Source organism: Coenobita brevimanus, chromosome 8 (genome assembly GCF_032717465.1).
Source record: "Coenobita brevimanus isolate Jiangsu-jjx chromosome 8, ASM3271746v2, whole genome shotgun sequence".
Lineage (NCBI taxonomy): Eukaryota > Metazoa > Arthropoda > Malacostraca > Decapoda > Coenobitidae > Coenobita > Coenobita brevimanus.
The window spans coordinates 47,658,936-47,787,993 of record NC_136961.1 but is presented as its reverse complement, the minus strand read 5'-3'; the positions used below and the strand labels follow the sequence as shown (position 1 = coordinate 47,787,993).

The window sequence follows — 129,058 nt, the reverse complement described above, 5'->3', positions numbered from 1 at the left end:
TTCTTTCAGTATATGAAGACTGAAACAATATAACTGCAATATGCAAAGAACTGCAATACCACTGCTGATATTCACCATGAAAAAAAATACAACAACAGTAATAATAACAATCCATCCATCCATCCATCATCCAATCCTACAATGCTCCATGAGAAGCGTAGGAGCCCGGAGCTAGGCAAGTTGGTCCTGACATTTAAGATGAATGACCAGCCTCACTCATCCGAGTGGCATAACATGAGCAATAAACCCCAACCACCCCTTGGATATAAACATGCACAGGCTCACTCTGATTGGAGTGCCTTACTTGCCCCACTAATAATAATAATAATATTATAAATTTCTTTAATATCCCATCATGATCATTAGGGTCCCAAATATACGCTACTCAGTACTGTATACACTTTTGAGGAAACAGTGACTAGCCTCTCATCCCTGATAATCTATCTAAAGCCAGATGCCATAATCTCATAAGGGGTGGCTGTTTGAGTTAGTTGTTTTATGGGGAGGGACACTAACTCTCTGCCAACCAACTTGTTAACACACAGGAAACAAGCATGGATTGGTTATATGGTTACCACCTAGCTTTGTAAATGGTTTCCTGGCTTACAGGAAACCATTAGGCTAGTCACTCAATACAAAGCTACCTGAAACCCCTGATGATAACATCATCATCTAATCCTGTGTTGCCCCATGAGGAGCATAGCAGCCCGGGGCTAGGCAAGTTGGTCCTGACATTTAAGATGAGAGTGACCAGCCTCACTCATCCCTGAGTGGCATTATGTGAGCAATAAACCCCAACAATCCCTTGGAGAGAAACCTGCACCAGCTCAATCCAACTGGAGCACCTTAATTGCCCACAAAACCACCAGGCGCCATAATTTGGTTATATGGTTGCCACCCAGCGTAGTAAATGGTTTCCTGGTGTAGAGGAAACTATTTGGCTTGTCACTCACTGATGATATTAATAATAATATTAATAACAGTAATAATAATAATAATAATAATAATAATAATAATAATATAGTAATAGTAAAATCCATTAATGCCCCATCAGGAGCATTCAGGTCCCAAGTACAGCACAGGCTATTCAGTCTCGACCTTTGAGGCAAGGGTGAATAGCCACTCTTCCCCTGATAATAATAATAATAATAATAATAAAAATAAATATCTTCAGCCCATCAAAATGATTTTTCTATCCTGCTGGGGGCTTGTAATGTTATTCAGTGATGTCAAATGCTACCTACTCAGCACCATGGTGGGATACTGAGCCATACTCCAAGTGGCATGACAGGCCTTGTAGCACCTCTTCCATAGTATGGTTTAACATTATCTCTCTATATATATATATTATACATACATAATATATATATACATATATATATATATATATATATATATATATATATATATATATATATATATGTGTATGTGCCTCTGTGGTACAGTGGTAAAGTGTGCATTTTCGTACACTGAAGAATGAGGGTTTGTGCCCTGCCAGGGTAATAAACTTTGGGAGCATTCTTCTGGCCACATACTGCTTGGCGGACATTAAGGGGTGCTGTGGTTGAACCAGTGTCCCATACTATAAAGCATGCTTGCACCCAGTTGGCTTGCACTGGCCGATTACACTTGGTTCACAGAATACACACACATCCAAAGCCACTCCAACACTACAATTACATTAACAAGCACTTCTCACCCTACATACAAGCTCTACCAAATGGCTTAAGCCACTTGGTAGAGATACATTGGCTGTATCGTCCCCACATTGGTCGGGATAGGCCGATCCTGCAGTGGACACTCAAACGGCTGAAGAGATTATATATATATATAATGCCATTCTCCAAAATATTTTACACCAATGATATAAAGGAAATTACTAAGGTTTAACATCCAAAACAGTCTGCCAAGGAAGAGGTGACAATATCTCCACAGCCACTTAGACTATGACTCATTCAACAGATCACAGCTGGCAGAATAAAGAGGTAATCTTCACTATGACTGTGGCAACAAACTGGACAATTGAGTCATTTGGGGTCTTCAACCAGTTCACCATGTTTTGTGCTCTCTATGTGAATTCTTGTAAGATTGGCTGGACAATGAACCAACATAAGAGATAGTTATTTTCTCTTAAAAATCCAATTCTGTATCATCTCCTCAAAGATTTTTATCAAAGTTTTATTTGCCTGGTTCCTTGTATATTTAAAAGTGGACCAGTCTACATCCTGTACTGGTACTATGTGACTGAGGAAAGTCTAGCCACCTCTTTGGAACATAATTCTTCTACAGTGGTAAGGCCATCAACACAACTATGGCACTGTAGCCACTAGATAACACTAGAGTTTTTTTTATTCTTACCCTTTTAACCCCTAAACTGTAGCTGACAACTTACATACTCAATTCTCACTTGACAACTTCCTCACCACAAACACTTTCTGCTGTCCATGAGTTACATAAGACATGGAGAGTACAACACAGCAAGACTGCTGAACCTCCACCAAAATTCAATGTCCAATCTGCTGTACTGCTACAGCAAACCATATGCAGAATACTATAGTCCATTACAAATTAGAACAACACTTGGCCACAACTTGCGTCCCCCCTACAACTGTCCATACACCCTCACTCTGAACTCCATCACCTGTAACTGTAATTCAAACTCACAATAGACTATAGTTACGTGTGACAAGTTAAAGTACGGGACTATGGGCAGATGTGGAAGGATGCAAGTCTAGGATGAATGTAATTGTAATTCAGAATGGAATTTTATCCACCTCTTAATCACAGACACGGTTTATAATGTCTTAGCAATTAATTTTTCAGCAAATGAGAATTGCTGGATAAAAACTAGTGATTTTTTCAACAACAGAAACAACAATGATGCCTGCCAGGCCTATAAAACTCATTAAATTGGGAGGCTTGTGGATAAACTAACATCCATCCATCATCCAATCCTGTGTTGCCCCATGAGGAGCGTAGGAGCCCAGGGCTAGGCAGTTGGTTTCGACATTTAAGATGAGAGTGACCAGCCTCACTCATCCCTGAGTGGCATTACATGAACAATCAACCCCAACCACACCTTGGATATAATCCTTCACCGGCTCAATCCAACTGGAGCGCAATAATTACCCACTAAACCACCAGGCGCCAAAATTTGGCTATGTGGGTTACCACCCAGCGTAGTAAATGGTTTCCTGGTGTAGAGGAAACCATTTGGTTTGTCACTCAGTGTAGAGTCACCCACAGGCAGAAGGAAAAGGAAAGAATGAAGGAAAGAAAGATAAAGGAGGGAGTGTAAAATCACCCGTAGGCAGAAGGACAAGGAAAGAATGAAGGAAAGAAAGACAGAAGAGGATGGAAGGAAAGAAGGATGGAAGAGAGGAAAGGGCAGAGACCTGAAAGGAGCACTACATCAGGTGAGTGGATGGTGTGTGTCCCCACCTACCACAAAACAGTCCTGAATATTTAACCCCTTTTGGTGGAAGATGTTATCTTTTATTTCTATCTCATTCTTGCTAAAATTACATAAATTTACTAAGTTTCAGCAAGCCCTTAGTGATAATCAGGTTACTGAAGGCTATATCTGACTTCTCCAGCCTCAAGAATCTCTTCTAAGCTGTAAAGTAAATCATCTGGAGTTACTGTAGCAAGAATAAAATATACAATGTATCATATGAAAGTAAATATTATGGGTAGATGACTTAACCTCTGGTAGCACATAACACTTTCTATTTACCTATCCTGAATCCTATCCTTTATTGCCCTATCAGGAGCACAGGGTCCAGGGCTAGTATATGAAGTCTGGATCTTTACGGCATGAATAACTCGCCACTCACCTGGGTGGTATTATGTGGGCATATTACTCAACCATTCCTTGGATTTAAACCCTTATGGGCCAAATTTAGTTGAAGTGCCTTAACCTACTAGACCACCAGGCATTGTGTAATATTTTCATCCAGGAAAAATGTGTACCAACAAAACGCACATCACAGGTACCAAGACGAATATCTAACTAATCAGGAACTACACATACAGTACCGTACATTCACCAGCCGCTTCAGTACAACACCTAATTTTACCGTAATCTTGCTACCTTCAGATATTTTTATTTCATCTTTAGAAAGTTCTCTTTCATCTCTTACCTATCTAACAAATGTACAGCCATTTGCCTTAATTCCTGTGGTGGGCAGCACATACTGAATGCCTCCATGCCACCCCATCCCTTGTCCTTAAGCTGCCCTCACTCTCTTTCACATAAAAGTGATTAATGAAACCTATACAGTATCTTTCTCTTCCAACTTTAGTACTCTCTCAAACTGAATAAAACAATCCGGTGGTAGGTAGCAAGAATGGATAACAAAATATATCAGCCTGAAGGTTATTAAAAAAAAAAAAAAAAAAAAAAAAAAAAAAAAAAAGAGCTTCCCTGATTAATACCATGGGAAATGATATGAATTATGAACTTAAATCTATAATATAAAAAAATAACTTTATACCTAATGATGGATTTGACACCTTTTCTTCCAACTCACCTCTTGAGTTGAATGGCAAGTAACAAATAAATGTCTCACTGTGCATATATACAACTAAAATAAATATATACTTTCCTTGACTATGTAGCATCATCACTATGTGTGGGAACTTAACCATAATGGCACATAAATAATAAAATATACAGTAAGCCCTCATTACATGTCAAGGATGTTCCAAATTAACATTTTTCCAAACATTAGAGGAGTATTCTTAAAAGAAAACTTCCATATATCAAGGATGCTTTAAACTTTCACAGCTTTTTCCATACATCTGGTGCTGTAAATTGGGTGAACTGACAAATTATTATTTTTTTTTCTTCTTTTTTTAATACAAAAAGAAAAGAAATCAAGGGTTGGAAGCCTGTAGAAATGATATTCATTCTAACAAAATGCAAATAAAGGATAGTCAAATTATTGGTATTAACACAGCTTAATGTCAGAAGGCTGACACAAATATTTTAATATTTCATTGCTACTATCTCCAGATAATGTATTTCAATTATTTTCTTATACCCCACTCTGTTCACTTTAACTAAGCATAAAATTGCCACTTTCCAACTTTAATGCTAAGCTGTAATAAGAAATTAACATTATAAGATGGTACTAGTCACAAAGATGTCCTATGAAAGGAGACTGAACTGCATTAATATCTTATTGTGCCACAGAATTATGGGAAATTAGCTGCAACAGGACAAAAACCTCTGCCAAGTTAAAGTGAATCAACACCTTTGAGTTGATTCAGGCTATGCCTGACCCCACCAGCTCAAAATGCCAAACCAAAAATTAAATATTATCATCTGGAGATAGATACAATAAACATAAAAGAGTCACTGGGCTGATTAGAAGGCAACAGTTTTAATTTGCTTTGGATTATCATCACCCTTTTTCCCCTCACAGAAGAATAGGGTGTGGTACTGCAGACTAACTCCATAAAAAGTAAATATAATAATGCAACATATAAAGAGGTCTTACTGTACATTAAATGGGAAATATGACTGTCCTGATTCACAGCTGCTCAAATGACCCGGTGCTCCGTTACCATTTGTTCTGCATATCCTTACTTCTAACTTGACGCTCATATTTTGAAAAATTGCAAAGAATAATCCTGGAACAAAACAGCTTCCATACAAGTACTGAACATTCAACATTATTTGCCTGACTTTCAGCAACATAGGGATTGTATTCTCATCAATAAGAGACTTCACAGCACCTCTTCCTTATCCCACAACTTCTTTATGTGGTTATATTGGTGATGGAGAGGAACACCTTACAGTTGCACAAATATAACCAGGCAGCTCCATGGCCCTGTTATTTAAATGGACCTCAACCCCTACCTTATCCCCTGGGAGACGAAGAGCAGACTACAAGTGAGGTGCTATGTCAGCTTGCAGTTCACCAGGTTCACATTTAGATAAGCCTGGGATCAAAACAACAGCACCTGATATGTTATTTCCTGCATAAGTTTAATGCAGTTAGAGTTGATATAATGATATAAAAATAACTAACAAACATGAGAATACTAAAGATTAAAATTTAAAATAATAAAGGAAGAGGTTTTATGCAACCTCCTCAGTGACAAGACTGTCTGCCAAGGTTACAGCAGCTTACTGTAGTGTTTCTATGGAAGCAGATTTAAATACACCTTGGTATTTAAGCATTGCATCACATATAACCTGGGTAGGACAAGGATGTGTCATCATCTGAATGGAAGAATACATATTTTCAATGAAAAAATAAAATACAACATAACCAGTAAAAACACTGGTTTATATAATTGTTTTCTGCTGTACAGAACAGCATAAGTGACATAGCAAATTAACTCCTTCACTCTGAGGACATATCTCTGCTATTAGAGTTTTCTTGCTACCACTAGACTATTTTAATCAACTTTAAGATGACACCTTACAGAGTTAATGAAGGCTATATCTAAACCCTCCAGTTCATAAAGCCCATCTTAATGAAAATAAAATGGTCTAGAGACAGCAAGACGAGTGCATACAACACATCATTAGAATGAAAAGTTTCATGTATATGGCCAAACTATTGCCAGAAAACTTTCCATCACATCCCTGAGGTATTCACCTCTGGAGTCCAGAAGACATCCTTTTCAGTTTATTCTTTCTGCTACCTGATAATCTTTATTCAACTTAAAAAGGCCCACTGTACTGAATGGGTTTACTAAGGTAATCCCTAACTCCTCCAGGCTCAAAAGTCTATTCAGAACTGAATAAAATCTCAGAAAACAATAAAAATAAAATGAAAAAGACATCCCTGGGCTCACTAGGTTAGTTTGTCTTTGTTCTGAATTTCCCTACTTCTTCATAAATGGCCAATGTCTGTATTTCATTACCTTTTGAACATACATTCGAAACATAAAAAATAATAATAATAATAATAATAATAATAATAATAATGTCTGCGAGCAATAAACGGCAGCACTGAGGAACTTAAGCAGCAGTAAGTAGTGAGTAAAAAACCAGGACCCAGATACAAGAGCAAAACTTGTGATCAATTCCCTGTCATAACTAAGGATCACATTCTAAGTGGCACAGGAGGCTTCTGAGCACCTTCTTTTTGGTGATTTATTTACCATATTACATACTTTAATCATTTATGCATCAATACTTACAATATTGACACAGTCTGCATCAATACCGTGAAATATGATACTGAAATGCATTAAGCACATTTAATCACTAACAAAGAGTTGCAAAAATCTCCCAAGTCACTTGCAATACGACCATCAGACTTATTTTTACAAGAACAAGAGGCACAGGAAGATTCTGCACTCTCTTTTCTTAGTCCTTCCTATAAAATAAAAGTATATTCTGATGACTGTCCTCTCATAACTAACATTTGTTTGTGCAGGAAGAACAAGATACGTGGGAAGATTCTGCATCCTCTACATCCTACCTGCAAAAAGGAATCATGCTTCATCATCATCATCATTCAGCTCCTAATTGCTCAATAAGAAGCCTAGGGAACTGGGACTAAACTACTTAGTCCTAACATCTATGCGGAGAGTGACCAATTGCTCACCCCTGAGTAGCATCATGTGAGCAATAAACCCCAGCTATCCCGTGGATGTAAACCCTACAGAGCCATATCTAATTGGAGCACCTTCATCTCAAAACTGTATGAGAGCGACAAGGCTAAAGCACTACATCAGTATATAACACAAAAGCCCATCCTTGATCTCTCTGTATGTACCAGAGATGTTTCCCATCACAGAGAAATTACTTAAGTGTGACAGGGGAATTTACAACAGAGAACTGATTACAATTTTCTCACTGAAACCAGGACCAGAGCTAAGAGAGCATAAGACACTGGAATAAATGGAGAGCCCTAAGTGTGACACTGGAACACTGTCTCTGTGGAATGTTTGAACAGCCGCCTCTCTCCATCAACACAGCCACACATCCTCAACATCTGTCAACAAACAGGAAATTAGCAAAGAATACTTTTTTTTTTCTTCTTCTTTTTTACAGTATACAATATATAATGCCACAACCGGCATCAGCATCATCAGTCAACCCTGATTTAAAAGAGAAAATTGGGTGGGAGAATAAGTTCTCAAAATGCACAATAAACACTGTCTTCATGTGATGATACTTAAATAACTGGGCAGGACTGTCCAGTTATACAAACAGCCCTCAAGCCCTCCCTAAGAAAGGAGGATGGTGAACTGTGAAAGAAAGTCAACTCTGGATTGCAGTCCATCAGCTTCACAATCAAATGAGCCTAAGGTTGCAACTATTACTACAAATACAAAAGCTCATACAGTGCCGTCACATATTCATTCTATAATCCGACCACGTAAAAGCATAACAATAATTTAAAAGAAATTATTGAATGAATTTCTTTCTTATGAAAGTTGCTCTGTATTCATTAAGACATACTCTGAAAACCATTAACCAAAGTACTGTACTGGTTACCCAAGCTCAAGATATCATTTTCCCAGATACTAAATCTGAACCCGAATTACAGTACCTTCTTGCAAAATTGCCGATCTTGTAATTTTGCAGCATTTACTTCACATTCAGGAAATGTCCACCACATACTTCCCTGATACATAAAACCAAAGAGAATCATCAAAGGACGAAGAAACACGGCAAGCATCTTTCAGCCTAGAAATACTACACACTACATTTATAATCATATAGTTTCAGTTTTCAAGGCTCCAACATGCTTGCATGCGTCAGTCTTGGTCACCTAATGGCGGCTCTCCATGCTGCTTGACCTCTGGCAGCTTCCCTATTCAGTCCCTTATCCCTGGGGTCACATTCAATGACCTCGTCCCAGGTCTTTTTTGGCCTCTCTCTCGCAACCCTACCCGTAACATTAACACTTCTCACTTTCTGCACCGAATTATCATCCCCCATCTTCTCTACATGCCAAAACCATCTCAATCTACCTCTCCTCATCACAACAGCAATACACTCCAGTCCCATTCTACCCCTCAACTCTTCCATCATAAACCTAGCGCCCCCAGGCCTCGCACTCAGGAACACACTGCACATCCATCTAATCATTGTCATTTCCGTACATTTGAGCCGGCCAGCATCCTCTTCCTTTACTGCCCAGGTCTCACTACCATACAGCATTACACTCCTAACACATGCTGCATACAAAGGTCCCTTGGCATGGGGGGAAAGCCTTCTCAGTGTCAGGAAAGGCGACAGCTCCCTGAACTTCTTCCAATCACTCCTCACTCTAGCCACACAGCTAGCTTCAGCCCCACCTCCAGTACATAAAATGTCCTTCAAGTACCAAAACTCTTCCACACACTCAAGAGACTCACCAGCAAGTTCAATCCTTTCACGCCTGACAATCTCCACCTGTTCTTCCCGACACACTGCATACATGAAAACAGCATTAACTCGCTGTTCACCTCTAATACCATTACATCTCTTATGCACCCACTTATCACAAATACTGCACAAGAAAGTAAAAAGAGGTGAAATATTAGGTGTACTTTTGTCCCACGACTAAATGGGAAATGGGAAATTTAACTAGAAAAGTATATGTGAGTAAGGTGGAGGAGAAGAGGCCAGGGGGAAACTGAGGATGAGGTGGACAGATCGGGTGGAGCATGATGTGAGTTGAAGAGAGGGCATCCTGATGATGGAGGAGAGAACAATAATGGGCAACCCCCGCTGGGATTAAGGCATCAGGCTGCAGTGATAGGTAGGTATTTGTAAGTAGATAGGTAGGGGAAGACAGACAGACAGACAGATTAACAGACAACCTGACAGACCAACCTCATTGTGCATGGCACTGGTGATGAGTCCAGCTACTTGCTCCGCTCTTCAGCCAGTAAAGCCTCAATCTCACTGGTAACATCAGGCATGGGGGTGCGCCAGTACTGCAGACTAGAGTACTCAGCCAATGCCTCCAACTGACCCACCGCAGGGAACATGTGGTTCGTTATGTCACTCAGGTTGGAATATCTAATGGAGAGAGGGGAAAAGAAGGTTAAATACTCTGTCAATGTAAATCTGGCTTACAGCTGCCATTCCTCTATCCTGAATGCTTCCCATCCACACCTAAAATTGCCATCTCTGAGGAAGATATGGCTTGTTATGTCACCCAGGTCAGAAGATCTTCAGGGAGGGGAAAAGACATTTACTTTTATTCTATCCACTTAACTTTTCCCACAACCGCCATCTCTTTATCTAGAATGCTGATCTGTAACCAGAGGTTAACAATGGAATATGATTCTAGTCCTCTGTCATCAGACTGCTCTCCATCCAACTCACATCACCCTCTTGCACTTACCTCTCCACCCATCCCTCCACCTCATCCTCAGTCTCCCTCTTCCCACACTTTCCCTCCACCTCACTCACATACACTCTCCTGGTCAATCTCTCATTCTCTATTCTCTCTACATGGCTAAGCCATCAAGACACTACCTCTAACACTTCCAATTACGTTCTCATTTATCTGTGTGTGTCTCCATGTAACTCCACATGCTCCTGTCAAACAACTTATTTCCACTCCTCTCACACCTGAATTGTATCCTTCCAACAAAGTCAAAGCTTCACTTCCATGGGTGGGAGCAGGGATCCTAACACTGTCATGTAACATCTTGTTTACTGACAACTAGCTTCCCTCTCAAGTGACAAATACTGTACTGCATGTCCATAGTATGCCCATACAGCACTGTTTTCCCCTATTATCATCATCATCATCATCATCAACATAACCTGAATTCCCACTACAATATGGGGCTTAAATATGAATAGGGGAGCTGCCAGAGATCAAGCGGCACGAAGATCCGCCCTAAGGTGACAAAGACTGACGCATGCAAACATGTTGGAGCCTTCAAAAACAAAACAAGTCCAGGTATAAAAAAATCTAAAATAATGTCACCAGCAACATGACCTTCAAAAGAGAACACATTTCCACCACCAAAATAAATCATACGAAGTTAATACAGTGTAAGTTTCACTGTACACTACTTACTGGTTAAATAGTACAATGCACGTTAGCATATACAGTCATATAGTTAGTAAATGCACATACTGCAGTACAGTATTTAGTTTCATGCTTTTTTTTTGTTCTTCCTTTCCTTGACATTCTCTCATAGAGTCAGTATTATAATGTTAGTTCAGTTAGCAATTAGAAATCAAACTGTGTTCATGCTACATATCTCTTTTTTTATTATTCTGGGCTGTACTCTGGGTGGCATAGGAAGCAATACAGTACCTCTTCTTCAGCAATTCGCTTTGCATATTATACCTTTAACTCTTCCTTCGCACAACCATTTTTGTGACATGAATGAAACAGAATGACAGCTAGGCATGAATGGGAAGGGCTTTTCTTATTCTTGCCCATTTGTCTTTTTATTTCTTTGTATCTTAAATGTCAGGACCAACTGCCTAGCCCCGGGCTCCTACGCTCCTCATGGGGCAATGCAGGATTGGATGATGGTATGGTATGGATGTATGCAATTTCATGTCCAAAGAAAAGGATGGTGTTAGTATTCTTCTGCATGTTATTCACATCATTTTAATAATGACATACTCTGCATCAACAACATACACAAGGATGCTGAGGTAGAAAATAAATTACCAAGAAATAAGTGTTACAAAATTTCCAGAGCCACTCTGAATACAAAACTCAGTCTTATGCTGCAATAGCATATAAATAGCACCAATACAGTTCCTGTGAGCATCTACCAGACACACACAATGGTGTCAATATGGCCATCACAGAGAAACTGACGGAAATTACAGTTTCAATAGTCAGCCTTGGGTTAGATCAGAGTACCCAGGATGCTGCTGCATCCTCAACTACTTGCAGTATAGCCATCATCAGCATCATCACCACCCAAACCTTTCCAGGGTGACAAACCAAAAGATGCCATGCTTCCTCTAAGGAATGTCAGTACTGAGGCTGACCATGACAGAGCTAATGTTTTCCCTGGGCTGGAAGCTAAACCAAGTGACAAAACCAGCTAATTACTCACCAACTGTTTGGAAAAATGAAATTTAAGAGAAGTACTAAGATTTGTACTAATGTGTGTCTCACACCTTGAACTTTGACTCTATTTACTTGTGACTGAGTTTCTTGCTAAAAAACGATGGTTATGCAACTAGTTACCAAGCTTGTAGCAACACTTCATTTTCATGGAAGTACTTCCCAGTGTAGGATGTAGCCAACCATCTGTTACTCTGAGTAGTAGTAGGTCATAATGGCGATGAAGAAAAGCCACCGGGAGCAATAAACAAGCCATTGGCAAAGTTAGTCAAAGAACTCATATTATTCAAAGCAAAACTTTTCTGTGAAAATCCTATAACCAACTTCTCCATGTAGTACTTGACACCTGTCTGTCACTTCATGGTTATATTCTTGTTGTTGTTGTGACCCCAGGCTCATTTGAACATGAATCTGGTAGACTGCACATTGAAGTTACCCTTCTTCTGCAGTCCCCCATCCTCTTTTCAGGGTATAAGAAGGTAGCTGAGGAATGCTAGCACAAGCAAGCCATCCAGTTATACTGGTGCCACCACATGAAGGTAACCCTTTCTAGCACTATGGTTATTCTGCAAGCAAGCTATGTGCAAGCAAAAGTAAGGGGCTAGGATGGCTGGCTGTGTTAAATGGGTTGCAGTGGCAAACAAGGTGACAACACAGGATGTTGTTGCTTGCATACCAGACGCTTACCCTGTCATTGCTCAGACTGGGGCGTCACAGTGGAATTATTCATCTCATTTGGATCAATCGCCTCAGTAATCATGCTGCAGCCCATTTCTTGGGACCTTTTCTTCACTACCTTCTTTGAAACCATATCAATGGTTCATCAGGTTCCTCTATATCCACTTGATGATTCTTTTCCACATAATTTTTGTGAATTACTATTTAGCAGATTTCTTTTCTGCACAATGTACACATACACACACACACAAAAAAAAACAGTTATTGCGCATATTATCATACTGGTGAAACAGCTCTTGTGTGTAAGCCTTGAACCCACCTCACCACTGCTGGTAATTTCTACATACACATTCACTAGTGGTTCTTGTCGTATTAGAAATACACTGACTGAGTGCTTTTTGAGGGAGGATAATACGTAAACCAGTCATTATCAAGGTTACTGTCTGCTGACTCCCCACTCTCACTCGCACTACTGTCATCTTCCAGGCAACTATCACCATCACCATCACCATAATAATAATCCAGACTTTTTGGAACTGGGGGGAATGTTTCATCGACTACTGTGCTTTGCCGTATGTAACTGCAAAGATAAATGATACTTTTATTACACAGGGTTAACAGACTTCACCTCTTGAATCTGGATGACACCCTTTTTAGTCTACCTTTGTTGTCACCAGGCAATTTTATTCAATTCTGAAACAAAATTTCACACTGAAGGGGTTTGCTATGGCAATACCCTCCAATTCAAAGTCCATTCCAAAGCTGAATAAAATCAGATGGCAAAAATTATACGAAGATGTCTTCAGGTTCAAGGGGTTAACAGATGGCATATGCTAAAGCCATGGTTACCAAGAGCTTCCTGAAACAACTGTACCATATCTACATCATTATATTCATTAAACTATAATGCTACCATGTTAAAGAACACACTTAAGCAATCATTCCACATCTAGGCTTCAAACACCGTGCTCTCTTAAGCTGACAACAGAATGGCCCTTCCATATCTGCAGCGATGTATAACTGATATTCCTGTCAATGGCAAAATCCACAAACAGTTGGTGGACCCCCCCCCCCCCCCCCAAAAAAAAAAAAAAAAAAAAAAAACTGCAGTCATACTTAAACTGCATGATTGCCTACAAACCCTTTGCAGTGCCCTAAAACACCGTCATGTTAGAATCTACTTGTTTGAAGTGCATTTTGAAATTAACTACATGTCATTAAATTATCCCAAAGTACACCTTAAACTAGACTTTTTAAAGATGGTTTACTCCCCCCCCCCCAAAAAAAAAAATCCAAACAATGAAACTGTGAATCCAGTGAGATCAATGCAATAAATCTCATACTCACTATTACAAAACAAAGAAAAATACTACATATACAAAAGCACTGCACAGTTACAGGCTAAGTCAATGTTTTCTTTAACCCCTTTAAAATTACTGCATTTTCCATATTTTGTTTTTCCAAATTTAACAAGAGTAAAATTCCTTGTGCACAACAGTGATTCTTCATACTCAACTACTAACACTGTTCAAATTTTCAGTTCTATGACTGACATGTACAGTTGGGAACAAAAGTACAGTGAGCTCTTAAGTTTCGTGTCTGATACCATGAGGTTGGCGCGAAACCTGAATTTCGTGAACCGAAAAGTATTAATTCAACGGTAAAAAATCTAATTGGTTCTAGAACCCCTCCCAAAGTCACTCTTTTTCTCACTTTTGAGATATAATTCACATCAAACAGTATACCAGAATAAGTGACTACCATATCAATGACAAAATTTTAGAAAACATTAAATAAAGGGATCACCAGCCAGAAAAATCTTCCTTATCCTCTACTGAGTACTTTTTCCTCTTCACACCGACTCCATACTCACGACGTTCTTTTCTTGCCTCCATCCTCTGAACTCCCCAGTATTTCACCATCACCACTATTACCAAGTCCTCCAATGAATGAAGAGGAAGCCATAATACAGTACAGGTAGACCACAGAACAAAAGCTGAATGAAGGCAAAAAAAAAAGTGACCCAGGCTATGATCACTATCAGGGCACCATACACAGTCACACAGCTGGCAGGAACTGTGCAAACAACATGGCGGACAACAGCTGACGATTGCCTTGCCCACTGGCACCCCGTATATTGATGCGAAAGGTGAATTCTTGATCGTGAGACATAAGTTCTTGGAAATTTTGGGCTTTTGTGCTAAGGGTAAATTCGCAAACCCAAATAGTGCGAAATATAAGGGCTCACTGTTTGGCTAATATTTCATCTCTTCTACTTCTCACTTTCTTCTGCTAGTTAGTACCGTACTTCTAAGCTGAGAGAGGCTTTGTATTTTTCTCTGCCCATACATGATTCTCTCTGATACCATGCATTAGGAATATAAAAAACACGCCCTATGTGTGAAGCAGACACGGTGGAATACTGTAGCAGTAAAACTTTTGGACAAAGAGTAATACACTGAGATGATGTGTACACATACAAAGAATGTACAAAAACAGGGTGCCAAAGAATATTTGTTTAAGTAAGTCTGAGGGCAGTGCTGGTACAGGCATGCCTTATGTGATGTGGAAGAAGAGTGGAACAGTATATTGGTGAAAGAGAAGGTAAAGAAAGAGGAGTGTTTAACAGAGTGCGAGAGGCATGTATGGATAAGATGGCCTGGAGGCACATCTGTCATGCTCACCCCTGCCTGAGGTTTACCAGGTGGGAGCAAGACACTGGAAATGATGATGATGAAGACTTTTGCCCCCAACTGTACCAAAAACACACACGCTGACTGAAAAGTATTCAATTAATTACAGTTTCACAACATGTCTTATGTATGCAAGATACAGACTGATTATGCCATGCATCTAAATTTTACTCTTTAATCTACTTTCTTCATCAAGAATTTGTATCATCATTCAGTTTCCCTGCTGATGATATTTCTTCCAAATTCACTATGACACCTACATTATACAATATTATGACAGTTTCCTTACTGACAGCAAAGGAAGAACTACAAAGCCATGCGACAGACAATGACTACAAGCAAAGTAATACTTAATCCTAACACAAACCACACAGAACCTATCCACTGCATGGAACTAATATAAACTTATGAGACAAGGTTTCTGATCAGTACTCCTTCCACTACAGCGAGTCTGTTTTCGTCTGAGAAACCCGTCACTCCCACAACTTACACATTAAACTGTGGTTACATAAATTCTGATGAACCTTAGTTATAAGGAAGAAATGAATCTTCCTATATTACTACACAATAGTCAGTTTATTTTCACCAGACAGAATTGAGGTACTTCCTTACTTCAAGTACCAGTGCTGAGTCAAGGTTGCATGAAATTTGATGAACCTAAGTTTTGAGGTAGGTATAAGTGTCTTGGTTTACTGGTGAAACTGACACTCCAATCTTACTAAAGTGCAGATGCTCTATCCTGATGATGATTCTTAACCCCTTTCTGCTCACCTGATGGCCAAATATTGCCAGATTGGAGGGTGGATCTGACTTCTAACAAAGGAGACTCATTCCTACCTCATAAAAGGATCATCAAATTTTGTGCAACCATGACTAAATTTTCAAACTGTGGGAATGGCACAGTTCTAGCATGTAAAAACACACCAACTATACACCTGGCCATGAACTGAGGTAAAAGAGGTTTGGGATCTTCATGAAGTTAAAACAAATGTGCTGTATCTGGAAGGAAATTGTATCCAGGGTTTCACGCCAAATGATGACCTATTCTCCAGTGTTCAGGTGGTAGTCTGAAGCTTTGCTAGTCCAGCTACGCAAGTAATGGTGACATCAGGGAATGTTTATCATGCAGTCTACCAAAGATGTGAATGATCAGAACAATGGAAAACAGGTCTTCATTCAGTGTGAAGCTTTGGCTATGACTTCCCTGTATTTTTTTTTTTTTTTTTTTTTTTTTTTTTTTTTTAAATAATAAAGTGGCCAAGACTGGAAGTCTTCAAAAAAGTTGTGTGTGTGTGTGTGTGTGTGTGTGTGTGTGTGTGTGTGTGTGTGTGTGTGTGTGAGAGAGAGAGAGAGAGAGAGAATGATCGATTGATTCAGGATCCCCTCATTTCAAAACGGCTGGACATATTGCATTTACGAGACTGAATGTCAAAGGCAGAGGGATATTGAGACAGACAAGCAGGGGCTGAGAACAAACAATGGCACATATGCGTACTAACTAACTACTACATAGCTAACTACTTCATAATTCACCCATCAATCCATCTATCCATACATCCTTCAGTCCAAACATTTAAAGTGAGTGACCACTGCACATTACGTGAACAATAAACCTCAACCACCCCTTGGAAACAGACCCTTATGTGCCACATCTTGTTGAAGCACCTTAACTCACATTGCAATACATAACAAATTCAGTGAACTTTCTTTGCAAAAGTGTTCTGCCTTGAGCACTTGCTGTTGTTTACCCAGATACATCATAGTTTATGAAAATACACACACACACACACATGCACACATACTCATACCGTAATACACTAACAAATTCAGTGAACTTTCTTTGTAAAAGTGTTCTTACCTCAGCACTTATTGTTGTTTACCCACATACATCACAGTTTATGAAATTAAACACACACACACACACACACACACACACACACACACACATGAACAATGCTTTACGTATCACCTGCAAAGGTTATACATTACTCCAGTACAATCAAACTAACATAAAACAAACAGCAGTGTAACACCTACATGAAGGAAGAAATAACATTAAATGCATCAGTAAATAAATGGCTGCACCACACATTAAAGAAATTTTGAGATTGGTTTAATTCATGCCAGGCAGCCAACAGCAAATGAGTCGGTAAAAGTGTGAGTGAGTAGTGAAGCTTAGTGGTTGCTGTTAAGCCCTTCAGTGCCAGTATGTATTTTTATTGTAAATGTAATCCTGCAGACACAAAACAATTTTACATAACACAGGAAGAGACTCTTGTATTGAAGGGGTTAATGAAAGCTACCAATACTGTATATCTAACCCCTTCATTTAAGTAAGACTTGCCTAAGCTAAATAGAATCTTCACCTGGGAGATGTAAAAAAAATGGAAATACCTGTAATCAGACTTTATGGGTTAACCACCTCATTCTGATGACATGCTTTTCAGTACAGTATATTCTTCCTATCTGCAAATGACTTTACTCAGCTTAGGTGAGACTTTCAAACAAGAAGGTTAGGTGCAGCATTCATCATTATCTGTACTACACTAAAACTACCCTAAGTTGCATCAAACTTTGTGACAGCAATAACAAAATAAAATAATATTAGACTGCAGGGGTTATGGTAAGGCTGTCATAAGCAAGCATGAGCAGTACAGAGGTACAGATGACTGGTTAATATAAAATGTTGTTGTTGTGTCCCCCAGGTTCATCTGGATGTGAACCCACTGGACTGTGGGCTTATGATACTACCCTTCTTCAGTCCACCATCCACCTTTCAAAGAATATGGAAAGGACTATGGGATGTCTGCATGACCCGGCAATGCAGCCTTCTGAATATACTGGTATCACCATGGGAAGGGATCCCTCTCCAGCATCGAAACAATACAAAGATATGGCTGTACACAAAGAATGAAACAAGGATAACAATGGAATAATGGATATGCAGATGAGCATGACTGGAGAGAGAGAGAGAGAGAGAGAGAATATCTTATACTTAAACATACCAGTATACACAAAAGCACAGAGAAAGGTAGATACTGCATTTCTGAAATGTCCCTCTCACACAGTTGATATTTAATGGGGAAGGGGGGAGGGGGTGAATGATTAGTCCTTGCCAAGTTAACCCCTTCAATCCAGTGAAGTATTTCTATATTTTATTCTTGCTATCACCAGATGATTTTATCAAACCTACACAGACCTCAGTAGTGATGGGGTTAATGAAGTCTATTTCCAACTTTCCAGTCTGAGAAGTCTGTCCTTCACTGACTAAAATCCTCCAGAGAGAACAAAAGGATAGCAATAAATTCCATTACCAGACTGATGGAGTTATATTAAGTAGACATTTCAGTCCCAATATTACCAAATTCAGTCTGATGATGTATTTTATATTTCATTCTTGGTATCTTCAGGTGATATTAATGAAAGGGTTAATGAAGGCCACACACTACCCAATGCTTGCAATCTGAAAAATCTCCTCTCTGGTTTATTTATATATACCGGTTATATATATATACTCAAACCTCGAATTATGGGATTATATGGAGAATCACCTTGTCCCTTACTTGAAAATGTCCACTGTTTTACCATATAAAAAGACAATCTTACTATGAAATGGAATGACTGTTTCACTAATCTTACTTATTTATTTGATTATGAATATTATTTTATGGGTACTGTATAAAGAAACATATTGATGCGTATAACTTAGACATTACGTAACATTTTGGAATGGTCTTGTCCGTTTGTCAGGTAGAATATGGAGTCCCTTAAATCCGAAATCCCTTAAATGGAGGTTTGAGTGTATATATATATATATATATATATATATATATATATAGTAATGCCACTCAGGGATGAGTGAGGTTGGTCACTCATCTTAAATGTCAGGACCAACTGCCTAGCCCTGGGCTCCTATGCTCCTCATGGGGCAACATGGGAAATTGATGATGGATGTATGGATGGAGCTATATATATATATATATATATATATATATATATATATATAGGCAAACCCCGATTTATGATACCACTAAATGTGATACCCTGGAATAGCGATGAGGGTAGAAATTTCACCGTACCCAGCCTATCGTAGGCCTACCCCTGATTTTGCCTTTTTTTTTTTTTTTTTTAAAGACTTAAATTTTGTGTTTAGGCTGATCTGTATACTGTTTTTAGACTTAGATTAATGTTTTAGTTACAGGTGAACACTGTCATTTGGGGTTCGGATTCTTGCCCATCAGACGAGATACAGAACAGTGTGGACAACTAAGCAACTCAACAAAGAATATTTCGTGTCTGACCACTGAACACTAACCTATCATGGAATACATAATAATAATTTTAAATAAATATCATTAATTATGAAAGCCTTAAAGAATTTATATTTCATGCACTGGCAAAAACTGTGAGTGATAAATCATGTGTTCACATTCTGGCTGTTCAAGGAAAAATGCTCTGAAATACAAAGGAACTTCTAAATAAATGTTGGAAAATAACAGAGAAGAAAATAAACGAGCTCAGCAACCACAAGAGTAACTAAAATGACATAAAGAGGGACCGTTGACAAGGCTATCCTGATCGCATCATCGATCGATAAATTATGTGTTTACATTCAGGCTGCTCATGGGATATGCTTTGAAAATACAAAGGAATTTCTAAGTAAATGCTGGAAAATAAAAGATAAAAAAATAAATGGGCTAAGCAACCAGACCAGTAACTAAAATGACATAAAGAGGGGCCACTGAAAAGGCTATCCCGATCGAATCACTGATCCCATTCCCCAAGAGAATTCCCCCTCAAACATCAACATTTCTCCGTCACAACAATTCGCACCTTGGACGATTCTGTGTCATTCATACATTATTATTATACATAACAGATGTTTATCTAAGTGTCCCGGGACCATCTGATAGTGGGACTGTATATAAGTGTGCTATTTCTTCTCTACCGAGTTTGAATATGAGTCGGAGATTGCATTCTCCAGAGACCCTGAACAGGCACAAACGAGACCGGCACTGGTTTTGGGCTTGGGTTACCTTTTTTTACAGCTGCTGGGCCATTTAGATTGGCGTTAAACTTTCTTTCTTTTTTTTTCTTTTTTTTTTTTGGACATATTTGGGTGGGTTTAGGACTTTGTTGGGGGGGAAACCCACGACTCTCAAACGCATCCCTAAACGTTACATGTTAAATTTACCCCGAGATAAAAAAAAAACACCTGGTGATGGATTTTTACATAACCAATTGCATCGTTAAACTGGGGTTTGCCTATATATATATATATATATATATATATATATATACTTTCTCTATAATAATTCTTCCATATACCTTCCCTACCACACTCAGTAAGCTTATGCCACGATAATTCTTGCATTCACTTCGATCACCTTTATTTTTGTACAGGGGTACAATCACAGCCTTTTTCCAATCTGCAGGTACACAGTTTCACTCATACATGCCTTCTTACTTATCTCCAACAAGCACTTCATTCCATTCTCTCCATTATATTTAAGCATCTCTGCATACACCTCATCAACCCCAGCTGATTTCCCATTTTTCAGCCGCTTCACAGCACTCTTCACCTGTGTGAGTGTCACGTCTCCTGGCACTGCATTCCTTCTCTGCACACCCCCAAAACCAATCATGTTTACAGCTGCTCTGCTCTTTCTATCCCCATTCATCAGGCTTTCAAAATATTCTTTCTATCTGGTCCTTACTTCATCTCCATGGGTTAATAATCTACCACCTGCATCCTTCACACCATCCCATTTCTTTCCGCTTTCACTTCTACATTTCCGCACCTCTTTCCAGAATAACTCTCTATTTTCAGAGTAGTTCGTATTCATTTCTCTTCCTAGACCCTCATTTACCTCCTTCTTTTTCCTCTTCACTAGTCTCTTTACGTGCTTCTTGCTCTCAACATATTCAGTTCTTATTTCAAATGAACCCCTATCCTGTAACCACTTTAGCCACTTCTTCCTCTTTTCCTCCACCGCTCTCTTTACCTCCTCATCCCACCATGCCGTACCTTTCTTCTCTGTTGTTATTCTTGCCATACCACACACTGCTTTAGCATTCCTAACTAAGCAATCCCTATATGCATTCCACAGTCTGTCCAGATCCATTTCATTCCCTTTCAGTAATTCTAACTCGTCCTTTACTTTGGTCCTGTATTCATCTGCCATTTCTTTGATCTTCAGCTTCTCAACTTTCAGTCTTTCTCCCTGACTGCTCCTCTCTCTCCTGATCCACCTCACTCCTCTCAGCTTGATCTTGCATACCACAATCATATGATCTGACAGACCTCCACGTCCTCTCACAACCCTTGTATCAGCAACCAGTTCCCATCATCGACCTCTCTACGAGAATGTAATCAATCAAGCTTCTTTCAACACGATCCTCGTTCCCTCAATATATTATATATATATCTATCTATCTATCTATCTATCTATAGCCCGACGCCCTAATCCCACAAAGGATGAGGTAGAGTGAAGGCCTAGAGAGCTACCTAAACAAGGACAGTGTGAGTTGAAGGGAGGGAAGCCTGATGAAGGTGGATAGGGTGACAGAGAGGCATTTTGTTTGTGGCTACCCTCTCCATGATTAAGGCATCTGGATACAGATAGCCAATGAGACAGACTGACAGACAAAACTTACGATGACTGGAATGTCTGAGTGAGCTCGTGCTTCAGCTCCCCCCGGTGGTTGATGGTAAAGATGCGTGAGATGGGGATGCCCACTGCCCGGTATGCCCACACGTCCTGAGGAAATGACAAGTGACTATAGTAAATTCCAAATAACTACAATGACTTCATTCATATATCATCCTCAATGCCAAAAAGTCAGTTTACTCATTCTAGGAGTGATGAGGTCAAAAGATCTTAATGTAAAATACATCCCCAAAGATGAATATAAAACAAGAACAAAAATTATCTCTTCAGCAGGTTACTTAAATCAAAATACTTTCCTACACCCTCAGTCATCTGGTTCATGTAGATTTTGTTCATAAACATGATGCACGATGCTGTCCTTCAAACAATGGACTGTATTCTAGATGTCATAGGTGGATTCGTAGCACCTCATCCTTAGCACTTAATTTCCAGGTGGTTGCAACCATCATCCATCTGCTCAATGTAGTACTACCTACTTCTTCCTTCACCTTTATTGTTCTATTTCTGTGTCTGTACTCCTCTTTCAATTTCTCCCAACATTCCTGTCATTTTTTATTACTTTCTTTTCTTTTCAGGTGGCTTTACACTAAGTGACATGCCTAACAGTTTCCTTTAAGCCAGGAAACCATTTACAATGCTGGATGGTAACAATATAACTAACCCATACATGTTCCCTACGAGCCAAAAAGAGAGTTGATGAGGGGTTAGTGCCCCTCCCCATAAAACAGGTAACCCAAAGACAAACGGCCATGCCTTGGGAGATTATAGCATCTGACTGTAGATAGATAGATTAGACTGCATGAATGTCAAGCTTTGATTAATAACATATACTAAAGTACTGCATAATAATGTACAAAATATATCAGTAAGGAAGAGGTGCTATGAAATCTTCAAATACACTTAGAATATGACTTAATATATCTCAAGAGGATACTGTATTACTGTATTTACACTCACATTAATCTTGTTGCCATAACCAGAGTAAAATGGATTGCGGTCTGAAGGGTAGAGGGCCTGTATGTCCCTCAGGCAGGAGATCTTGAACTCCTCAGGCTTCTTCTCAATAACCTCCCTGTGGAAAGCCTGCACCAGTGAAGTTGGGTTGAGCAATAGTGGTCCATCCGGGAGAGAGAGATCGCCCTGTTTTATAGATCTCAGGTACTCACGCGTAATTCTTGCCTGACCTGAATGCAGACAACAATTCTTAATATAAATGAACCTTTAAATATGGTACTCATTGTTGTAAGTCAGGTTATCTACTGAAGAAATAAAGGGTGCTCCAGGGCAATGTCCTAACTTCAGAAGGTGATTCTTGAGCTAATGTTGATTAAAACATCTATATTAATATCGGTCCAATTCACAGTTGCTACAGAGCTATAATCACTGATGACCTTATGGACAAATATGGTCTCCCACATACTTCATCTATACAGTAACTGTAGCTCTATGGCACCTGGGAACTGGACTCATGTTGGTATGCTAATTTTCCATGAAATTGGCCCACACGTTACCTCCTTATGCTACTACATCAAGCCTTAGCACACCCTGTATATTACATCATACCAGACCTCTTCTTACCAGTATACAAAGACACTTCATGACTACACTTAAATACTGCTGTGCTGGAGTTAGGAAACTGGTCATATATATAACAAGGCAGAGAGACAAAGTACAGTATCAGGTTCAAAAAGTGAGTTAACTGACCAATGGCCCTGGCAGAGAGGTAGAGAAAATTGTATCCATTGTTCTTGATTTTGGTGAAGAGTTGAGCCACGCCACTCTGAGCCCAATCCTTGCCAATGATAGGCAAAATGTGACCCAGCACATCCGACTTGGTAATGGTGCCATCAATGTCCGAAACCACAATACTGGTGTCGTGGTTCCACAGGAATATATGGCACTTACAGCGGGTCGTGCCCTGGTAAGCGGTTGTCACTGAAAACAGTGCTTCATTCCTTCCTTCTCGCAGCTTGAGTTTTGCCTGTGGACACCACACATCATTATTATCTCATACACTTTTCCCCACACTAAGATAAGGTGATGTGGAGTCCAAACAGTAAGAAAAGAGAAAAAATATAATACAAGAACTAATTAATAGCATGCCCAATGAAATGGGACACACACATTCATTCATTCACTATTCAACCCCCCACAATTCTGGGAACAATTCTTTTGCCTCGCTTTCCCCCAGATGATTTTGCTTAGCTGAGAAAAACCCTAGCAGTTGATGGGATAAATATTTATCTTAATTAGATTAAGAGAGGTGTGAGCTGGGCAGTAGGCAGTCTGATGATGGAGGACAGGGTGACAAGAAGGCAATCTGTTTAGAGTCACCCCTTCTGGACTAAGGTGTCTGACAGCAGAGACAGAAATAGACAGACAGATAGATACAGTGACAGAGAGACAACCAACCAGCCAGAGATAGATACAGTAGAAAAGCAGACACAAAGAATGAAAAAAAGTTAAGTATGTATATCACCAGCTGATCCAAAGATAGTCTTAAACTGTTTTTGAAGTGTCCCTCAGAATGCCTTCTCTCTTTCATTAGCTGGTAGTTCCTTACTAAGTTGGAAAAAAAAAAAAAAAAAAAAATAGGAGCATCACTAGACTGAAGATATTAAACATGTATCTCACCAGCTGATCTGAGGACAGTCTGAGGCTCTTCTTGAACCGCTCTCCAGAAGGCCTCCGCTCTTTGCTCTCTTCCTGGTCCTCAGACTCTGATGAATCGGTGCCCCCAGGCCCTCCCGCCATCCCTGTCTTGCGGCTGCGGGGTCCTTGTTTTCTGGGGGTGCCTGGGAGACTGGTCTGGGTCTCAGCTGCTGTCACCTCTATCACACCTGGGTCACCTAAATCACTGGTTGTGTTCTGGAATAAAGTAACTGAAATGTAATTATGAACAGTGATGAGAATGCAAAATGATAAACTGAAGAAGAAACACTGCTGGATTCTAGGAAAAAGCTAATGAAAAGCAAATATAATAAAGCTTTGTTATTTTATCATTTTTTCCAGTAAGTCCACATTTATATTATGACTGTCTACTTAACCCCTATCTGCTGGGTGATGTCTATACACATCACAATCCGGGTGCTACATGGCCGCCAGGTAGTGGCTGTACATGCAAGTGTCTTCCCACCACCATTTGAACCACCAGCCATTTCATCTCATCACCCAAGGGTAGGGAGGGAATCCCTCCATAGTACACAGGCAAGAGTCAGTCTGTCCTGTGCTTCTGCCAGGTGTACAATGATGTCTTCAGGTTCCTATTTATCTAATTCCATCCATGCCGCCTGTAGCCAATTTGCATCATCCAACCCTGTCAAGCCTCTTTCCAAGGATACTAGAAAAGGGCTCAGTGATAGTGCCATAAGGCCTAACTTGGATGCAACAGTGTCTGGTTTATCTAGCAGTAGAGAAGTTATCACGTTGAGAGCAAAGCCATAGTTGGTGCTGAGGGCAGACACGTGAACACGTCCTGCTCTGGAGCCGAAAATTAGTTCTCTTCCTCATGTCACTGCTCATCAACACAATGACCTACAGACCTGGGGATACTTTCATTCACAGGAGGAAGAGTTGGTGAGTAATATGGTCTTTAATTTGTTTCCCTTCGTGCTACACTTTCTGAGATATTAAGGTCTGAAAACAAATGATTTTGATGAAAATGCCCGTAGTGAGGTGAAGACTGCAATGAAAATAGCCCGCCGTTTGGGGGTTAAAGGTCTGCTGCTACCAGTGAAGAAGATTTACCAGCTTCCTCCAATATACAGTACCAGTTGTATGAAATTTTTTATCTTTTGGAACACATCCCTGACATAATAACTTACTGTACACAGATGAAAAAGCAAAAGTATAAACTTAAGATGAAATGGAGGCATGTAATGAGTGATCTGTAGAAAAGAAACAGTGATCTAAACCTTACTGCTCGATTGTTCACCTCTCAAACATATAGCAGGTTGGCATAAAACAAACTAATACTTGGACCATGAATATTATTCAACACAATACACACGAAGACTTAAGGACAATACTAATAACAGCTGGCCTTCTGTTTCTCAAGACTGTAGTTCAAATTCTTTTGAAGAAATTACTAGCACTTGGAACATTGGTGGTATTGTTATTGTTGTGGCCCCTGGCTCATCTGAAATATGAACCCAGTTGAATGCAGGCTTAAGCTGCCCTTCTTCTATACTTAATCTTCCTACTTTCTGGAAACAAGGAGGGAGTTGCAGGGCATCTGTATTATCAACCAGCTGAATCACACAGTTATATCAGTGCAACCAAATGAAGGTGTCCCTCTCTAGCACAATTTGGGACATAATAAGAAAAATACATATCACAGCAATGACCTCACCTCAGCGTCAGACTTCTGAGTGGATGTCTTAAGGTTTCGGGCATTTTGGGTGTCATCGTCTTGGTTGTTGCGGCGCCAGGATGAAAACCAAGAGTAACCACGGGATGCTGATCGCTTACGCACTTCTTTCTTTGGCATGTGTTCCTTGCTCAGATCCTCTGCCACTTTCTGCAGGAAACATTTACCTATTCTGTATTACTGCAGTTCGCACTTACTATTACCATCTAATATCATCAACATTGTACACTCTGTCTTCCATCCAGCAGCGGTAGTACAGTAATCCCCATACTATCTGGCGCCCACTTTCCGGACACCCCACTTACCGGACATTGTGGACCTGGACCTTCAGAACCCAAAAATGGCCGAAAAAAAAAAAAAAATCCCCCCAAAATCCTAATTTTTTCCCACCCTTTGAAATTGCCGCACTGCGCCGAACAGCATACACCACGGCTCAGTCACTCCTTCCTTCTTCCCCCTCCCCTCTCCCTTGTCAGGGTTGCCATTTGGTATTTTTCATTACCAAATGTGGGCCAATTCGGTAATGAAAAATTTGTTTGGTAATGAATCAGAATAATGCATTACCAAATGGATTTTTCACATGTATGAGGATACACAGGATGGAGCTGGTGCACTGTCTGCTCTCTCTGATTAATCTACTAGCCTATAGAGCATGAAAATAATCAACATGGTGTTAATTATAAGAAGAGTAATTACATGTATTTCCACTTGTATATATAATTAGTGAAGAATAAATGCTAGCTTTACCAATTTGGTAATGAAAAATTCCATCCATCCATCCATCATCCAATCCTACGTTGCCCCATGAGGAGCGTAGGAGCCCGGGGCTAGGCAGCTGGTCCTGACATTTAAGATGAGAGTGACCAACCTCACTCATCCCTGAGTGGCATTACGTGAGCAATAAACCCCAACCACCCCTTGGATATAAACCTTCACCGGCTCAATCCGATTGGAGCACAATAATTACCCACTAAACCACCAGGTGCTAAAATTTGGTTATATGGTTACCACCCAGCACAGTAAATGGTTTCCTGGTGTACAAGAAACCATTTGGCTTGTCACTCAGTGTAGAGTCACCCAAAGGCAGAAGGAAGAGGAAAGAATGAAGGAATGAAAGACAGAAGAGCGAATGTAAAGTCACCCGCAGGCAGAAAGACGAGGAAAGAATGAAGGAAAGAAAGACAGAAGAAGATGGAAGGAAAGAAGGATGGAGGAGAGGACAGGGCAGACACCTGAGAGCAACACTATATTGAGTAAGTGGATGATGAGCACCCCCACCAACCACAATGAAAATTGAGGAGTTTGGTAATGTGGCCGTTGCGATCTGGCAACTCTGTTTCCTCGTCACCAACACTGTCCAACAGTTACTGCCTAACTTAGATCGTGAGTAGATGCTTATCGCAATGGAAGCCACACATGCTCGTTTTTTGTGAATAAACAGTGAATACCTGCAATACCGCGACACTAGACCACACGGGAATTTACAGTGTTGTGAAGTTAAGAAATTAGAATTTAGAGTGCAAAGGATTAACTGTGGAGTGCAAATTGGCGGCTGAAACTGAATTGGCGCAGTTAAGAACAATGTGCAGTTAAACAATTATAATTCACAGTGCAAAGAATTACCGGTAAGTGCAGCACAACAATGAATTACTGTATGTGCTTCAAGAGCAATTTCACCATGTCAAAGCCTTACAGAAGGTGGCCACAGACGTGCTGTAAGTACCTTTCCTGTGGTACAGTCACTTCTAATTCCTCATTCTTTGGTTCCGTATCATTTATTTCATGCTTTACGTCCATTATTGGTGTGAACAGGGTCTTAAATAGGTTTAAATAGATGCTATGCATGTCCGGTAGCGAGTTGTTTAGGTGGCTTTCAAAGCTAGGCTGGGTTAGGGTCCTTAAGTACCAGTCCAGGAGCCAGGGGCCCACTTTCCGGACGGGACCACTTTCTGGACATGCCTTTGGCTCTATTACGTCGGATAGTAGAGGGATTACTGTGGTTATAATAACCCCATGTTCATCTGAATGGACTGCTGGCCGAAGTAATACTTCTCCTATACTCTGCCAATCCCCTTGGAGGGGGGGATATTTAATTTATGCTAGGGGCAATATCTGTTCCTCAATGGGTTAATAAAATAGAAAAGTTGGGTCCTGAATCTGTCTTCCAATCTGATACCTAATATGCAGCTGCTGAAAAAGGTCAAATGAAAGATTTTTTTTTATTTTTTATTTAAAAAAAAAAAAGCTTACCTGAGGCAGGGGTCGCTGGAAAAGGACAAGGGAGAGAAGCTGAGGTGCAGCAGTGGGCCAGTTGAGGTAGCGTCCCCCTAGCCTCACCACCAGGTCAGGGTTCTGCAGGAGGCCAGGGTTCTCACAGAAGTCATCATATGTCACAAGGCTTTGCAGGAACAGGCTCTCAGGGAAGTCATTCTCATACTCATACAGACGGCCACACAGAGAGAATGCTACATCATGGTAACCTCTGGGGAAGGGGGAAAGAGGAAGACAATCACCATCATCATCATAATGTTTGGTCTTTCCATGCAGCATGAGTCAGACAGGTTTACCTGACAGCATTCCTCCACCTTACTTTATTCTGTGCCCAGTCTCTACTAATGTCTCTAGATCTGGGTACACAAAATTGTTAACAATAAAACAACAATACACAATTCCATGTTACCTCCTTCAGGGTGTTAGGGTCTGATGCAAGGCTGCCGTAGTCCAGTATCATATACATAAGACTGCATGATCAGCCAAATCCCCCTGGTGGCATTACATGATCAAAAACCTCCAGTCAGCTTTTGAGAAATCACCCCCCCCCCCCATGTAAGGCTGTAATTCTGACCAGGGTGTTCTAAACATTAGACAACCAAGTGCAAAAATGTTACAGCAAACACCCTACCCAAATCTCTTCTGGGGAAACATCAGCAAAATATCATTTCAACAGTACAATACACTAAAATAATCATACATTTCACATAATAAGCAAAGTACATACAAAAATAATAGTTCATGCAGTGGTATAAGTGTTTAAAATTTTCTATCATACTCACCACTACCCAAATTCCCATGTTCATAAGGGGTAGGGAGATCAAGACTGTGGCTGTTTGAACTCCCTGGGAATATGAATTTGACAACAGAGGCATCTCCACATATTATCATGATCAAAAGTTTGCCAACACTTCTCTGCTGGCTGTGGAGATGTAAAGTGTTATAAGAAATTATTTACCTCCATCAATGAAGTTGGAGGAGGTCGTGTATTCACACATGTTTGTCTGTCTGTCTGTCTGTCCAGATGATATCTCCAAAAGTTCTCAATGAATTTCGATGAAATTTTGTGGAAGATGGGCCACGGGCCAAGAAAGAATTGATTAAATTTGGGGGCAGATATGGATCCAGATCCGGATTCTGCAATGATATTGGCGGAGATATGCACTCGCTAAGTGTTTTCTGGTTTTATGTGTCCTCAGTAGTAATTTCACATGCACAACAAAGGCGTGAGATGGAAGGACACTCTCTGATGTTCAGAGAGCCATGAGAAGTGTGGAAGCAGGACACAATGCTAACAATAGATTAATGAAGAATTTTTTGTTCATGACAACACAATCTCCTCTCCTTCCTTCCTCTGTTGTAAGAGACAGATGGTAACTCACTTATAGTCAAAGATGGGATGTCTTGAGTCCTCGAAGTCAGAGTCACTAGAAACCTTAGGCCCACCAATGGCACCCTCCACACTGTGTGGTGACTGGGGTAAAGATGGCCCATTCCCAGACTCGGCATCCTCATCCTTCACATTTAGCCCTGAAACAAACATCCACAATCTCTTCAACCCAAAGATTTTTTTAAGTCTTGCTTAAGTCCCTGCATGCATCAGAGTGGGGTCCTATAAAAGAAAAAACAATGCAGTGTGACAATATCCTTAACCCTTCCTCTTCAACTGGTGCACTTGTGTATTATAACCAAGTTAACCCTACATATTCTGTCAGACTGAAATCATTCCACACAGTCAAAGGCTTAAAAACTATCCTGAGTGATCTGAATACTGCCGCTGCACCTAGGAATTTTTCTTAGGCTAACTACTGATACTGTTCAGTGTGAGGTGTAGTCAGGATTCCCTCTCATTGCTTGGTGAGCCAGTGAGTGCAAGTATCAATTCACTACTTCTTCCATCCCCCCCCCCCCACATTCCTCGCTTTCCAAACCAAATCTCACACCATCTATTAAAAAAAAAAAAAAAAAGCCTGAGAAATCCTAGCAGCAAAAGGGTTATGTCAATCATACTACAACCCTTATCTGTGCCAACTGTCATGCATAACAAACTATATGTCTGTCGGCAATCTCATTTTCATACATTCTGTTATGGTATGCAGTAACATAAAAATCTAACATAACCCAGAAACAAACTTTAAAATTACCAAGCACTTCAGACACAGTTTGCCTAATGACAAACACACACACACACACACACACACACACACACACACACACACACAGTGGTACCAATGGAGAGAAGGAGAAAAAAGGATATAAAAAACATAAAAAATAATGTGAAGGTGGGATATACTAATGTTGATGGTTTAATATCGGCAAGGGTAGAAATCAACAATTTTCTGAGGGTACATGAACCTGTTATGTGCTTTGTAGAGACCAAGTTAAGAGAAGGTATTGATGTTCATATGGGAGATGGTAAATACAAACTGTGAAGAAGAGACAGAAAAGAAAAACGGGAGGAAGAGTGATGATAGCAGTGAAGAACAACATAAATGTAGATATTGTGGAAATGGGAGAAGGCAGGGCTGAAGTGATAAATATGAAATTAGAAACTGGAGAGAATAGCAAGAGAGATATGGTGGTAGTGTATGTTCCCCCTAAGACAAGAGCATGGAGTGATGATGAATACCAGGAGATGTTGTCAGATATGGCTAGTTATTTACAGAAAAAGATTGAGAAAAGCAACAATATAATTTTAATGGGTGACTTCAATTGTAAAGAGGTGAACTGGGAGGAATGGGACTCAGGAGGCAGCGAAGATTCATAGGGTACTATATTATTAAATATAACAATGAACAATGTGATGACGCAATGGGTCAAAGAAGAGACACGGTTCCGAGGGGAGGACACACCAGCATGACTACTGTAGATTTACTGTTTACCAAAGAACCCGATGTAACAGAATCCTTGAAATATCTGTGCCCTATTGGAAAAAGTGATCACGTGGTCACTGAGTTCCAGATGATAACAGGGAACGTGAAGCCAAGAGACGAGCTTTATAGGCAGGGAAGATTCAACTTTGGGAAAGCAACCTTTATAGGATTGAGAAAATTTTCTGAAAATGCAAATTGGAGAAAAGTCAGAGAAACAGGAGGGATACAGAGGAAGCGGGATATTTTTGTAGGCCTCTATAATTCGGAGTAAAAAAATTTGTGCCAAGAGTAAGAGGGAAAGAAAACAGGAAAAAGGAGTGGTTTAATAGAAGGTGTATAACAGCAAAAAAAAGGGACAGACACGGCATGGAACAATTGGAGAAAGAGAGGTAACAACAAAACAAAGGAAGAACATAAAAGAACTAGAAATGAATAAACAAGAATACGTAGAGAGGACGAAAGGAATTTTGAAAAAGGTATAATAGACAAATGTAAGGATGAACCCAAACTGTTTTATAGATCTGTCAATGGCAAACTGAAACAAAAGAAAGGAATCACCATACTAAAAGTTGAAGGAGAGGATTATAAAGATGCGGCAATGCAAGTAGAAATAATGAACAAATGTTTCCAATCAGTTTTCACTAATGAAAAGGAGTTTGTGGAAGGAGAGGGTGACTAGAAATGTAGTGATAAAAGATATAAAAGTGGATGTACAGGAAGGATATAAATTACTGGAAATTCAAGATGTAAGGAAAGCCCCAGGACCAGATGGAATCTCTAATTGGGTACTGAAGGAATGCAGAGAACAAGTGGCAGATAAGATTCACAGTTTAATTGTGTGTTCTCTGGAAAAGGGAAAAGTGCCTCAAGATTGGAAGAGGGCAAATGTGGTACCAATTTATAAGGGAGGAAACAGGGAAGAACCCCTGAATTATAGACCAGTGTCCCTAACCAGCATGGTCGCAAAATTGTGTGAGAGATTTCTGAAAGATAGATGGGTAAAATATCTATAAGAGATGAATATTTTGGCTGATAGCCAGTTTGGATTCAGAAACAGAAGGTCATATGTTTCCAACTTGTTGAGTTTTTACTCAAGAGTGATTGACGTGCTTCAGGAGAGAGATTGCTGGGTGGATTGTATGTATTTAGATTTGGAGAATGCTTTCGACAAGGTACCCCATAAGAGACTAATGTGGCATATAGGAGGACGGAAGGGGAACCTCCTGGAATGGATGAGAGACTTTTTGAGAGACAGACAGATAAGGACAGTAACAAAGGATAGGATGTCTGGATGGAGGGAAGTAACAAGTGGAGTCCCACAAGGCTTGGTGTCGGCGCCAGTAATGTTCCTGATTTACGTAAATGATATGGTAGGTGAAGTGAACAGTTATGCAAGTCTGTTTGCTGATAATGAAAAGATTCAGGAAGGTACAGGTTGATGAGGATTGTAAAATGCTGCAGGAGGATCTGGAAAGGATACACAATTGGAGCTGGATATGGGAAATGAAATCCAATGAAAAGAAATGTAAAATACTGGAAATGGGTAAAGTACCTACAGGCCATCACTGAATTATTTGATGGGTAATGAACCAATCACAAAAGCGAGAGAAGACAAAGATTTGGGAGTGGTGGTGCAGGATAGTTTGTCACCTGAAAAACATATTAACAAGACAGTTAGAGAGATATATAAACTCCTGACTAATATAAGAGCATCATTCCATTATAGGGACGAGGAAATGAAAAAACTGATAGTGGCCATGATCCGCCTCATGTTAGAATATGCAGCAGTAATGTGGTTTCCACACAAAAAGAAAGATATAAACAAGACTGAGAGAATACAAAGAACAGCAACCAAGATGGTCCTCAGTCTGGCAGATCTGTCGTACAGAGAGAGGCTGGAAATGCTGGATTTGCCTTCCTTAGAGGAAGGAAGAAAGAGAGGCGACATACGGTAACTGCGGTGTTCAGGACCATGATGGGAGTAGATAAAATTGACAAAGAAGATCTGTTTGTAGGGGATAAGAGAGTAACAAGAGGACACAGAATGAAATTGAAGAAGCCAAGCTGCTTGAACGATATCAAGAAATATAGTTTTCCTTATAGATGTACAGACCTATGGAAGAGCCTGGACAACGAGATCATCCAGTCTAAAAACTTAAACGAGTTCAAAACTAAATTTGACTTACTGAGAAACAGAGATGGGACCCCACGAACTTAGCTCATTTCCTGTACATCACAATTAGGTAAACACACACACACACACACAGGTCCTACACTGACCCATGAGGAGCGTAGGAGCCCGGGCTAGGCATGCTGGTCCTGACATTTAAGATGAGAGTGACCAGCCTCACTCATCCCTGAGTGGCATTATGTGAGCAATAAACCCCAACCACCCTCTGGATATAAACCTTCACCAGCTCAATCCAATTGGAGCGCCGTAATTACTCACTAAACCACCAAGCGCCAAAATTTGGTTATATGGTTATCACCCAGTGTAGCAAATGGTTTCCAGGTGTACAGGAAACCATTTGGCTTGTCACTGAGTGTAGTCACCCAAAGGCAGAAGGAAGAGGGAAGAATGAAGGAAAGAAAGACAGAAAGGGGAGTGCAAAGTCACCCGTAGACAGATGGAAGAGGAAAGAATGAAGGAAAGAAAGACAGAAGAGGAAGGATGGAAGAGAGGAAAGGGCAGACACCCAAAGCAGCACTATATTGAGTGAGTGGATGGTGAGCACCCCCACCTACCACCATATATAGATAGATAGACAGATAGATAGATATACAGATAGACAGATAGATATATGTATATTTATTTATATATATATGTATATACCAGTACATATGTATGTATAATATACAGTATATATATATATATATATATATATATATATATATATATGAAAACTACCAAGACCATCTTCATCACCTTTTCCTCTCCTCTCAAGATATTTTTAAAACTCTATATATCATAAACACAGCAGGAAATTCTAACAAATATACTGTACTAGTACATCATTTGATCAATACTCAAACTTGGAAAATGGGAAGCTGTCTGCAATATCACATCTGGATTGTAGCCTTAAAGTTACATACCTACGAAGTCAACTGCTAACGTAAAAAAGAGGACATGAAGTACTATGCATACTTACCAGTAATTCCACCTTATTAATAAGCTTGTAAGGTACACAGTAGTTCACTGAAGTTACAGAATGCTCTACCATTAATATGAAACTACAACATATCATTCATTAGAAAAATTTTTAAACTTACAAGGTATGAAAAAAGGTAAAACATAAAAAAAAAAAAAAAATCATTAATATAATATGGCATAGATATATATTTATCAGTTATAATGAAGCAGCAAAGCACACCCATCCTTTACTAGGCTACTACTAACACCTGTCTTAATCACCAGACTACAACAATACACTTACGGTGATGACAATTCACACTACTACTAAGTTACTAACTACAGTTAGCTTCTTTCACAAGACAAAACTGGGCCACTTCTACAACATGAATACTAAACCATATGAAATTCAATAAGTCTTGGTTACAAGGTAAGAATCTGCTCCTTCATTACTTATCAAATCCATCCTCCAAGCTGACTAAACTTGGCCAACATCTGAGCTGTTAAGGATCTATGTAGGATTTAAACAAACTTGCTATAACTATACTTCCTTTGCTTTAACTTGGCTTTAATTTGCCATCCCTGCACCTTGAATGCTGAACTGTAACAAAAGATTAATGCTACAATATGATGCTAGTCCAAAAAACTGGTATCAGAAAGATGTGTAGCTCAAGCATTATCTCATTCTGGCACTGAGCTACCACTTGTTGTTGAACAACCCCAGTTTGTCTGCCTGAGCAGACTTATCAACTGCATGCAAGCAATTGCCTCTGCAAGGTCATCCCATGCAATGAACCAATCTTCCCTTATGACAAAGTGTCTCACCACAGTGAGGCGCAGGGAAGAGTATGCAGGTTGTTCCCAGATGGACGCTGCATTTGCGCCTCTCCACCTGGTTAACAGGGGCATCATAATAAACTCCAGAGCACCCTGTTATTTGGTTATATGTTTACCACCCAGCATTATAAATGGTTTCCTAGGTTCCAGGAGAACATCAGCTTTGTTACTTAGTGTAGAGCCACAGGAGGTGGTGGCTGAAGCAGTAGAGAGGAGGCCTGCAGTTCAAATGGACCCAGGTTCAAATCCCCGCTGGAGCAAGGAACAGATAAAGGATTTGAATTTCATAAAAGCAGGCTTCACTGTTTTATTAAACGACTCCCCCCCCACTAATACTAATACACCAATCGTGTATGAAGCAGCTCTTACATGTATTCATTATGGATGGTGGGTGTTCGTGCCACAGTGGTGACATGTGGAGGTGTATGGTATGCAGGACTACTGGGTCTTGGGAGCAGGCTGTGAAGCCAATGCCCAGAGTCAAACAAATTATTGGAAAAAAAAAAAAGAAGATTAATAAAAATGGACAGGAAGAGAGAAGGGCAGACACAGAATAAATGATGAAGATGAAGGAAGCAGTAGTCAGTACTGCATCAAGTGATTGGAGGATGGACTCTACTGTATCATCCACCAGTATCACGAAATATGCTGTGAAATGACAAAAGCTGGGCAAATATCTGGTGAAGGAACTTGTACTTTACCAGCATTCAAGGTGGAGAATTGACAATTTTAAGCAGAGTTAAAGTGAAACACTTGCAACTAGCCAATGCTATACTACTATTACTACATGCAGCCAGCACCCCTAGCCTCACCATTTGTAGTTTTCTCTGGTGTGCGGAAATTGCGTGGGAAGTAGAGTGCCGCCACCTCCGGATCCAGTTCATCAAAGTTGATATCCTGTAGGTAGATGCCCTCACTCTCTGGGTTGTGACGTGCCTTCTTTGTCACCCGCATGAACCTCAGCATACTCCCCAGCACTGACCGCTCATCCTCTGCAGCATTCCCACATTTGCAACTACTCCACACTAAACACAATTATCATACCACCACACTTAAAGCACGACAATATTATACTTCTACAAAATGCAGATGATTAGCACAAAGACAAGGCCAACAAAACAATAACCAAATGACAATCTCATATATCTGGTGTAGTATGACAACTATATACATACATACATACAGTACATATGCAGGGTAAAACGGGGTAATTTCACCGTGAATGGTGTGTTTTGCTAAATACAAACCACATATGGAATATTGGCATTTTTACTGCTTTATCTATACACTCAGCCCTTCTCCTAAAGATACCTATAATCATTATTTAAAAAGAAAAAAAAAAAAAAATTCCCTCCTAAGTGTCTCGTGCCGAAATTACCCTGACCGACAGGGTAATTTCGCCACAAACTACTTGTTGTTATTATTGTTATATTACCACACAACATATCATACACAACTGATTATAACTAGGCTTAGGTAGCCTAGGCAACCATACAGTAGGGCCTATACTATGTACTGAAAGAACTTTACGTCAATGGCTTCCATCACTGTTTCACTGATTGTTTCACAGCTGTTAAGTTGGTTGGGGGGGGACTGCCATGGCATGAGCGCTTTGAACTGGAATTATTGGCATCTTGGCGAAATTACCCCGTTTTACCCTATACTGTACAGGTATACCCCGAAATACGATACCACGGCTTAGCGATGAGGGTAAAAATACTGATACCACCATACCCCGTCTAACGATGGCCAAATCCCAGTTTAACGATGGGTTTAGAGTTTTTAAAACCAATTTAGATGAAATTTTAGACCAAAATTTTGTGTTTAGGTTGGTTTATAAACTGTTTTTAGACTTAGATTAATGTGTTTTAGTCATAAACAGGGTGAACACTGTCATTTTGGGGTACAGTTTACTAAGTCTGATTTTTTACAGACATATTTAGTGATTTTCAGATTTTATTTTTGGGTTTAGGTGACTTACAAACTGCTTTTAGGCTCAGTTTAGCTTGTTTTAAAGTAATTTTGGGGTTTAGGTTAGCTAGAAACTTGTTTTTGGACTCATTTGGGTGGGTTTAGGACTTGATTGGGGGGGAAACCCAAGGCTCAAAAATGCATCCCTATACATGTTAAATCTACCCAGAGATAGAATACCCCACCTAGCGATGGGTTTTTACTTAACCAGTTCCATCGTTAAACTGGGGTATACCTGTATATATATTTATATATGATCATAAAGTCCTGGTTTTACAATATAGGGACTATACAGTACAGTTTTTAAAACATAAATGATAACACAGGAAACTGTTAAGTCCAGGCTCTCAGATAACACCCTGAACTGAAGGTTTATGCACAGTACCCTACAGAGAAGCTTTAAGGTAATAAATGAAAAATGTAGCTCTGAGTTAGTACACAGGGAGACTGTATGACGCAGAATGAGGAACATAGTCATTTAAAAAAAAAAAAAAAAAAAAAAAAAAAAAAAAAATTAAAACAAACTTCAAAATTATATTTCATGAACTAAAAAAAAAAATTATCAATACCATAATTATGTAAAGCAAACTACTTTACTACCATAGCAATCTTTCTGCCCAATGAATATAGTAATAGAACAGTATTCTAAAACTGTACAACCTTCTTAAGCTAACAGAACATACACTTCCTAGGGCACCACACATAGCTTGATAATTTAACCCCTAACTGCCGGGTGTCAGTCAGAACTGTCAAGAAATTAGTGGCCGGGCAGCACCGTGTGTTGGATGGAACCGCACTTGTTTCCAGGCCACAGTTTGAAGTGACCGCCACTTTATCTCATCACCAAAAGCTAGGGAGGGACTCCTACCAGCTGAGCCAACCACACCTCAGTCGTCTCTATGACTCTGCCAGCTGTAAAACGATCTTTTCTTAACCCAACCATATCCCAATCGTCTCTGTGACTTTGCCAGGTGTAAGACAATCTTTCCTTAACCATTCTCATCCGATTCCATTCCCCACGTGGATTTTTGCCTCATCCACCCCTGCCAAGTCTCTTTCCAAGGATACCAGGAAAAGACTCAGTGATAGTGCCATAGGGAGTGCCTTGGACATCACTGTGTCTAGTTTATCTAAGAATGGAAAAGTTATCGTCTTGAGAGAAAAGCCATTGTCGGGACCGCAGGCAAATACATGAACACATCCTGTCTCACAGTAAAAATTAGTCCTCTTCTTCACGTCATTATTCATCGACGCAACGACTTACACACCTGGGGATACTTTCACTCGCAAAAGAAGAGCTGTAGAGTAATGTGGTCTTTAATTTGTTTCCTTAACTGCTATAGTTTCCAAGATACAGTATTAAGATTTGAAAACAGGCTATTTTCAGGAAAATTCCCATAATGAGTGAATAACAACACTATAAACGGCCCGGCGTGCAGGGGTTAAATACCTACAACCATACTACAGTACATCCCACAATTACTCAAAAAGCTTGAAGTATAGGGTGAGTGTCCATACTGTTCTGCTAGGTTTACAGAAAACTGTCGCATGAAAACAGCTGAACATACAGAGATGTATTGTTTTCCTAAGACGGAGTACCAGTAACTTTTTTTTTTTCTCTTTCAAGTAAAAAAAAAACTATACAATTCAATGTCAATCCATTTACACATATATTGCACACACCTCTGAGAGCTTTGTGGACACCCTGTGTATTCCTGATATAATGCACAGAATACTACTGACACACAATAAGGCTTTTTTTTTTTTTTTAAATGCCTTTTCTTCCTCTGAACTCCAAAACTCATGTCATTAAAAGCTTTTAAGTAGATTCTTACCTACATCCATTCTTGTGCAATTTCAGTGATACTCAGTCTCTGCTCTAGCTATGAATATATTTTGCTATGATCAGTTTGTTTTTCCTTGAAATTGGGCTGTTCCCGAAGTCATGGTTGCATGTAATCTGACGAGTCTTGAGTCATTAGGCAAGAATGAATCTTCTTCATTTTGACCATGTCTCCAATCTGACTATACTTGACCATCAACAGAGCTGAGAGGGGTTTGGGATCTTCATGTGGTTCGAATATATGCACAATATTAGAATGATCCTCCAATATGACTACGCCAGAACATCAACTGAGGTGAAAGGGGTTACGGATCTTTGTGAGGTTAGAGAATCATCATCATTATCTCAACCTCTATTTTCCAACTAAGGATATGATAAGGCAGGTTCAGGGAGAAAAAAAAAAAATACAATGCCATACCTTCCTCCTTCTTGTTTGATTTTTCACCAGTTGAGTGGTCTGCTGAAGACCCAGTGTCGGTGGGTGGGGTAGTGCGGGTGGGTGTCTTGGGTGGGGGGGTGGGCAGTTCACCCCACACCCATTGCCATTTGTCATCAGTCTGGCAGGATCCATCAGCGGAGTCTGTTCGCTGACGCTCCACTTCATACTCAGTGTCAGATTTGATGGGAGTTGGTGGCCGCGACGTAGAAGGACTGAAGCCATGAAAAAAATATGCTAACAAACATGACTATAATATGCTGTACAATAAGTCCCTGCTATATACAGCAGACTTTCATGACATCAAAATAACTGAGGGGAAGTTTGTTAAATCCAAGGGTCACCCTCCCAGGTGGGAATTCAAACACATGACTGAAAATAAATGACTACAATATCATATTCTAGTACTGTACATGAAAACCATACCCATTTTACACTGACTTGGCCCAAAATTTCATCCTTTTGCAGCTTACTTCGCATCCTTGTCATACCACTTCTTCATGGTAAGTACAGTACAGTACTGCTCTACTCTGTTATTACTATTCAGCAATCATCATGAGAAGAGGGCAATTTCAGGCAAGGCTGGAGCAAAATGGGTAGGAAACATGTACTGTACACTGTGCCGCACCATTTACTGATCCTAGTTTGGCATTGCTGACAAAAGTTCGGTGGCCTCTGATAAATCAAAAATCCATTAATATCAAGGTCTGACATAACAAGGGTCTGCTGCATTTTCTTATTTTGTCCTTTTTAGCTATTAACCCACAGTAATAAAAGACAAATTCTTACTGATAGATAATTTGCCATTTTCCCCATTTCATAGTAGCAAGTAAGTTGTGATAGCATGGAACACTGTGCATACATATAATGATATCTGAATGTACCAGTAACTGTACGCCAATGATACAAATATACTGTTGTAGTTAACAAGAGGAAAATAAAATGTACGTCCTCAGGCTGATAGGGATAAAATGAAATATGCACCACCATAAAAATGGCCAACCTCTTGTTTCTCAAATGCAGCAGCTCCTCAAAGAATTCAATAATGATCAAAACCTTGAATTCAATTCATAAGTAGTGTTATACAATACGGAGCCTTGCTGGATGCCTCGTCTGTGTTTTTATTGGGATACAAGTTTGGTCCTCCAATTTTCATGGTAAGTGAGCTCCTTCCTACTCCTCCACTCATGCAAATATTAATACTACTAATAATATCAACTATTCTTACCTTGCTGGTGGGCTGAGGTCGGTGTCACTAAAGGGATGCAAGTCTGGTCCGACTGCCCTGGTCAGTGAGCCTCCTTCCCATTCCTCTGTGCGTACGTCGTCCCGCCCAGCCTCGCGCAGCAATGGCAGCGACGAGGACTGAGTCATGTGGGGGGTGGCGGGGGAGGGGGGAGATGAGCGCACCCCATACTGCCAGGGAGGTATATCACACTCACACTTAAAAACCTTTCATCTCAACATTCAGTTCACCTAGATTGGGCTAAAATAAAAATAATGTACTGTACAAACTCTAAAATCCGAAATACTTGGGACCAGTGGCTTTACAGAAAATGGAAAAATTTGGAGTATATAAACATAATGATAAACAGGAGAACTGGAAAGTTTTTGGAATTGACAAGCATAATAATAACTATGAGAAACCAAAAGCCTACATTTTCACGAGTAGTAAATACAATAAAGTACTTTGTATTAGTAATTCATCATCTGTTGTTGTACATGCCTGCACAAAGACTGTGTCTTCAAATATGCACTATGTGAGGACAGGTGATATCAACACTTCTCTATTGCGTGAAAAAATATCTTGGAATGTGGATGTTTCTCAAAATCAGATTTTCGGATTTAACAGTCTGCACTGTATAAAACAAAAATTCACCTAGATTGAGCTAAAATAAAAATAATTCACAAACCAAATCAGAAACAAGTGTGCTGCTGCTGATGCATATACACAGCAAGACTGCAAGCATTGCACTGCATACTGTAATAACAACATAGTGAAGTTTTGTGCCTTCAATTACTTGAGCTGCTCTGTAAGCTTTTCACATAACAATCTCTGAGCTGCAACTGAAAATAAGGATACGGAAGTCAGAGTACAATACTGTCCCTGTAGCCTACAATAATGCTGTAGCCACCTCCGAGTCCATCAAAACAGCTGGCAATACAACTGAACTTGACTGTTTTCATATAATCAAGTCAGAATGAACTACACATTCAAAACTTATCAGTACTGTATAGCTTATGATTCAATAACACAGTATCTGATAATATACAAAACATTAATGGCATTGCAATAAACATGTCCGAACACAGGGCAGTGAGCCTGAACAAAATAATGTACTACTTAAAATTCATGGTGCAATAGGAAACAACCATGCATTACTCTGCACATGCATAGTGCACTACATATCAAAGCAGAATACAATACTATATACCGTTATTAAATTGAAATTAGATATACTGTACCAGATTTCAGTTATAACGGCCTCTGTAAACGTATTGAACATCCATCATCCAATCCTACATTGCCCTATCAGAAGCATACGAGCCTGGGGCTAGACAGTAGGTCCCAACATTTAAGATGAGAGTGACCAGCCTCACTCATCCCTGAGTGGCATTACATAACCAATCAACCCCAACCACTCCCTGGATATAAACCTTCACCGGCTCAATCCAATTGGAGCGTAATAATTACTCACTAAACCACCAGGCGCCAAAATTTGGTTATATGGTTACCACCCAGCGTAGTAAATGGTTTCCTGATGTACAGGACACCATTTGGCTTGTCACTCAGTGTAGAGTCACCCACAAGCAGAAGGAAGAGGAATGAATGAAGGAAAGAAAGACAGAAGAGGGAGTGTAAAGTTACCCGTAGGCAGAAGGAGAAGGAAAGAATGAAAAGTAAAGGAATACAGAAGAGGATGGATGGAAAGAAGGATGAAGGAGAGGAAAGGGCAGACACCCGACAGCAGCACTACATCGAGTGAGTGGATGGTGAGCACCCCCACCTATATATATATATATATATATATATATATATACACTTGTATATTTGAAGGAATTGTAAAATTATCGCACCAAATGCACAATAATGAAAAATACTATTGTGCATTGTACTGAAGGTGAATTTATTGTATACAGTGTATACTACAATATTCACTGTACATATGGCAACAGTGCAGGAGTGGCAGGAGGTGATACCAAGCCGGCAACTCACTCAGGCGCTGCCTGCTGGGCTAGGCCACCTAGATGTTCTCAGGCAGATTTGCGTTTGGGAAGTGCTTAGAATTTGTTGCACACGCAAATCCGCAAATGAAATCACACTTCCGCAGCTGCGGGAGTGATTGTGGAAGTGTCCAGTTCCAGTACTCACTAACAAACACCTGCAATATTAAATTATCGCCTATATTGTCAGCTGTTTCCCCCAAATAGTTCAGTATACTGAGGACTTATTATGCATAAAATACCACAGCACTTAAACACAACACAACAAGAAAGGGCACTCAGACAGTGCAACACCCACAGCCTACACCTGGTATAACAGCCAAGCATTTGATTTTGCCCTATGAACTTGACCTCTGACCATGAGTTCTCAAAACCTAATTACAGTACTGTACATCATTCTTGTCTGGCCCTCAGCCCTTTCACTAAATTTGGTCAAGTTGGATAAAAACTGTGTGGGCTGACCTTACCCTGTCAACAATTGTTCTCGAAATCAAATCTTGTCATCCTTGGATGATTCGCAATCATTCCACCAAGCCTGGTCCATGCTGAATACAGTACAACAGTTAAAGAGTCGAACATCTGACCTTGTCCTGTGACCATGACTGTTCTCAAACTGAGTCCCCTGATCCATGTCTTATCCTGAACCCTTCCACCAAGTCTGGTCCAATCAGAAAAAATCTGTTGTGGTTGACCTTGCAATGTGAAACTGACACTTGACTTCCTCCTATCAGAAGCAACAGAACAACCCCTTGCCTGACTCTCAACCCTCTATCCAAGTTGTCTAAATCTGAACAAAACTGTTTAAGCTATATTGGCAACACTAAGAAAGACAGACAAACAGCAACCAAAACACTGCACTCTCCACACAACATGTGCTTGAGTACAAAAAAAAAAAAAAAAAAAAAAAAAAAAAAAAAAAAAATGGGGGGGGCCTAGAGATAACTGATTTATTACCTAAAACAACTGATATAAATCCTCTTAATAATCATGCATGACAGGGGGGGAAAAAGCATGCATTACTGACAACCAAATAACAGCATGCAGTGTGGGGAAATCACATAAATGCATAAATACTATAATACATAATAACATGCTGCCCCATTCTGATAACACACACACACACACACACACACACACACACACACACACACACACACACAAAACATCCATCCATTACAGATGCTTGTAGACATACAGCAATGTAAGATGGAACATGTTAATGGGTATTCTAGTCTCACTCTTTACACAATTAATTTGGGCAGATAAACACGATATAAATAAGACTGATGCTTAAAAGCACGTACAGAACACGTAAGTATTATCTGTTCATATACAATGCAAGATTATTCTTATTCATCAGGCAATGAGGAATGAACAGTAGAAAAAAAATCTACTGGTATAAGCAAAAACTAAAGATGTAACACATAAAGACTTCATAAAAACTGAACTTCTAACTTACAACCACATTTTCATTCATATTAATCACTCTCATTAACCCAATTTATCACAGAAACACTATTTCTATCACAGCTAATTCAGTCACAATCACACCACACCATTAACTCACTCAAGACACTACAATATTAGACACTACTCACAACCATGTAACAACCACAAAACTAACCACACTAAGAGCCATATGTTACACTTTAAAAATGCAAAATGCTATGCAAGCTCCTAATTTTTTAGCATCAATTATGGGATGCGTGTCTTTATTATTAGGAAGCTACAGTTATCCTGCATCCCACATGGCAGTTTGCTCAGTAATAACATATGACGGCCAAACTCATTCCACTTTTGTTGCGTTTCAAAAATTATCGTAAAAAATTTGGAGAATGTATTCCACTTTGTGCTTTACGGCTTAAGCATATGACCCTAAGTATCAACTGGGCACAGCAACTCACCTTTTCCACCTCAATATCATCCATAACAAAGATGCCTTCCTGGGTACTTGGGTGTGAGTCAGGCAGAGTTGTGAGATCAGCTGGCTCACTGGGGGTTGTATCATCACTAGACTGACTCCCTGAGCTCTTGGGTCGCTGCTTCTTGTTGTAGCAACGCTTCTTTCGCTTACGCCGGCTGCCCTTGCCCACTGATGAACAGAAATATTATTTTGAAGTGATTCATGTATAAAACACTAGTGGTATGCATTGCTATTGTGTTTGATGTACATTACACAGTCACACACTGTTAACGCAGATGATACACTTCATCAAAAATGATATAAACACAAATATGTGAAGGCACAAGTTTGAAATAAAAAAATACAGATATAACTCACCCCTGGTTATCTCCTCCCCATCTGTCTTGCTGCCTTGCTGACCTTCAACAAGGCTGGAGTTGAGCTTCAGGGGTTCAGTGGTGAGGGTGCTGGTGGCAGATAAACTGACACCTCCTATCCCAGCAGGAACTGCATCATTCTTCTTGGGAGGAGCTGGGGTCAGGGTGAAGGACTCCTCAGTCTGAGTGCATATGTCCCGGTGCTGCTGCTTCCCGGTGCTTTTCTTCACACGGCGTATCACCCCAATTTCACTCTCCATCTTTTCCTGCTCCAACAACTGAGGGGCTGCAACTGCACATGTGTCTTGCACTGCCTGATCTGTTTCATCATTGTGATCCTTACTTTCCTCTGTTCTCAACTCAGCTTCATGTGGACTTGATGTCACTGCAGTGTCTTCTACTACTGGCAAACTAGTAGACAAAGAATTCTCAACACCCGAATCATTATGTCTGGTGTTCGAGTCTTGAGCAGAAGAGGCAATGAATTGTTTATCATGCAGAACGGATGTTGGCAGCGGGGATGTGCCCAGCTGCGGGCTCACTTCAACACCATCCTCTAACTCCTCCACAAAGAATGCTTCACCAGTTTCTCCAAGTTTCATATGGATGTCCACTGGCTCTCCATTGATCTCTATGTCAACCTGCCAACAAATAAGTTAATCAATAAATCATCACCACAATCATCATCATCATCGTCACCATCCTCTGATTCCTCCCAAATGAGTGCTTCACCAGACTCCTCAAGCTTCCTATGAATGTCCAATGGCTCTCCATTGATCTCAACGTCAAATTGCCATAAACTACCTATAATTAACATAAATCAACACTGTCACTGTACATTTTCACTGCCACTGTCATCATCATCACCATTCTCGCTGGGGAGGCATGAAACCCTCAAGAAATTTGAGGAACAGCTAGAACAAGTGAGTGTATATTGTATCATGACAAACCTTGCATTTCTATTAAATCTTTATGAAGAGTATTTGTTCCAACTCTGAGCCATGTTTTCTCTGTAATGGTGTAATGAGTAGGTTTCTTCTTTCTGTCTGTTGTCTGATCATCTCTTCCTGGCACATGCTTTCCTGTTCTGGCTGCCTTGAAAAAAGTTAAAGATTCTAAAAACATTTGGCATTTCTGTAAGTGATGAACCACATCCCTCATGTGCTGTGGTGAGAACTGCCTTCCATAACCAAGTTAGGACACATGCACTTCACTACTACTTGTCACTTCAGTTGAGGCATTTTCAAGTTGTTGTTATTATTATCATCATTATTACTGTAATTATTATTATTATTATTATTATTACTGCTGCTGCAGTCCCAGGCTCATCTAAATGTGACCCAAGTGGACTGATGGCTGAGGCTGCCCTTCTCCAGTTGTCCTCTTTTCCAGCAATGGGATGGGAGATGAGGGAGATTTGTACTGCAATGGTGCCACCACATGAAAGAGTCCCTCTCCAGCCCCAATTAACCACACAACAAAATACTGTACAGTAGTAACTAAATTGCTATCTATCTAAATCCAGACATATAAATCCCAGAAGAGGGTGGCCACAAAAGAAATCAACTCCAAGTCACTCTATTCCCTGTCAATTCACTGCCCTCCGCCGAACTTATACCCAACTCTCTTATGTAACTCTCTACTAACTAAATTTACAAATAAAAAAGACGGTGTTCATTTCATAACGAGAAGGAAATTAATGAAAGGTTGATGTTTTGTTTCTTTGCCAGTTCTAAAAATTTTTCAAGCACTCAGACACTGAAATAAGAACATGGGTACCTATTATAATTCATAAGTAATACTGCAACGAACATGTCAAAAGGCGATTATGAACATGTATGGAATTTCTGACTGATGTTAATAGCTGTCGAAAAAAATTTATAATCACAAACAGTATTGGTGCTTATAAAAATACAGTGATGTTTCTCGTCATGTGTGAGTATTTATGACCACTTCTCGGTGTTTATGTTGTAGAAGCGTTAAGACCATTTCTAAGTGTTTATGACATTGTGGGAGTTTATGATCACATCTCAGTGGTTATAGTAATGTAGAGAGTTTATCACAATTCTGTTGTGTTTATGGTCATGTGGGAGTGTTTATGACCCTCTTGTGGTGTTTATGACCATGTGAGAGTGTTTACTGCCAATTCTGTGGTGTTTATGACCATCTGATGGTGACAAAAAGACACTTTCCTGGCTGAGGGAAGGCATGACAGATGATGTCCTAACGAAAAAGCATAAACAGTTGTAGGCTAAGCAGGTCACACCCTTCGTAGAACAGACAGTGACTGGACAACTACAGTAAAAGTGCAGCAACCCTGAGGTGAAGTGACAGGGATGAGGTAGACAGTGAACAAGATTATAGGATAATATTTGGATAATTGCTGGGATAGGATGGAACAAGTTAACAAACAACAAGTCAGTGTAGAGGTCCTGCAATTGACCGAATCAGGCTGATAATAATTAGGTGGTGCTAATGGTCATGTGGTGGTGCTTATGGTCATGTGGTGGTGCTTATGGTCACGTGGTGCTGCTTATGGCCATGTGGTGCTGCTTATGACCGAGTGGTGATGCTTATGGCCGAGTGGTGGTGCTTATGGCTGAGCGGTGGTGTTTATGGACAAGTGGTGATGCTTATGGATGAATGGTAGTGCTTATAGCCAAGTGGTAGTGTTAATGGCCAAGTGGTGGTGTTTATGGCCATGTGGTGGTGTTTACGGCCAAGTGGTGGTGCTCACAGACAAGTGGTGGTGTTTATGGCCATGTGGTGATGCTTATGGCCAAGTGGTGATGCTTATGGCCATGTGGTGGTGTTTATGGCCATGTGGTGGTGTTTATGGCATTTTAGTGTATGCCAGTCGGAAAACATCTATGATGTATATCCATCCAGCTATCATCCAATCCTATGCCGTCCCATGAGGAGCGCAAGAGCCCGGGGCTTGGCAAGTTGGTCCTGATATTTATAAGTGACCAGCCTCCCTCGTCCCTGAGTGGCATTACATAAGCAATAAACTCTAACCACCCCTTCTATGTTTATAAATATAAATATAGCCTTACACTGAGTGACAAGCCTAAAAGTTTCTTATAAGCCAGGAAACCATTAACAACGCTGGGTGGTAAACACTGAACCAACCCACACTTGTTCCCTACGTGTCAAATGGGTTGGTGGAGGCGTTAGTGCCCCTCCCTGTAAAACAACTAGCTCAAAAAGGCCGCCCCTTACGGGATTATGGCATCTGATATATATATATATATATATATATATATATATATATATATATATAAAACATATGAACAATCTGGAAGAAATCTAAGAGATATGGTGACGAATTTGTAAAGGTACATAAGTTTCGTTTGGTATTAATTGGAGATAAGAAACATGGCATTAATTTCCAGTTGTTAAGAGATCCCTTACAATTTTTGCGAAAAATGTCTCCATATTAATAAATTATTATCGCGGATGATTTTTTTCTTATTCTTAAATTTCATGATTCACTCTAATATGACTAAATAATTTGGTCGCTGCAAGAATGAAGATAAATGAACATACAGGCAATCATATGTCCTCTATAAGCCAATTGTGGCGGGGTCAGTGGGATCGGGTTAGGATCGAGCGGATTACTGATCCAGAAGGGGTCACACCAAAACAGTCGAGCAGTTTCGGATCGGCTTGTCCTGTTGCCATGGCGACACCCCAGTGCCACACCTGACTGTAAACAAAACGATGGCGGTTGAAAGTTCAGACGGATGATCTGGTCAGCAGTAATTCTGCTCTCATTTTCGGCAATACGGTCCCATTACTGATGAAACCAGCCACAACTGAGCCCCTCATACCCACTGGCAGTAGCATTTTATCGGTATATTATATTTAAAAAAAAAAAAAAAAAAAAGTTAATACGGCACTTACAACGTAGAAGCTGACGCTGTATTTGTTTTGGTGTAACGTCACAATCCAGGATCGCCCACCTCAGTCCACTTCGGGGAGACTGACTGCATCAGATCGATCCGGGATCATCTTTATCTCCAATCCAGGACAAGGACCGTAACTTGCCAAAACAGGATCCGCTGTCGGGATCGACTTTATCTCGATCCGGGATTTAACTTTCACCAAAACGTGCCTTATCTCCCCGCCCTGCCACCCATATGCTTTACCTACCGACATGCTGACCTACTGGCTACTGGGTGTATGGAGGAGCCTCACCCAGGAAATACGTGGTGGTGGTAGTCGTGGGGTAGTGAGTGGCCAAGGTCAAGATCCACATTATTCAATGCTCTTTCCCTAATAATACGTTATTGCCTCTTCACCCCCCCCCCCAACCCTTACATGTTCTACCTTGGCTCCTACTCACTCACCTCGCCGCCCTCCTCTATATATATGCTTACTCATCTCATACCGTACCTCACCTCTCTCCTCTACTCATCTGCTTACTCATCTCATCCTAATTTATAATACGTTGCTGACCCTCTCACATACATTATTAGTTTATTACTCACTCGCCTAAACTTTTTATTCATCTCCTTACTCATCCATTACCAGCTGTAATACTACTGCCCTGTATCACACACACACACCCTCACTCATTCACCTCACCCACATCTCCAATATCCTCAAACAACTCACCTTCTTCCTTCCATTATTCACATCGTATACCTCCCCTCATCTCCTCAGTATTCATTTAACTGCACGCCTCTTAACTCACACACACACACACACACACACACACACACACACACACACACACACTAGCGACAAGGCGTAGGAAGCGAAAAGTGGATGATGCTACCGAGTGACAATGTACCAAATGCCCTCTATTTTTCCTCTGATCTCGAGGGTGTATGCTTGTGTGCGTGTAGGAAGAGGGGGAGGGGGAGGTCACTGCTTGCAAGTGTGTGCCAGTGCCAAGAGTGTTAGCAGGGTGCATTAAAGCCGCATACTTCTCTTCCTAAATTAAAAAAAATAATAATAATAATAATTTGGTTTTACGCCAGGTATCCCCGAAGGACTAAGGCGTTGCCCCTGGGTAGAGGACTTTGGATTGGAGCGTGTAGCATTTTATGACCGGATGCCCTTCCTGATGTCTACCAATGAACCTTGGGTGGATTCGATCCTCCGACCCTTCAGTCAGAGCGGGGCGCTCTAACCCACTGAGCCGCGGCTACTATAACTTCTCTTTCTAAATTATTCTTTTTAACATACACCACATTAATATTATCATCCATGACGTTTATGCAGCCTATATTGTAATCCATTGCGTCCATTTTTTTCATTCATGCCACTTCCTGACGATTCTGACCAGCTCAGGATGGATTTCTCGAGCCGTAGGGGTTAGATATATCTTTAGAAAAAAAAAATCAATACGATAAGCCTTTAGGAACATCGTCTGGTAGCAGCAAAAATAAACAGGAAATGACGTCACCCATACTCAAAGGGTTAAAAAGACAAACACAATGCAAGAGAATATAGCAAGTCTCCAACGCCGTCAAGAATATAGGCTTTACAGTGGCAAGATCGCGGGGCAGTGTGCTTGGGTCTGGCAGATTACTTGTGGGTAAGCCTGCGTGAGTCGGTCGGTCGCTAAGTGGCCAGTATCAGTAGTGTGTGTGTGTGTGTGTGTGTGTGTGTGTGTGTGTGTGTGTGTATCACGTATATATCTACCCCACTAAAACTGTGTGAGTGGTGGTGATAAGACTCTGAGCTGCGCGTCCCCCTCCAATGCCAACCTAACTCATTTTAAACTATCCATGAAAATCTGGCAGCTTTACTGTTTACTGATACCTTGAGTATAATGTCACCAGTCTTATACTGGGAGATTAGGTGGTGGTGGTGATGAATTTGCCAGTAACAATGTGAACTAGCTATTGTGATTACCAATTACTATCACATTTCCTATTTATTGCTATTAATCACGTGTACAGCCGTTAACTATCTTCTTGTGCCACTGAGGTACGTGAAATATGCAGCAAATGGACGAAAATATAGAACAAATTAAGACGTTAGCTGACTTTGTTATCTGGTAGTGTAATGGGTATGGATATTTCGCAACACACCTTCCTTATCGATTTATTCAGCACAATAACCTCAAATATCTTCCAGTACGTAACATACGCAAACTCTGTCCACAAAAAAATTTCCGGTATATAAATAACATACAAGAAAGGTACCAGAATGTCAAAAAAAGAAAAGAAAAAGAAAAATAGGGAAATACGGCAAAGGATAAACAGTGACAGGAAATATGGTGGCTGGAAATAAAGCTCACATTCACAAACTTACGACCAATTTCCTCCCGTAACTATATATTGTAGGAAGAACTTGAGGTTCGGTAAGTACTCTGCATATTTCTATCCTTCTTCCTGCAAAAGCTCAAGTTACCATATGGAACTGGTGTAGGAGAGGGATGCCTTCCTGTGGTGGCGACGATATGACCGGGAGGGTCCGCTACCCAGTCATAAAAACGTTACTCACCTTTCTCCCTATTTCCCGAAAGGAGGAAGGTGGACTGTACGAGAAAGGTAAGTTCAGCCTGCAGAACACCGGCTTCACGTCCACGTGAGCCAGGGGCTAACAACTACTACATAAACAACGACGGAACACTTCTGAATCGTGAAGCGCGCGCACATGTGTGTGAGGAGGTTCACCACCACGCGTTCCAGGTAAAGGTCAGGTGAGTCGGCTTGGGAGATAATTCGTGGTGCAACATGGTAACACACCACACAACGCAACGTCACGACTACGTCACTATCACGCGACAACACGCCACGGCCGCCTCCACACCACGCTATACCCTCCTCCACACAAACAAGCAGCGTCACGGCGCTCTCAAAACACCACACCTTACCACGCTACGTCACACCTAATAGCATGCAACACAACATCCGCCAAACAACACAACCATGTCACATCACACTGCTTTTCATCAACGCATCCTCCTGAAAAAGGTCATACTCTAACACAATATACACACTCCACCCACATTACATCTCAGCATCACACACACACACACACACACAATTCCTACCACACGCCGCCTCTCTAGTACCCACGCCGTATCACATTCTCGGCACATTCTCTCCACGCTTCTGTCACGCCAATTTTTGTGTGTTTGGGGGTCAAGAGTCTAATGCCACGTGGTTAGTTTCATGCCTTAACATCTTCACGCCCATTACCTATTTTGTCTTTTTATTTAAAATTTAGTTATCGACCTATTTATCTACCTATCTATCTATATCTACCTTCCTACCTACATTTATTTTTCTATTATCAGACATTTGCATTTAGTTTCGGGGTGACTCTTCGAACAGGAGGGGTTAGATAAACCCTTCAGTAATCCCTTCACCGCTATGCATCATTCAGAAAAAAAAAAAATGAAATTAGTTAAAAAAAAAAAAAAAAAATCAAGATAGAAAGAACTGCTTTTCAGCGATTGGCCTTGCAACATAATGGGTCAACAAACCTACCTCAGTTACCCAACTTTGTCATGTAGCTTAATTACGAGCGCTCGCGGGACTCGCGTCAAGTTGTGGCATTTTCTCGCGTGTGAGCGGCCCAACTCGGCCCGGCCCGACAGTAATGCTTTCGAGAAGCTTATATCTCAGCAACCACTAGGCCGACCACCGCGTGGTTTGCATCATATGACAGCCCAATTCTTTAAGATTTGTTTTTGACAGGTTTCATCACACGCAGGTGGTGCACATGGCAAGTGAAACGCGCCAAGTGCAGCATGTCGAAAATCTTCAGAAGAGGGCCACAAGCCAGAAAGTTTGTCGTAAGGGCATGAAACTTAGTGGGTAGATAGCCATCAATATACTCCAGGCATCCTCTGAGTGTAAGGCGACATTTCAATGCTTTCGGATTTAAATGGCCTCGCCCTTACCTCGCCGACAAAGGCGTTTTACTGGTTGTAAATTCATACACACACATTACACACAACAAACTTTAATCACAATGCAAAATAAACAATAGAATGCAAGCTACAATACACAACGCAATGTTAAACAACACACACACACACACACACACACACACACACACACACACACACACACTGACCAACAAAGAAGCCGTTCACCAAGCGTCACCTGACAACGTCCTTTATCAAAGACACCAAATTTCTTATCAGGCGACATGCGCTACACCACCCTCCACCACACAACACAAAAATCACGAAGGAGTTAAGAGGGCGGGACACAGCTCAGGCACTTCTTCGTGACTATACTCTTTTCACTTTCACGTGGCTCAGGGTTTCGTCCTCCCAATTTCACGTCGATAAATAGCATAAAAACAATGCTAACGTTCTACATCCTTTCCACAGAATTAGTTTGTGACAAGCACCGTATATCAATGTTAATCTATTGCTATAATGCACCATTCCAGATGATGCGAGGCAATATTAGGCCATGTCTGAGTAAAAACGGTATAGCATCAGCATCCAGTGTTATCTACTGTCAAAACTCAGCCACTGAGATGGCGAGATTACACTTATGGGCTAAATTAAACTAAGATTTCAATTTTAGACCAAATTAAAATACGAGTACAACCAAATGAACCCTCCAATCTGATTACATCTGGCCATCAATCGAGCTGAAAAGGGTTAGGGATTTTTGTTAGGTTAGAATGAACGCGCTACACCCATGAGCCATGCCAATACCCACACCTTATCAAGTTCTCCCCACGTTCAGGATATCCTCACATCACCCCCCCTCACCCGCGCGTGTGCGTGCGCGCGCACTTTAGAGGCATGTGCCTTCATAAGAACATATAAGAACATAAGAAGAGAGGATAACTGCAGTAGGCCGGTTGGCCCATGCTAGGCAGCTCCTAGAAGAGTAACTAAACTACTAAAATGAGATAAGGATAGCAAAGAAGAAGGCTCTCCCCCGCCCTCCAAACCTTCCAGCCGAAGCCGGCAGGAAAAAGTCAGAAAGAACACCACGCCGTATAGAAAAACTGGCGAGGACATTTTACAGGAAAGTGTGAAAGGAGAATAGAGACTATCATAGTGTAACCTGAAAAGAATTTTTTTTTTTTCTTCATAGCGTGATCGTTTCTAATTCAACGTTCTCTCTCTCTCTAGTAACCCTCACACACACAGAAATACAGTTGGTTGCATCTAAACCTTGTACACATGCTAGCTATAATAATATATTTTCCCGAGTACATTAAAGGCAAGTACGGAACAGCAACGAGACAGGCTTCCCCGGTTAGGGTAAATAATTATCTCCACATAAAAACAAGGGATTTTTGTGTTTCCCTCACGCATATGCACGTACACGCACCAACACACACACACACACACACACACACACACACACACACACACACACACACACACACACACACACACCTTCCCTGTCTGTGTTCTTTTATGTCGGGTCTGTGTGTGTGTGTGTGTGTGTGTGTGTGTGTGTGTGTGTGTGTGTGTGTGTGTGTGTGTGTGTAATAATACTCTGGATCCGCCTTATTGTAGATGCATAAGGAGGATGAAGGTACATTCTACAAAGATTTCTCTCTCTCTCTCTCTCTCTCTCTCTCTCTCTCTCTCTCTCTCTCTCTCTCTCTCTCTCTCACACACACACACACAGCAAGCCCTTTATTACTACACACAGACACAAGCCTGCCTTTGTCAGCTGGTGGCCAAAGTCCCTTGGATCATTGACACCACACCTGCACACGCTCCCACACTTGACAACGCCAAGTTGAACAATAACAAAATAACACTAAGAACAACACAACGATGACAAAATTACACTCTAAATGACAGCAACAATGACAACCAACACATAACAAGAATCACCTAGAAAGCACTCGGAAAGTACACACCTCCGCCAATGCCGTTGCAAGACCCGGATTCGGATGCACCCCAAAATTTAATCAATTCCTTCTTGGACCATGGCCCACACTTCCACAAAATTTCATTGAAATTAACTGAGAATTTATGGAGATACCATGTGGACAAACAGACAAACATAGCTGAGCACAAAACATCCTCCGACTACGTTGGCGGAGGTAACAACAAGCTACAATTAACACACAATAACAATAAAGAACAAAACGACGGCGACAAGAATGCACTCGACATTATAAAAACATCACCCAGAAACAACGCACGAACCACAACAACACTTAATAACAACATGTCACTTCAGCAACAATATCAACACTTTACATCAAGACTAGACACCACCACCACCACCACCACCACCACCAAGAACAACAGGGAAAGTAACTCAATAACCAAAACAATGAAACATGAGATAACAGCAAAGGCGAGGTCACTCACGGGGTACCAGTAACTAACGTCACATTTCCTTGATGACAGGAGTGCGGTGCGCTATGTGGTGGATGCGCAGTATGAAACAAGGCCTTGGTATGAAGTGTGTGGCTGGCCTGGTGATAACAATCCGTGCTACTGAGTCGCATTCTTCTTGGCAGAGGACACATTACATTTTGCTTCGTACTATCCCTTTCTCTGCGATTTATTCTGCACATTGTTAATGAAAACATGCACAGACAAATGACAAAGAGAGAGTTAAGCTTTGTAGTGGTGTTGTAGATTTGCTAGAGATCATTAGGGGATGTACCTTGAGATGATTTGGCCATGTGCGAAGAGTGAAGAATGAGTACCTAACTAGCTAGTGACGTGGATGAGATGGACGGGTGGAAGGAAGATGTGCATGCAGGCGGGTGGTGTGAGACAGAGAAAGGTCAATCTGATAGCGGATGACACTGTGACAGAGGCGATTCGGTTGTGGCAACGCATTCTAGGACTAACTCTTCCAGCTATAAACAGAAAAATAGACACCTTAATATTCTTAAACATGTTACTGATGCATACTATATCATTATTAAAAGGATATAAATTACACAAAAGAGAATACTGAAGTCTAACAGGCAAAAATATATCGCTATGGAAAAAGTGCAAATAAAATTCCTATGCTAACGAAAATACGGGTCAACTAGTGTTCGATAACATGAGAACGGTATGTGAACTGTACGATAGTATGGAGTACCTCGGTGGCTAGGTGTTACGACGCGGTGATAAGCATGTGAGATAGGATAACACCTCCATCACTCTCCAAAATACAGTACTGTACTGCCCCCCTCCCCCCTTAAAAAAAAATATAAATAAATGACCTCTCTCTCTCTCTCTCTCTCTCTCTCTCTCTCTCTCTCTCTCTCTCTCGGGCTCGCAACAACTTTCTGCCAGTCCTAAAACCACGCTCCTACCACCCGCATTAAATCGGACAATGACCTTGGCTCAAAGGCATGCACATCCATCTCACGTGAACACTGAAAAATGATATGCAATGACGGATGGAGGTAAAACACACACACACACACACACACACACACACACACACACACACACACACACACACACACACACACACACAATTCTCTCTCTCTCTCTCTAAGCTTACATCATCAGTGTCCAGAGTACACAGGGTAACACGGTCTCGGATTTACAATAACCGACAGGTGATTATTGTGGTTACTCTGACTAACTGTTGTCACTCCGGCCCGTATCACTCATTCACCTGCCTAAAATGATTTACTTTTAGATGGAAAGTTTCAACCATAAGAAGGCTCACGTCGACATCATTAATAGTCATGCCATGCTATAATGACTTAACTGAATAAACTGTTTGGGGATGACTGGAATGGAACACTGAAGTTGTCAAAATCATAAAGAATTAATATCCTTAGGCTATGTTTGTTATTCAGCTACATAAAATAGCCTGGCGCTAGCTGAAAGTGAATATTACAGTTGTCCTGACCAAAAATGGAAGTAACCCCCTTCATACTGTACGTACAAAGGAACTATGAGGAAACATCAGGACTCTTACATGGGGCTCTGATAAAGTCGCTGAAGTCTACGGGCGTAAAACGGAAGCTTTAGGGCCCTAATAGCCTAAGGGGCTTTGCTATTGTCGTTAAAGTCCATGAGAGCGCAACATTTCGTTTATAAAATGCGTCAACGAAATACAGAAGGACGGGGCCGCTCCTTGAGATGCTTCTGAATATAATTATAGTAGTAGTAGTAATGACAACAATAACAATAAGGTAATAAAATAATAATAATAATAATAATAATAATAATAATAAAAATGATAATAATATTAACCATCATCATAACAGTAACTATATAAAAATGGGCATGCTTGCATAAATATGCAGAAAGATACGTCTTTGCAATTAAGGGGTTATTTGCCTCCTCCCCTCCCCCCCACAAAAAAAATGCTCCTTTCGTGATGCGTTACAAAATTACACACAGACCAAGAACTCTGAAATACCACTCCAACCGTAACGTGGGTCCTTTGTCGAAAATAACTTTAAAGGCAGACATACTGTATAGGGTATTTTTGCTGCAGGGCACTACAGATAAAATGACCATTAAAAAAAATACGATTAAATTCTGATTTTTTTTTTTTTTAATACCTCGGCAGGTTTGGTTATGTGGCTGGATGGTTCGCCTTTTAATTAAATTCGTCATAGTGTGTGGAACTGGTCTTTAGTGCACATACAACTCAAAACACCGTTATTTTTAACATTTGGATATTCGCGAGCCAATGTCCACACCTCTCGTTCCTTGTGCCACACTGACAGAAGCCTAACCCCTTCAGTTCAGTGATGTACTTTTACCAGTATCTGATCCTCTCTGGTGGTGGACGCTTTTACCCCGTGTAATCCGATGAAGTGCCGGTATTGTTATTTCTGCTGCCGTACCTCTAGACGATTTTATTCAATTCTGGATACACTGTTCGGAGAGAAGGATTAAAGATACAGCCTTCATTAACCCCTCCAGCATTAGAAATCTGTTGTGAGCTGAATAAAATCGTCTGGATGTAGCAAGGAAAAAAAAAAACAGAAAATACATAAGGGGGTATTACACAACTTAGGAGAGATCAACTGTAGTGAAAAAGCAAATGGCGATTTTTTTTAACTCCTTGTTACGAACTGCCTCCTAATCAGAATAAAATTATCTGGAAATAGATAGAAAAAAAAAAAACAGGGTTGAAGGGGTTAAAGTGATGGAGTTTATATTCTGTGGAGAGCAGGGAACCGGTATATGTAGAAACTGGTTATCCAATTGGTCTTTTAATGGCTTCCTGGGCACCTGCCTACGTCATTCATTTATACAGCATTCCCTAATCCTTTCCTCGTCACTGTCACCCGCATCCCCTCAATACGACAGCGTTTCTCTCTCTCTCTCTCTCTCTCTCTCTCATGGACGACGACAACAACAACAACGATAATAATGACATACGTAGGTCCTATCTAAGCCCTTCAGTTCAAGCCTCTCCAAAGCTGAAATAGTCTGGAGGTAGCAAGACGAATAATAGACGTTAAGGCGCTGAAAAGGTTAGCGGCATCTCTCACCCTTACCTACAGTTCTGGAGAGGAATGCCTTCACGCAATGGCACCGACATGACCGGGCGACTCCACTATCCGGTTATACAAACGTCCCTCAACTTGTAGTCCAACGGGTTTACGTCCAGATGACCCAAGGTACACACACACACACACACACAAACAAACTACGCCACTCACCACCATCAACAACAACAACAACAAAAACAACCCACCTAATGCACAAATTCTTAATCTTTATGTAATACTAATCTCACTACCTCCCGGCGAGTATACGCAGCTTCGGCATGACTTTTTCTACTGAACGGGTTATTGAAGACAATAGCTGTCTAGGCCAAACCCTTTCAGATCGACAGGTCAACTCCCCAGAAGAACAGGATATACCGTACCACTGCAGAGGTGACTCACACAACCACACGCAGCTCCGGCTCTCTCTCTCTCTCTCTCTCTCTCTCTCTCTCTCTCTCTCTCTCTCTCTCTCTCTCTCTCTCAACCCTTTTCATCATCCATCCACCATCAATTTTATTTTTCAGCAGCAGGAGCGTAGAGGCATGGGGCTTAGCTACTCAGTTCCTACATTTACGGCGAGAGTGACCAGCCGCCCTCGACCCTGAGTGGCATTACTGACCTCAACCATGCCTTGGACGCAAACAACACGGGTAACACTTTAAATACACTAATTTTCTCCCATAACTTTACTCAGCCAACACGTCTTCTCCCTCCCGCCAGTACTGAATGTAAATAAACTTCTGTACTGTAGGTTGTGTTGTTGGGGGAGGGCTGAGGAGGCTTCGCGGTGCCTCTTCTTAAGCGATTTATTCAGCATACTGCATCCCAACAGTGTCTCGTGTTATTTACCATACGTCATTTTAATATCGGTGTAGTATGCATCATTATCGCATTAGAAGGAGTTGTGGTGAATGTGCAGATTTAATCGCTTAAAAAGAGGCGTTACGAAATCTCCTGAGGAACTTGAGAGTATATCCCTGAAATTTAGTCAAAATGTAGTGCCCTTAATGACCGTCGTGCAGTCAATAGGCATAAAACTGTATGTTCTTCCCTACCTTCAACCTTCACCACACACCTGCCCCCTCTACACAGACTCACTCTCTCTCTCTCTCATGAAGGTGTACGGCACATACAAATTCACTCAGGAATAATGAAACTTACTGTACACACAAAAACTGGCTATCAAACTATGACCAGGAAACAAAAAAAAATCAAACACTCGGCCACCACCTCCCTTGACCTAACTCATCCTGGACACCTGCTCTCTCTCTCTCTCTCTCTCTCTCTCTCTCTCTCTCTCTCTCTCTCTCTCCGACTAATCTTACTATGTTTTTTTCGCCTTAATCCCCGACTTTCAGCATTTTGCATCTTACGTCTTGTAGCTCAGTGGCAGAAAAAGACAATGCTACACCTCTACACCCCGTCCAGAGCACTTCTTTGTAACTAGCATCATATTCTAGTGTTCATCTACTGTTAAGACTCGGCAATTATAATGGATAGATGGCAATTTCAGGCCAAAGTAGAGCTAAAAAAAAAAGTACCACATATACTTAGTTATGAATATTTAGCCACATCTACGGTACTTTAACACCCTACCAGCAACACGGAAGGGGTAGGAGAAGAAAGGAAGTGGGAGGGAAGGAGAGGGAAGGAGGGGAAGAGGGAAGGAGAAGCAGAGGGAAGGTGGGGGATGGGGAGGGAGAAGGAAGAGGAACGTGTAGGGAAGGTTACATAGATGAATGACGCAGGGGAAGGGGCGAGAGAAGCCATGAAGAAGCTGACTACCCGGCTCCCATTTATAACGGTACATCGCTTATCACCAACCACTTGTTCAGAGCGGTCCTTATGTAACACTCCCCTTCTACTCCGTCTATTTCTTGTGTTAGGGGAAAGGCTCAGTCAGCGTAGTCAATGTCTACCCTGCACAACATAATCGTTTCCCACCACCACTAGCACACCCACACCAGCATATCAAGCCTTCCCCGCAACACCAAAGATTTCCCTGTGTATTTAGTGGTGTGCTATATTCACACCCACCTGTATATCCACTCTATACACACACCTGTTCTTACCCGCACTAAGTCATAAGCACTTAAAGTCTGTATAGTAAGACTTAACTACTTCAATCCCCTGACGTAAATTTTAGTTTATTCTTACAACTATAACCCGATTTAAGTCTACTTCGGAAAGCCTTATCAAACAGAAGAGTTAGATTGAACCTTAATTAACACCCTCATATAAGTTAAATAAAACTCTTTGATGGCAGCAAGGATAAAGCAGAGAAACAGACAAGCAAACCGAAGATGCTCGCTTTATTTCTTTTTCTGGCCGGGTGTTAAACATATCAATATTCCGTATTCATTACCAACACCCCTATACACACCTAAGCATACCGTACCCCTAAAAACTAATCATGCAAATGTACTGAATGACCACTGTAAACTCTGTAATATCAGTTAGGGTACACTATTTTGGGCTATAAGATCAGTTTATTATACCTTTATCCTGTACGAATTATACTACTTTTATCGGTTTTACGATAAGAGAATTTCCCGCTCTTTCCTCACATGGCGTGTTTATCATTACGTCACTTCCGGTCCGGGGGTGTCAGAGAGGGCAGAAAGGAAGGATGGGAAGGAAGAGGGAGGGGATGGAGAGGGAGGAAGGGCAGAGGGAGGAAGGGCAGAGGAAGGAAGGGGAGGGAAAGGACTGGTTGTGAAAGAGGGGGAACTTACTGATATATGAGGAAAGGAAGGAAATGGAAGACTACGTGACAAGGCGGTATAAACAAAGAAAGGTATCGGGTAAGAGAAAAAGGAAGAACAAGGAGGAACAAGGAAAGAGAGAGAGAGAGAGAGAGAGAGAGAGAGAGAGTTACCTCGCTTATCCCTGCAGATATATCCCTATTTACAAACATGCATGTAATCTGCAGCTTATGTGTACCACCACCACCATCATCAAATCACCACCACCACCACCACACCACACCACCACCACCACCATTCACAAAGCATCGTTTCAGGTCTATTTTCAGCCTGACCTTCTTACTGGTACTTATGACTTACGCAACACAGTAACAAGCTGGTAGGTATGGCTGTAGGTAGGTTGGTAGGTATGCAGGTTGGGTGGTAGGTATGCAAGCTGGTTAGTTGGCTGGTAGGTAGGTAAGAAGGTATGTAAGTACTTGCCTCAGTTGCCCCCGAATACTTACGACTGAGTGTGTAGGTACTCATTTGCTCTTTGAATCACCACCCACACCAAACACGTCACTCACGCACATTCACTCACTCACTCACTCCCTCTCTCCCTTCTCTCTCTCTCTCTCTCTCTCCCTATACTTTACCCCCTACTACCTCACCCAATGACATACATCTTGTTCTTGTATCGCTATCACCAGACGATTTTATTCGGCTTAAGAGACTATTCAGCTATCACCAGACGATTTTATTCGGCTTAAGAGACTATTCAGCTATCACCAGACGATTTTATTCGGCTTAGGAGAGACTATTCAAGCTGAAGGGGTCAGATAAAGCCTTCATTAACCCCATCATTACTGGAGGTCTGTCCGAAATTAAAAAAAAAAAAGTTACAATAATAATAATAAAAAAGTCACCGGATTAAATGGGTCAATTGCATCACTACTTTGGTTCATATTCTAAGCGACGCTGGAAATTTCGTAATAACTTTCTGTCAGCGATTTATTCCCCACAAAATCCCCTAGTATGTTAATAACTCATACAATGTCGATTTTAAAACGATATGAACAGCACAGGAAACTGAGGAACAAAGTGCAGAATAAACCGCTATGGAAGAGGTGCTAGGAAATACTCCAAGCCACGCAGAAATACTACTTACACCTAAAGCATGTAGTGTAGATATATTCAGCGTTCTCACCCCTCCCTAACCTACCAACAGTACCTATGTTGGGGTAGGCAGGGGGGAGGGGACCTTTTAAATACCCACGTGAGGAAGTGGACGGAGGGGCAGTGGGGGAAAGGAGAGGAATGATGGAAGAAAGGGAAGGGGTATAGGTAAGAAGGGGAAGCGGGATGGGTAAGAAAGGCGGAGATCGGGAGAAAATGTGTCACGGAGAGAGAAGTAAATAAGGAAGACATACGGAAATAAAGTGTAAAGAAGAACAGCGAAACAAAGGTGGTGAATCGGAAACTGAGAAATATGGAGAAGATGGAAAAATAAGGAAAGAGAATGGAAGAAAGAGAAATGGAGGAGGTGCGGGAGTGGGAGTAGAGAAGCTTAGAAGGAAGAAGGGAGAGAGTCTAAGAAAAGAGATGGAAGAGAAATGGAGGAGGTGCGAGAGTGGGACAGGAGTGGGAGTAGAGATTAGAAGGAAGGAGGGGGAAAGTCTGGGAAAGGTAGAATGGAAGAACGGAAAGGAGGGGGAAAATAGAAGGTGGGGATAAGGGAAGTGGGAGGAAGGGAAGAAGTGACAGTAAAGTTGCAACAGGGGAAAGGGTGTGTAAGGGAAAGGGGAGAGGAGTGTAGAAAAATAGGGGGGGTGAGAAAGGGGGGTGTATATTTTTCTCTCATGCACAAAGGGAGCAGTGAGTTAGTGGATGGAGGAGGGGGAAGGGGAGAGTGCTGAAGAAGGGAAGGGAGGGACGAGACAGGGGTGGTGGGGGAGGGGACAGAGGTGGTAGAGGAGGGGACAGAGGTGGTGGGGGAGGGGACAGGAGTGGTGGGGGAGGGGACAGGAGTGGTAGGGGAGGGGACAGGGGAAGCTGGGGGATGGGGACAGAGTGAAGGGTGGGGAACAGGGGAGGTGGGGGAGGGGACAGGGGGGTGGAGGGAAGGGGACAAGGGAGGCGGGGGATGGGGACAGAATGAAGGGTGGGGAACAGGGAGGTGAGGGAGGGAACAGGGGACAGGAGGGCGCCCTTGAGAGTACTTGAATCAATCAGGATACTAACCAGACGCATCCCGTTTGGTTTGCAGACTCCCCCCCCCCTCTCTCTCTCTCTCTCTCCTAATTCACTGTCTGGAGCTGAGACTGTGTGTGTGTGTGTGTGTGTGTGTGTGTGTGTGTGTGTGTGTGTGTGTGTAATCAAGATCACAGCAGTACCAACAACCACAGCAGCCTTCACCTTACGAACAACGCCTTCTGACCCCTCCTTCCTTCAATTACCTTCAATCACCTATCCCTTCAACTTCCATAGCTTCCATTACACTTACAGTCACTTCTATTCCCCAGATTCTAGGTAGTATAGGAGGCTTCGTAGCGTCTCTTCATTTGCGGTTTATTTTGCATTAAACACTAACATTCTCTAGTATGTGATTTAATTGGCTTATTATCGATGTAGGTTGTATCAATAACATTCGAGAGGAAAAGTCACTAAGGTTCTCTGTGAAAAATTAATCGCAAAAGAAGTATTGTTACGGAAACTCCCACGTCACTTACAGATTCCCTCTCCATCACACCATTTCCTGTCAATTTCTTCCCTTCTACCATTAGCAGTATTAACAGACTTTTCTCCCATATTATAAGAGTACTTTCACTCTTCTTTCATAGTTCACATCCATCAACATCCTACTGTTCCAGCGCCGTCAACCCCTCCCATTATATTTCCAGACCCCTTTCTTCTCCACCCATTATAACTTCAAAACTCCTCCTCCTCCTCCTTCTCTTCCTCCTCCTCCTCTTCTCCCTCCTCTATATTTTTAGATTTTATTCTTAACACTCAACACTTAAAGGCCCCACTTAGGTACTTTATTCTGGCTATCTCTATTATTATTCATCTTAGCCTGTATTTTAGTTTGCACTGGGGGCTTCGCAGCAACTCTTATGTAGCGATTTATTCTGCATATATCTGCTTAACATTCTCTTGTACTTTATATCTTTTTCATACCAGAATAATCTGCATCACTAACACAGAAGAGGATACTGAGGTACACTGTGCAAATAAATCGCTGCGGAAGAGGTGCTGCTAAATCTCCCTAATCCACTGAGAATACGACCCCTATCCCAAACACAAGGCCAATACCACACCGACCCAGCCACTGAACCCAACAATCCAGCCCACCACCCTATGTACACCCTATAAAAAAAGAATCGGGACCCCACGAGCTGATGCCTCTCGCAATGACCACTGATACGCACCAGAACTCATTTGGGGCTTCAAATTCCTTCGTGCGGTGTGGCATATTTATCGTGCAGTAAGGGTCCCGATTCTTTTTTTATAGGGTGTACATTCAGCTACAAAAGTCCGTTCGCCTCCCCTGTTTCTTTCTCACTGCTGGGGTTACATGCGGTGCAAGGAGACGTAGTGAAAAAAGGTGCACATTATCACCCCATAATGGTGATAATATCCACCTCAGTCCACTACGTCACATTCAAGCGTTCTATTCGGTGGTGAGAGAGACAGACAGGAGAGGCAAGTGGATTTTGTGCAGCTGCCTGCAAAAGTTCTGTTCCCCCACCTTTCCATCAGTACCTCATAACACCACATTAGTCAGTCAAAAGTAGGAGTTACAAATAATTCACTACCCAAACTGATTACAGTCACTAAATAATACTTAACGTAAACCGAGATATGGGTTACTCAAGTCAGGAGGAGTATCAGAACTTTTGTAGTAGACTGTTCGTGTCCAACCTCCACCCTCCCTCACCTCCTCATACCCACGGCCTACTCAGACACCCACAGATCATCCCTTGTGCCCAACACCCCAAAACAGCAGCATGCATAAACATCCTGCTCCTCTCTCTCTCCCTCCCTCCCTCCCTCTCTCTCTCTCTCTCTCTCTCTCTTTTTCTCTGGAATGCAGTCAAATGTCACACGGCATTTTTCACGATTGGGCATTTCACATACCAACACGCCGACTCAATTACGCTGCAGCACTTCACAACAATGTTCATTCCCATGTCGACTACTTCAATAAACCGTACACCCCAGCTTACTGTTCACCCAAAAGTACACTCACAATTACATTATTTCGCTAAAAATACTCATACATAACAGAGTCTAAAGTATACTCCTGTATACACTGCTTCACTCCTGCTAATAGCACTTCTCTCAAAATACACTCCTGTTTACTGCATTTCACTCAAAAGTACATTCCTGTTGTAGTACTGTACTTTACCTGAGGTACTACCGTATTTAAACTTCCTTACTCTCCTTCTTCCTCCTCCTCCCTCTATTTAACATTCCCTCTATGTTCCCATTCTCTCTATTTCTCTCACCTCATTTCCACTCCCTCTATGTTCCCATTCTCTCTTTCATCTCATCCCCGATTTTTCCTTCCCCCCCTCCCCTCTCTCTCCTTATCCCCGATCTCCCCTCCTCCTCTTTCCCTCTATTTTTCTCTCTACTCCACCTCTAACTTCCCCTCCCCTCCCTCCCTCCCTTCCCGAAAGGATTGCAAGGTCTGTGTATCTATGTAACTCTTCACCCTGTCCTTTTTCTTACTTTTAACCTCCTCTCTCTCTCTCTCTCTCTCTCTCTCTCTCTCTCTCTCTCACCTTTAACGCCCCTTGGAGTGCCTGACAGCGATCAATAACATCAGTAAGGTCAACGTGCCCCGCCATCCGTCTGAGGGGGCCTCGCTCTTATATAACCGCGCTATAACATCATTTTCCACATTTCTGATATTTTTTTCATATTTCTCCCACGCGCATTCGCTTCTGGTTCTGCTTTTACAATATGGAGAGAGACGCAGACAGACTTAGACAGACAAAGATGGACATATTAAAGGAAGAGATGGGTACATAGATACAGACACATACACAGAAACTGATAGTGACAGGGTACAGACAGACAGACATAGATAGACAGAGAAACACAGATAGATGGACAGACAAGAGACAGATAAACAGATACCGGTAAAATTGGAAACTCTGTTCAATGATGTTATTTCTGCTACGGCACATGTTTTCATTACATCTATTTTTCATATTTTCAAGCCCGCATATTATTCATTCATCACCAGCTCTTGTTATGCTCTTCACATCACTGCTTCATATCAATAGTTTTACAATTAGGCCAACCGCATAATATAATTTTCTGTGCAGTTTAAAATAGCTATACACTATTTTCTTTATTTTCAGTTTAAAACGCACGGTGCATCAATAAAATTATATTCTCATTCTTTTAATGGTTACCGCACGGTATTAAAACTGAGGCTCCTATATCTCACTTAAATTAAGACTGCATGGTATTAGCTGGTATTGTATTTCAGCTAACGCCAGATGGTTTATATACGTAACACAAACTTATGAAGCAAACATCAGCCGTGATATATAATACCTGTCCCTAAAAACACTACACCTGTCTATCAGCTAATCACACCTAATCAACCTTTATCACGTCCCTTACGTAGCCACGCACCCATTCATCCCCACTTGTTACGACACTACAAGTCACTGACATATATATGGGAGTATTGTACGTAACCATCTTGTCACTGATAGGAGGGATGACATGATTGGTAATTGTCGTGCTGTTATTTAACCTCCTCGATCCCATTCCTGTACAGAGAGACGCCTTCACGTGGTGACACCGATATAACCGAACGTCCCTCTGCTCCCTCCCTGTCCCCTGAAATGAGGATAGTGGGCTGCAGGTAAAGGTCAACTTCAGACTGCAGTCCACTGGGTTCACGTCCAAAGGAGCCTGAGTCCACCACCACCACAACAACAACAAGAGAACAATTATATGCTGTGTTATTCTCGCTACAACCTTATTCTCGTGACAGTTTGAGCAAGTGAAAGAACAGGGGAGCAGCCACGAAACAAACAGGGAGGAAGAAACTAACCACAAGCTATAAACTGTGGAAAAAAAAAAAAACCTACTCGGGCAACAGAGGTAATGAGGCCAACTCAAGCGACCGAAAGGATGCAGCGTACTCCAGAACGCAGAGAAAGAAACCTACTTTAAGCAACAGAAAGAAACCTACACCAACCAACAGAAAGAAAACTACTCCAGGCAACAGAAGTGAAGAAACCCACACCAGGCAACCAACAGAGGGGCAAGAAACAAACTTATTACGCGGACAATTAGAAAACACGTGATTCGATGACTGACGCAAACAAAAGTGGAATGAATGAACATTAAAGAAGAGAGAGAGAGAGAGAGAGAGAGAGAGAGAGAGAGAGAGAGAGATGAGGGTGAAGTAACCATGTTACCGTGTTCAAACCTGTTTAGAGGCGTTTATGGTAAGCGTGACTCGGGCACCATGGCCCCACACACACACACACACAGTTGTGTACATTCTCGTGTACCATGCGCGGTAATTGTGCACACATATGATAACTAAATTATACAAACACCGGTACACACACACACATGTACCACCTTCATACACACACACACCTCCATATACGACTACAGTGTATCCACATGCGTACAGCCATGAAGAAAAGTTCGTCTATAGCCTACTTCCCTTTCGGTTGTTGCGATGGAAGGTGTTTTATGAAATGCTTTGACGTGACTGCAATATGAAATTCACAATGAAAGAGTACGAGAAGACAGGATAATCTCTAACGTTCTGGGAGGAATGGAAAGTATGTGAAGGCGGGATACAATGCTGGCACGGGATTGCGGCGAACATTACTCACGGCTGTACAAAATAGGCTATACATCCATTAATACCATAAAACTATATAATTATCTTACATTCAAAGGTGCAAAAACTCCATCAGTAAAGTGCAAGAGAGAACGACCAGGTGTAGGGCAGGTGTGTGGAATGACACTGATATTAATCGCAATTTTTCACTCATACATACAGTCGTCGAAAAACATCGTTACGTTCACCGTGCGTTACTTTACATTCTAAAAAACAGGACGATTTTTTTTTTCTTAATACTGTACTGCATACAAGGGTGGGAGGGGACGTGAAGTGAGGGAGGGGGTCAGAAGACACAGTTGGTAAGGTGAAGGCTGCTGTGGTTGTCGGTACTGCTGTGATTTAGATTACACATCCTAGACTCATCAGAACGTGAACCCAGTGGACTGCAAGGAAAAACCATCCTCCGGCAGTCCTCCATCCTCCTTTCAGAAGACAGAGAGGGGACTGGAGGATATTTATACAACTGGGCAGCTCCATCGCCGGGTTGTATCGGTAACGCTAACGCCATACACAGGTGTTCCTTTCCAACACCATTCATAAAAGAAAAATATAACAACTTGATCCTGAATTCTTAGTTATTCAGCAAGTGCGGGTATAGAGAAACATCGGAAAGGCCTCTATTCATCAAACCAACGGGTGACACACACACACACACACACACACACACACACACACACACACACATTCTAGAGACTAACATACGCAGACATACGCTCCATGCACACAAAAACATGCCTTGCCGCATTCACACACACACATACACCCCAAACTGGTTCATACCCGCCGTGCCCTGATTGTCTGTCTGTCTGTCTCTCTCTCTCTCTCTCTCACACAGACAGACAGACAGACACACACACACACACACACAACCACGTTTCGTTCGGCCTCTCACATGTCCTGTAGCCCAAGTCTGTCCCCCTCTTGCCTCCCCCTCCCCTTCTACCTCATTCTCTGGCGGATTGTGGAGAGGGGCGGGGGGGGGGGATGGGATGGGCTAAGCACTTGGCCAGCTGGCAGTCTCTCTCCTTTCTCTCCATCCTTCCCTTCGTCCCTCCCTACTTCATTCCTGCCCATTCTTCCCTTCATCCCTCCCAACTCTCTCTCTCTCTCTCTCTCTCCGACGCATCATCATGTTTCACCATTTTTCCCTACCACTGGTATTTCCCATATGATCATTCCTTCCACTTTTTCCCTCCTTTCCTTCACCTCCCACCCCATCCTGTTCACTTCCTTTCTCCCTCCCTCTTAATTTTCTTTTTCTCCTCACTCTTCCCACCCTTTCTCTTTCCCTGTTCCCTCCTTCCCATTTTCTTGAACTTTCCCTCTCCTCCCCTTTGTTCTCTCCTTCCTCTCCTTCCCTCCCTCCCTCCTTTTTCCTCCTTCCCATCATCTCTATCTCCTCCTTTCCCTCCTCTTTCCTCACGACGATATCCTCCCTTTTGTGTTCCCTTCATGACCAGATGGCAATTTATTATTATTATTATTATTATTATTATTATTATACAGAGTGATTTGTATGCAAGGGAAGAGGTTTGGTAAGGAAGGCATAATATGTGAAACAGAAAAGTGCTTGAGTGTAGCTGCTCGGTGTAGATTACCTGTTGTTAGTGTTGGGCTTGAGTTTTTTCTTTTTTTTTTTTACTATTTATATACCTTGGCATATTAGCGATGTCTTGTGTGTGTGTGTGTGTGTGTGTGTGTGTGTGTGTGTGTGTGTGTGTGTGTGTGTGTGTGTGTGTGTGTGTGTGTTTAGGAATGGCGTCCTGGGCTACAGCTATTTCATCCATTACTTTAACTACATATGATGGTGTTGTGATGGTTCTTTCTACCCGACCTTCTCTGTTCCCACCTGCCTCCCTCCCTCTCCCCCCCTCTTCCCTCCTTCCCTTCCTCAGCGGCCTCTCCCTCTCCCTAATGTAGTGTTCATCCTTTTCTGCCCATCAGCTCGCTTTCCTTCCTCCTTCCTTCGTTCCTACTTTCCTTCCTTGTCTTTGAATCAGAGAATGGTTACGCTAGTTTAAGTACCCACACTATAACACACAGCTTTGCAAGGATTAACAGGTTTCTTACACCTTGCTTTCTTTTGTATTTTCTATCCGACTACAGGGGGAGGAAGAGAGAGAGAGAGAGAGAGAGAGAGAGAGAGAGAGAGAGAGAGAGGGCGGAGGGGACATCTTACCTACGTTTGACAGCATTAATAGTACATAAAAACAAGGGAACCACGACACCTAAGGCTTCCAGTGTACAGAGGTCTTTTACTCTTGCCACAGCCAGACGATTTTAGGATTGGCAGGTTGGGCATAATAAAGGTCGAAGGAATGATGGGGAGGGAGGGAGGGGGGGAAGCCAGGTGAGGCCGTGGGAGGCAGGCAGCAAAGAAGGAATGGAGTCAGGGACAGTGACGTGGGGAAAAGTGGCAGCAGAGGGAAAGAAAATAGGTTGGATGGTGAAAAGAAGGAAGGACTGAAGGAAAGAAAGAAGGAGAAAAGTCAGGAAGATATATACCGATGGAAGAAAGTGCTGGGGCAGTGAAGGAGAGCGGAGGAGGACAAGGGAAAGTACAGTAGAATGAAGGATGGGAGAGGGAAAGGTAGGTAGCAAGACAGGGAGGGACGGAGGGAGGAAAAGAGGCAGTCAAAGGATGAAAAGGATTATGAAGGGATGGAAGTACAGGAGTGGTGAAAAAGAACAAATGAAACAAGACAGTACAATGAAATGAATGAATGAATGAATAAAGGAAGGAAGGAAGGAAGGAAAGAAAGCATGCAGCAGAGATGGGGGGGGGAGGGGAGGAATAGAATCAGCAGGAAGGAAGGAAGGAAGGGAGAGAGGGAATGCGGGAAGAGTGTGGTGAGGCAACAGCTGAGTTCCAGAGAAGGGTAACCTGAACCTGAAGCTTCCTACTCCCTCTCACCAACACATTAGGGACAAAAACACGAACACGCACATGTCATCACGCTTCAGAAACACCGCATCATCCCCTCCAATCGAGAGGCGTCTCTTATCTATTCCTCCTTCTAGAGACGATCTTGTTCAGATTAAGATTTGATTACAGGAAGGGAAGAAACAAAGGCTGGAAGTTTCCTGATTAAAAGAGAACCAAAATGACAGTGAGTTCATTTCACGACGCCTGGAAAAGGCTGGAGGTCATAGGCAGCGGGAAACACAAATAAAAGTCCCACAGAGTTCTTCCCCACGATGAACAAAATCTGTGTAATAAAAACTGGATATAAAAGCCATAATGGAAGTGAAGAGGCTGGGGAATGGTAGTCTTGTGCGAAGGCAAAAGCCGGATAGATCGTGTAATCCGGATAAACATACGGGTGCCCATTGTACCAGCATCACACTAGTTACATATTCCTAATTTCTTCTTGGAAACTGTTATTGCCACGTCACTAGCCGGAAATTTCTACCTAAACTGAACAATGCTATATAGAGGTAAGGCTGTTGTTGTTGCTGTTCTATCCCCAGACTCACCTAAAACCTAAACCCTATTGCCCTCCTCCTACAGTTCACCTTCCTCATTTCGGGGAATAGGGAAGCAGTTGACAAGGGAAGATTATACAACCAGGGAGTTCCGCTGCCGTGCTACTGTATATCGGTGCCACACACACACACACATACACACACACACACACACACACACACACACACACACACACACACTCACAGCAGAAAAAACAACACAGAGGTGTTTGAAGACCGAATATTTCTGTCATGATCTAAGCATGACTGTCCAGAATGTGCTGATTACCTGACACGTGTAAATAAATTCTTGCTTTCTTCACTACAGTAAACACACATATTCAAGTTATTCACAATGTTACACTTGCGACACTGCCCGTTCTTTGCGCACCCACAAACTACAGACCAATAAAAAAAAAAAAAATGTAAGAAAGACGAAAGGGGAAAGGAAAACTGTGACGGAGAGAGAGAGAGAGAGGGGGGGGGGAACAAAAAGCAAGTGGTTGAGGGCAGAGGTAGCGGGAGGAAGAATATCAAACCAAGCAAATATGTTGATCTCAATAATCCCTTCCACTGCTTTGGACGAACTAAGGAGTTAAGATATCGTCTTCAAAGAGAGGAGGAGGAGGAGGAGGAGGAGGAGGAGCGAAAAAACAAAGAAAGAGGAGCTAAAAAGGACGAAGAGGGGAAGGATAAGATATGCGGAAACAAAGCACTGTTCTTGTCTTTCCTGCAAACCATAGTTAAGAGAAAGAGGTACCGGTACTTCTACATAATACCGGGGAAACGAGGGAAGGGAGCGATACGTGGAAACCAAGTACTGTTGTTATCTTTCCCGAAAAAACAAATCATACTCACAAGGACGGCCCACCATTTCTATCCCTTTCAATCCGAAGAAGTATTTTAATTTAATTCTTGGTATTTTTTTAACCTTAGAAGACTTTTCGAACTGAACGAGGTTATACGGAAAGAGCCTTCAATATCTTTACACCACTAGGGTAGCCTGCCAAAACTGCTAAACACCCTGCAGTAACCAGGAGTATCATCAGAAATACGTCCCCGGACTGAAGGGTTATGGTAGGGAACTTCAAAGCCAGGCAGTGTTGATGTTATTGTGGCCCCACTCCCAGGCTCATCAGAAATGTGAACCCAGCGCACTACAGGCTTAAACTGTCCTTCCACAGTCCACCATCCTCCTTTCGGTGGACAGGGAAGTAGCTGGCGGGCGTTCGTATAACCAGGCAGTAAAGCCACCTGGCTATATTGGCACCACTACATGCAGGCGTCCCTATCATCGTCAGACAGGACAGCTACATAATACTTACCACCTTCTCTCTGCTTCTAAGGACTCCCATCTTGCCGAACCTGACGTGGAAGGGCGAGCTGAGCAGGCTGCCATCCTCCTGCCGCACGACCACCACGTCGATGGCGCCTGCGGGTCATACAAGATAGATTAGACTACTTTATCAGCACCACTTTGCTGCAACAAAACCATGCCAATGGCACCTGTGGGCTCATCTGAATGTAAACCCGGGGGGCCACAGGTTAAAGTTGCCCTACTTTGCAGTCCGCCATCCTCCTTTCGAGGGATAAGGTGGTGACTGAGGGACGTTTGTATAACCAGGGAACTGGCCGACCGGCCGTACTTGGGCAACCATATATACATCCACAGCTGAAGAGAGTTACTTTATTCTAATATAGCCTATGTTACCAAACAACTTTATGTTCACTGTGACTAAACCTGGCAGCAAAACAAGTGTATAAGAATAAACTTGCAACTTCATGGGCAATTTACGTTTTTAAAAGGTTTATGCATGATACCGGTACCAGACACACCTGCGCGTGATTAGCGGATACCGGTGATTATGATATGTAGCAGTTCCTGTGAAAGATAATTGAAGTATGGGTGGCATAATAAGTATAACCATTACTATTCTCTCTCTCTCTCTCTCTCTCTCTCTCTCACACACACACACACACACACACACACACACACACACACACACACACACACAAAACCATCGTTATTACCGCAATCATCACAAATTCTAATATGATTAAACTCATCATCACCATTACTAAAACACACACACACACACACACACACACACACACACACACACACACACACACACAATCATCGTTACCACAACCGCCACAAATTTGAATACGCTTAAACGCAGTTACAATTACTCACACACACACACACACACACACACACACACACACACACACACAGCATCAACCTAACTACCGCACCATCACAAACAAAAAACATCTCATCATCAACCATCACAGAGGCAAGCTACTCGTACATGATAACAGGCTATATGCTCTCTCTCTCTCTCTCTCTCTCCATCACTCCCGATGAGGCCTAACTAAACAACCGCTCCTAAAGAATGAGTGTAGTCGGTGGCGTACCTGGGGAGGCGGCTGTTTGAAACTGCCCCCCGGGCCCCCAATTGAAGGGGTCCCCAAAAGCCTTAAAAATTTATAAGCTTTTTTATTAATATTAAAAAAAGTATATATTTATCATCCCGACAATCCCGACTGAGATATTAGATAATTTTGAGAATTAGCGGGGCTTGGTTCTTTGCGGGGCCCCCCCTCCAGGCGGGGGGCCCCGCAATGAACCTAGCCTTTCAGGCCCTCAAATCGTTAGGTACCCCCCTGAGTGCAGTACAGTAACCAGAAAAGCATAATGCAAACAAACTTGCGTGATATGTGACCGGATGAGACAGAGAGAGAGAGAGAGAGAGAGAGAAAGGGGGGAGTTACCTATTAAGTACCATAGTTTACAGGACTTGAGCTAAGCCCATGTTTTCCTCTGTGTGTGTGTGTGTGTGTGTGTGTGTGTGTGTGTGTGTGTGTGTGTGTGTGTGTGTGTGTGTGGGGAAAGACGTTGCGTGGGTGAGGGTGTGGAGGTGAAGGTGACTCAGGGGAGATGAGTCAGGGGGCGGACAGACGGATGAGTCAGGGTATGAAGGAGGAAGGCAAAATACACATACAGGTCATTGATTTCACTTGGCGGTGATATGCGTCCTTTTGTGGTCTATTTCCCGTAGCTCAATGTCAGAGTAAGACAACATTACGGCCCTGTATCCTATCCACAACACTTCTTCGTGACTAGCACCATATTGTAGTGTTCATCTCCTGTTACAGTTCAGCACTGAAGAGGACAGTTGTCTGTCAAAATATTATAAGCGCCATATGAGGCTTCGTAGCACCTTTGCCTCAGCGATTATTTTGTATATTACAACAGTCACATCTATGTTCTATTTTACACTTTCGTATCGACAGAGATTACATCAATAACAAAGAAAACGATACTGAAGTGTAATGTGAGGAATAAATCGCTAAGGAAAAGGTGCTATGATAACTCCAAACTCACTCGTAATACCGCTCAAAGGTCGATGGATAAGACGATCTGACCGTTTTCTAAGTGGCATAAAAGATATCGCAACACATTTTCCTCAGCGACTTATTACCCGGGTACGCACAGTACATCTCAATACTCTCATGTAAGCTACTGAAGCAAACAGGTCGATATTAAAACTAAATAGCTAAATAACACAGAAGACCATGTCAAAGTGTAATACGCAAAATAAATCGCTAAGGAAGAGGAGTTACAAAGCCCCTTACGGCATCAGAAACCGGTCCGGTGGGTCGATAAAAACACCATCATCAGCCCTTCCCTACGATGATATATACGGTAACGGTAAACTATTTATTTCATTGTTATTACCTCCAGGCGGTGGCTCAATCGGTAGAGAGGTGGCGTGCGGTCCTAACGGACCCAGGTTCAAATCCCAGCTGGGGCAGGGAACAGTTTAAGGATTTGAATTTCATTAAATTAGGCTTTACTAATCTACCAGAAGACCCGCCGACATGTCGTAAAAATACCCCCGCTAATACCAATACACCAGTCCTGTATGAGACAGCCCTAGCATGTATTCAATATGGACGGTGGGTGTTAGCGCCGAAGTGGTGACATGTATAGGTGTATGGTATGTAGGAGGACTGCTGGGCCTTGATAGCAGGCTGTGAAGCCTATGCACAGAGTCGGACACATAAAAAAAAAAAAAAAGCGATTTTGTTAAACTTAGGAAGAATCTCGAAAAAAGGAGGGTATTTAATGCTTCTTCCCTTCCTTTGTTCTTGTTTAAAATAACAAGCTAGTAAATCCCTTCCATGCTACTAAATCCCTTCCAGCTCGATTGATGGCTTCGTGTGGTCAGACTGGAGGGCTGATTTGTCTAGTAACCGAGGAGATTAATTCCGACCTCATAAGGCTCATTGAATTTCCCACAACCCCCACTTAGGATTCATGGTACAGGAGCGACCCAGTTCCTTCAGATGATAACAAACCTACTATACTGAGGGCTACACTTGACCCCTGAACTTTCAAATATCTCCTAGTGAGAATATTATCGTCTGGGGATACCGAGTCGCAAAAAGACACATGGCTTAATGTAAAAAGACACATGGCTTAATGGATTAACTATCATCCAATCTCAATTTTCGTACTTCCTTCAAACACATACACTTCTAACGACAATGGAATACGCTAAAGACACGTGAAGTTCTTACAAAACTGATACAGAAGGCATGACATACAGGTTCAGCTAAGGGTGATATGTGCTGAACACTCGTGAAGTTCTTAAAAATGTTATACAATACAGAACGCCTCAAAGATGATTTTAGGGAAGGGTGGCAACGTGCTTGAGCCACGTGGTCTTATATACCGTATACAACAAATAAAAAAGGCAAGAAAGACAGAATCAGCTTGGGGTGATGCAATGTGGATAAGACATGTGAAAATCTTACATAACAAAGACTGAATCAGAAACGGGAAGGTCTAGGCAACAAAACAGAACTATGAAGGCTACGACGCATGAAAGACATTTGTTAATTTCTTCTAAGCTCAAAATTACTTCCCACAACGATGGAGTGCGTTCAATAGGCATAAAGTTCTTACAAAACAGATACTATACGGCATGAAAGGCAAGTTCAGTGAGGGGGAACTCTGATAAATCTAGCTATCAAAGAGTTGTGAGACGTGTGAGTGAGTGTTGATGTAGCGAAGCCAAGGCGAATCCGCGGATGATTCATGATGGAGTTTGTGGGCGAGTGAGCCAGCAGACGAGATAATTGGGATATGTGAGTGAATCTGTCAGTGAGTGAGAGTAAGCCAGCAGACTGGATAACTGATGGTGTGAATGAATTGGTGAAAGTGAACATGTGTGCATGGGGGGATGCATAGTTTTTTTTTTTTCTTATGCTAGGAAGAAGGAACAAAAGGCTACAAGCCCGCAAAAACTGTTCCTTCCAAGAGAAGAACAAAATACAAGAGAGAGCCAAATTCAAGATCCGATCATTTCGAGATGTCTGGACACACTGCGTTTGAAAGACTGGAGATCATAGGAAGCAGGAAATAGACAGAGGGAGACAGTTCCAGAGCTGACCTGTTGCATAAATGAAGGGCTGGGAGTAACGGTTAACTCTTGCATTAGAGAGCTGGACAGAAAAGGGATGAGAGTTTGCTGCTTGTCGGGTGCTACGTGCCCGTCAAAGAGGTCGAGGAATGAAAGCAGACAGTTCAGAGGAGCAGCGACCATTGAAGTAGCGATAGAAGAGATAAAAATGCAACAGTGCGGCGAAGAGGCAGATGTTGAAGGGAGCCAGTAAGAGGAGGAGTGTTAATGAGACGAAAAGCCTTTGACTCCACCCTATTGAGAAGAGCTGTTTGTGGAGAACCTCCCCACACATGCGAGTTGTACTCCACACATGCGAGATGTACTCCACACAGGTGGGTAGGTAAATGTGTGTGTGTGTGTGTGTGTGTGTGTGTGTGTGTGTGTGTGTGTGTGTGTGTGTGTGTGTGTGTGTGCGTGTGCGCGCGCGCGCGCGCTATTTTTCCACGTTGATTTTTCGAAGTACAAAAAGCAAAAGGGGTAAGGTGTGCGCGCGCGCGCTATTTTTCCACGTTGATTTTCGAAGTACAAAAAGCAAAAGGGGTAAGAAGGATGACGAGGAGATGAAGAGAGGTAGGAGGTAAAGAAAGGAAGGTAGAATGCACAGAAGGGAGCCAGAGGGATGGAGAGAGCATTAGGGTGTGGGCGTGAGCACCCAGCCCAGCAAAACACACAAGGTGACAAAAAGGAGGAGGGGGAAGAATGTGAAAAACGGTGATAGATGGGAAAGGTGGGGGTGAATAAAGATGAAACGAGATATGAGAGGGTGAGGAGAGGGAAGGAAGGTGAAGCGGGTAAGAGAAGGGTAAAAATAGTGGCAGGGAGGTGAAGCAGGGTAACAGGGAAGAAGGGAGGATGGGGGAAGGGGTAAAAACTGACAAGGGTATGTGGGTGTGGGGGTGTGAATGAATGGCCAGTCACCTTTGGGCGACTCGGTGGATGGGTTGGGTTGGCACTGGCCTTCTGTTTAGGGGACGCCCTTGATGCACATTGAAACCCCATTGACTGCCACTGAGTCTGTGAGGTGGAAGTTTACAAGTTAACGCCAGTCCGCAACAGTCAAATAACGAAACCTACACCATACCACTCTACTACAACTGTCCCCTGTATTATCATCTGTGCCTTGTACCGTAGCTGTCCCCCTTCCCCCTACCTATACCATACCACTGTCTACTACCACTAACTTTTTTCCATCATTTGTACCTTTGTATCTGAACTACCCTCCCTACACCATACCAACGTCTACTATCAGTCTACCACTATCATCTTTTTCACCATCAGTGTCTTGTCTCTGCCATAACCTCCTCTTAACACTCTACTACCTTCTGTCTGACCACCTGAGCCTTGAAACCTACCTACCAGCTGCCATTATCTTCCGTTTCGCCGCCTGTGCTTTACATACGTCCTAGCCTCTTCCTAACCCTCCTGCCTTTCCACCTAGGCTATGTGAGTGTGGGGGTGTGAATGAGTGGTCAGTACCCAGCCTCAACACTCCTTTCACTACCCTTCAGAAAATCCCTGAGCTGCCACACACAAGGTTGACAGAAAGGACACAGCCTCTACCGCGGATATTTTTAACAACTTCAGCCGAAGAACGTATAGCTGTTCTGTATTTCTGCTACATTCACATTATTTTACCTAGCTTAGCAGACAGAGATAGACACAGATAGACAGATACAGAAAGACAGACTGATACTGGTGTGTGTGTGTGTGTGTGTGTGTGTGTGTGTGTGTGTGTGTGTGTGTGTGTGTGTGTGTGTGTGTGTGTGTGTGTGTGTGTGTGTGTGTGTGTGTGTACAGACTAAAGAAGAAATACTGAATAAAGTCGCCACTGTAGTGAAGACGTTAAAGAACATGGCCAAGCAGTAAGTGATTAAAAAACTTGAATCCAGTGACGCATTTTACTGCTTTATTCCTGCTATCTCATGACGATTTTATTTAGCTTGGGGAAACCTCTTGCAGTAAAGGGGATGAGTGACGGGAGGAAACGGAAGAGAGGGAAGGGGTAAATGGGGAGGGATACAAGTGTTGGGGAATGAGTGAGGGGGAAGAGGTAGGGATGGGGAGACGAGAAAAGGGGTGGGGGAGAGGATGGGGAGGGGAAAGAAAGACGGGAAGAGCAGGGAAGCAGACATGGGATAATAGTAATATGTAACAGTAATAGTAATAGACTATTACATGGTTTTCAAAGTAACAGTATTAGTAATAGTAATAGATCACAAGTTCCTGGCTGTAATAGTAATTGTAACAGTAACAGAAGGCAAAGTAATAGATAACTGTATATTACTTTCCCATTACAGACACTTCTTTAATACCGTTTACCATAATCAATAAAAACAGCCTTCTCACCTTGGTTACCTGTTGGCTGCTCTCCAAACTGCAGGTACCACACCACAGGAGACCGTGCAGAATGGAGAGTGGTCAACAGGCCATCAGGTGGTCTAGACACACTTGTGCATTCAGAGGAACAACCTCCCAATGATAATGAAAATAAAAACCATTTTCGATGTAATTAATACCGTTATCATAAATAATATACTAATAGTAATAGTAATAGATGACCACTAACGTAATTATAATAGTAATATAATAAAGAGCAACTGAAATTAATAGTACCGGTAATAGTAATATGAAACCCAGTAACAGACCCAATGTCTGCAGGGAAAAGGGATGATGTAAGGAAGGTGGGAGAAGAAGAGATGGCAGAGGGTGGAGGAAGAAGTAAGAGACGGGAGGAGGAGGATGAAGAAAGGAAAAGAGGGAAGATGAGGAAAGGAAGAGAAGGGAGCGGGATGATGAGCAAAGGAAAAAGCGGGGAAGAGGAATCAGGAAGAGGGAGGAATGGGAAAGGAGGAATGAGAGGGAAGATGGAAAACGGAAAATGAGAGGGGAAATAGGGAAAAAGATGAGAAGAGGAGAAAGAAGGTGAAGAGGGGAAAGGAGATGAAGAAAGGAAGAAAGGTGGGGTAGGCAGTAGGTGGAAATGGAAGATGGGAAGAGGAGAGGGAAAATGAAAAGTAGAAATGACTGGAGAGATGAAAGGGTGAGGGGAGAGGGGTGGGGTCGGGCGGGAGGAGGGAAGCCTGGGATGGGAGGAAAGATGGGGGGGACCAATTGCCTGGAGGATCATCACGGGGTAGGGGAGGGGGAATGGACCAGCGTCTAGACGAATCCTGGGGGTGTGAAGGGGATGGTGGGGCTAGACTAGAACCGACCGTGAGGCAGGATGGGACAGACACCTAGATCAATACCAGTACCGGTACCACCCATGCGGACACAAACTTAAAGTATCGGTAGTGAAGAGCAGAAAATGTGGTGGTGGTGGTGGTGGTGGTGGTGGTGGTGGTGGTGGTGGTGGTGGTGGTGGTGGTGGTGGTGGTGGTGGTGGTGGTGATGATGATGATGATGATGATGATGATGATGATGATGATGATGATGATGATGATGGACACTTACACAGTAGAGTTATGGCCCGTGGGTAGCTATGGAAAATGAAAAGTTAAAGGAGAAGACATGCTGCTGCTGCTGCTGATGATGATGATGATGACATAATGGAAAGAACAAATGTTCAGTGAATCAGTACCTAACAATAACAAAGTGACTGGGAATAGGGCAACCATGAGACAAGGCATCCTCAGGTGGTAGCTAAGGGCAAACATTTATGAGAACAAAGACAGCTTGAATCTCCGAGCAACTACTGTACGAAATAAAAAATATTAACCCTTGCGCTGCGGTGAGATTACGTAAGCTGAATATAAGCAACCCACTCAAAAAAAAAAAAAAAAAAAATCAAGGTAACTCGTTTAATGCGATGATGTACGACACAGTATCTCTTAACTTATCCTTGCTATTTCCATATGCTCTTATTCAACTCAGGGAATGTCTCTAGGCCTACTAGTGATGGCGCTAACGGAAACTGTCTGGCCTCACCAGTTCGGAAAGTTTATCCTAAAATTGGATAAAGAATAATGGTAATAATAATAATAATAAAGGATTAAATATATATATATATATATATATATATATATATATATATATATATATACCGTACATGACCCAGCCTGATCCTAAAACTTTCACTCCTATGGCTACCACCAGACACCTATGCCATAGTGTACCGGTACTTTTCTAAAATATTATTCTTGTTGCCTCTAGACAAGTATATTCAACCTGGGAATGACCAGGTTAAAAGCTGCAGGCTATATATCTAACACCTCCAGTTCGAGAAATCTCTTGTGAACGGGCCAAAAACATCGCTTGGAAGCAAGAGTGAAATGAATGTGTCACTGGACTGAGGGGTTGAGCATCTGGGAACGACTGATCTACAGTATTTTTGGGTATCGTCAGACGATTTTACTTGCCGCTGGGATCCTTCCGTGGTCTAAGAGTCATATAGGATAATTAGGCTTGGGGTCACAGAATGATGTCTGGGGGTCATAGAATTTGGTCGGAGGGTCATAGAATTTGGTCTGGGGGCACAGAATTTGGTCCGGTGGTAAAAGAATTAGGAATGGGAGCACAGAATTAGAAATGGCCACAAAGTTAAGCACGGTACTGTATAGCGCATAGACCCTTGAATTAGGTCCGGGGCATAAAATTAAGTATACTCGTATAGGTCATATAATCAGGCCCAGGGCATAATATTAGGTGTGGATGGCATAGAAATAGACCCAGCCTACACCAAAAATAATACCCACAAACCTGGATTTACCGGTATATAAATCCGAGTTAAACAGGCCTAAATACGAAAATCCGAGTTAAACTGACCTAACTGATGTGGATGTTTAGTCTCGAGTGAGTTACGGCATATTTTATTTTTTTACAATGAAGGAGGGATGTTGAGTAACGATGATGATCTGGTAGAGTGAGGGGAGCGAGAAGGCAACACGCCCACTGCCATTTTAACCTGACATAGAGGTACGGGTATTACAAGTATGTGAGGAAAATAAATGGCATCATAGTGACGACGTTAAAAGTGATAATCAAGGGCAGCCAACTGATTATACAGTATACACACGAGGGAAAATATATCGCACTGTCATACAGACAAAGAAGGGTGCGTGATCACATCTAGAAAAAATAAAAGGCTACTAAGAGACCAATGATATCCACTAACAACCCTCCCATTCCCTTGACGTCTCTGGGCAGTAAATCCTGCTGCTACCAGACGATTTTATTCACCTTGGGAGTCCCCTGATAGTGGTTATTGAAGGACACATCTATCGCAGCTCAAGTGTATCGTAATCTGATTGTCTGTGGGTCAAAAAATATTAGCAGATAAAAACGTTCTCCGGGTTAGGAGGTTAATGATAATGAATACAATTAGGTCAATAAAAACTTGCACACAAAATACACAACATATTCTCTCTCTCTCTCTCTCTCTCTCTCTCTCTCTCTCTCTCTCTCTCTCTCTCTCTCTCTCACACACACACACACACACAAAGGTACCGGTGCAAGGTTAAATGAAAGGTGCAAGACAGGTAGACCAAACTGCTATCTCAATTCGCACACGAATATGTACACAAAACACGATACAACTCTCTCTCTTGCGCACACACACACACACACACACACACACACACACACACACACACAAACAAAGCTTCTCCCTTTGTATAGCAAACGACTTTCACCAAATACACAAAGCCTTCCATCGCACCCTTAACTGAGCAGATGAACTGATTTCACTGTAGAAGTCACACACACACACACACGCACACACACACACACACACACACACACACACACACACACACACATTCTCTCTCTCTTACCTGTGAGAGTAGCTGCGTTGATTTCATTGTAGAAGTCCTTGAAGTTGGATATGAACTTGCCGATGTAGTTCATTCTCTTCTTAAACTCTAGTTTTTTAACTTAGCGGGGCTCACAAGTCCCCTTTGTTCTGTACTAACTGCTGTTTGAAGGAAATAAAAGGTTATGTTAAATTTGAACTATAATAATAATCCACAGACGATTATCATTACTGGCCTTAACGTAAGCAAAGATCAACATAACAATCAAGAGCGCTTTGAAAGGTTACACTAACTGCTACCTTGTGCTTAAATGTGGCCTGCAGTGTTTCCATACGCTTGAGTCCATATACGGGTTTACGTACAGATCATGCTAGCATAGCTCCCCGTAACGTGGTGATTTTGAATGAATTACCGTAGTTAATTTGATGTATCAATCTGGCTGTTAAACTCAAAAGTAGCTGTAAAACTCTTGAACTTTCACGAACAATTAAGTCCATAATAAGCAGTAATATACATGTAGTTACCATAATCACCGTTCAATATATTTTATATCTTGTATATGCTGTATATATAATGTGAAACGGAATCTGGCTGCCAAGCTTTGCAGTTCTGAATTTCTACAAATGATTTCACTGCAAACAGTCATGTAATCACTATTATTATCCTCACCTCACAGAATTAAATGTCATAGTTTTCTCTGTATCAAAAAGCCTCGAAAAGATCATTACATCTAGGCATTGTTCTTTGATCCCTTTGTACCGGTACTCTTCTGTACAATGTAACTACAGTCACCCTCTCGTACGCTTGTGAGCACGTAAAGACAACTGCTGAAACGCTCCGCAATTAATATCCATGAGTCCAGTTTTTCTTACGCTTGCCGCCAAGGCCTACGACTGGGGTAATCGAAGACGAAAATCGCTAGATGAAGTACCGTACCTGGTCAACATAACGACCTAACACTAGCCTACCACTGACCAAATATGCTGCAACTTAACTTTCTTCACAAAAATGCAAGGTAAATATAACAGTGAAAAACGCGTCTTTTCTCATCAAATTCCTCAAATTCTTTTTGTCTATGCTGCGTGTCAAACACGCTCCACTATCACTGACATACAAATAAATAAATAATCCAAACTTGCAAGTTTTTTTCATTCATTAGTCAACATAAAACAATACCGGTAAACACCGCTATGCGATTGTTAAATACAATGCTTAATGTTCGTATAAAAGTCCACAAATCTTTATTGTCTATGCTACCTCGAAGTCCCACCACTACGTGACCTTAAATAGAGACTAGAGACCTTTCTTCATATAGCCTACAAATAAAAACATATTGGGTAACACCAACACCGATAAAAGAGTAAGTGGGAAACAAAAATCCCTTCTACGTTAACAAAATAAACTTGTGCTGCGGTAAATTCGGAACTGACACAGTTGTCAGTACTACTACTACCGTACTACTACTACTACTACTAATAATAATAAAGTAATAAAGTAGTCTTATGTTTAGAATGTTCTTATGGTAAACATTTAATTATTGGCAAGAGCTTTACCGGTACTGAACCAATAAACCTGTCCACTACCGTACCGCATACGCTAATAGTAGTACCGGTACCTTCCTTCAATAATAACTATGGCGCCGTAACTTGATACCTCCAGACCACTTTATTGAACTTATGTATGGCCTCTTGTACTGAAAGGACTTGTTGTCTGTGGGATAGGGAGGGAGTTGTGGGAAGTTTGCTTATCCGGGCAGCAGAGCAGTCCATCTAGGCTATGTTAGGAGGTCTCAACTTCGAAAAGCAGCTGGCCTATCCCCTAAGCCCAATAAAATCGTCTGCAAACAGCAAGAACAAAATATGACATCGTACAAGTATCGAATGGATTAAAATTTACTGGCTACGATACTTATTTTTCTTTATTGCAATGCAGTTAAGAAATTAATACTGGGCAGGATATTATCAGGTTTCAGTCTAGCCCATTAGCTACCTCATCAGCTGTTATACAAGGTTAGATTATCGAAACCCTACTTACATAATCTCTACCACGGTAAATTTCATCGACTTGTGTGTGCCCTATGAATATCCCAGTGTCCCTCTGAATCTGGGTGATGTCCTTTCCAATTTATTCTTGCATATACCAGACGGTCTTATTCAACTTAGGAAAGGTCTCTCGTACTGCAGGGGTTAATCATGGCTGGATGTAACTTCTCTGAAAATTACCCGAAGCTGAATAAAATCGTTAGAGGTTGGCAATAAAATGACAAAAGAAATGGGGAGGGGGGGTTGCAGACTGAATGGAATATATCAGAGGTAATCACAAAGTCAACAACAACACCTTCAATAAGCCTGCCTTTTTCAACATATTCTTGCAACGACCAGAAGGTTTTATTCAACTTGAGACATTTCAAACTGGAGGGTTAAATGTTGCCTTCATTAATCCCTTCACTAAGAAGGGTTCTCCAAAGTCAAACAAAATAGCCTGGTAATCAGAAATAAACAAAAAAAGTAGATCAATGAAAAGGTTAATTTTACCGAGGTGTAAGAAGAGCATCAAAGTTGTTTATGATAAGGGTAACTCTAACATGTAAGGTTATCAACACAACAGTGGGTAGTTGTAAGGCAAACTGGAACTTACATCTTAATCAGTATAGATGCAGAGGAAAAGGACAAATAATAATAATAAAAAAAAAAGTTACCAGGATGCTACCACGAAAAAGGAGAGGAACGGTATCTATGCTAAAAACTTAAAAGGAAGTTGATATCTAATGAGGAAAACGCAACTACAAAGAAAAAAACAAGCGAAACCTACAACGAAAAGGAATGGGGAATGTGAAATGGAAAAAAAAAATATAGAGAGAAAATCTGATTAAAGTAGTTAATGGAAAAAATGAGTAAAAAAACACAAGGGGAGTGAAACATAATAATAATAATAATAATAACTAATAATAATAATGATGATGATGATAGGTACATAGGGGACAATATACGGGAAACTGGAAAGGGTAACGTACAAAACTACACGCAGTACTTGTAGGAAAACCAATATGAAATGGTAAGCAAGGTACAACAGGAAACGGAAACACAATATTAATCCTTTACACCTAATGACGTCATTTATATTCTCATATTTTGATCTTGCCAACTACAGACGATTTTATTCTGCACGGGAGACATCTTCAGACATGAGGGGATTGATATAGACATTAACGTTGTGGGGAAGTCTAATAACAGAGGCCAGGTCTTTAGTGACGTAACGTGTGTGTGTGTGTGTGTGTGTGTGTGTGTGTGTGTGTGTGTGTGTGTGTGTGTGTGTGTGTAATTACTGGATGTAGCTTAGGCTGAGTATGTGGGTAGGTGTTTGTGTGTTTAACAAAGGATGTACGAGTATATTTGTGCACAGGTTTGCGGATATCAATGATATACATGCGCATCCATAAAAGCTTATGGTGTGTGTGTGTCAATAAGTAGGTAGCCAAGGTACTGTAGGTTAAGGTAGGTAGTTTGGCAGGTGTGTGTGTGTGTGTGTGTGTGTGTGTGTGTGTGTGTGTGTGTGTGTGTGTGTGTGTGTGTCAGTAAGTAGGTAGTCAAGGTACTGTAGGTTAAGGTAGGTAGTTTGGCAGGTGTGTGTGTGTGTGTGTGTGTGTGTGTCAGTAAGTAGGTAGTCAAGGTACTGTAGGTTAAGGTAGGAGTTTGGCAGGTGTGTGTGTGTGTGTGTGTGTGTGTGTAAAACAGCTGTGGCAATTACACAACCTATTCTCATTCCATCAAAACACCACCAGTATGTTTTGTCCCATTTTCCACGGAAACAGGACATGACACAAAAATCGCATTGCAACTTTTATGTACCGTATTAGGATCATATTGTGACATCGGAATCTTCGCAGCATCCTTTCCTTAATGATTTATTTTGTATACAGTATATTACACCTCAACATTCTCTTGTACAGTATATTACCAGTATTTCCATCGTTTTAATATCTACACAGTTTGCATCAGTACACGTGGATAATGAGGCATAATGTCCAACATAAATCGCTATGGGAGAGGCGTTACGATGTCTCCAAAGCCACTTACAACCCTAAATTTCATGGTTAAACTGTGTAATTTCGTGCCAACAGTACTAATTCAAGATGAGTCACAAACTTAAGATTAGTTCCCTGTATAGTTCGTTCGCCTTAACCTGGTGGAGTTTCATCCTTTACCAGTTTACTTCAGGTACCGCATCTTAATGCCAGAATAAGACAATACTACCGCCCAGCATCCTTTCTATACTTTTCGTGACAAGCACCATATTCTAGTCTTAATAACACTTTTTACAGCTCACTATAGAAGACTGGGAGATGGCAAGTTTACGTCGTCAAACTGAACAGAATATACTGTAGTAGGCTACTTATTTATTGCAGGACTGAGAGGAAAAGTAAAGAAGCAACTCAAGCCTCTGGATAGGGACGCCTTCATGTGGTAGCACCGACATACAGGTAGTTACTCAGCCTGGTTATATAAGCGCCTCTCAACTACCTTCTCCCACAACAGAAGGGCTGGGGGCATGCAGGGGGGCAACTTCAGCCTGCAGTCCACCAAGTTCAGATGAGCCTGGGGTTGTAACTTCTAGTTTCTAACAGGCAGTTATGACAGGGACATTTGTAGAACGTTCGTCCTGGACTCAGTAGCCCTTGCGATTATTCCCACTCTAACTGATAACTTGCAGAATGAACAAGAGGTTTGAGAAGATATTGCATTCTCCTTTGTCTTTCCTATGAATAAAAAGAACTTACTATATATAATTATCCTTTCATACCTGTGATTTGTAAGAACTAACGATGGGGAGATTCTACATTCCCTGTTCCCTTCCTGCAAAACAAAACTTACATTGTGAGGGAACTGACACTTTGTAAATACTTGGCACTGAACCGACATCCCTACACTGACAGCTACGTCTGCCAATAAACACTGACAGCTGATCGCGTTTTAAGAAAAAATATACGACTGCATGTCGAAGTAGTTCCAAATTCCATAAGAATTATCATGAACAATATGTAGTAGTAGTAGTAGAAGAAGCAGCAGTGCTGGTGGTGGTGTCAGTGGTTGGTGGCGGTGGTGGTGACAGTTGTAGTACTAAAAAGATTTCTCATGGTCGATCGGCGATCAGCTCGAGTCTTATTTCGCGAGGACAGTCGGGTTGCAAAAATGAGAATGTTATAAATAGGCCTTAAATTTGAAATTAGCTCGTGCGATAGGCAATAGCATGTCTGAAACAATTACAAACTGACGTTAGGCTGTGGAAATGATAAAAGAATGCCAGAAATAAGCCTACCAGAAGCAAGTCTGTTCGTGATAGTTATAAGAATAGCAGAAGTACGCCCTGAAGTTCGGCTGAAAATTATTTTAAGTTCGAAGGCCAGTAGCAAGCCTGCCAGAAAAAGTCTGGTTGAGACAATTATCAATTATAAAGACGAGGTATGCATACAAAACTCAGTTCGTGTGACATTATTATAATGCCTGAAATATGCCTAAATACTGAAGTTTGTGGTAGCAGAATGTCAGCACTGTGCAGACACATGAAAGGAGAGAGAGAGAGAGAGAGAGAGAGAGAGAGAGAGAAATATGATTCGGAACAAGTCCCCATGGGTTAGGTTAAGCAGCCAGTTCCGTCTAGAAAGGAGCTGAACAGATCCTAAGCCAGTTCACATTCAAGCAAACCTTACTCCTGAGTGCTGTGTTGTTCCAGATAAGTCATCATAACCTTTAGGAATATTCTAACACTACGTTAAATTATCGGTAGAACAAAAAACGAAAATACCACTAACATTAACGTATGCCTTATATATTGACTTGCCATCATTAAACAACGTTCCACACTGACAAAAAATAACGCTATGTACACTTGATACTTCAAATCGAGTGAATACCAACTGAGGGATGCCAAAGTAGGGGAATAGACTGGGTAGTTTTCAGTGTTGCGAGAGGAATCAAGGCTTCGTCTTTCTCCCGTTCAGTACTTCAAGTTTCCTAGGGTGTCAGATGAATCACCACAGCCACACCTTAATCTGACTGGGAACTTTAGGGAGGAAATCAATACACAACACAACCGCTGTTTTCTGGAGTATACTCGTTTCGTGGGAAATCTCGCAAAGTACACGAATTCCGGGATTTCGGTTAACTTTACGGCATCACTAATGTCAATCCTAATGAGATAGTAAGGAGAAATTCGTTAGTACTCATGTATTTTTATGGTTATTGCGATATCGGTTCGTTCCGTTGCCGCCACAGTCACATTCTCCTGGCAACTACCATCAGCTGTGCACCACGGGGGAACACATAACAAAGACACATGAATCCAGACGTTTTCACGCCGCCGGTAAGGTGATGCTGCCGTATTTTCTCGCTGGGCACGTTCACTTCAACCTCAACTATCACTAATGTCAGAGCGAAGGCTGTGGTTCACTCACATCACGAACGCAAGTCGTTTTAGTGAAGAGGTCCAAAACGTGAGTGCTATCCACCCCACTCTTCTTGACGCACTGCATCACCCTGGCTCGCTGAGTGGCCTTCCCGATCAAGCTGGTTGCCGATTCTCTTGCTCCAACATTGCTACTTGAACAACAATATATATATATAACCTAAAATTTATGAATGCATATATTTCTCTGAGTGTTGATTCGCGGATTAACAGGGAAATTGCTTTGAAAGTAGCTATAATAACAACCAAAGACTCTACGCCAACAAAGATTGTGCTCGGTGAGTGGGCCCTTCAGTTGCCAGTTCGAATTTTACAAAACAGAAACGCATGACATTTTTCTTTTCCTTTCCTCTCTCTCTCTCTCTCTCTCCGTGAAGCAGCCAAAACTCGGGATACGCAAAATATGAGTAGAAAATGCAAAGCTAAATTCTTTCAGTACTAAACAGCTTCAATTGTTTGGTCACTCATTATTCTGTGGGATCATCATCGCCTAATGGAAAATTTACTGCATTACTAAGAATAGCAGTTCTGCTAAGATTACTGTATTTTCTTTTTCGCGATAGGTTATCTCTCCTTATATGTGTACAAACCCAGCTACGGAAACTCCCCTCAAACACACGCACGATCCATTCCTCGTCGTACGTTCATAACTGATTTGTTTTCCCAGGAGTTGATAAGGTAAGGAGTACAGAAACTTTCCATACCTCATTCTCCCTGTAAATCAAAATCTGAGTTACGACAGGGAGTTGACCGTATATTTCGTAGTGGTTCTGGTCCCGGGAGTGGCGAACAGTATGAACCGGTCGATGTTTACCGAGACAACACCCACCGGATACACATTTCTTGCACCACCGGTAGCCTCAATAAAACCAACCACAGGCCCCTAGTATTTCCTTACACACTATGCCAAATATAAATCGCACAGTTAAAACACACGATACTCGGCCTAAAACTTTCATCTCTCCATCTGGTATTCTAAGTTTATCACTACTGTCGAATATGGTGCTAGTCACAAGGTGCTGAGGAAACTGACGAGCCACACTACTTTTTCAATATCAAGCTGCGGGAAATAAGTTTAAAAAAATGACGAAAATCTCCGTTAAGATGGTCAAATTATTGGAATTTTGAGATGGCGTGTGAATCAAAGGAATATTCATTACCATTCATACACGCTGGCGTGGGATGTAACGTGACACCTTTTCTTCAGGGGTTTATTTTGCACACAACACCTCCAGGTATCTTCTTAGTGGTACGAACACATATACTGTATTATTGCTGAAACTAGATAGTACACCACACGAGAGAATGTCAGGTGTAATATGTCGTTTTCTCACTGGCTAAAGGATTTCACGGCAACATCCTTTTTGCGAGTTTTAATATTCATCGCCATCATCATCATTCCCACTTAACCCCCTTCAGCCCGAGGACGTCTTTTTGGTTTAATTCCTCTTCCTCCAGACGATATTTTATTCAGGAGTCTTCTAGTTACACGGGTTAGATACAGCCTTCATTAATCCCTTCAGTGCGAGGGGTCTGTCCAGATACATAAATTCGTTCGAATGCAAGAACAATGAAAACACGTCATTGTACTGAAGGGATAAATGATACGGTGAAGGGATAAATTATACGGTGAGGTTGGATCTAAGCCTTTCTATGGGAAGGATGATGAATGATAATAATAATAATGATGAATCCCTTCAGTGCGAGGGGTCTGTCCAGATACATAAATTCGTTCGAATGCAAGAACAATGAAAACACGTCATTGTACTGAAGGGATAAATGATACGGTGAAGGGATAAATTATACGGTGAGGTTGGATCTAAGCCTTTCTATGGGAAGGATGATGAATGATAATAATAATGATGATGATGATGATGATAATGATGATGATGCACAAAGATAAGAAATTATATAGTGTTACGAAGCCAATACAATGAGAATTCAAGGAGAGACAGAGTCGAACACAAACCCTTCTTACCGGAAGAGTGCATCCTTCCTGTAACTTACAAAAGATAAAAATGCCGGTTTCCGATAGCTGTTCTTACGTAATACACAAGGTTTTTTTTTCAGTGTTATTAAAGAGGAAAATTCTGCTTAAATGCGGAATTATCTGAGCCATTTCACCATCTTACAGTAAAATCTGGTGCTGGAGGGACGCCTTCACGTGATGGCACCGAGATAACAGGTCGACTTCACTGCCTGGTTATACAAATGTCCTCAACTCTCTCCCTGTTCCCCAAGAAGGACAGTGGACTGCAGGGAGATGGCCGCTTCGACCTGCAGTCCATTGGGTTCACGTTTTAAATGAACCTAGAGCAAGAAAGCAAAAAATACTACTACTACTGCTACTACTACTACTAATGATAATAATAATACGGTAAAATCACGGCCAATAAATCCTTCACACGTCTAATGAAGTGCATTTTGCTCCCACAAGATTACTACTGATTAATTTAACCCCTGACGATTTAACCAAGCGGTCACCACCCTTCCATGCTACAATATCCCCCTCCCCCCCAAAAAAAGAGATAATCCACTGCTCACACTGCAATACAACCCCCCACTGCACACCACAACACAACACACCTCATAAACCGCATTCAAAACGTGTACAATCCTTCACCATGACCTCAGCAAAAGTTCTCTGGGTGCGACCAGCTGAAGTGGTAGGTTTCCTGCAGTCCACTGGGTTCAAGACTAAAGAGCCTGGGGTAAAAACAACAATAACAACAACAACAACTACAACTACTACTACCATACTACAACTAATACCATCTAACCTACGAGTTGCAGGGGTTTGTTATAGGTTTTCATCCTGTAAATACCAAATCTCTTTCCTAAGCTGTATAAAATCGTCTATTCATCACTCAGAAAAGAAAATGATCTTACCGAACGGGATAACAAGAACTCGCTAGGTTTGGGAAGTTTAATGGGCCTAGTTCTTTCACTAACTTGGGCGGATGTTTTCGTCCATTTGTGGAAAACTAGGACAGTACTACGGCAGTACATCCTTTCCACATTACATCTTGACAAGGGCTGTGTTCTAGTATCAATCTCTTCTTACAGCTCAGCATTCAAGACGGAAAAGGCAATATCAGACCAAGCTAAAGTAGATAAACTACATTAACCTATGCCCTCAATAAAAAAAGTAAAGGCCACATGTGTTAGAGTAATTAATATCACTTGTTACTATACCTTTTACACCTTAACGTGGCCCACATTTTCGTTTGTTTACAGCTTATGAGTATGTAGCGCAGTAGCAGGAAAAGACAATACTGTGGGTCTACAGTCTTCCCAAAGCACTTATCCCGACTAATTTCACATTCTAGTGTTAAATTTTCTGTTCCAACTCAGCGTTTAAGATGGGGTGATGACAATCTTAGGCCAAAATACAGTAAAAATAGTCAGTTCAGGAGAATAATCACCTTTTGTTCACACTCATGCACCGATAACTTCAGGCGTAATCACAGCTGTCTTCTTGGTGGCATAAAGACTTCTTAGTTTCTCTTCTTCAGCTACTTATTTGGCCCTTATTTCGTGCAAGTTATTAATCTCGCTTTAATGCTTACATGACATAGTGTAATATGCAGAATAAATCGCTGAGAAAGAGGTGTTACCAAGTTTCCTAAATCACTCAGAATACAGCCCATCGTCATTCGCAGCTGTCTACAAATATATCGGTTGGTACGGCAAATTGGGGGAAAAATGGTACTGAGCTAAGAATGTGAACAAAGAACATGGCGCGGGAAAGATGGGGTTGGGCTGGGTTCATGGCCGAGTCAAAAGCCCTATTCTCATCGGTAGGAGCGTCTCTAGCACCTCCACACACACACACACACACACATTTAACGATATGTATTAGGCATTACTGCTTATTATTCTCATGTTCGTTATTAATTTTAAGTATCTATACATTCTGCATACATATGATCAGCGAGAACATTAAAGTTTTATATGCAGAGATACAGTAGCAAGTTGAGAATACGAACATAATTGGTTTGGGAGATTTTGTAATAGGCTACTTCATGTTAAGCAAAGTATTATGCATATTAACTTCAATAACCTCTTGCATATTGTTGACGTACACGTTGTTGATACTAAAACAATATAACAATTATGTAGATGTTAAATTGTAATTAGCAGAATAAATCGCTGACATTGCAGTGCTACAAAGCCTCCTGTCGTGGTGGGTGAGCGTGCGGACGTCCCATTGCACCATAATGACACCACGCCTTCCGGGAATATACATTAGACTACAACGCGCAACCTACCCGCGCATGCTGCGGACTGCAGACGAAACTGGGAATATACGAAACAAAAATGTGAAAAGCATATAACAATGGGAAGATACGACATGGAAATAATACAAAATAAGAACATACAAAAATGGGAATATACGAAAATGGGTATGTACACTTCGCTGTCTACCCACTCATGCTACGAATTCCTTACCAAAATGGAATGCTGTACGTAATCCCGGGGTGCCTTGTGTGACGTCCACTACCCGGTAATATCCCCAACATTCCTCACCAAGGGAACTATACCCCATTCACTCTAATCCTTTACATGTAGTCCTGTTGGGGGATCAATGAAGGCTATGACCTGTATTCTCATCGGGTAAGGACTCTCCCTAGCACCTCTTCCTTAGCGATTTATTCTTGGATATGGGTGGTTAATGTCCTTTTGTACGTTATTTATGCAGTACTGGACAATGTTAGAAGGATTTATATAACAAACAACAGGAGAGTGAGGTATAATAAGTAATATAAATAGCTTAGGAAGACGAGAATACGGATTTGTCTTAACCCCGCCCCCCAGCTTAAAGTCTCCTAAGCCTAATAATACTTTCTGAAAACAGCAAAAATGAAAAAAAAAAAATAGGTACGGTGGGTGAAGTAGTTAAATACTATCTCTGACTTGCTGATAACTTCTTTGATCAGCTCGACGTCAGAAAATGGACTACTTGGCAACTTATCAATCAAGGAAAATCCCTGTCACCAAGCCAACGTTCTCTGACATAACTTCCAATCTTAAAAACACAGTAAACTGAGAAGTACCAGCTTAGACAATAATTAGTTCTTGCTTCCGTCAGCCCAGTATTTATAAAGACTCCTAACCAATCTACAGGGTACCCAAGTTTCCATTCCAGCTTGGGAGAGTCATAATGTCTTGTTTCTCTCTCTCTCTCTCTCTTCATATTCATTCTGGTTCGGTTAACAAGTGCATAGTAGTTTTATGAGTGAAGGCAAAGAAAAGGCAAAATCTTACAGAACTAAAACTTAAGAAAGTTTACAAATATGGTTCTAGTCTGATAATCCTTGAACCATGGTGGTCAGGAAGGTCTCGCATGGCGTGAGATCGTACGAGATTCTGTCGATGCCAAATGTTTACTGGACGTGTTTTCACCTTGGGGAAAATACTTCTACCCCCACTACTCCCTCCCTCTCCCTTTTCTCCTTTCTCTCCTCTCTCCCCAGTTATTCCCGCGTGATTCACTTCCTTTGGAAGTTCTTCTTGTGGCCCCAGTTACATCACGGCCTGAAACCGGTGAACCGCAGGTCCAAGCTGCCCTTTCCCTGCATTCCACAATCCTCTTTTCAGTGGATAAGAAGAGAACTGAGGGACGTTTCTTTAGGGCAGTGGATAATGGAGGGCAGTGGAGCAACCCGGTTATATCAGTAGCACCGCGTGAAGGCGTTCCTCTCAAGCACCGTCTGGAAGAAAAAACATAGGTCAAACCAAGGTCTACACTGTGGGTCAAGCCAGCACTTATCGACACCAGTGTGGAGTGTCCACCACCGTCACTACCGATAAGAGGGCGGAATATCACAGTCACTACCATCGTTACTCAGTGCGACGATCACCTTTTACCTCGGTCATGTGACGTTGGTTATGAAGACTATACCTTTTTTTACCAGAACTTGGCCCAGGATCGTTTCACCATCTTGCATACTTAGTTCCACCAGATCAGCAGCAGAATACGATGCTAGTCACGATGAAGTGCTATGGAATGTAAAACCAAAAACAGTATTATCTTAATCTGATGCATGAAATAAACTGCAGGAGGAATATCTGAGTCAAGTTAAAGTAAAACAACTCTAGCACCTCCGTCACACCAGGTTAATTCTTTATATGACACCTGACTCTTTACATGTCACTGACGGAAACTATGTCGGTATTACAACGAATTAGATACCATACGAGATACTGTTAAGGTGTAGTATGCTCTCTCCCTCCCTCCCTCTCTCTTTCTCTCACACACACACACACACACACACACTGGATGCGCCCATACTCTCAAGAGGTAAACAACTAAACACACTCAACAAAGGAAAACGGATATCCTCAATAAAGTTTTGTATGACAGGTTTGTTTCTTTATTATTATTATTATTATTATTATTTTTAGTATCAATTGCAACATCAGAATTTGTATCATTATCATCGTCAATATTATCATCATTGTTTTAGTAGTTAAATCGTTTTCGAAATTTTGAGAGAGAGAGAGAGAGAGAGAGAGAGAGAGAGAGAGAGAGTATCGCTAACGTCACTACCCCTACCATTCCACACTCTCCCTACATTGATCTAAAAATACGTGCATGACATATCTGTACATTTGCCAGATTAGGTTCACGATATTATATTTAATTCCTGGGTCCGTATCTTCGTCGGTTAAGGAAGCTCCCTAACACCTCTTCCTTTGCGATTTATTTTTTGATGCGGCTGGTTAATATAAATTTGCAAGGCATTTATGAAGTGTATGGCGATACTAGAATGATGTGGGTAATACGGAAGAGGAAAGTAAGGTGTAATAAGCGAAATAAATCGTTTAGGAAGAGGTACTAGGGAGTTGGTGATGTAGTGATTAGAACGCCCCTGTCGAGGTGTGGGCCTGGCGTGAGTTCGATCCCCAAAGAAATGATTTTTTTTTTTTTCTTGCAATGCTACCAGGGGAAGTAGCCCGGTCATCTACCCTTAAATGTACTGGACTGCCCTGGCCTAGCCTCGGCACCCTACACCTCGACGGGGGTAAAATGGAACTGGGTATTTCTGTTGCCTTTACACCGATTACATTTGTTAGTTCTTGTATCTCTGGACAGACTTATTAAACCTGAATTTTATAACTCGAGAACGTGGACACAGCCTTCAATAACACGATCATTATCAGATGTCTTTCCTTCATCATCATCATCATCACCCCCACCACTATCATCACCACTACTACTATCATCATCATCATCATCATCACCCCCACTATCATCATCACCACTACTACTACCATCATCACCATCATCATCACCACAATAATCATCATCCCAACCTCTTTTCCCCCCGAAAGATGGGGTGAGGGGATATCTTTCCTATGCAGAATAAAATAACAAAAAGACAACAATTAAAAAAAAAAAGTATATCTTTTACAAAACATCCGTATTCTAGGTGGTCTGGACGGCTTCAGGGCACCTCTTCCTTAGATGTTTATTTTGTATCATTGTTCTCAGGCATTCTCTTGTTTGTTATTGCGTTTCAGTAGCGATATAAATTTTCATTAGTGACATACAAGAGAGTATGGATGTATAAGATGCAGAACAAATCGCCAAGGAGGAGATGCTACGAAAGAGACTGTCCATTTTATTGTTCTCTGGGTATGATTGTGAGTCAGGGGTCGTATTTGAAGTGGCTTTCAAGATTTCGTAATTCCACTTGAGCGAGTCACTCTACCTATTGCACATTAATGTCTGACTAAAACTGAGTTGATATCATAGATGCAGACAGCACACCAGAGGAGACGAAGGTGAACTATGCAAAATAAATCGCTTAGGAAAAGGTGCTTCGAAGCCCCAAATGTCACTTCAGCATGACTCACCTCATTAGTATGCACTAGTATAGCCAATGACGTCGTGTACCGTGCAAGTCCCCCCCACCTCCACCTCTCTCTCTCTCTCCCTGGGTATGATATGAAATGAGTACGGGGTTGATGTTCTCTCTCTCTCTCTCTCTCTCTCTCTCTCTGGGTATGTTTGTGATACATGAGTACGAGGTTGATGCTCTCTCTCTCTCTCTCTCTCACTCTCTGGGTATGATGTGAGTCCGTGTGAGATGAGGACGCGATGATGGTGCCAACAATGTCAAGGGTGTTGTATACTGAACGTTAAGAACTTATGATAACTTACAAAAGAAGAAGAAGAGGAGGAGGAGGAGGAAGAAGAAGAAGAAGAAGAAGGAGAAGAGGAGGAGGAGGAGGAAAATGAAGGAGAGGAAGAACGCATTTTCTTTCTTTACTCAATAGTTGTTCATCATTCCTTTTGTTAATCCCCCCCTTCTCTCTCTCTCTCTCTCTCTCTCTCTCTCTCTCTCTCTCTCTCTCTCTCTCTCTCAGCGAATGCCAAGTTGACGCTATGTCCAGACTTGTAGCACAGTCACACCGTCATGAGTCTGGCAACCGGCATGAGAGAGAGAGATTCAGTGTGTGTGTGTGTGTGTGTGTGTGTGTGTGTGTGTGTGTGTGTGTGTGTGTGTGTGTGTGTGTGTTCAAAGTTAAAGCGACCATCCAGAAGTCAATAAAATGAGCAAAAACTATACAAAACCTAGAATCATTTATTTTCCTTAATATTAATGACACACAAATTGCTCAGCGTTGGGTTGCAATAATTAACGCAGTACCGGAAGTGACGTCATATCAGGTGAGGACGTCCTTACTTCCGGTCTGTGATGGTTGTACTTTGTTCCTGGACAATATCTGACGGGTCGTGTTGGTATTCTTTCTCTCTCAGGCCGTCACTCACTCACTCACTCTATTATCTGTCAGGCCTTCTGTCACTCCCCTGTCTCTCTTACTCACTCCCCCACGCACTGCAGGTGGGGAGTTCAAAATTATGTGATAACAGTATCCGCGATTTAGATATTACCTGTACATAAACCATCTCCAGCCCACACTGACAAATTTCCCCTCATGTATTTATTTCTCCCCTTGGACCTATTCTTCCCATTGAACTGGTTTTACCCCTGGACCTAATTTCCCTTACTATGTTCTTAAGAGGAAACACTGACTCTGTATATGGACTTATTTCCCTCATGGATCTCTTTTAACCATTAGGCCAATATCCCCAGGGGCATAATTCACGTGAACCCCTTTCCCATATGAAGCTGTCTCTTTCAACGATCTCTTCTCCCCACGGATCTACACCCCGTGGACTTGTCTTCCCATTACCTACCCAGTCAGGCAACCCGTCGACCCCACCTGCCCACCCACTCACCCCACTACGTCTTCTTATTCGCCTACTCTGCCCACCTACCCGCCCACCAACCCATCCACTCCCAAACCCACCCCCACTCATCAGTCGACCAATATACCCACCCAGCCACGAAGCTCTATCAAGATGACTTACACACACACACACACACACACACACACACACACACACACACACAAAACTGCTTTTATAGTATCGATACGCACTCATTCGTGGGGAGATCACAAATTACCGGATTTCAATATACACAGACTAGATACTTGTCACCTTAGATCACTCACTTATTCCTGAGGAGATTACCAATTATATGATTATCATATTCACAAGTTATACTCTTTTTACTCTGTCCTGAAACTGCCATCTATCCACCTTGAATACTGGATTTTAATGTTGGACTAATACTAGATTTTGATGCTAGTCACGGTGAGGTGCTGTGGATAGGATGCGGAGTCGTAGTAATGTCTCCATCACCGAGCTACTGAAAATAAGCTGCAAAAGGACAAATATAAGGGCCAAGTTAAGGTGAAAGAACTATAGAAAATAACTCTACAATTAATTTATAGCCTCTAGTCAATATAGGTTAGGTTAGATACTTGTGTGAAATAAAGTACGATAGCTGAACAGTCAACGGTACTCGTATGCATAAGAACTATATTATATAGTATATGCTTATGCTTATATACCTGGTAATACTTAACACACAAAAAAGATAAGAGTATGTATATTAATAATTACTTTCGAATTTCTGCTTATTATATTGTGTAAAACTGTAAACACTGTGTTGTACGCCAAACAACAAGAAAAGACCATATTCAAAGACCTGCGCCGAAACTGTGCATCAGCTGATGCAACAGCTGACATGTAAAGCCAACTCAAATTTTCAAACTGAGCAACTTTGTATCTCATCAATAAGTCGCTAAATTGCCTCCTTATAGCCGAATTTGAAAATCGTCTTACAATCAGCTGATGCGTCAGCTGACGCAACCGCTGACATGTTAAATCAACTCAAAATGTCAAGTTAAGCAACGTTGTATTTCACAAGATAATGACGCAGAGCTCTCCAAGAGCCGATATTCGAACGTTCCATGAAGAAGGAAAAAAAAAAAAACACGTGAACTGTACCACTTTTAAACCTGTCAGCTTCGCCGCAGGTAACACTATTCAAGAACCGGTGACTGTGCTTAATCTCATTCAGATCCACTACGCTGGGTCGCATTCCAAGTAGTTTTGGTGATTTCGTAACACCTCTTCCTTAGCGATTTATTCTGCACATTACACCTCAATATCCTCGACAATAAGACAATATAAATGACTACAGAAAAGGTGTAGTATGAAAAAAAGAAAAAAAAAAAAAAAGGCCGGGCCGTAGACATCTCTTAACCCCTTCAGTTCGATGACGCATTATCTTTTTATTTTTGACATCTGGAGAGAGAGAGAGAGAGAGAGAGAGAGAGAGAGAGAGAGAGAGAGAGAGAGAGAGACTACAACCTTAAAAACACACACACACACACGTGGCCGTAGTGAATGGGTTAATGTGGCACAGTTTCACCACACTACCCCTTATCACCACCCGGTACAAGGTCAGGCGGCAAAAACAGCGTGGCTTCCTCCTTATCTTGACGTTATCTGGGTAGGACAAAAATCTTAATCACCGGGTATTGGCGGGAGTTCCTTGGAATTACCCTGAAAAAGTAGTCATATCCACGCTGGTAACAAGTATTAAAGAATCCTGGCGTTGGAGAGACCCCTTCATGTGGTGGCACTGATATAACCGGGCTGTGGAGCTGCCCGGCTTTACAACGGTCCCTTAACTCTCTCTTCCCTATCCCCCAAAAGGATGGTGGACTTTAAAAGGGCAACCTCGGTTAAAGAAGCTCCCTAACACCTCTCCCTTAGCGATTTGCTTTTAGATATGGCTGGTTCATATCCTTCTGTGCGTTATATATGTAAGGTGAAGCGATACTAGAGGAATTTGCATAACACAGAGGACAGTAAAGTTGTAATACGCAAGATAAATCGATTAGGAAAAGGTGTTAGGGAGCTTCCTTACCCGACGAGAATACGGGCCTATGTTTTGCTCTATATATTAACCCTCTCCTAGTCGGGATAAATCTAGTCTTTTATTCCAGTAGACGCCGTATGATTTTATTTAGCTGTGAGGGAGTCATAGGAGCCTGGGTGTTAATACTGCCCTCAATAACCCTCTAATGATAGTGATAACTCTAGTATTTTGTTCCAATTATTAGACGATTTTATTCAACTGAGAGCTAATAATGAAACCAGAAAGTGCTACATGTTACGCATATACTAAACGTAATTTTAAGATGCCTATTTCTTTAGGGGAAAGTTTGAAATCTACTATACTGAAAAAAATAAATAAATAAATAAAGATGGGTTACAGATAACGGAGAGAGAATGTGGCGTCACCATTATTTTGTGCTATCTAGACAGGTCAGAGTTTCATCACTAAGGACGTGTGAGAAATCCATGAAAATCCTCTGAAATCGGTCACTCGCGTAGGTAACAGTGCTCGTAGTGTAGGTGCAAAGGAGGCCCGGTGTTGGAGAGGGAAGCCTGCACGTGGTGACCCCGATATAACTGGCCAGTGAGTTATACAATGTCCCTCAACTCCTCTCTATCCCCTGAAAAGTTTGGTCGACTGAAGGAATAAGGTAGCTTCAGCCTGCAGTCCACCGGGTGCACAGTCACATAAGCCGAGGCCACAGCCGTAACAACAAACACTGCTCAAGGCGACAAGGTATTCACCTGCTTAACCATATTTGGAAAGAAACACACTACGCAACACTATACCTTCGCTTTCAGTATTTTAACAGATTCCAAACAGCACATGTAATTGCGATATGCTCACTGTATTAATTTGTGGACTTTGAATCCCATTATGGAGAGGAAATATACTCAGAAAATATACAGAAATAAGTTAAAGCTGAGCGTCAGAAAATCAATGGAGGGCAACACTTACGGGACTTCAGCAAACGTTTGTGGCCTAATTTGGCAACACAACCAACACTCACCTCTCTCATGTTATACCTTATTTTTGGCAGGAAGCCTGTAGTAGTAGTAGCAGTAGTAGTAGTAGTAATAGTAGTTGTAGTGGTAGTAGTAGTAGTAGTAATAGTAGTAGTAGTAGTGGTAGTAGTTGTTGTTGTAGTGGTGGTGGTGGTGATGGTGGTGCTCCAAGGATAATGTGGACGTGAATCCAGTGGACTGCAGGCTGAAACTGACCTTCTCCTGCAGTCCACCATCCTCCTTTAGGGGGATAGGGAGGCAGCAGAGAGACGTTTGTATAACCAGGCAAGCCCACCGCACGGTTAAATCAGTGACACCACGTGAAGGCGTCCCTATTATGCAGAAAGAAAGCACAACAAAAACTGAAGATGAGGAGAAGGAAATCGATAAAGAGCAGCACTTACCAGACTTCAGCAAATGTTGTGGCCTAATTTGGCAAGACACCTAATACCCCCTCACCCTAATACTCCCTCATCCCTCCCAGGTTACCGCATCACCACATCCCTCATCCTCCGGTCATCGCTAACATAAGATACGCTGGGATGTGGCTGTGACGCTGCAATGCTCGAACTTTGCGGTTAATATAAACAGACAAGCACACTGTCATTGACGATACCATTAGTAACAAAAGGGAGGGGGTGAGGCGTGTGTGTGTGTGTGTGTGTGTGTGTGTGTGTGTGTGTGTGTGTGTGTGTGTGTGTGTTAGAGGCTGAAATTATATAGTAACAGATCTACAAACCCTATACGTTTTAATAAAACTAACAACTATAAATTCTTAGCAATGTAAATATGGCACAATGGCCCGAATTTCCATCGATTTTTGCATTTATAACAGATCCCCTAAAAACTAAACTAGTGCTACCATACATTACGGGGATGGCTCAGTCTGCAGGTGTGGGTATGACTGTTGGAGCAGGAACTTAATAAGCGACGTAGGACAAACATTGATAACGTTGACTGAGTCATCCCCGTAACACACGAGTGGAAGGGAAGTGTTATAAATGGATCACCCTTTATAAACCAGAAATTCCTGCAGATGATGAAAAAAAAAAATCGATATTCACTTATATATGATCCTATCTTATTTACGCTCGGTACTGCTCATGGCCAACACTTTAAGGCTGTCACTATAGGTTTATTTTCACCTAACGAAACTGGGCCACTCCCATAATCTGAGTTTTAAGCTGTGGTTGCATGAAAGTTAATAAGTCCCAGTTCTGAGGTAAAAATGAATCTCTTTAATTACTAGTCAAATCTACCTTCCAATATAACTAAGCCTGACCATCAACTCAGCTTTGTGGGATTTGGGATCTCCGTTGAATTAGATTAAACGCCCTTAGACAATATGATTTTGTTAAGGATACCTCCCAGCGTTCAAAGGGTTGGGAAATGAAGGGCTACCGGACTTACATGCTGCAAAATCATCGTTGCTTACATTTAGTTATGATGAGTACAAACGATCACAGACAGCCTATCAGCCTATCTCTGACTTTCACTGATAATTCATACGTTCTCAAGAGATTCAAGTGTTTTTACGACCGAATGGAAAAAAGTCTACGTCTATCTATTAATCATGCCTTTATCGCCCCACCAAGGAGCATAGCGCCACAGTGTGTGTGTGTGTGTGTGTGTGTGTGTGTGTGTGTGTGTGTGTGTGTGTGTGTGTTTACAGGTCGCCAACTCATGGGTGGCGTTATGTGAGCAATAAACCCCAGCCCTCTCATGGACTGAAACTCTTATGGTCCATAATCACGTTGGAGCACCTTAACCAACCAGACCACCAGGCGTCTATTCGGTGGCGACATGGTTACCACCCAGCGTAGTAAACGATTTTCTGGGTTACATTTACATTCAGACAAATAAAAACAACACTGGATCTAATTTACACCCCTCCCAGGAGCGGAGATCGGGGAGATATAAAAGTGGAGGCCAGACGTGCGCGGGAATTGGAGCCGTTTTTGAATACTTCCTCCATGACGTCGCTTTGGTGGCGAGGCATTAGCGTGTGGGTAAGGGGCTTTGCAGGACCGTGATTAATTGATACTCTTTTTACTTTAACTTGGCCTAAATTTGCCATCACGCCGTCTTGAATGCCGAGCTGGATGATATTAGCAATAGAATATGGTGCTTATCATGAAGAAGTGCTATGGAATGGATGTAGAGTCATAGTGTTGACTTATTCACTGAACCCTTAACAACAGATAAACACTATAACGCCGTTCAAGTTGCGAAGAAGTGCAATGGATAGGATGGGCAATCGTAGTATCGTTCTTTTCCGCCACTAAGCTATGAGAAAGAGGCTGAAAAGGGACGAAAATCTTTGCCAAAATAAGGTGAAAAGAGTACAGTTCCATTTACCTGACCTAAAATCGAGCAGGGACGGGTAAAGTTGCAGTCTTCTAAAAAGGTGTAAACAGAATGCTGGCCTTCAGTATTTCATATTTAATTTTGGTACGAGTCGTTTGTGAAAGCCGATTAACGTAAGCCGTGAAATTATTAAAAAGGAGAGAAAGAGAGAGAGAGAGAGAGAGAGAGAGAGAGAGAGAGAGAGAGAATAGGGAAATGAGGTCAAAGAGGACGAATTACTGCCGCGGAAGACTGGGAAGGAGGGAGGGAAGGAAGGTGCATGGAAAGGAAAGGAGGAAGAAAGAGAGAGAACACCGTAGGAAAGAACTTGGAGAAAGGGAAAGGAAAGAAGGGAGAGGAGAAGAGAAGAAGAAGAGGGAGAGAAGGATTGAAGATGAAGAGGAAGGGTGAGAAACGAAGGAGGAGGAAGAAAAGAAGGAAGAAGGGAGAGGACGGGGATAGAGAAGGAATGTACAGGATGAAAAAAAAAATAATGGGAAGGAACTTGGAAGATGAAGGAAGAAGGGAAAAAGGAAGGGGTGAGGGAGACAAGAAGAAGGAGAAGAGGAGGAAAAAGAAAAGGAGGGAGGAAGGAAAGAAGGAACGAAGGAGGGAGGGAGGGAAAGAGGAAAGAAGAAAGGGGAGAAGGGAGGAAAGAAAGCAATAGGAGGAGGGAAAGAAGAAGAAGGGAAGACAGTACAGGATATGGTAATAGTTAGCACCAAAGCAGGAGGGTAAGAATGAAAATTACATTATAAATAAACCAGGTATCATTACATCGTACATAAACAAGGTATCATAACCAAAAATGTCTTCACCTGACGGAACCGGGCCACTCCTGCAAATCTAATGCTGCATCGTGATTGCATGAAATTCGATAAGCCTTAATTACATGGTGGGGATGAGTCTTCTTGGTCACTAGTCAAATCAACCATCCAGTCTGACAACATCTGACCATCAACTGAGCCGAAAGAGATGGGGAATATACTCTCAGGTTGAAGATGAAAGAGAGATGAAAGAAAGGGTGCTGCAAGGATTGATAAACACACACACACACACACACACACACACACACACACACACAACACACACAGAGTATTAGTTACAGAAACGATATGGCCCTTCTGTTAATGATCCTGGTGTGATGTGGTGTGGGATGATGATTGTGTGTGGTGTGGTGTGGTGTGGTGTGGTGTAATCTCGTTATCGCTGAAGTTGAGAAGAGTGTACCGTCTCACATCCAGAAATCGCTCTCTCTCTCTCTACTTCCTGTTAACTGAAGTAGAAGAAATGTGTCAAAATAAATGAAAGCTAAGATCAGTGCCCATCGAGTCCATCTATCCACCTTGAATGCTGAACTGTAACAATATATTTACACCAGAATATTACGCTAGTCATCAAGAAGTGCTTTGGAGAGGATGAAGAGCTGTAGCATTGTCTTTTACTGCCGCTGAGCTCCTGTTCAAAGCCTACTCAAAAAATTACAGAAAATCGCTTGGAGGTGGCGAATATGAAATACCCCTTCGCCCTCTCATGGTCTGGGCAACTCTAGTATGCTATTTAAACTAACACTGGACGATTTTATTCAGCTGAAAGTCATAGGAGTATTGGTGTTTTTCATGAGTCACCCCGCTCAGAGGACGTAAGCAGTATTATTCACCTATAAATAAAAAAATAAGCCATGTAATCATGACACTGTTTATAATACCAAGGAGTAATTAAAGGAAAAATAATACGATAATGCAGATATTCCAGACGATTCTTATAACAATGAGGACACGGCCCCTCTTATCGCGTCCAGAATCAGGTCTTGGTGTGTGTGTGTGTGTGTGTGTGTGTGTGTGTGTGTGTGTTTCGTTTACCTTCCTTGCTTATCGTCTTTGTCGCATCGTACCCTGTCCTGCCTCACCTTGTGCCTGCCTGTCACTCTCCACTCCCTCTCAATTTCTTACCCTGCCCTGCCTTGTCCAGTCTGTATTCTTCGTCCTTCCCACTCCAGCCTTGCCCTGCCTCACTCCATTTTCCTGCCGTGTTCTTTCCTTTCTCACTCTTTCTCCTACTCTCTCCTGCCCTGCCGTGCCCCACTCTACCCTGCCCTGCCATGTCCTGCCTCACTCTCTCTACTTTCCATTTCCGTCTTGCCCTTTCTTACTCTTTGTCTATCCTATCCTTTCTAACTTTTTTCCCACCCTGTCCTGCCCTTTCTAATTTTCTTTTTTTCTCACTCTGTCCTGCCCTGGTCAGTACTTCCCTTTTCTTCCTCTTTGTTCTGCTCTCTCTCTCTCTCTCTCTCTTTGTTCCCAGTGGTCAGAACGCAGGTGTGTGGGTTTGGGTTTTGTTGGGTACAGTGTGTGTGTGTGTGTGTGTGTGTGTGTGTGTGTGTGTGTGTGTGTGTGTGTGTGTGTGTGTGTGTGTGTGTGTGTGTGTGTGTGAGAGAGAGAGAGAGAGAGAGAGAGAGAGAGAGAGAGAGAGAGAGGTCCCAGATTACGGTGACAGTTGATTTTTTCTAAGGCCCTGTAAGAGAAGAAAGTGGAAAAAGATGTGGCAGTGGAAGAGAACGGGGCTAAAAAGGTGGTAAGGGACACAGGTGGAAGGAGGTGGGTGGAGGAAGGGTGGAGGAAGGGGTGGAGAGGTGGAGGAGGAGGGGCTGGAGAGGCGGAGGGGTCGGGGTGGCTAGAAAATGATTGTCTGTTTCTTTTCATTTTTTTCTGAACTACTTCCACAATTTTATGTTATGTCGTGTCTGTATGAAACTAGATTAGACTTAGTATTGAGGCAGAATTGAGTCTCCTTGGTCACTAGATACAAAGCTTTGACGATACCTGGGCTGAAAGTGTATACGGATCTTTGTCAAATTCAGAGGGTATTATGAAAAGGGACAAAGACGTGAGTGGATGGATAAAGGGTAAAGGAGTGAGGCGTGGTGGGGGTGTGAGAGGCGTGGTGGGGGTGTGAGTGAGGCGTGGTGGGGGTGTGAGTGAGGCGTGGTGGGGATGGAGCTGAGACTTGGTGGGGGTGTGGGGGAGGCGTGATGGGGATGTGGGTGAGGCGCGGTGGGGGTGTGAGTGAGGGGTGATAGCGGTGGGGGAGTACAGTCTTTTTCTGGCTGTTTGGTATAGGGAATAAGGTTAAAGCTAACAAAATTAATCTATCAGCTAAAGACAAGGATGGAAAAGACAGAAAGGTGAGGGGTGCGGGTGGTGTGGGTGAGGGGTCAGCGGAGAGCCCACCCTGCCCACCCAGCATACACCAAAGCAAGTACTGTACAAGCTGGGGTGAAAGAACACATTTATACATCAAAACAAATTTTAACCATTAATCCTCGGGTATATTCTCCTTTATCTTCGCTCATGATCTAATTGTATATCTATCTATTTTTATATCAATCTATCTACCGGCTGTCAAACTATTTTTCCTGTATTTTCGTATATGACCTGGGTGAAAGATGCATCTACAATACGGCCTAACCTTAAACAAAATCTAAACTTAACTCCTTAGTTGCCACAGACGCAATAACATGCCTCCTTCCATGAAACGTTAACATATTTCTCCACACTGTTCTTGGCGGCTTATTAATAAAGCATCATAGCCATTTTACAGGGGAAAAAATCTACAAGGTCAGTTTCAGACGTCGGTTACCTGACTGTCATCCGGTAGTCTTGGGTTCGATCCCCCGCACGGTAAGCAGCTGAATTTTTCCTACAGCACTACAGGCTTATTTCATCAGTTAGTTCTTATGGCAGATCATTTCGTTTTTCATTTTTCGTTTCTTATTCACAAGTTTTTTTTATGCGATTGCTTGGTTACGGTCACGATTTTTGCGCTCAGTAATTCACAACAAAGGCAGGTGGGCACATCCATCCCCCCCCCCCATTCACACCTGTGCTGACGTCACAGGGTCCGCCGCCCCTTACCTTAACCGGACAGCGTAGGCGGGGGGAGGGAGTTGGGGAGGGGGGAATAAAGGGGTAGAGAATGATGAGGCAGAAGACGGTGGAGAGAGAGGAGAGGAAATGAGAGAGTGGAAGAGGGCAGAAAGGAGAAAATGGGCGAAGGGAAGAAGGGGGAGACAGGGATAGTTGGAGAAGGGAAGAGGGGGGAGAAAGGGAGAGTGAAAGAGAGGAAGGGGGGGAGAGGGAGAATGGGAGATGGGAAGAGGGGGGAGGAAGAGGAACAGATATGAGAGGAAATGGATGGGAGGTAAGGTACGGATGAGAGAGAGAGAGAGAGAGAGAGAGAGAGAGAGAGAGAGAGAGAGAGAGAGAACGGATGGTGAAACATGAGGAGAGAGGTGAGGCAGAGAGGAAAAGCAAGGTGAGGAAGGGTGGAGAGAAGGGTGAGGATATGAGACAAGGAAGGGTGAGCATAGAAGGGTGAGTCAGTGTAAACAAAGGCTTGGCTATAATCTCATTAGGCTCGACCACAACGCCATGGACTAAGGGTCATGTTCGCTTGGCCTTCGCAGGTTTCTTAGCACCTGTTTGTTACCTAATGAGCTAAAAACAGAAGCTCCTTTGCGGGGGTAATTATGCTGCCGTAAGAAAGAAGCTTAGGTAAGTGGTGACTCTCCTGACTATGAACGGCTCTCCTTCCCTGCAAAAAGCACTCTCGACAAACTACGTGTGGGAAGTGCTAAGGTGTACGGCAGTGAGAGATGGCCGGTGAAAGAAGGGGCCACGGACTGGAAGGCACTGATAAGAGAATGCTGAGGTGGATGAGCAGAACATCAATGAATAACAGAACTGAGAATAGTATTTTACATAAAGAAACTGGCAAAAGCTATTAGGAAAGTGTTGCAAACTGGTACGATGAGACGGTGTTCAAGGTGCCTGGCTGAACAGAACCACAAATATCAATGTGGAGGAAAGAATGCCAAGCGGTAGAGGAAGAAGCGGGTAAAGGTCCTGCGTGGAGACCTTCAGGATAGAGGTTAGAGAAGGGAAGTGGTTTAATACTGTGACGAGAAAACCCAGATACGCGACCATGAATGATGGCTTTTAGACGTAAAGGACCAGGAGGAAAATATGACGTTTTCCATACGATACAGACAACATGGAAACGTCTCCCCCAATTCGCCAAAACATCCAATCGAAGCCGGAAGAAAAAAGTGAAAAGGAACGTCGTGAAATTCATATAAACGGATATGTATGCATTATTGGAATGAATGAATAAAAGCACCCCTCTCTCTCTCTCACACACACACACACACACACACACACACACACACACACACACACACTCTTCCTCCACAGCCAATGGAGAATCGTGATGGAGGTATATGAAGGAGGATGAAAGGTATCGTGACTGGCTCTTTCTCCCCCACCAAATCCGCCTTACTTCTGCGTGTGTGTGTGTGTGTGTGTGTGTGTGTGTGTGTGTGTGTGTGTGTGTGTGTGTGTGTGTGTGTGTGTGTGTGTGTGTGTGTTGCTCTTATTCTCATCAGAGGAAGCGGTGTAGACTGGTAGTAGGGATGAGTGGAAGGAGGGGATGGGGATGAGGGGTTTGGGGAGGAGGGGATGGGTGGAGGGGATGGGGATGAGGGGTTGGGGGGAAGGGATGGGTAGGGGGATGGGGGGTGAGGGCGGTTCTGTGGATATGTCACTCACAATCACGGCCACGAAGGTCATCGCTAGGCCTGCCTCTCTCAGTGGCGTATTCTAGGTGGCTTTGGAGATTACGTAGCGCCTCTTTCATAGCGATTTATTCCGCATATTACACTTCAGGATTTATTTGTATGTTACTGATACAATATGTGTTGAAATTAAAACGATATAAGTGGCATACACCATAAAGTTAAGTTGTAATTACAGTAGGTACTATGCAATAAACCGCAAAGGAAGACATCTAAATTGACGACTCTCTGTCTGTTTGTCTGTCTGTCTGTCTCTCTCTCTGTTAACCGGTACATTTCTTGTGAAAGGATCTATTGTATGGGTTCTAAGCCCTAATCCTTTCTAAAAATATTGGGATTTACTATAATAACAGTGCTGGACAGGGACCCTTTCAGGCGATGATACTGATACAACCGTGAAGTTCCGCTGCCCGGTTAAACAAACGTCCCTAAAGTCCCTTCATACCACCCATGCAAGAGTACGATGGTGGACTGCAGGTGAAGGGCAGCGTCAGCCTGCAGGCTACCAGGTTCACGTTCAGATGAGCACTGGGGAACAACAACATTAACAACAACCACTACTACTATTACTGCTACTACTACTACTGCTGTTATTATTATTACTACTACTACCACCACTACTACAACAGAATGATGGCTGATTTTCTAAAAGTCTCGCTACCAGCAAACAGTTTTACTCTGCTTAAGACCGACCTCGTGGGGGAGTCATTATGCCGAAATGGTTACGACAAAAGGAAGAGTGGAGTGCGAGGAGAATAATTATATCTATATGTAAAAAAGAAAAATGCTCATTGAAAAGAAGTTATTTTACAGGTGAGCACAATTCTTCCATAATTCTCTAGGGCACCGTTGAACTATTACACAAAACAGAGATGGAATTACAGCTCCAAAAATAACACGTACAGCACAGCAGACAGTTGCTTACCTCACCCACTAAATACACGACGACATTCCTACCATAAGATACTGTATAGGGGTTGCAAAAATATGGTATTTAAATTTGCCATCCTAAAAAGGTTATTGTAGTGTGTGTGTGTGTGTGTGTGTGTGTGTGTGTGTGTGTGTGTGTGTGTGTGTGTGTGTGTGTGGACGACAACCACTTCCTACATTAAATAAATCGTCTGAGAAAAACCTGAATGAAATTTAAAGACAGCTCGCATCTTATACCCGTCAAAGGACAGTTGAGGAGGGCACTGAGCTCGGTGTGATGGGGTGTGTTGAAAGCAAGGTGTGTGCAGTTAGTAAGCAGATGACAGCTGTGGGTGTGGGGTCGTGTGGTGGGGAGGGACAGTGTAAGGTGTTAATAACAAACTGGTGACGCATGCCTGGGGCTAATGGTGCAATGTTTGGCTTGGCGGACCCTGTCGTGTCTCTCTCTCTCTCTCTATATATATATATATATATATATATATATATATATATATATATATATATATATATATATATATATATATGCCTCTTTTTGGCTTCGCCAAAACATAAAATATTACAAAAATAATAAAGGGGCTACTTTTCCGATTAACTTTTGCCCGGCTTCCGCATGATACCTTCCGCAGGTCCTGGCTCCACCGATCACTTCTGTTAGAGCACTGTTGTTTCCTATAATTCGCCTTTACGAGACTGCCATTCTCCCCCCCCCCCCCCGCACAGCTAGAAGACAAACTGGGATGGTTTCTGGATTTTTTTTTTTCTTCTGAAAAACGCATTCCAAAGACTCCTTAACAACTTTTATTTTTTGGACTTTGTTGGTACTGCTTATCGCTATAGCATGATGCTCAGCACAAAGTTCGCATTGCAGATAAGCAGACATACGGCCGCAACCTATCTATCTACATTATGTAAAATTACCTTCAGATATTCTCTGGGCTACAACGACCATTACAAAACATCATAAGGATAGCCAGAAAATACCAATAAAGATCGGTGTTAGACAGGGAGACACATTTTCACCAAAGTTATTCACTTCGTACCTGGAGGAAGTTTCCTCGAATTTAAATTAAGATGTAAAAAGAATTAACGCAAATGGTCAGCACCTGAACAATCTTATATCTACAGACGACACAATCCTTTTCAGTGACTAAGGGGATCTTTTTTTTTTTTTTTTTTTTTTTTTTTTGCTATCGACCATTGAGGCCGAAGCCTCTGGTCATTAAGGCAAATATATATATATGTATATATATTGACACATGTATACATATATATACAAACATATATATATACATACATACATACATACACACATCCATGCATATGAACATACACACTTTCATGCACACGTACATATATATATAATAATTTTTATTTTATTATTTTTTGTAGTTTTATTTTTATTTTTATTTATTTTTTATATTTTTAACCTTATATGACTTATAAACAAAATACCTAATCTAAAGACCCTAAAACTAACCACCTAACAGACAAATCGCTAACCTATACTAAATCCTAAGAGACAAATAACATACCTACACTAATATTCAAAAAGCCTCGACCAAGAGATCAGGGGATCAACCACAGGAAATGGTTAAGTGACTGAAGAGGGAGGATTTGAAGGTGGTCTTAAAAATGAATATGATGATTTGAAGGTGGTCTTAAAAATGATTATGATGACGAAAAGTATGCTTGACAGACCTGTTCTTTCCTGTCCAGTAAAAAACAGGTGAACTAGAATATGCTGAGAAACACATTCATACACTGGGCAGGCAGTCCAGACAGATCCACCCCATGACAAAGAAACTAAGCGAAGAATAAGAATGGGATGGAGGACTTGTGGCAAACAAAGTAACTACATGAACGAAATGTAATCGCCATTATGCCAGAAGAGATGATTATGTTGTCAGCGTCTTCTCCTTATTCTGATTTAGGGTTTGCAAACTGGAGCCACAAAAAATCCTTGGAACGTAAAATTAGGAGCGATTAGAGAGGAATGAAAAGGATTATAGGATTTTATACTAAAGATGACAGAGAGAGAGAGAGAGAGAGAGAGAGAGAGAGAGAGAGAGAAGAGCCTCCTCGGTTAAGGTACATATGAAAGCAAGGGATATAATTACTGCATTAAAAAAACATTAAACGGATGCGGGCAGGTCAAATCCCTCGCAGAACGGATGACAGACAGACAACCAGGGTAACTGAGTGGCAGCCCAGGGACGGAGAGGGAGAGGCAAGTTGAGGACGAGATGGTGAGATGAAATTCTGAGATTGCCTGAGACTGGACATAGCAAGATGGGAGAGTCTTTGTCCTGCTGTGGAATGAATAGTGTGTGTGTGTGTGTGTGTGTATGTGTGTGTGTGTGTGTGTGTGTGTGTGTGTGTGTTTACTGAAAATGAATCAAAACAATGAAGGCCTCCAGAAGTCGCCCCTTGCTTTAAAACACAGTTGTTGTTTCGCCTTTGTTTATTCATTATGGCTATTGTCGCTGGCATTTTTGTTGTCGTCATTCCCGCTGTTGTTGCTGACGTGTGAACAGACGGGTACAAAAGTTCGCCTAACATTTCACCTTTAACAGTTCTCCTTTTTACTCTGCTGACAAGTATTCCTGAACTGTGAGAGGCTTGGTATGTTTCTCCGCCCACAGAAGATTTCAAGTGATGCGTCAGGAGGGAAGTGGTGGGTATGACATAACTGTGATCAGACGCTGCAGAACTAGGGGCGAATTTTTGACCTAGACTGTACCTGCCCCCTCACTTGCCAAGATTAGACCACAAAAGAATTACCTGACATCACACACACACACACACACACACACAGGCGCTCACGAGGAGCCTACACGTGGAGGTGTTGTGTACCCTGGGTTGAGCGAAGCAGCTGTCGCGGCACCACGCCGTGGGGAAGGACCCTGGTTTCACCCTGGCAAGACGCTGTCCACCACAAGAGGGTGCCAGAACCCTGCGCGTTGTGTACCGTAGTTCACCTGTACGAGGGTCCGAAAGCTGTTGCTTCCCTGTGGTCGATGGGTCTGCTCAATCTGACAGACCGTGGTTAAGCAACGACAATAACACACACACACACACACACACACACACACACACACACACACACACACACACATACACACACACAAATAAACAGTAGCAACACATCATCAACAGAGAGAGAGAGAGAGAGAGAGAGAGAGAGAGAGAGAGAAAGAGAGAGAGAAAGAGAGAGAGAATTGTGACAATATACATACACACAGACAACATCAAAGCAATATATAACAACACCTGGGGTAAACAACAACAACAACATTATCATCAATATTAATTTCCAGAAGGGCACTCAGTAGAACACGTGTGCCTCTGTCTGGTTCTGATAATTCGTAAAAGTAGTGAATTTATGTTTAGAGATTCGTAGGGGTACTCTAAGTCAACTATCATCATCATCATCACTATCCCTACCCCTACCATCATCATCATCATCACCACCCCTACCCCCACCATCATCATCATCACCACCACCCTCACCATCACTATCATCACCACCATCGTCATCAATAACATCATCACCAACACCAGCATGAATGAGTCTACTACAGGCCAAAGGCTTCTCCCATCTTTCTCCACTCTGACCTAGTGGTTGTTAGTCTGTTCCATCCAGTCCCAGCAAATATTTGAATCGCATCTTCACCCCCACCCTCTTCTCGACTTTATATTTTTATTAGTAGTCATAACTTTATTACTACTCTCTCTCTCTCTCTCTCTCTCAGGTCACGTGGGGCCTGTCACTGAAGCAGGGGAGGAGGCTCAAAGCACGTAAGGCTCTATTTCAGGAGGGGGCGGGGTGACGGTGTCTTGGAGATCACGGCACACCCAACCAACTCGGCTCGGGAATTTGGAAGAGGCGGAGATCCACAAGTCGCAAATTTTATACCTATCCACGCGACCAATGAACACTTTTTCTGTTCCAGCACAGTACTTGTTAACCTCAACGGTGACGAAACACGCTAAAAACAATGAACAGAGGCAAGGCTGGCGATTCAGTTCATTAGGTCTACAAGTTAACATTCTATATACTCCCCATTATTATTTTCCAACCCCCACAGTGCCCAGTGATCACGTGTACGAGCTTTTTACGATTATTTCTTTGTAGATTATGTATGGGAGGTAAAAAAAAAAAAATAAATAAATAAAGGAAGACTGTAAAAGCCTAAAAGCAGACTCACCAACGAACTCACTTCCAATTCCCTCTCGTAAATAGGAATTGTTCTTAAATATCAAATAAATATGAGAAGTCTGTGCTCTCCTTTGCTTGTCCTTCCTGGAGTTACAAGCAAATCGTAGGTGTGTGTGTGTGTGTGTGTGTGTGTACAAGAGACATGGTATCTGCTCCCTCCTTTCTCTGTTCTCCCTGCGAATAAGCCATAGTTGCAACAGGAAACTGGTTATGATTTTTTTTCTTTTTCCTTCCTCCTTCCTTCCTCCTTTCTTCTTTCCTTTATTTATTTATTTATTTAGTGTTCGAAAATCGACTAGGCTACTGGAAATCGCGCGTCAACCAACCAACTCGGCTCGAAGACTTGACAAACCAAAAATATCAGAAATATAACTAAGAAAATTTAATACACAGAATATGCGTAAAACATAAACGTAATCTACACACTCACGGACTTTTTTTTAAGGCTCACGTATTCTCTCTCTCTCTCTCTCTCTCTCATTCTTGCTATCCACAATATTTTCTCAACTTTTTCAGACACATTTAGAAATGAAGGGGTTATACATGACATTCAATAACCCTTTCACTCTTACACGTATTTTCCAAAGCTAAATAAAATCGTCTGGAGGTAGGAAGAATAAAAGCAAAATACGTCCAATTTTCAAAACATCACTCCTGCACAAGAGAGGAGGAGGAGGAGGAGGAGAAGGGATGTCACAATATCGTCTCTGCACATCAGGAAAAAAATAATAAAACCAAAATCTGACCTGCCAACAATGCACATCAGATTTAAAAAAAAAAAAATCTCCCCTGTCACCTCTGGATATTCAGTAGTTAAAAAACACCTAATCGCAAACCAAAATCTCGCCCCCTGCCACCACAGCACATCGGATAATAAATAGATGAACAAATATAAATAAATAATAACCTGAAATAAACCAAAATATTGACCCCTGTCCTCACTACGCACAGGAGAGATATATATATAAAATGTTCGTCTTCCGCGCCACAGCACACAAGGGAAAACTATCCTAAAACAATGGAGAATTCTTGTCCTCTACCGGCACTGCACGCTGGGGAGAAAAAATATTGAAATAAATCCAGAATGTGGCCCCCTGCGCTTCTACACGCTCGGGTGGTGACACACTGCCGCACTCCAGCCGCCCCTGGGAATTCTTTTGGCGGGATGGACGGCTGTGTTGTGAAACGAGATGCGCGGCCAGAATTCTCAAACGAACTTGCAAGCACGTTCCTTTTCGTAACTCAGATTTTGATTTACAAGGAGAAAAAGAGACTTGGGAAGATTTTTGTTCTCTTCTTGTTTTTTCCTGCAAGAAGAAATTTACTCTCTTGTTACAGGTGTGCACTCAAGATGGAGAGATGGTAATTTTACGCCTAGTTAAAGTGATCTACACCCCATCGTAACTCATTTATCTGTATTTTCTGTTGCGTGAACAAGAGACACGAGAAGATTCTCCATTCTTCTTTTCTTGTCTTTCCCGTAAAAAAAAAAAAAAAAAAAAGTCACGAAAGGGATTCTCATAAGTCTGTGAATCTCAACTCTTCCGATCTATTACACGTCGCTGCGATTTCTTTTTCCAGGAATATCAAGTGGCATGGAGATATTTTGCACTACCCACTTCTTGTTCTTCCTATAAAACAATATACCATGCTCTTTTCGGGGGACTGGGTGGAGCTAAGGGACATTTGTATAACTAGGCAGCAGTGTCACCCAATCCTGTTTAAGCTACCACAGGAAGGCGTCTCTCTCCAGCACCATACAAGATATATAGAGATGTAATATATGCAAAGTAAATCGCAGAGGAGTAGGCGTTACGATATCTCCTCCATCAAGAGAGAATACAACCCCTTACGTCACTCACTCCCGCCAAAATGAGGCAAGTGCATTTTTCATGTCGAAATATTATGAGAAAAAAATGACAACACGTGAATTTGGTATTTTAGAGGACACATACTTATTGCAGAGAAAAAAATTGACGTTTAGATCCCTGAAATAAAAATAAATCGACTAAACCATTTTATTTTTCAAGCGAGGCGAAAGTGAACAAATCACCGGTGTTGTCGCCAGAAAATGTAAACAACGGCCAAGACGAAAATATAAAGGAGAGAGAGAGAGAGAGAGAGAGAGAGAGAGAGAGAGAGAGAGAGAGACTGGAACAATAATGAGCATACTGATTACAGTGCTGGATTACTCAGTAGGCACATGCCTAGGACCCCCACCCTTGAAAGAGCCCCATTAAATAAGTAGATAAACGATGAAATATACAGCAGTTGGCATCATACAAAATCTAATGATGGTCAGGAGCGGATTAACCACTGAGCTGGCTAGGCTGCAGACCGCCCCACACCTTTGAAGGGGACCCATTTATTAGAAAAAAGAATATGCGTATAAAATCCTAAATAAATATATGGACAAATGATGAAAATTACAGCAGATGGTATCACACAAACGCCAGTGATGGTTATTTAAATTTTCATATTGTGTTCTTACTCTGGGCAGGAGGCCGTATAGCATAGCCTGGGACCCTAACGAGATAAATCCAGCCCTGATATGCTGAGTAAATAAATAAATAAATAAAATAAATATACTAGAGCTAGGAAACACAAGATGAAAGGGGCAGGAAGGGAATAAATATAAGAGATAAAAACAAAAGCGTTGTCCCCGAAACTGTTGTGATCTTGGCACGGTGACTCCTGCGCACCTGATAGTCACTTGTTTGCTTTGCCGCCGAGAGAGAGAGAGAGAGAGAGAGAGAGAGAGAAGGCACGTTCCAGGACTAAATTTAACCGGTCATGCACTTCCTCAAAACATCTCTCCCTCCCTTCCTCTTTCTCTCTCTCTGTCACTGTCCTCTCCTCTCTTCACACACACACACACACACACACACACACACACACGCACATGCACCATTCACACTCACCCTACTATCACACCCCCATCATCCCCTCACCCCTACATGCCCCTCATCTCTCTCTTCCTCCCCCTCTCTCCCTACCTTCCTTTCCCCCTCTCTCTTTTCCCACTTTCTCAGTACCCCTCTTCTTCCTTCCCTTACCTCCCTCCCATCCCCCCCTCTCTCCCCCTACACTTTATCTCAGTTTATTATTATTATTATTATTATTATCTACAGTATAGTCAGAAGCCTTGATCCCGTAAGGGGTGGCCACAGACAATTCGCCTCCATATCGCCCTGTCCCCTGCCATTTCGCCGCCTTTCCTCCCAGCTCACCCCCCTCCCCTCACTCATTATACCTCTCCACTCCATCCCTCCATCTCCTCCTCGGTCGCCCCCTCCCTCTCTCCCCCTGTGAAGAGAATGGAAAGCGAGAGACTGTTATCATGGCGAGGAATGTATGTTATTATTTTTGTTGTTGTTGTTTTTTATATTATTACAAGTACCACATCTAAACCACTACATATAATAACAATAGCAATACTACTACTACTACTACTACTACTATCATTATTATTAGTAGTAGCAGTAACAGTAGTACTATTATTATTCTTACTGCTACTGTTACTAATACTACGACCACTACAACTATTATTTTGTTTATTACTTCTGCTATTATTATTATTATTATTATTATTATTATTGTTATTATTATTATCATTTACCTTCTTCCCCTCCCTCTTCCCCCTCCCACGCCTGGCCTATGAGTCATCCCCATGCGTCATTGTTTACGTAAGGAAGAGCTTCGTGGGGGAGGAAGTTAAGATGGGGGGAGGGGAGGAATAATAATAATAATAATAATAACAATAATGATGATAATAACATAAATAATAATAATAATGATACTACTACTACTACAACTCTTACTATTACTACCAGCACGACTACTACTACTACTACTACTGACAAATAGATTGATAAAGGCTACGTCTAACCCTTGTAGTTTCAAAAGCCTATCAATACTGAAGAAAGTTCTCTGATATAGTAACTTCACTTTTATTTGGCCCAAATTTTCGTATTTTTCCAATTAATTTCACATATCTCAGTGGAAGAAATAGAAACCGCAATGGCTCTACAGCATTCTCATGGCTCTTCTTCGTGATTAGCATAATATTCTAGCGTTACTCTGTTGCTACAAATCGGCACTGATGATGGGGAGGTGACAATCTTAGGCCACGTTACAGTAAACAGATTATAGCGTCAAGAATGAATGATGAATACGTGCTTGGGCCGAAGGGGTTCAGAGTCTAATAGAAAGTGTCAATAAATACCGCTTCCCCTGACCATCTACAAGCCAATGAAGAATTTTTTTTTTAAGACAATTTTGGTGAAACTGGAAAGATCTGTAGAAGTGAATGAGTTAACTAAAGCTATATCTAATCCCTCAACTAAAAACAAGAACAAATAAAAAAGGAAAGAAAGAGCAAGGGGGAAGGAACTGCTCAGCTGAATAAAAGCCCCCGAGAGTAGCAGGAATAAACTAAGAACAGCGTCATCGGCGTTGGTGTTGTTGCAGCCCAAGGTTCATCTGAAATGCAATCCCAGTTGACTGCAGGCGTGTAATACCCTTCTGCAATCCCTCATCTGTTTTACCTGTGTGTGTGTGTGTGTGTGTGTGTGTGTGTGTGTGTGTGTGTGTGTGTGTGTGTATAGGGGGAGAAGGAAGGGACGTTTGTATGATCAGGCAGATGAGCCGGCTGGTTATATCGGTGCCACCCCATGAAGGAGTCTCTCTCCAGCACTACGCCATGGGAGTGAACGGGGTTAAGCGTGTCAATTGCGTCTTGGAGGTGAGGAAGCCATAGTGGGCGCGGGTGGGGATTAGGGGCAAGGAGGAGAAAATATGAGAGAGAGGAGAGGAGAGAGAAAAAAGAGAGAGAGGAGAGGAGAGAAAAGGAGAGGAGGGAGGAAGGTTACGGAAGAGGAATAAATGAAAAAAAACGAGGGAGGGAGGAAAGAAAGCCAGGGAGAAGAGAGGAGGGTTGGGGAAGAAGAGGGGAGATGAAAAGACAGAGAAGGTGGGGGAGGAAACTTGTGGAAGGGGAAGGCACGAGAGGAAGGAAAATGGAAGAAAAACAGTGGAGTGAGAAGAGGAGGGTTAAGGGGAGAGGAGAGAACGGGGAAGGAAAGAAAAGGCTTGTCTAGAGAAAGGTAATGAAAAGAAAGGTAGAGGGAGCAAGGAAGAAGAGAAAGCAAGGGGGAGGGGGGAGAGGAGGGCTGGGGAAGAAAGGGAAAGGAGGAGATAAAAGAGGAGACGGGAAAGAAGGGAAGAGTGAAGGAGGGAGGTGAGGTGAAGGGAGGACGAGGCAAGGGAGAAGGAAAGGGATGATTTGGGTTGAAAGGAAGATGGGTGGAGGGGAAAGAGTAGAGGGGATAGGAGGGATGAAGAGATGAGAGTGTGGGAAAGGGAAGGGTGGGTGAGAGAGGGCAAGGGAGGATTGTAGAAGAGAAGGGGAGAAAAATGGAACGAAGAGGACTGAGAAGCGATGAAAGGAAGAAGGGGTGGGGATAGGGGTGGAAAAGAAGGAAGGGAAAGGGGGAAGGGAGAGGGAAAAAGGGACAGAGGGGGAAGGGAGGGGAGAGAAGGGAGAGGGAGGAAAGGAGAGGGGGACCTAAAGGAGATGAAAAAGAAATGTGACTCAAGAAGGTAAGAGGAATAAGACAGGAATAAACAGAGAAGGAAGGATGGGTTGATAACTGAGGAAATGGATACGAATGTTAATAAGACGAACCAATGTTTATCAATGCATACTTTCTGTCATTACGTACTTCTTTATCTTTATCAGTCCATATCAGGTCCATGGAGGGAGAGCGATAGCGAGAATTAATCTTTCTCATGCCGGCAAAGTGTAACTGGGAAAGCGGGTGCCGGAAGGAGGGATGCATGTGAAAGTCAGTGATGAATTAAGTTAAAAATAAAAATGCGTTAGGGAGCCTCTTAGTGTTGTATTTTCGTAAGCAAAGGAGGACTCGTAGCACCCCTTCCTTACCGACTTATTTCGCATACTAAATACTGCTATGCTCTTGTGTGCTATTTATATCTTTCTCATCAACATAATTTGAATCAACGTCAAACAAGAGAATATTTACGTTTTATATCCATAAATAAATCGGTGAGAAGAGCTGGAAGTCGGTCTGTTTTCACCTGACGGAACTGGGTCACTCCTACAACACCAACGTTACAATGTGACTGCATGAAACTCGATATAAACGATCTCCTTGGTTACTATTCTCTGTTCACTTTATGCGTGAAATTGCGATCTCTCCGTCTTGAATACTGAGATACAGGAAAAGGTTGACGCTAAAGTGAGGTGCTATGACGAAGAAGTGCAATAATGATGCCTGATTGTAGTATTATCTTATTCCGATGCTGGACTACGAGAAATAGACTGCCAAGTGGATGACGTATAGTCAAATCAATCCTCTAATCTGACCACACCTGGCCATCTAAAGATAAAAGGGGTTAGGGAGCTTTGTCAGGTGTGTGTGTGTGTGTGTGTGTGTGTGTGTGTGTGTGTGTGTGTGTTTTCCTTATTAAAGTAAAGAACAAAGTAACCCAACAAAGTGACTGAGATTGAAGCAGATCAGAAACTTCCTTATAAGGGTGAGGCGGGCAGGGGGAGGGGGGAGGAAGATGCCTTGTAGTTGTAAGATCAGCGACTTGGGATTCCTCTCTCTCTCTCTCTCAACGTTTGTCCGTGTGTGTGTGTGTGTGTGTGTGTGTGTGTGTGTGTGTGTGAGTACCGTAAGCTTCCTCGAACGCACACACCAACCAAACGGGGTGCGCACGTCCTTGAAGCCTCCACTCACCTCACCTTACCTCGGCTTTGCTTTGAGCGTCACACCATCACCATGAAGGATGCCATTATTATTATTATTATTATTATTATTATTATTATTGTACTATGAAAGAAGCCACCATCATTATTATTATTTTTTTTTCATTATTATTACTACATTATGAAAGAAGCCACCGTTCTTATTATTAATATTATTATTATAGTAGTAGTAGTAGTAGTAATAGTAGCAGCAGTAGCTGTCTCATTATTATCACCATTATATTTATCACCACTATAATATGCAATAATGTGAGGTGGAATTGTGAAAAACTATACTGACGATTAAGCAGATTTGTGTGAATGTGCGTCTGAGAGAGAGAGAGAGAGAGAGAGAGAGAGAGAAAGAGAGAGAGAGAGAGAGAGAGAGAGAGAGAGAGAGAGAGAGGCCTTTGATTCACCAAGGAGCCTTCAGTAGCTAAATATGTCTTCCTTGGGTTTCTCTATATCTTCTTCTTCTGAGGCAAGAGACTGGGAGAAGGACTAGGTATGCAGCTCAGGTCACTCATGAATACGAGGAAGAGAGTAGGTGAGGGGAGATGGCCTTGGGGAACACCACTACCGATTTATGAAGGAGGAGAAGAGGGAGTGTAGGTGAAAGGAGATAATCCTGAGGAACACCACTATTGATAAGTAAAGAAGAAGAAAACAAGAAGATGATGATGATGATGATGGTGATGATGCTGATGATGATGATGAGGAGGAGGTGGAGGAAGGTGAAAGGAAAGAATCTCAAGGAACATAACGCCTAATACAATTCCCTCAGTTTAATAGGTAGAGCTCTTCGTCCTCTTGCAGCGTATTTCTCATAAATCAAAGACAGTACTAATCCTTTCCACAGCACTTCTTCGTGACCAGCACCGTATTCTAGCGTCAATCTCTAGGTACAGCCCAGTACTCAAGATGGAGAGATGGCAACTTTACGCCTAGGTAAATTGAAAAGAGTATGGTTTAAGAAAGACAAGAGCCCTAAGGAACACCATTAGATCCATTATATAGCTTTTGGAGAACAGAATAACATTGGCCATTACAGTGTTTTAGAACAGAAGAACAGTGGCCATTAACAACCACAGATACAGAAATACTGAAAGGAAAATTAAATACGAAGGCACAGGAGGACAGAAACCGCACTGATATTATTTTTTGGTGTTATCTGTGGAACATGTCGATATTATGAAGACCCGACCACATATGAGAGAATTTTAAACCATCGAGGAGGGAATGACAGTCGTAAGCTGAGTAAAATCGCATGTGAGAGAGAGAGAGAGAGAGAGAGAGGGGGGGGGGAGAGAGAGAGAGAATGAATGCTTGATACACTAAGGAGCGTTTATGTGTGTGTGTGTGTGTGTGTGTGTGTGTGTGTGTGTGTGTGTGTGTGTGTGTGTGTGTGCGCGCGTGTGCGTGTGCGCGCGCGCGCGCGCGCAACAGGCAAAATAAATAACTAAGGAAGAAGTGCTACGAAGCGTCCTAAGCCTACGAGAAGAAAGTCGTGGGAGATGAGGTCTCTGTGAGTCGGGAGTGTGTGCATGACGAGCCGGTCTGTGGAGGCAATGTACAATATGCATGAGTCAGTGCTTGGTGGACAAAACAGAGCATTCATAATGGATTCTAACAAGCACACTCAAGCCCTTAAAGAATGCCAGAGAGAAAAATACAGCGTCTTACAGTGAGAGGGAGTGATGTGAGAGGCATGGTCAGGTACGACAAAGAATCAACTCAGGTGCAAAAGTAATAATTAACATCTTACTTAGAGATGGAATTATTTGCCGGAATTCAGTAACTTAGACAGGTAAAAATAAAAACAAACAAATAAACAGAAGAATAAATATGAACAGTCCCAGATGCACGCCAAGTAAAATAAATATAAAGGAAAACAATATAAGTAAACAAATAACTAAAAATGAATGACTTTAGATAAACAGATTAATAAATAAATTGGTACAGTAAACTAAAACAGATAAATAAAAGCTGCATGCCACGGGAAGGGAGGTAGTGGCGTAGGAAAGTTGTTCATGCGCAGTAGGCAGGCAGGCAGGCAGGCAGTGGGTCCTTGGCAGCTGCATGATCGCTACAGTAATGATGATTATCGTAATGCCAGTCGGTCATCAGGTTCACAGGCACTGCGCTTCACCTAGACACACACCCGGGACCGCTGCGGAGAGTGACGTCTTACGCGATGGTACCAATATAATCGCGTGTCTCCGCTGCTCGGGGGGAAAAAAAAGAAAAGAAAAAATAAAGGTCCCTCGACTCTCTCCCAATCCCCCAGGAGGAGGGTAGACTGGAGAAGGGCAGTTTCAGGGTGCAGTCCACCTGATTCAAGTCCAGACAATGCATGTGTGGCAACAACAACAACAGAGATAACGCACTATACCCACACACACCAAAGCCAAATACATAATAACCAAGACAGTCATCATAAGACAAGAGTTAATGAATATGTTTTTACAGGATAGTAGCTAATCGTTATTTTATGCAGAAAGAAAGAACCGAAGGCTGAGAAGCTACAAAATTATTTACAGAGAAAACTGGAAAAAAAAATCAAGATCTACCAATTAAACTGCCCGGAAAAAGGCAATGGGGAAATACTGTATGAAGAAGACCGACTCAGATGACCTGCTGTATATATGGTGTGGGAGAACCAGTTAACTCAGGCATTAGAGATCTGGACAGAAAAGGAGTGAGTGTTGGTTTGTAGCCAGACGGGGTTCTAGTAAGGGTGTTTTCCCCTCAAATGATATTTAACTTCTTTACTGCATCTGGAATTATGTAAGATGACAAAATTCACCCATTTAGTATTACGTCCAAATGTTGTTTACTCTTGCTGTGTAACTTGCAAATAGTGTACCCCCCCTACAATATGCCCCCCCCAATGCATATTGTAGGGGGGGTACAGCTGCCTCCAGACGATTTTATTAACCTCGGAAGACTCCCCCCTCGTAGTGAAGGGGTTAAAGAAGGCTGCATCTGATTCTGTCCTCTCCATGTCGAAGTCTTTACTGAAGCGAATATAGGTATCTGGAGGTGGCAAGGACAGACTTAAAGAAGATGTGATGATAGGGAAGAGTTCAAGGGTAAACCAAGTCCCTCTCTCTCTCTCTCTCAGGCACAAGCTGCTTAATGGATACACTTCTGAGGGTTACGCAACTTCGAGCAGCAACTGAGCTCAGGAACCAATTTTTCTCCATCTCTCAACAGGTCCCGTTAGTAGTGAAGGACGCGGGGAACTCAGCAGATTCAGAAACAAACTTAAGATCACTTCCCTCCCGCAAGTGGGAATTTTATTTACGGGAAGAAGAAATATACGCACTTTAAGGAGGGATTTATGAACTAACTTACCACCAACTCCCCTCATAATTTAAACATTTTTTGCAGGTAGGACAAGGAAAAGGACATTGTCGGAGTTACGAGAGAAAAGCTATCGTGAACTATTGCTTATTTTATTTACTTGTTTATCCATTTACTGAAAACACAAGGGAAGGAATATAAAAGCTTCATCGTTATCAAAACTATGGCTGCCTCTCGCTAGCCAGTCCTGCACAAGACAAACGCCATACGCACTCTGAGTCAAAGACAAGGAAGGGAGGCGTTTCCAGAGGGTGAGGAGTGAGCAGAAATTCCTCCAGGCTCCTCCGCTTAAGGAATTTTATAGACAGACAGACGCAGATGATAGACAGATAGACAGATTACCTCTCCATCTAATGGGTAATGTGATGCGGAACACCAGAGAAAATCATCATCATCCTGATATATTCCCTGTCTAAGGTTGAGGTGAGGTAATTAAAAAAAAAAAAAATAGTGTAAGGATGGCAAAGTGTGTTAAGTAGGATTCCTGGGAGCTGAATGGTGATAAATGAGTGTGTGGCTCACATCACTGTGCGTGATACTAATTACTTCTCCCTCCTTCCCTCTGTCTTCTGGACGATGCCTTACTTCTTAAGTGGAATAAGAGGTCGGGATGGTGGTGATGGTGATGGTGACGATGATGATACAGATTAACTCAAATGCTGTCAGTGTTTACGAGGAACCCCAGATATCTCAACTCAGACAAACAGCGCAGACAAAAGACTTTCAGAATGGAACAAATATGAGCAAGGAAAAGAGTATTACCAAGTGTGTGGCATTTTCCTCCACAAATACATTACTAACTGAATATTTGCTTTGATAGTCTCATCCTCGATGCATGTCATCTTGAAACTGGCTGCACAGTCGAGGACAAAAAGTTACATAATGTTTATCTTCTCAGCTTCTCATTTTCTTCTGCTGGGTAATATTCCAAAGTTGAAAGAAGCTTGGTATGTTTTTCCTTCCACAGATGATTCTCTTTGATATGATGCGCCAGGAAGGAAAGTGAAGGAAAGTGCAGTGAAATAGGCAAAACTCTCTCTCTCTTTCTCTCTCTCTCACCACACATTTATATTCCACACCAGTCGCTTCTGTGTGACCTTAATTCAGACTATGTACGTCATCCTGGCCATATGGAGAGTAAGAAGGTCATATTCTTAGTGGCTTAGAGGATTGCGTAACACCTCTTCCCTTGCGATTTATTCTACACATTATGCCTACAAAAAAAAAAAAAAAATCCTCACCAAAGATATGTGTGTCAGTGAGCGAGGTATTATTTTTTGAACTTTTGGCTACATTTGTCTGTCCTAATACGACCTGCTATGACTGCCTTAATAGCTAAAGAACACACACACACACACACACACACACACACACAAACTTCTGGTGCTCTTCTTGCTTAGTTTTGTTTGTTTCTCAGTTATATTTGGTTAGCTGTATCCAAAAATAAAGCCGGTTCAAGTGGACGGTAGTTTTCGTGACAGTTTCAGAATGGTACAGCATTCAACGATTGGTTCAACAGCTGAGAGAGAGAGAGAGAGAGAGAGAGAGAGAGAGAGAGAGAGAGAGAGAGGAAATTTGTACACGCCATATGGAGCAAGATTTTTACGCATCAAATTTCGACCAAAGTATAGTTTTCTCGCTCACGCAAAAAAACAAAACAAAACAAAACAAACAAACGGTACAAACAGCATGCAAGAGGAAACTAAGGTGTACTGTGCAAAATAAGTCGCTATGGCAGAGGCGCTACGAAGTCTTCCATGCCAAACATTACTCTTATTGCAAACTATCTCTGTCATTCAGGTACATGGAGTGAATGGAAAAGGAAAGCCTGACAAGGAGAAAGAAAGTAGGATGGTTGAGAGGAGAGGGAAACCGAGGAATAGGAGACTTCGTAGCACCTCTTTCTTGGCGATTTATTTGCATGTTACACACTAACGTTCTTCTGGATGTGACTGGTACCTGCTTTAATATCAACACGAATTACTGAACACCAATAACACACACGACGATAATGTAGTACAGTGTGGAGAGTAAACCGCTAAAAAAGAGGTGTTACGATTATTCCCTAAACCGCTTAGAATATGACCCACGGCGGCGTTTCGTAGGAGAGGGAGTTGCTGAGAAGGGATAGAAAGACCTGGATGTTTCTCTACAGAAGCCATCTCTCACAGTATGCGGTGTAGAGCTTACTAAGAGCCCGCCAGTGCATCCTGTTACAGCTACTACACTAACTGACCACGCATCGGGTGAATTCTGATAAGATTCTCTCTCTCTCTCTCTCTCTCTCTCTCTCTCTCTCTCTCCAATAAACATATCAATTCCATTCTGCAATAACGCAACTAGCTATACAATACGGCGACGCCTAGACAGCGGAATCTGGCACCACCATACGACCTTGAGGCACAGATGTAAACAAGAAAAACTGAGCATCGCGATCCGCGTCTCACTCCTGAGTTCGTATTTTAGCTGGCAATGGAAGCTTCGTAGTACCTTCTCCGTAGCGATTTATTTTTTTTATGCACTCTTCTATTACACGTTTTTTTTTTTTTTTTTTTTTTTTCCCGTCATTAGGAGTGTAGGGGTCCAGAGTTAAGCTACTAGACCCTACATTCAAAAGTGGGAGTCCAGCCTCGCCCGTCTCGGAGTGACATTACTTGAAAAATAATCCCCAGCCACTCCTTAGATGCAAACCCTTATTAGTAACATCCTGTTGCAGCGCCTTAGCCCACTAAACCACCAGGCGTCATTCCACACACACACACACACACACACACACACACACACACACACACACACACAAAATGAAAACTGGGTGGAAATGGTATATCAGCTTTTGCTAAAACAAGTCTCAAAAACAGAGGGTACCCATCCAATGCTTATTTCTATCTGACCAATTACTATTATTATTACTATTATTATTATTATTATATTTTATGACAAAGGTATCAAAACTATAATGCACTTGTTCTATAGTGACAAAGACTAACCCATTTCACCTCAGCTGACGGCCAAGTGCAGACAGATCGTAGGGCTGATTAGGCTAGTAACCAAGGAGACTCATTATTACCCCATAACAGGGGCTAAAAATTTCATGCAACCGCGACTCAGAAGGGTCGAGAGAGAGAGAGAGAGGATAAACCAAAACTCTGCCAAACTGTATCTGGCACACACACTCATTCACTCACCATTCAAGCCCCAGGAATCCGGAATGCACCTCACAGACATAAACATCCACGCTTACGCAATATCTGTAAACAAACTCTGGCAACTGTGCGTGCTCTAGGAGGCACTGGAGACTCCGTAGCACATTTTTCTCTGCGATTTAATTTGCAAATTACGTCTTAACATCTTGTGTGTTATTAATATTCATTTTTCATGCTGATAAAGTCTGCATCAATAATTTACGCAAGGATATTGACCTGTAAGCTGAGGAATGAATCGCTGAGGAAAGTGTGTTACGAAATCTCCAGTCATCCCGAATGCAATCCGTACAAGGAGGGCAGCTAGTGTTACAAGGGATGGCGTTGAGTTCAGTGCGTACGAGAGGGGCGTGGGTTATACACTTCTGCGTCTTACTTGTAGTCTTGACGATGATTACGATGTTGATGGTGGTGGTGGTGGTGGTGGTGGTGGTGATGATGATGATGATGATGATGATGATGATAATGATGATGATGATGATGATGATGATGATGATGATGAAGTGGTGATGGTTTTGGTGGTGGGGCTTTGATAATGACAACAATGGTGATAATTACCTGTGAATTTTCTTGTGTCAATCTTGAATGCGTGTTTATTGTCCTGGTGGTGCAGTCAACCGCAGCAGACAAGGCAGCAGCAGTTAAAGAGTACCAACACTGCCAAGGGAATGCAAGATGGTCTCCACACAGCTATGGTACACTGGCATGCCCTCAGTTCAAACTATCATGATTAATAAACATACAAGAACATACGATCCCCCAAATCTGTATGGCTTGACCTTTGCATCAAATCCTTAAAAAGGCCTAAAGAAAAAAATGAAGAGTCTAGGGTTATTTACCCAAGGAATTACTGTGAAAAGTTTGAAGCGAGCCGATGAAGACAACAGAATGACACGAAACTGAAAAGTCAGAGAG

At 42.0% G+C, this 129,058-nt stretch overlaps 1 protein-coding gene across 1 annotated transcript; it reads right to left on the bottom strand.

The window, feature by feature from the left end:
• Positions 1–9,825: 9,825 nt before the first annotated feature.
• On the bottom strand, positions 9,826–89,407 carry Lpin (phosphatidate phosphatase LPIN). Its single transcript, XM_080279272.1, has 16 exons — positions 89,391–89,407; positions 82,961–83,100; positions 73,038–73,144; positions 45,293–45,932; positions 44,916–45,103; positions 41,015–41,202; positions 39,769–40,001; positions 36,337–36,528; positions 30,079–30,226; positions 28,676–28,907; positions 26,408–26,575; positions 24,691–24,924; positions 23,761–24,037; positions 23,014–23,240; positions 22,043–22,146; positions 9,826–9,982 (listed from the first exon to the last, which is right to left on the bottom strand). The coding sequence occupies exons 2-16, from the start codon at positions 83,031–83,033 to the stop codon at positions 9,826–9,828; spliced, it is 3,168 nt and encodes a 1,055-aa protein (XP_080135398.1). The 5' UTR covers positions 83,034–83,100; positions 89,391–89,407.
• Between the last annotated feature and the right edge of the window lie 39,651 nt (positions 89,408–129,058).

Bases quoted from the DNA above. Each gene is read 5' to 3' on its own strand.
- Lpin (XM_080279272.1), bottom strand. From the start codon at position 83,033: ATGAACTACATCGGCAAGTTCATATCCAACTTCAAGGACTTCTACAAT. The intron at 45,933-73,037 runs GTAAGTATTATG...ATTTGTTGGCAG, and splicing joins TTAGAAGCAGAGAGAAGGTG to GTTGACATAGAGATCAATGG. The intron at 22,147-23,013 runs GTGAGTGTAAAT...TCATTTCCTCAG, and splicing joins GTTATGGCAACAAGATTAAT to GACGTGTGGGCATACCGGGC.